General features: G+C 42.2%; 4 protein-coding genes across 4 annotated transcripts in view; 3 read left to right on the forward strand and 1 right to left on the reverse strand.

The window, feature by feature from the left end:
* acadm (acyl-CoA dehydrogenase medium chain) overlaps nucleotides 1-18,337 on the forward strand; it is a 27,860-nt gene extending 9,523 nt beyond the window's left edge. Inside the window, exons 4-12 of the mRNA XM_034183491.1 lie at nucleotides 2,048-2,117; nucleotides 2,213-2,313; nucleotides 3,782-3,862; nucleotides 6,323-6,453; nucleotides 6,544-6,652; nucleotides 6,969-7,109; nucleotides 8,038-8,133; nucleotides 17,678-17,926; nucleotides 18,012-18,337. Coding sequence (XP_034039382.1) covers nucleotides 2,048-2,117; nucleotides 2,213-2,313; nucleotides 3,782-3,862; nucleotides 6,323-6,453; nucleotides 6,544-6,652; nucleotides 6,969-7,109; nucleotides 8,038-8,133; nucleotides 17,678-17,926; nucleotides 18,012-18,083 — 1,050 coding nt within the window. The 3' untranslated portion in view covers nucleotides 18,084-18,337. The remainder of the gene's footprint in view (nucleotides 1-2,047; nucleotides 2,118-2,212; nucleotides 2,314-3,781; nucleotides 3,863-6,322; nucleotides 6,454-6,543; nucleotides 6,653-6,968; nucleotides 7,110-8,037; nucleotides 8,134-17,677; nucleotides 17,927-18,011) is intronic.
* A 4,358-nt stretch (nucleotides 18,338-22,695) lies between these two features.
* On the forward strand, nucleotides 22,696-42,284 carry rabggtb (Rab geranylgeranyltransferase subunit beta). Its single transcript, XM_034183871.1, has 9 exons — nucleotides 22,696-22,772; nucleotides 25,535-25,642; nucleotides 26,918-27,115; nucleotides 29,888-29,993; nucleotides 30,070-30,122; nucleotides 30,200-30,310; nucleotides 31,055-31,180; nucleotides 31,864-32,013; nucleotides 42,041-42,284. Exons 1-9 carry the CDS (start codon nucleotides 22,770-22,772, stop codon nucleotides 42,179-42,181), a joined length of 996 nt encoding a protein of 331 aa, XP_034039762.1. The 5' UTR covers nucleotides 22,696-22,769; the 3' UTR covers nucleotides 42,182-42,284.
* A 12,767-nt stretch (nucleotides 42,285-55,051) lies between these two features.
* LOC117522323 (geranylgeranyl transferase type-2 subunit beta-like) lies at nucleotides 55,052-76,184 on the forward strand. Its single transcript, XM_034183717.1, is given in 10 exon segments — nucleotides 55,052-55,128; nucleotides 57,882-57,989; nucleotides 59,290-59,487; nucleotides 62,247-62,352; nucleotides 62,429-62,481; nucleotides 62,560-62,581; nucleotides 62,584-62,662; nucleotides 63,403-63,533; nucleotides 64,219-64,370; nucleotides 74,409-76,184. Coding segments are annotated over 10 exon segments (993 nt in total). The 5' UTR covers nucleotides 55,052-55,125; the 3' UTR covers nucleotides 74,550-76,184.
* Nucleotides 76,185-83,844: 7,660 nt separating this feature from the next.
* LOC117522216 (frizzled-8-like) lies at nucleotides 83,845-85,959 on the reverse strand. Its single transcript, XM_034183607.1, has one exon. The coding sequence runs from the start codon at nucleotides 85,644-85,646 to the stop codon at nucleotides 83,925-83,927; it is 1,722 nt and encodes a 573-aa protein (XP_034039498.1). The 5' UTR covers nucleotides 85,647-85,959; the 3' UTR covers nucleotides 83,845-83,924.
* Nucleotides 85,960-144,179: the final 58,220 nt, after the last annotated feature.

The raw sequence follows: 144,179 nt of genomic DNA on the forward strand, positions 1-144,179 counted from the left end.
ATCGGCATTCTTCCATTGATACAGTTAGTGATTGATATTGAAGTGCTGAGTGCCCACGGAAGCCTCTGGAGACCCCGTAGCCTTGTTAGCACATTGTGCCCTGTATTGGTCAGGTTTTATGGTTTGGATCAAAGTTTGAATTGCAGACGTGCAAGGGAAGAACGGATCAACATTTCCACTACTGGATGGCAAGCCCCAGCCCAAAGAGTCAAACGAACTGGTAGCTTGTAGCCCTACTGGTTACAAACACATTGAACACTGAATAAACATCTAAAGAACATTTATAAGACTACAACAGACATTGAAAAAGGACTATACCCGGGTATAATTTATTTTATTTTGGGTATGGTTTATTTTATTTTGGGTAAAGCGCGCTCTCTTTTATTTTTGACATTGTATTGTTATTACACGTGAGTTCATTGACAAGCATTTTCAGTATAAATATTTCTTCACTTTAAATCAAAGTGTTGTTCATGTCTTATGTTGATGCACCCCTTGGCTCTTACAAATCTATAATCTGTCTGATCAGGCCAATTTCTCCCTTTCCTGCTGGTACATACCGTAGAGGTAACTATATTGCCACATCTGAATACTACAAAAAGGGTCAAGAAAGCACCTTAAGTGCTACACCAGTCTTTTCTCCGTGACCCAGTGATGTCCAGCAGCTCTTCAGGGGAGTGCGTCCTTCAATTTGTTTTGATTTATTCTGCAATAACACTGTACGTCCCTTCAGCTGTTCCCTTGTCTTTTTTCATTCTGGGTCTCCACAGCAGATCCGAGGAGGATGTGGATGTTGATTTGGCACAGATGCGTCCTCCTGCATTTTGGCTATGATGGACATAGCACGTCACATTTCTACAGCACGGCATTTAGCTGAAAGATTTTCCCGGTTTAAAGACACGTGTGCGCTGTTGGAGCTGGATATGAGTAGTGTGTCATATAATGAAAGCATGTCCTCATATTTCCTCACTGTTTGTGGGGCCCTCACGATGGGCACATCAAAGAACCCCCACCGCATGTCCTCAGGGGGTTGGCGGGGGGGGGCAGAGAGAGAAGATTAAAAACCATACAGTGCTATTCTTCTGCCAAATTGTGTGCCTCAATAAAAACAAACAAACAACAACAACAAAAAAAACAATAAATGCATAAGTCCTGATGTCCACTGCAACTGTGGCCAGACTGTCAGCGGCTTGGCCACTTCCAGAAGCATCTGGTCCCCACTGATCATCTCTGCTATTGTGGCATCCCCCCCCCCAGCTCATTCATACACACACACATATATGTGTGTGTGTGTGTGTGTATTGGAGTGCAATATTTTCTTTCATAATTGCCTGATTGTGTGTTATTCATTGCAAGTCCAAGAAGTCTGTTGATTTTTGGAGTCAAAAAGTCAAAGGTTTAAAAGAAAATCAGTGAACTCTACTTTGTAAACACCTTCTTGAGAAAAGCATCACTTGCCGATGGTAATCTTATCATTGTTTGCTCAGGGCGTCATCGATTTGTGCAGACGATGTACCTGCAGTGTGTACGTGTGTTGTGAACCCTCTTATGTCAGATACGTCGAGTGTTGTGCTCTTTAATTAAATAAAAGCACAGCAACGGTTTTGCTGGTCCTAAGCGGGTCACTTTGTTGTGACTGGTGATGTCAGCGTGCCAGCTCTGCGCTGGAGCACACGGTCACCTCATTTCTGGACGCCACATGAATGCAAATGGTGATTTAGAGGACATGAGCAAAGACACCATCACTGCGCTGTATGTCAAGTGGAACTTTCTGATAAACAGTCTTTACCTTAAACTGTTGATTTTTATATTCTGTTCATAAATATTCTTGAAAACAGCGAAAAAATAAATATAATAAAAAAAAAAATCCATCATTTAAACTACTTTTATGCCTCAAGAAGGAAAGTTTTGTGCATTTGCTTCTCAAACCATCTGTTATACTTTTTCAGTTTTTCCAGAGAGTTGGTTGTATCTTGTGCATGAAACAGAATTCATTTTGTTCTGAAGGATGAAAAATATTACTTTGTCTGACGTGTTGTTTTTGCAGTATCCCGTCCCGCTCATTAAGAAAGCCTGGGAGCTCGGCCTGATAAACACTCACATTCCAGAGGAATGCGGTGCGTTATTTATTTATTTATTTTTTGTTTGACTATTTCAGCGTTAACCCGCCCCTGTTTTAAATGTCGCGTGCCGTTTGTCGCGGTGTCTCCAGGGGGAATGGGCTTGTCCATTTTTGATGCCTGTCTGATCACAGAAGAGCTGGCTTACGGATGCACAGGAGTGCAGACGGCTATCGAGGCAAACTCTCTCGGAGTAAGTTCATTAACTCTGAATAACTTGAAATCATTTAAAGATTTCTCTCTGAATTCATCATCGTTTGTGTGTCATGATAGGTCTGTATTTTATGATCCACTTATCATGTATGATAAACAGGGTTCCCGGGCAATGCCCTGTGTGACATTTCATTGACATTTTAGGATTGATTCAGGTCTTCCCCTATAATGGTGCAGAACCCCTCAGCCAGTCCAGAAATATATCTATTTTTTAATAACGCCAGTAAAACATAAACCCAGTAAGTCCCTTCGGCTGCTCCCTTGTTTGCACTCGGGGTCGCCACAGGAAATCCAAGGTGGATCTGCATGTTAAATTGGTACAGGTTTTACGCCAGATGCCCTTCCTGACGCATCTCCACATTACATAGAGAAATGTGTAGTAAAACATAAACCCAAATATACATTAATCTGAAAATCAATAATTACGCTGGTGCAGCTGTAATCAGTGGTGCAGCGCTGTGACTGATAAGTCAAAATAAATACTTATTGAAATGTTATAACTGCTGGTATGCATGGGAGGTTTCTGGACAACCTCTCAGCGGACGCTGGGCCAATCTGCTGGAGACTTGGCACGGGAGTTTGCCTGGGGCTGGAGCAGTGCATACTTAATTATCGTCCCCATCGGCCTTCAGCCCTAAAAGTTATTGGGCTCTGACAAAACCCACTTTTCCCCTGTGGGACCCAGCTCAGACACATTTGGCACGCTGGTTCGGCTGTGTACGGGCAGGTACATGCCTGAATTAGGGCTCAATCAAGACAGAACCCTAAAAGTTATTGGGGTGAGAAAATCTACCTCATCCAAAAAGGAAAGGTTTTCAACCTATCCAGTGTTTCTACAACATTCTATGGTGAAAATACAAACAGTATTTATCTGTAAATCTTGGTTTCTTATCCACAGTATCATGAGTGTCAGTCTCTGCCAACTGTGTGAAGTATTTCTACAAGTCACAGATTTGTTTCATGAGAAATTGTTCAGTATCCACCAGTAACCTTTTGTTAGGACAATGGCTAAACCATGTCTTTCTGAAAAAAACAAATTTACACATTAAGACCCCCCGCAGGTTTTTCTGGTTGGCACCTAACATCTGACTTAGAGCCGGTGCAGACCAAAGGAATCCGACTGTTTAATTAAAACAAAAATACCCTGGTGGTCATGTGAATGGATGAACCGTGATTCTGTCGTGAGGCAGCTTTTTGGGTTGCCAACTCATTTAAGTCATAATGATTAACTAATTACAGCCATGAGCCACACAAGTTAAACATGTAAAACTGTAAAAGAAAAAAAAAAAGAAGAAAAATCTTAACTTTTTTTAATTTTGTCATCTAAATTTTAACTTTAAAGGAACAGGTTTGAAAATGACGCAGTAACACGGCGACATACCACTGATGATCCACTGCTGTCGAAGTGCTTCTGTCGGTTATGTTTAAGTTGTGTTTCTGTCGCCCAGCAAATGCCCGTTATCATCGCTGGTAATGACACACAGAAGAAGAAGTATCTGGGGAGGATGACCGAGGAGCCTCTGATGTGTGTAAGTATTTCATGTTACAAACACAGACTTTCACTCCTGGGTGTGATTTTAGTGTTTTGTTTTTGTTTTTGTTTTTTTTTTTCTTTTAATTTTGCAGGATGTTTTTTGGATTTTCAGAGTACTGAGCAGGTATTTGGTTTCTTTTATCTCTTCATTTCAACTATTTTTCCACCAAAAAAGTCCAACATTCCAATAGATTTCAAAACTGAATAAAATGGCAAATCTTTGCATTTGTGAAGCCTGAACTAGCCAAAGTTTGGCCTTTTTTTTAAATATTATTTTTAAATGACTTTAGTCAAATAGTTGATGCTCCTCACAGCCTCAGATGTAAGAGGCTGGCATCAGAATATTTGGGGAAAAACCGCATTATAGATGATGTGTTTGGGCAGTTTCAGGAGACTGTCACATCCATTCCTGCTTTCAGTGATCCTGCTGTGATCCAGCTGTCCCAAAGTCTTCCTGTTCCCAATAAGATGAAGGAATAATGGACAAATCATCCTGCTTTGGGACAGCGTGATCACAGCAGGACCACTGCAAGTGGAAACGGACGTGACAGTCTCATGGAATTGCCCAGTTACAGTTTCCGTACACAGCAAAACTTGTCTAAACAGTCATCGTATAAAGCAGTTATTCACATTCACTGGACAAAAGCCCCAGTGCTTTTGTATTGTTTTCCATGTAATAAACACCATATATAATGGATTAGTGCTCACATTGGACACAACATCCCGCTCCATTGTAATGTATTTTCATCAAAAAACCCTCACATGTACCGACAGAGCAGTCTGGATGTGCACAGTAACAGAGGTACAAAATCAAGTTTCGTCCTGACACTCGCCAGTTCAAGGAAAGTGGGTACCGTATTCCTGTGATTAAAAAAAAAAGCCTGTCCGTTTATTTTTTCAAATTGTGCTCCGACCCGGCACCTAAACGAGGCGGGGCGTAATTCAAGGCTGGCGATTATTAACAAAATGCTGTTTGCTGCCTGCACTGAAATATGGTGTTAAGCTTCGCACATATCTCTGGGTGTTACAAACCAAAGATAACTGCTTTAGATCAGAGCCCTCTGTGGGGTTGCGAACCCTCCCTGGAGCCTGACGTGCATGTGCTTTAACAACAGAGATTGTCAGGGCTGTGATTGGTCACTTTTCTGGTTTCACGCCTTCCTCTCCTGTCATATTTTAAAAGTCTTCGGCTGTAAGGTATCACTCCGCAGTGGACTTGGAAAAAAGAGTGACTGGACCAAATGGAATCTTTTTAATGCACATAAAGTCCAGCACTTATTTAAGGCAGGCATTTCTTTTTTTCAGACAAAGTTTTGACCCGGTCATTAAATGAGACAGGTCCTTATCCAAGGTCAGGCTTTAATCAAGGAAATACATGAGCCTAATTAGTGCGGTAGATTCCATGTAGATCGTTCGGTGCCTCCTGACTGTAACTAATCTGTTACATACATATAACAGATTTGGTCAGTTATATGTATGTAAATGATTTGGTCAGTTTTATACATATAATGGATTTCAATTATAGTAACGGACAAAATTCGCTGGTCCACCTGAGTCCATTATATGTGAGTTTTTCTGTACCGTATTTTCCAGAGTGCAAGTCACATTTGTTTTTTTCGTTGTTTTTTATTGGGGTTTTTTTGTTGTTGTTTTTTTTTTACTAGTTTGGGAGGTCCTGCAACTTATACTCGGGTGCGACTTATGTATTGAAAATTATGCATTTGTTATTCCAAATAATAATTACAATGATGATTTATGTCGGACTTTCAAGGAACCAAAGCATTAAACAAAATAAACTCCAGTAATAAAGGAATAAATGGCACTAATAAAAAGTGCACTACAACACTGAACAAAAGTCCGAAATTAAAGAGCTGAGACCTAAATATGGGTTTTTCTTCTTCAAGAGACATGTTTTAACAGGTCCATTTATAGTCCGGTACAGTCTTTACTCTGGAAAGTATATTGTATATTTAAAAATCCATTACACTTGCCTAGTTTTAATGGTCCAAGTTTCACCTCAACACATCTCGGTTGATTTCCCCAAGCAGGTCTTTTGTGGTCATGTTTGGCACCAAGTCTTCCTAAGCAGGAACTCTGCACAAGTTGTATTTATTTATTTATTTATTTATTTAATACTTTTCTCCTGGAACTCTGTCAAACTCCCAAACACCATTCCCAACCTCCAGTCGTATTGGGACAGCCGTGGGTAATCCTGGTATAACGCCCGGTGAACACCTACTTAATTCAGGTTAGTTTGAAGTGACCTTTTCCGTCTTCAGTGTGAAAATTGGACATCTGGTAGCTGCAGGCCTCCACTGAGCTCAGAGTCCAATTAAAGTTGTGCTGAGTTGCTCTTCCAGGAAAACTCTGTGCCAACCTGGGACAGGTGTGAGAGCCGCTTTAGACTCTCAACATCGCAGCAGGACTCATTAACATCTTTGTGTCATTTTGACAGGCGTACTGCGTCACAGAGCCCGGGGCCGGCTCGGACGTTGCCGGCATCAAGACTCGAGCAGAGAGGAAAGGTAACGAATACGTTGTTAACGGGCAGAAGATGTGGATCACCAATGGTGGCAGAGCCAACTGGTGTGTTGTCGCTACTTCTGACAGATGTTACAAGCAGAAACTCATGTGCTCTCCTGGAACCGTTTTCATCTTTAACCACCTGCCTTCTAGGTACTTCCTGCTGACCCGCACTGACCCGGATCCTAAATGTTCAGCAAGCAAAGCCTTTACTGGCTTCATTGTTGAGGCTGACACTCCAGGAATTCAAGTAGGACGCAAGGTAAAGAAAGTGAGACATTCGTATTGAAACCCTGACAGCAGTTCCATACAGAGGTGGAAGTAGAACAGATCTGGTTCCACATTATTAGGAAAATCCTGTTAGAGTTCCTTCCAGCTGAAGGTCAAACACAGGAACCTGAATGCTGTTAGTGCTGAGTTGACGTTTTTCTACTTTTAAACATTAGCAGCTCTAGTTTTAAATAAAGCGCCTCATAAATATTGTGCTTTTACGACCATGTGTCTGTGAGGTCCGTCCGGTTCACAGTCTGTGATCCGAGTCATTAGCGTGTGTCCGTGTGACGTCTCTGTACTTGTAGGAGATGAACATGGGTCAGAGGTGCTCTGATACCAGAGGCATCACCTTTGAGGACGTGAGGATCCCGAAGGAGAACGTCTTGATTGGAGAAGGTGCCGGATTCAAAATTGCCATGGGAGCCTTTGATAAGACCAGACCACCAGTAAGTCAACAACATTTAAACACTCGCGTATCTAAAATGACTCCACAGATGCTCATGCATGTGTGTGTGTATGTGTGTGTGTGTATATACACACACAAAGCATATAAGTGGAAATTAGAAAAAATAAAACAGAAGCTCCCCAAAACCACAATGTAAATCTGCAAAAATGCAGATTCTTTTTTTTTTTAACCCCCAGGGCCTGTGTCCATATAATCCACCCCCCTCCTCCCAGGCAGAAACATGCTGACAAGATGGGGACCACTACATCGTAGCATTTTCAGAAAAAAGAGTGCATTTCTATCGCAACATTAAATGATAAGCTTACAAAAGTGTGCGGTGATAAAAGCACTCGCCCTCAAAAGCACTCTGACAAGCTTTTTTTTGTTGTTGTTGTTCTTTGTGTAGGGGTGAACAGGATAATGTGTATATAGTGATAGTCTGTATAAATTTGCCCTGAGGTTTAGATTGTCTAAACCAGCTTATCGGAAGACCAGGCTTCGACATCATCACCCTGTGGCAGCAAATTGTCTGGAAAGCATGAGCGGTTATTTTGAAATGATGAAAATGTCACAAAATTGCACCTGCGAAATGCAGGCAGTGAGTGAGCCGTAAATGGTAATTTGCAAACTGTTGTGTGAAAGTGGTTGTAATCTTTTGTCACCTGAGAATGAGGAATGTGAAAGAATGCATGCAGCGCAAACATGAGATACATTTGAGAACAGAAGAAAAACTTACTCTAAAAATCAGGTCCTTTTTCACTTTGTGCAGCTTGATTTTATTTGATTTTGTGAAAGTGTTTTTGAAGGATTTGAGTTACTTTTATTGGTGGTGATTTGAGTTTGTCAACAGTAGATTAAACTTTATTCTTTGTAGTGTGTTTTTTGTATCTGAGGATGCTTTTGTGATATTTGCTGATGTCCTCCTGCAGGTGGCTGCAGGAGCAACAGGTTTGGCACAGAGAGCGCTTGAGGAAGCGACCAACTATGCCATGGAGAGGAAAACCTTCGGCAGAGTTCTTGCTGAGGTTTGCTCACATATTCAATTCACTTCATTTATAGAGCGCTAAATCACAACATAAGTCACCCAAAGGTGCTTCACAAAGGTCTAACTTCACCCCCCCGAGCAAGCATATAGACAACAGTGGTCAGGAAAAACTTCCTTGGGTATAATTTGAGAAAGAAACCTTAAGCAGACCAGATTTAGAAGGGTGACCATCTGCTTAAATGTTAGTAGCAAAACCTTAAAATCTGACCTCGCAGGGATGGGAGGCCAAAATTTGGGTCCTATGCTCAATCTTTCTTCTTCTAGTCAGAAGTCTACCAGCAGTTTTGGGAACCAAATGGAGCCCTCTAATGCTGGACTGCAGTAAGCCATTCAATAGGACATTGTAGTAATCCAGTCCAGAAGAGACAAAGGCATGAATCAGAGTCTCTGCATCAGCCATTGGCAGGATAGGACGAATCCTTGCAATATGATGGAGTTAGAACAAAGCAGTCCTAGTGAGTTCTCTAAAATATAGGTCAAAGGACAGTGTGGGATCGAAGATCACCCCAAGGTTCCTCACTTCACTGCTGTGATGAATGACACACAAGTCCAAGGTGTTAAGATTATCTGGTCAAATTGATGCCTGTCTCTCACAGGACCAATGACCTTTAGGGTACATCATGCTATTATGCTTTTTTTTTTAATCGTAGAATGTACTTTTACCCTGTCTAAATTTTTACACTTGCTCTTCTCACATATCCAAACCCAATATTACTGCATTTGCTCAATATTTAGGAGGTCCCAAAGGCCACTTGTATATATGGAGAAATTTGGACAGTCAAGCATTTTTCTTAAAAATCTGCAATATTGTAGTGAACATTCTGAAGCTTTCAGAACATAAACTTGGACTAAAAATGGGATGTATTGTGTGTTTAAATCAGGTTTTATATGATTTAAGTTGAAATCAGAAATTTCAATCGCAATTTATTCATTAAAAATGTCAACTTTTGGCAATTTAATACTATAAATTGTGATATATACACAATGCAAACACACACTCCAAATACACAATATTATATGTTTTTGGGACTTTTGAGCATAATTTGTTGTACTCGGTTGGACCTCTAAACATGCGTGGATTTTCTTAAAACTTCACATGTGACACTTTTTATCAATGTCCATAGGTAAAAGTGGGAATTTCTCCACTGTGAGATCAATAAAGTCTTATCTTTCCAACCTTCATATTTTTGATGCACCCTAATGACCATTATCTTGGTCTTGTCAGAACTTAAAAGCAAGATGTTAGTAGACATACAGTTTTTTTGTTTGTTTGTTTTTTGACTGAAGCCAGCTAGTCCTGTACAGTCTTAGTGTGTGAGATTATCTGCAGTTATCAGCATGTACAACTGAGTGTCATCAGTGTAAAAAAGAAAAGTAATCCAAAAACATCCCAGTATCTGACCAAGGAGTGCTATATAGAGGGAGAATGGTCGGAGGCCTGAAACGGAACCATATTTCACAGGGACATGGTTGGCTGTTTGAAAATTCAAGATGGTGGCCATTTTCCAAGAAGGCCACCAAAAATGGCCAATCAAAAAAATCACTTTTTGCATAGAAACACTTCTATTCTTATTAAAATTATATTGATGTTAAATTCCATTTTATTGTATATTTTATTCATAACTGTACGTTGTGCTTGTCAGGAGAAAACAAAATCATGCATTTGACATTTATAAATGCCTCCTTTATAGTGAATTTTTGGTTTCAAGTAGGAAATGTCCCAGAGGCCCTGAAATTCTCACATCGCCCACTCAGTGGTGACAAAAGCTGCTCAAATGTGCAACAAGGTTAACGTAATTCACTTTAGTATATTTATATAGCGCCAAATCACAACAAAGTCACCCCAAAGCGCTTGACATGGGTAAAGTCTAACTTCACCAACCGGGTCTCGACTGTCAATTCATTTGAGAAGTTAAGGTTTGGCCCAAATAAAATGGGCTGACAGCCAGAGACACAACTTGCAGTTGTGTCTGGATTTTATGGGCACCTTACTTGTTTGGTATTTAAGGGATTTATTATTTTTTATTTAGTTTTAGTTTGCTTGTGTGCCAAATTAGAATAAAGTTTATTGCGTTAAGTATTAATGGGTTCCACCCGGCACACGTTTTGAAAGTGTTCATCTCCTGAAACAACTGCATGTCGATTTAAAAGGTGTTTCATGTTGAATATATTGTGCAGTTATTTTTATTAATATCTGCAGTCATCATGGTGAATTATTATACCCGGGGGGGAGGGGGCAGATAGCACCCTCCTACATCTAAATGCCACCTGTTTTTTCATAAGTCCTGATATACCCCTGATATGAAATGGGAAGGCAACAGTGCATAATCTCATTGACACTATATGTTACCTGATGATTTATTGAGATACCGGTGTTAAATGACGCTTATGGACCAAATATGTTGACATTTACATCAACTTTCAAGATGTTGTGCAATGGAAAATATTTTATCTATGAACTCATGTAACCCACCAAATTAAGCAGTGAGATCTCTATTTTCCACCAAATACAAAAGTTTCTTTATATTTCAAATTAAATTATGATTTTATAGTACATCAACACTGGTACCGCTTCTAAACTAAAATTTACTCCAAAACACGGCAAATGTCACATATCAACATTTCCATTCACCAAGTGGTCAGATTTCATCATGGAATCATTTGTAATACGATAAGCCATGATACAAGTAATATTTTGAAACCAAAAAAATCATCATTATGTCAATTCAAACGCTGCTTTAAGCTTCATGAGAAATAGCTATTTACAGACAAAATGTACTTGACTTTGGGACTGACTCAAAAACAGTGTCTGGTTGAACTATTACTGGTTAAAAATATAATGTAATACATGACAGTGAACCTATGAAGCTACAAATTGATAGAAAGTACAACCCCAGTTCCAATGAAGTTGGGACATTGTGTAAAATGTAAATACAAACAGAATACAATGATTTGCAAATCCTCTTCAACCTATATTCAGTTGAATGCACCACAAAGACAAGATATTTAATGTTCAAACTGATAAACTTTACTGTTTTTGTACAAATATTTGCTCATTTTGAAATACATACCTGCAACACATTTCAAAAAAGCTGGGACAGTGGTATGTTTACCACTGTGTTACATCACATTTCCTTCTAACAACACTCAATAAGCATTTGGGAACTGAGGACACTAATTGTTGAAGCTTTGTAGGTGGAATTCTTTCCCATTCTTGCTTGATGTACGACTTCAGTTGTTAAACAGTCCGGGGTCTCCGTTGTTGTATTTTGTGCTTCATAATGTGCGACACATTTTCAATGGGCGACAGGTCTGGACTGCAGGCATGCCAGTCTAGTACCCACACTCTTTTACTACGAAGCCACGCTGTTGTAACACATGCAGAATGTGGCTTGGCATTGTCTTGCTGAAATAAGCAGGGACGTCCCTGAAAAAGACGTTGCTTGGATGGCAGCATGTGTTGCTCCAAAACCTGGATGTACCTTTCAGCATTGATGGTGCCATCACAGATGTGATGACACACTTTTACTTTGCGTCTGTTCATTTCAAATGAGCTCAGGCCCAGAGAAGGCGGCGGCATTTCTGGATGCTGTTGATGTATGACTTTTGCTTTGCATGGTAGAGTTTTAACTTGCACTTGTAGATATAGCAACGAACTGTGTTAACTGACAATAGTTTTCTGAAGTGTTCCTGATCCCACGCGGTAAGATCCTTTACACAATGATGTTGGTTTTTAATGCAGTGCCGCCTGAGGGATTGAAGGTCACGGGGATTCAATGTTGGTTTTCAGCCTTGCTGCTTACGTGTAGAAAGTTCTCCAGATTCTCTGAATCTTCTGATTATATTATGGACTGTAGATGATGGAATCCCTAAATTCCTTGCAGTTGAACATTGAGAAACTGTTGGACTATTTTTTCATGCAGTTGTTCACAAAGTAGTGATCCTCACCCCATCTTTGCTTGTGAATGGCTGAGCTTTTTGGGAATGCTCCTTTTATACCGAATCATGACACTCACAGTTAGTGTCCTCAGTTCCCAAACGCTTATTGAGTGTTGTTAGAAGGAAAGGTGATGTAACACAGTGGTAAACATACCACTGTCCCAGCTTTTTTGAAATGTGTTGCAGGCATCCATTTCAAAATGAGCAAATATTTGCACAAAAACAATAAAGTTTATCCGTTTGAACATTAAATATCTTGTCTTTGTGGAGTATTCAGTTGAATATAGGTTGAAGAGGATTTGCAAATCATTGCATTGTTTTTATTTACATTTTACACAACATCCCAACTTCATTGGAATTGGGGTTGTACATAATAATTCAGAGTTTTCATATTGCAGATCACATTTCTTGGAACATTTAGGATGAAACCAAACTGTCCATCATCAGATACTCACATCAGTTGTTCCCTGCACTGATAATCTGATGTTCTGATGTACCTGGACCAATTGGGGACAATCATGACGAATGAATTAGAACATGTATGTCTTAGTCCATAATCATAATCTGAGGTTTCTGTAGCTATGCACATCCACATCACCTGTTGTGGTCACGCTGAATCTAATGTATAAACAAACTGATCTCAGTGAAGCTGATGACAGTCTCTTAGTAACGATCAGTTCCAAAGTATTCATCACTCTCATTCTCTGATCCTGAACTGGTTTCTGATTCTGTTTCTTCAGTTTCCTTCAGAAACTTGCATATGTTCAGTAAACAAAGAATATTACAATCCAAAAACAAAAAACTTGGGACGGCAATTTATGGAAAGTGATAATCCACCTGTGTTTTTTTTTTATCTGCATTTTCAGTATGTCCCACAAACAAAACATTTAGCAACCAGCACGTTTTTGCAGTAACCACACCTGACCTGGTGGTTGGCTCTCACTGCAGTATTGTATCACTTCCTGTTCTGGAGCACAGCAGTGTTTTGCTGTATCTGTTAGCTGTTTAATCTGCGCAGTTAGATTGATCTAGTTAACTAGATAACGATCTGTTTCACAGTGTAATCTTCACGTGCCTTAACTAAAGCACTCCCTCTGCTGAATCACCTCTAAATTATTTACACATTATTCACTTTGTGTGTTTTTAGGAATCCGCTAGCTTAGCGCAGCTACTAGCTCTTAGCCGGTTTAGCATGGCGGCTTCTCCTGTCTCTCCCGCACTTTTCTGCTCTGGGTGTGAAATGTTTAGTTATTCCTCGGCCTCCTTTAGCAGTAATGGTACTTGTAATAAGTGTAGCTTATTCGTAGCTTTGGAGGCCAGGCTGGGCGAATTGGAGACTCGGCTCCGCACCTTGGAAAATCCTACAGCTAGCCAGGCCCCTGTAGTCAGTGCGGACCAAGGTAGCTTAGCCGCCGTTAGTTCCCCTCCAGCAGATCCCGAGCAGCCGGGAAAGCAGGCTGACTGGGTGACTCTGAGGAGGAAGCGTAGTCCTAAACAGAAGCCCTGTGTACACTGCCAACCCGTTCACATCTCTAACCGTTTTTCCCCACTCGACGACACACCCGCCGAGGAACAAACTCTGGTTATTGGCGACTCTGTTTTGAGAAATGTAAAGTTAGCAACACCAGCAACCATAGTCAATTGTCTTCCGGGGGCCAGAGCAGGCGACATTGAAGGAAATTTGAAACTGCTGGCTAAGGCTAAGCGTAAATTTGGTAAGATTGTAATTCACGCCGGCAGTAATTACACCCGGTTACGCCAATCGGAGGTCACTAAAATTAATATTGAATCGGTGTGTAACTTTGCAAAAACAATGTCGGACTCTGTAGTTTTCTCTGGGCCCCTCCTCAATCGGACCGGGAGTGACATGTTTAGCCGCATGTTCTCCCTGAATTGCTGGCTGTCTGAGTGGTGTCCAAAAAATGAGGTGGGCTTCATAGATAATTGGCAAAGCTTCTGGGGAAAACCTGGTCTCGTTAGGAGAGACAGCATCCATCCCACTTTGGATGGAGCAGCTCTCATTTCTAGAAATCTGGCCAATTTTATTAAACCCTCCAAACCGTGACTACCCAGGGTTGGGACCAGGAAGCAGAGTTGTAGTCTTACACACCTCTCTGCAGCTTCTCTCCCCCTGCCACCCCCCCAATACCCCATCCCCGTAGAGACGGTGCCTGCTCCCAGACCACCAACAACCAGTAAAAATCTATTTAAGCATAAAAATACAAAAAGAAAAAATAATATAGCACCTTCAACTGCACCACAGTTAAATGTGGTCTATTAAACATTAGGTCTCTCTCTTCTAAGTCCCTGTTAGTAAATGATATAATAATTGATCAACATATTGATTTATTCTGCCTTACAGAAACCTGGTTACAGCAGGATGAATATGTTAGTTTAAATGAGTCAACACCCACGAGTCACACTAACTGCCAGAACACTCATAGCACGGGCCGAGGGGGAGGATTAGCAGCAATCTTCCACTCCAGCTTATTAATTAATCAAAAACCCGGACAGAGCTTTAATTCATTTGAAAGCTTGACTCTTAGTCTTGTCCATCCAAATTGGAAGTCCCAAAAAGCAGTTTTATTTGTTGTTATCTATCGTCCACCTGGTCGTTACTGTGAGTTTCTCTGTGAATTTTCAGACCTTTTGTCTGACTTAGTGCTTAGCTCAGATAAGATAATTATAGTGGCCGATTTTAACATCCACACAGATGCTGAAAATGACAGCCTCAACACTGCATTTAATCTGTTAGACTCGATTGGCTTTGCTCAAAATGTAAATGAGTCCACCCACCACTTTAATCATACCTTAGATCTTGTTCTGACTTATGGTATGGAAATTGAAGACTTAACAGTATTCCCTGAAAACCCCCTTCTGTCTGATCATTTCTTAATAACATTTACATTTACTCTGATGGACTACCCAGCAGTGGGGAATACGTTTCATTACAGTAGAAGTCTTTCAGAAAGCGCTGTAACTAGGTTTAAGGATATGATTCCTTCTTTATGTGCTCCAATGCCATATACCAACACTGGGCAGAGTAGCTACCTAAACTCTGTGAGTGAGAGAGATTATCTCGTCAGTAGTTTTATATCCTCATTGAGGACAATTTTGGATGCTGTAGCTCCTCTGAAAAAGAGAGCCTTAAATCAGAAGTGCCTGACTCCGTGGTATAACTCACAAACTCGCAGCTTAAAGCAGATAACTTGTAAGTTGGAGAGGAAATGGCGTCTCGCTAATTTAGAAGATCTTCACTTAGCCTGGAAAAAGAGTTTGTTGCTCTATAAAAAAGCCCTCCGTAAAGCTAGGACATCTTACTACTCATCACTAATTGAAAAAAATAAGAACAACTCCAGGTTTCTTTTCAGCACTGTAGCCAGGCTGACAAAGAGTCAGAGCTCTATTCTAGCTCCTTTAACTTTAACTAGTAATGACTTCATGACTTTCTTTGCTAATAAAATTTTAACTATTAGAGAAAAAATTACTCATAACCATCCCAAAGACATGTCGTTCTCTTTGGCTGCTTTCAGTGATGCCGGTATTTGGTTAGACTCTTTCTCTCCGATTCTTCTGTCTGAGTTATTTTCATTAGTTACTTCCTCCAAACCATCAACATGTCTATTAGACCCCATTCCTACCAGGCTGCTCAAGGAAGCCCTACCATTAATTAATGCTTCGATCTTAAATATGATCAATCTATCTTTATTAGTTGGCTATGTACCACAGGCTTTTAAGGTGGCAGTAATTAAACCATTACTTAAAAAGCCATCACTTGACCCAGCTATCTTAGCTAATTATAGGCCAATCTCCACCCTTCCTTTTCTCTCAAAAATTCTTGAAAGGGTAGTTGTAAAACAGCTAACTGATCATCTGCAGAGGAATGGTCTATTTGAAGAGTTTCAGTCAGGGTTTAGAATTCATCATAGTACAGAAACAGCATTAGTGAAGGTTACAAATGATCTTCTTATGGCCTCAGACAGTGGAGTTATCTCTGTGCTTGTCCTGTTAGACCTCAGTGCTGCTTATGATACTGTTGACCATAAAATTTTATTACAGAGATTAGAGCATGCCATAGGTATTAAAGGCACTGCGCTGCGGTGGTTTGAATCATATTTATCTAATAGATTACAATTTGTTCATGTAAATGGGGAGTCTTCTTCACAGACTAAGGTTAATTATGGAGTTCCACAAGGTTCTGTGCTAGGACCAATTTTATTCACTTTATACATGCTTCCCTTAGGCAGTATTATTAGACAGCATTGCTTAAATTTTCATTGTTACGCAGATGATACCCAACTTTATCTATCCATGAAGCCAGAGGACACACACCAATTAGCTAAACTGCAGGATTGTCTTAAAGACTTAAAGACATGGATGACCTCTAATTTCCTGCTTTTAAATTCAGATAAAACTGAAGTTATTGTACTTGGCCCCACAAATCTTAGAAACATGGTGTCTAGCCATATCTTTACTCTGGATGACATTACCCTGACCTCTAGTAATACTGTGAGAAATCTTGGAGTCATTTTTGATTAGGATATGTCATTCAGTGTCCATATTAAACAAATATGTAGGACTGCTTTTTTGCATTTGCGCAATATCTCTAAAATTAGAAAGGTCTTGTCTCAGAGTGATGCTGAAAAACTAATTCATTCATTTATTTCCTCTAGGCTGGACTATTGTAATTCATTATCATCAGGTTGTCCTAAAAGTTCCCTGAAAAGCCTTCAGTTAATTCAAAATGCTGCAGCTAGAGTACTGACAGGGACTAGAAGGAGAGAGCATATTTCACCCATATTGGCCTCTCTTCATTGGCTTCCTGTTAATTCTAGAATAGAATTTAAAATTCTTCTTCTTACTTATAAGGTTTTGAATAATCAGGTCCCATCTTATCTTAGGGACCTCATAGTACCATATCACCCCAATAGAGCACTTCGCTCTCAGTCTGCAGGCTTACTTGTAGTTCCTAGGGTTTGTAAGAGTAGAATGGGAGGCAGAGCCTTCAGGTTTCAGGCTCCTCTCCTGTGGAACCAGCTCCCAATTTGGATCAGGGAGACAGACACCCTCTCTACTTTTAAGATTGGGCCTAAAACTTTCCTTTTTGCTAAAGCTTATAGTTAGGGCTGGATCAGGTGACCCTGAACCATCCCTTAGTTATGCTGCTATAGACTTAGACTGCTGGGGGGTTCCCATGATGCACTGAGTGTTTCTTTCTCTTTTTGCTCTGTATGCACCACTCTGCATTTAATCATTAGTGATCGATCTCTGCTCCCCTCCACAGCATGTCTTTTTCCTGGTTCTCTCCCTCAGCCCCAACCAGTCCCAGCAGAAGACTGCCCCTCCCTGAGCCTGGTTCTGCTGGAGGTTTCTTCCTGTTAAAAGGGAGTTTTTCCTTCCCACTGTTGCCAAGTGCTTGCTCACAGGGGGTCGTTTTGACCGTTGGGGTTTTTCCTTAATTATTGTATGGCTTTGCCTTACAATATAAAGCGCCTTAGGGCAACTGTTTGTTGTGATTTGGCGCTATATAAATAAAACTGATTTGATTTGATTTGACCTTGAGGTGTCGCTGTGCTGATTGACAGCACCAGGCGGTGTCCTTCATGCTGGCTGAGATGGCACTGAAGGTGGAGCTGTCCAGGATGGCGTACCAGCGTTCCGCCTGGGAAGTGGACCAGGGCCGAAGGAACACCTACTACGCCTCCATCGCCAAGGCCTTCGCCGGAGACATTGCCAACCAGGTCGCCAGTGACGCTGTGCAGATATTTGGAGGCAACGGCTTCAACAGCGAGTACCCAGTGGAGAAACTGATGAGAGACGCCAAAATCTATCAGGTGCTGCTTGTAATCACTGCTGGTGACGGCAAATAAATCAGGTGCAAGTTCAGTAAATTTAACTTGAATTTCCTTTATGCTGTAGATCTACGAGGGCACCGCCCAGATCCAGAGACTCATCATTTCCCGCGAACATCTGGCAAAATTCAAGAAATGAACTCTGGAAAATCTAAGCATGTAGTCTGTGGTAATGCTCCTGGGAGTAGAATGTTAATCTGTGCAGACGCAACAACCTCATGGACTTGTTTCTGCATCAGCTGCAGTGGTTTTTCTCTTGAAGTCAGTAAACGCATCATAACATATTAAATACCTACAGACTTTCTTTTTTTTTTTAAATGGTGTAAATTTGCCATGATCCACTGTGCCTCATTCAGTCATTTTCATCAAGCAGCTACTTTTTAAGTGATTGAAGTCAGGATTATGTTGGTGTTAAAGTAATCATCCACCTTGATGAATTGGAGACGCCTCGAGGTGCTCCACACTAAAGTGATCTGTGTATTAAGAATCACGTACACTGGTGGAGGGTTGTCATTAAACTCATCCTGATCATGTATTTATGGGTTCCACTTTTATTTTCTTGTCGTAAACCTTTTGATTTGTTAATTTATTTTTAACTTTGGAACTTGGCTTTGGACTGATTATGTTGAGTTGTTGAGCCACTAAGGTTTTTGGCTTCATTAGGCATGAGTCAGTCTGTGGGTCAAGCAGCTTTTTGGTACCACAACACTTGCAGTCCAGCCTCAGTGAACCGTGACCTACACAAAATATACAGTGGCAGCCAGGGAGGGGTCAGTATTTAAAAGGGCTCCAATTGTTTTCAAAAGTAGTTCACTTTTAAAAGATTACAAAAAGTTATAGTTTGGACTATCTGACTGACTGTTATGGCCTTACAGGGTGAAATTTGTGACAAAGGTCAATTTCAGTTTATACGGGGGTCAAAAATTAAAAGTTGCTCCAATTATGGTCAGAAGTGATGCAAATCATTGGCCGAGTTAATAGGTTTTAAAAAAGGGATAGTTTGCACCATCTGTCATGTTTTGTGATCATGTTACAGGGTAACATATGTCGCATGTCATATACGCTTACCTCGTTTGACCTTTTCTTTGGAGACCTTTTCATTCACCACAGTCAATACAACTCTATTAATCCTATTAACTAAACCAATAATTTGCACCACTTTTTAATAAAATCAAGCAACTTTAACTTTTGACCCCTGTACAAACTGAAACTGACCATTGACACCATTCTTGCTATTTTTACCCTGTAACTCCATAACATTCAGTCATAGATGATCCATGTGATATAACAGCTGAATGGATCCTTTGATTGGACGGCTGGTCTTTTTAGCGTGCAATTTTAGTGCTATATGAAATGTGCGTCCCAACCACTGTGCACGCTCACACTACCGGGAGCAGCGATTAGCTAAACATGGCAGAGTTTGTTTTGCTAGCAGACGACGATTTGAAGGAGCTAATTGATGCTGCTAATTCTTCTAACACACACACACACACACAAACTAATCCACTACGCTGTAAGCTGTCTGGAGGCATGAAGAGCTGTGAGGAAGAAAATCTGGACACATTTCTGATGTGATTTTTCGCTGGACTGAGGAAGTACACGAAGTCGGTGCACGGCCTCACAGACTAACACCAAAATGTCCCTTTTCTGTTGTTAATAAATTAATAAAATATCAAATGACACGATCTGTTTTAGCTGTAATATAAAACAAATGATTTTTTTTCGTTCTTTCAATTGAACGAATATTTAATTCGGTGAAAGCTGCAACAGCTTTCACCTCATGAAACAGTAAAGAGGCTGACCTAATCATCTATATTGACATGTAGGACTACTGGCATGAGTCCACACAAGAATCATTAACCTCTGACCTTTTTAACCTGCTTATAAAATTACAGTCATCTCCACCTGATGCAAAATTTGTTTGCAGCAACATAAGAGAGGAAGCAGAGAAAAAAGCAATAAGAATGAGAGACTTTAGAAGATAAAGGATCAAAGACACGATGGTTTCAAGAAGATTAAAGAAGTTTCTTTCTGTGATCCTGCAAAACAACCATGACAAACTTGAATGGTGGCGATAACAACCACCAGCCAGATGGTGGCAGAAAATTGCCCTCTGTTGACACATCAATGTTAATATTTGGTACAGTAGCCTTTGTTTGCAATTACTGAGGTCAGACGTTTCATGTAGTTTTTCACCAAGTTTTCACACACTGCAGCAGGGATTTTGGTCCACTCCTCCATACAGATCTTCTCCAAATCTTTCAGGTTTGGAGTTTCAGCTCCCTCCAAAGATTTTCTATTGAGTTCAGGTCTGGAGACTGGCCAGGCCACTCCAGGACCTTGAAATGCTTCTTACGGAGCCCCTCCTTAGTTGCCCTGGCTGTGTGTTTGGGGTCATTGTCATGCTGGAAGACCCAGCCATGACCCATCTTCAATGCTCTTACTGAGGGAAGGAGGTTGTTTGTCAAAATCTCACAATACATGACCCCATCCATCCTCCCTTCAATACGGTGCAGTCGTCCTGTCCCCTTTGCAGAAGAGCACCCCCAGAGTATGAGGTTTCCACCCCCATGCTTCACGGTTGGGATGGTTTTCTTGGGGTTGTTCTCATCCTCTAAACATGGTAAGTGGAGTTGATTCCAAAAAGCTCTATTCTGGTCTCATCTGACCACATGACCTTCTCCCATGCCTCCTCTGGATCATCCAGATGGTCACTGGTGAACTTCAAATGGGCCTGGACAGGTGCTGCTTTCTCAGAATCATCCATACTCCACAAAGTGAGATCTTGCATGGAATCCCAGACCAAGGGAGATTGACAGTCATCTTGTGTTTCTTCCACTTTTTAATAAAGAATCATAACAGTTGTCTTCTACCAAGCTGCTTGCCTGTTGTCCTGTAGTCCATCCCAGCCTTGTGCAGGTCTACAGTTTTGTCCCTGGTGTCCTTAGACAGCTCATTGGTCTTGGCTAAGTTGGACAGGTTGGAGTGTGATTGATTGAGTGTGTGAACAGGTGTCTTTTGTACAGGTAACAAGTTCAAACAGGTGCAATTAATACAGGTAAAGAGTGCAGAATAAGAGGGCTTCTTAAAGAAAAATTAACAGGTCTGTGTGAGACAATTCTTGCTGGTTGGTAGGTGTTGAAATACTTATTTGCAGCAGTAACATACAAATAAATTATTTAAAAGATCATACATTGCGATTTCCAGATTTTTTTTTTTTTAGATTATGTCTCTCACAGTGGACATGCACCTAAGATGAAAATTTCAGACCCCTCCATGATTTCTAAGTGGGAGAACTTCCAAAATCGCGGGGTGTTCAAATACTTATTTTCCTCACTGTATATGTGTTGTCTTTAATTCTGATGTGGGCCATTATTACGGTAAACAATTGTGGATTAATTGCTGTATCTTGTCTGTGGTAATTTGAGTGTGGACGTAATCTCTTTGTTGTTGCACTTGTGTAATGACAATAAATCTCATCCATCCATCCATCTGGTGATGAGTTGGGTCAGAGGGTGGGGGAGGACTTTGGACAGACCTGGTAAGCCCAAACGGATAGTACGGGTGAACTGTGAAAGTCTGGAGCCCACTGTCTGACAGATCTTCAACTCACACCTCCGACTGAGCTTTTCTAGCATCCCTATGGAAGTTGGGGGCATTGAACCAGAATGGGCAATGTTCAAAGCTTCCATTGCTGAAGCTGCAGCAGGGAGCTGTGGCCTGAAGGTCTTAGGTGCCTCAAGGGGCAGCAACGCTCAAACACTGTGGTGGACACCGATGGTCAGGGAAGCCATCCGAGTGAAGAAGTCCCTCTGGGATATGCTATTTCGGAGGACTCCGGAGGCAGTTGCAAGGTACCAACAGACCAGAAGGGTGGCAGCCTCTGCTGTGGGAGAGGAGTTCAGCGTAACCATGGAGAAAGACTTTCTGTTGGCACCAAGATGCTTCTGGTGGACAGTGAGACACTTAGGAGGGGAAACCTGCAAGGAGCACCTGCAGGAGCATGCTGAGGAGCATTGGAATGAAACTTTTAGCTGACTTGGCGTCACTGTCCTCCTTCAGCATACTGCAGCAATGAAACTGAAGGTGGTGCAGCAGGGTTTAATTGTGCGCATGTCAGAGAAGAACATTGTCACGCTCTATTAAGGTTCATCACTAATCAACACGGATCAACACTCTCACTTCCACGACATGAGGCGAAATGAGGGTGGCGCGTGACATTCGTGGAAGATTTTTTGACAGCCAAAAACATGTTCCACGAAAATCACGAATATCACACACGATTAAGAAACCTATTCGGATGCGTTAAGTCTCGTTGAGAATGTCAGGAATGTGCCAAGAATGACGCAAATATGACATTCGTGACTCGTCTTGCCCATGTGTAAACGCAGCATTGGTACAAGGCAAACTGTAGACAAACATGTATTTTTATTTTTTTATTTCCTCTTAAAGTAAAAATGTCCTTACTTTAAAGATTAAAATTATTGGTCTGTTTTCCTTAATATTTATGTTTATTATTGCACACTTCAGTGACTGCACAGTTTACTATTAACAATTTCATGTTAAAAAAAAAACCACTTAAATATATGCCACTCCTTGGGTGGCGGTAGTGACCCTGAGGAGCCGGTGGGTGTCCTTTATTTTCATTTCTGAAAGGTGGCAACCCTACATACGCCCTACTCCATACATGCTCCACACCCAAACAGATGGTGGCGGTAATGCACTCTGTTGGTTTGCAAACCGCCAATAACCTCAGCAGCAGCAGAAGAAGAAGGTCTCAACGTCTCAATAGAAAACCAATGGGTGACGTCACGCAGGCTTCAAAATGGTAAGAAACAAATGTTTATGTCATTAAAGTCTAACGGATAATATGAATGAGTGAACTTGTAGCTGATGTCTTAAAAGCATGTTGACATTATTTTGTCAACGTCTTCTCTTAACGTGCCCTCTCACCGTGAGCTGCTAGCTTGTTAGCTCAGTGTTAGCACTTAGCTTTAGCTCTGATGGATTGATTTGAGTTTATTTTGTAAAATCAATATAAATACAGAAAGGTGAATATATCAGTGATACACGGACGACACAATAAAGTATAAACGCTTATTTTCATTGTGGTCCTTGTGAGGCTAAAACTTAAGACTGGTGAGCTTTGATTGAACATCATGTACATAAAATGTACACTTTTTTTTTTACATTATGAAAATTAGCTCTGGGTTATTTGTTTCTTAATATGTACGAGACATGAATGAGCGAAGCTCTTCAGCATCTCGCCATGTCATTTAGGTCTGGGGATGGGTATTGATAAGATTTTATCTATCAATGCCATTATATGAGTCCCTTATCAATACCTCTTGTGAATTTTCTGTGTACTAAAAGTAGGCTTTACAGGTTTTCTATGTCAACATTTTATTGAGTCTTAAAGTAAATAAATATGAAATTGGTCACTGGATCCTTGATCCCTGGACTTAAATAGAAATAAAATCTGTAGTTTTTATCAAAAGCATTTCCTTTCAGTCATTAATGGGATGAATGTCACTCCACACCTCTGACCTCTTACAGCCGGCTGCGCTGCACATCAGCATCAATGTAATTCATAAAGAACACAGTCAGGACGTCTTATTTTGGGAGGAAAAACACATTTTAGTCAATTGCAGTTTGTTTGTATTACGTTTAGAAAGAAAGTGTCATTTGATTTCAAACGGTGATTTGCTTTGAAGTTATTAATTCCGACCGGACTCTCAACTTTACTCTGCAGAGAACGGCCACAGCATTTGGAGCTGTGCGAATGGAACGGAGGACGATTCTCGTTTCTTGCCTGCAACAAGAGCCCCAGTTAGTGACTTTAATCCGCACAAAACTGACCCACGATTGACATTTTTAAATGGCTTTGAGAGGGGTTAAGAAGCGGACTTGCCACTTCTGAAAAGCAATGACGCAATGAAGAATGAACCAACGAAGCAGTCAGTCGGAGCGCTGCTTCGTTGGTTCAAGCTTCAAGAACAGCTGCTGCGGAAGTGGTTGATTACAGATCCGCTGCAAGGTCTGCAATCAACGTAGAGAAATGATCATGTTCCCGACAAACACCCTCAAAAACTGAAGGACCAATAAGGAAGCAAAAAGGCTATTGATCTCAGTGGATGAAATCATTTCATGACATTTCCAGTTTGCAGCTTTGTCTACGATTGGTTTGTGGCTTTTTATGGCTTTTTATGTAAATGTTGTCTGGTTTGTGCCTTTGTCTACCATAAGAGCGAGCTTCACAGCACTCCGCTCATATTATTTGTTGCTTAAAAAAACATTCAAATTCTTTCAGCTTCTTTAATGTGAATATTTTCTGGTTTCTTTACTCCTCTCTGGCAGTAAAGTAGATATGTGTGGGTTGTGGACAAAACTGGACATTTGAAGGCATCATTTTAGGATTCTGAAAAAACTGATCAGGATTTTCTGACTACTTGTGGACCTAACAACTAGAGCTGTAACAAGTGATTAATTGATTAATCACTGACTATTGAATTAATGGACTATTTTGACAATTCTAAGTAATTAAAAACAACATTCTCTGGTTTTGGTTTCTTGAATGTGAATATTTTCTGGTTTATTTTCCTGGTTTATTTATTGCTCTCTGGCAGTGAACAGAATAACTTTCGGTTGTGGATAAAATGAGACATTTGAAGGCATCATAGAGAGCTTTGGAAAGCATTGATCAACATTTTTCTTTGTTTTCAGACTTTTTTGTTTCTCACAGCTACTTAATTGCGAAATAAATCAAATAGTCATTAGTCATTTTTTGACTCACCAACAAAATGTTTCTTTTGTATAATTTCTAGTTGACTTAAGTCGTGTCATTTATTTATTTGTTGTCTGAGGTGATTTTATGTTTTTAAACTTACACTAATTTGATTTTAACAAAGTTAGTGTAACTTTATTTTGAGCGTTGGTTATTGGCTCTGATATAAACTAGCTGGATCATTGGATGCTTGTGTGATTGATCAAATAATAATAACAAAAAAAAAACCTTGCCGTCATCTTTGACCTTACATTATGTTTTGATTTGCATATTCGGGAAATTAACAAGACCGTCACCTTCTTTAAATTTGTGCAGTAAGGATACTGCATCATATTATGTTCTCTGTCTGATACAAAGTCATTCAGTTGTGCGTTTGTGTCCTCAGCAGTTGGTCACTGATGTTTAGTTTTCTGGCCTATTAACAGGAACATAAGTTTGATCGTATTACGCTGTGTTGGCCTCCCTTCACTGGCTCCGTGGACATGTGACTTTAAAGTTGTCTTGTTGGCATATAAAACATTCAGCGGTGCAGCACGGGTCTAGTGTGATCTTGCACATCTTCCCTGGATTTGCATTCTCTCACTGTGAGATGAACATCTGTTCCACAGTTGAAAAAGACTTCAGCTATTGCTGAGGTCGTCCTCAATTCTCCATGACTGATAACTGATGGATGTCTCCTCATGATCATACCACCTTATTGTGTTTTAATGCTTGTGTTATTGTGTTATTATATACGAATATAAAATCTTGCACTTGAAACAGATAAATGTTAGAGCATTGTTTTTGTTGGATGTGTTGGATTTCAGGGTACCCCAGTGAAAGACGTGGTCATTAAGCCTGACGCTCCCAACACACTGCTCCTGGACAAACACGCAGATTACATCGCTGCCTATGGCTCCAAAAAGGATGATTATGTAAGTCAAAGGGAGAAAAGATGCTTTGAACCAAAAACTTAAAGGAATGATTTTCAGGTCTTTCTTTTAAATGTTTGCAACACCACCACACAATAGTGCCATCTAGTGGACAAATACGTATCTGCACAGTACTAATTAATATTTCCACATTTTACATTTTTGCTTTAGAATGCATCTGTTGTATTTATAAATTGTCATGAATATTTAAGCACTGTTATTTAGCAACACAATCATCTTTATCGATAACAGAAAAACCATGCAAACTTGATTAAGGCACCAGATTTGGCATAATTGATGTTTATGGCATACTTTAGAAATCTGATCTATTAGCTACTCAGAAGTCTAAGATGGTGGCATTTTTTTTTTCAAGATGGCCACCAAAACGACATGGCATATTATGGTCCTCGCCCCCCGTAACAGCCCTGTCAATGTGGCTAACGGCACAAAAATGGTCTTATTTTTCCTTGATGGAATACCTTGCAAATCTGATCCATTAGCTACTCAAAATTCCAAGATCGTAGCCTTTTTCAAGGTGGCTGCCACGGTAACCTGTCAAATTATGACGTCCTCTCATTATGAGGGCCTCTCATGATAAAATTGATATTATTTGGATTGTCATAGCTGTAAGAATAGAATTACCGTTGCTATAATATTCCGTCTTTGCCACCTCCATTGGTATTAAAAATTAAACCTGGCCAAAGGCGGCGAGAAAAAAAAATTAACAGAGTGATGTGATGAGATTGCTCTTTGTCTCCTTTAAGCCGTGACTTCCAGGTCCGCTAACCAGTGCTGTATTCAAGACAACTTGGAAATCCAAAGTGTTGGAAATGTCCTTTGGGAGATTATTATTTTTTTTGTGTGTGTGAACTACTGTATATAAAATATACTGCAGATATCTACCTATCTCTATAGCTGTCTGTCTTCCTTCCTGTGTGTGTATACATATGCACACATATATATATATATATATATATATATATATATATATATATATACACAGTTATGTTCCAGTATGTTTGTTTTTATACTATATCAGACACCTTAAAAAATAGTGAACACTATTTTTAAGGTGTCTGATATAAAACAATAACTTAAAATTATTGTTTTAATCTTTATAATAAATATAAGGCTCTTAATTTATTTATTTTTTAAATATTATGCCCCCCGCACCTGGCTATTGAGTATTTTCCTCGGTATCTATATCAAGTTTGAAACTCTAGCATCGTGACCATGCTGTCACTGTCCTGTTGGATCATGTTTGTTGCGTGTATTCAGGAGTACACACTATCAGAGTACCTGAGGATGAGCGGCATCTACTGGGGGCTGACGGTGATGGACCTGATGGGCCACCTGCCCAGGATGAACCAGCAGGAGATCATAGACTTCATCAAAGCCTGTCAGCACGAGTGTGGAGGCATCAGTGCCAGTATTGGTCATGACCCCCACCTGTTGTACACCCTCAGCGCCGTGCAGGTGAGTCTGCAAGAGATTAATGCTCCTCTGATCGTCCAGGATGAGTACAAAAACTGTTCAGGGTACTCTGGAGTTTAAAGGGGTCAGACTCTTTAGAAATTAAACATTATTAACTTGAAACTCGACCACAGAGTGCCTCCAGTAGATAAGAAAAACATGTTGCACACTTATGAAACTGACGGCTGATGGAGCGTGTGCTCATAACATCTCTTAAGCCTGGTTCATATGGCAGGATTTTAAAATGATCTGTAGGCTTCCAAAACCTGAGAGACCACACACGTGGAGATAAAATATCATAGATCTGGCAGGTTTGGTGGTACAGTGTGTGGTGTGCAGCCACATGGTGAAAACAACACACCACACACGAACATTCCCAGGTCAGACAGGAATTTTTCGCAAAATCTCTCGAGATTAAACGTGACTTCAGAGTAGACAAAAGGAGATACTTTGTGGACTATGGGGAGAAAAAATAAACACAAAAAGAAAAAGAAAAGGCGTTATTTAAAGGAGTGGAGATGGCGTGACCACCGGACTTTCTGGTAAGTCAGAACAGTTGTTTTGATTTTATTTTTTGCTCCATACGTCCATCACCTCACTTTCTGATTGGCTGCATGTCACATTCAGCAGTCTGTGTGCTGGTTTGTGGTCGGGGGACACCACACACACTGCGATATTGGGTCAAGACAATCCAACATGTTGAATATCCCAGATTTGCAATCGGAGCGCTCCTGACATCTTTCCGAGCAGATCAGAGTGCTCTTAACACACCACACACGGCAGGAATATTTGATAAGATTCAGGCCTGGATTTCCGACTTTTGGATCCGGATATATGCAGCGGAGGCGACAGGTTGCCATGTAGTCCCTATGGAAGGACGCGTTGTGGATATGTAGTGATGTGGAGATGTCTGTCTGGTGTTTATACTTGACGTGGACATGTCCTGTATCTGGCAATCAGCCTGTGAGCAGGACTTATGTCCCTTTTGTCTTTTATTTAACACAAGTATGATCAGTGGTGGGCACAGTTCCGATAATCCGATAACCGATAATTATCGAAGATAATGTTTTCATTATCGGATTATCTTTTTAGATAACTTTAAAAACCATTATCTGACTAATTATCTTGTGATAAATTTTTGTCCAATAATTTTTAGACCGATAACATCGTAAATAAAGCTGAACAGCTACAAACATTTATAAAATTTTAAATCCTACCTGTTAAATGTTTCGTAGCTGATGTGTAGTTCTACCCTCTGCAAAACAGAGAAGAGCTGCTTCTAGAAGAAACCGCTCTATCCTCTGCAGGTAAAGGAGGACTGGTCACCAAAAAAAAACAAACAAAAAAAACTCATTTCTTTTAACCTCATATTGATACGAGGGCAATATCACCCAAGTCATCCAGGGGCATACATTTTTAACTTATGGTTCAAATTTTAACCAAACTAATTTCGGACAAGTTATTTAAATTAATGTCATGTCTGAAGTTTTATAAAGTGAAAATGTCAGATATATGTTTTAGTTTTAAAGTTATGCGCTAATTTTTAAGGTTTTAGTGTGGACATGCTGTGTCCAGGTGCATTATGGGTATCTCAGTATGTTCACGACATGAGAAATGCATTTGAAGCACTCTGATCAGACTCCACGGAAAACAACATTAAACTCTCGTGAATATATTCTCTGGATTTATAGACGTTATTGTGTTTGCGTTTATTAAATTCCACGCATCTTATGTAGCAGACACGGATTATCTGGAATTTTGTTTTGGCAAGTTTTCAAGGTCTCTACTGCCATCTATTGGCCAGTAGTGTTCATGGCAGTATTGGCCCTGAAGCTGGGCTGATATTTTCAATCAATGTACTCGGTTCCAGGTCAAAGTGTACCACAGAACTGCACGGTGGAAAAGTTCAGAGCGTACGATTTATGTTCTCACACACATTTTACGTTCAAAAACCACAGAAGCAAAACGTAAACGGAAGCTTTTTTTTCAAACTTAATTTACAAAAACTCGATGGGAGACATCAAAGTTAAAAAACAACAGCAGCAAAAAACATTACAAGACAGCTCTGCAGTGTTTGCACAGGCACAGTGTGAGAGGTTGGATGCTTGTAGCTCTTCAGCAGCTGGATACCTTCACGACGGCCGACCAGAATATCAAACAGGTTTGATTTTCATCTGACCATACGATCGGCGATCAGGAGGTGGTCGTGAGATGTTAAACGTAGCACGTTACTCCATGTACACTAAACGACGCAGGACGTGCGATTAACCTGAAACTCGGTGCGATCCAAAAAAATTCTCGCACAAATGAAAAATCAGCTGAAAAAGGGCTAAAACTCGCACAGTGTAAACTGTACTGAACGTCTGGCACCAGTAGATCATGGCAGTGTTCTATTTATTTTTGACACAGGTTATATCAGATGGTTATCTAATTACAACTTGGCTTTTTTTTTAATGCCTTTTTTTACAAATAAAAAATGGAATATTTTACAAAAGCACATTTATCTACTGAAATCTTCCATACACATTGTGGATTAGATTAGAAAAACTTTAATAATCCCAAAGGGGGAATTTAATTGCCTCTACACACAACAATACAGACAAAAGATTGGAATAAATAAATAAATTCGGGGGGGGGCACAAGACATATTGGCACTTTATTTTGAAAATCCCAGGTGTACAGAAACTGACACTATGTTAAATTCACCTTTTGTTTTGAGTCCCACCACAAAGCACTTTGCGGTTTAGACTTTAACCTCCGTTGCTTGTTGTTTAGATCCTGTGTTTGTATGACAGCGTGGACGCAATTGACCTGGACAAGGTGCTGGAATACGTCAAAGGGCTGCAGCAGGACGACGGCTCGTTTGCAGGAGACAAATGGGGTGAGCGGGGATCAAATCTGGCGGGGATCAAATCTGACAGGATTTAAAAATCATTGTTTGGCTTTTGTCTTTGCAGGAGAGATCGACACGAGGTTTTCCTTCTGCGCGGTGGCTACCCTCGCCTTACTGGTACGTGTGCGCGGTGCCTCCTGTTTCACAGCTGTTGTGCCCTCGCTGCACGCTGACGCTGCGTTCTGTTTCTGAAGGGGAAGCTGGACACCATAAATGTGGACAAAGCTGTGGAGTTTGTCTTGTCCTGTATGAACTTTGATGGAGGTTTTGGCTGTAGACCTGGATCAGAGTCTCACGCTGGACAGGTGACTCCAAAGATCGCCATCGTTTGCTTTTCTCCTTAGTCCATCACATGTTGATCAATTTTATCGCACCACTTGTGGAAATCAAAATAGAAACTACGACCAACAATGTGGCAAAGCATCATGGGATTGTTGACATACAGTGCTCACATGCACTGAATGTGTTTCTGCATGTGTTGAGGTGAAACTCGGTCCATAAGGTCGCCTCACCGAGACCCCCGACAAATTTAATGTTGGGCATGTTTCAGTTCTAATTATGGCCACCAGGGGGCAGAGCCTCTTATACCTTGTGACAGTCGTCATGTGTAGATAAATTTAGAAACTGATCAAACTTAAGTTTCACACTTTGACAGGAGTAATATTTACAACAATACAGATATAAAAAGAGTGATTTCACTGTGATAAATTTATAACATTTAAAAAAAAGAATTCAGTGGTTCAAAGTGTCATATTGTGTAAAATTGTTTATCTGCCTTTTCTCATCATGTGGTTGTTGTCATTTTGTGTTAATTTTCCTCAGTCACTTGATGTGGCTCTATTTAGGCTCTTTGACACACATATTGTATTTTCCAAACTATAAATTGCATTTATTTCTGAAATGTATGTTTATAGAAAAAACAAACACATTTTTAACTATGTGGGAAGACTGTTGAGTCACACTACCGCCCCCTGTTGGTGGTACAGTTGCGTGTTTACAGCTGTGCCGTGTTTTAACTTTGCTCTGTAATAATTTTTTGTTGTGGACAGATTTACTGTTGCACCGGCTTCCTGTCTCTGACGGGTCAGCTGCACCAGGTCAACGCCGACCTGCTCGGTTGGTGGCTCTGCGAGAGACAGCTGCCCTCCGGAGGCCTCAACGGACGCCCGGAGAAGGTTGGTGCTGCCACACACTAAATAAATGCCATCAAGTGGGGCTAAATGTCACCTAAATTCATCTCTGTAGAATGTTGAAATTTTATATTTTAGCCAAAAAACACTGCAGTTCACCTTGAATTCTTTGCAGAATGTTAAATGTTAAACTGTGGACTCTCTTTGAGGTAAAAACACTGAAAGTCAACTAAAATTCTTTTCTTTCAGTTTTTGATGGACTTTGAATCTAATTGTTTTGATTGAGTCATCCTTCACAATTCTTCCTCACGGAATTTAGAATCTTGGGAAAAATATCGACACACTGTGGCAAAAACAGTCAAATTCACCCAAACTGCTGAAATGTTTTGATTCTGGTGGTTTTGTGATCGACCTAAACACTGTTAACACTTTTGAAATAGGGAAATATAGATTTTTGGTGGTGTAAACAGTGAAATTCACCTGAAATGGGGCATGTTCCAGAATTGCTGGGTAGCTGAGGGGGTGTGCAGTTGGGGGGATCACTAAAATGAGATACCATTCAAGAAAATTTCCACATTGTCAAAGATTTTTGAAAAGAACCTCAAATATCAGCAAAAATATTTCCATCAGTGTGTAAAGGAGCTAAAAGAATAAATACTTTGGGCAGAGAGGAGCTGCTCACGGTGTGAATCAATGCTTCATTTACTGCTTCATCCCGTCTGCTTCAGCTTCCAGATGTCTGTTACTCCTGGTGGGTTTTGGCATCGTTGAAAATCATCGGCAGGATCCACTGGATCGACAAGGCCAAGCTGCGCTCCTTCATTCTGGCCTGCCAGGACGAGGAGACGGGAGGCTTCGCGGACAGGCCGGGAGACATGGTGAGACTGTGAACACGCTCCGTCCTCGCAGGCGTGAAGGTTATTCTCCTTCTAAAGCAGCCACCCCCCCAGTTTGGGTCCCACGGGGCACAGTTAGACCACACTTGATTTCATTTAACCTGGCACATTACCCAGGGTGATGATTACAGCAAAAGAGGGATTCTGCCCCATCTGCCGTCTTGTAAGGCTCGCTGCAGTCCACACTTGACCACTATTTGTTAATTTGTCTTGCTGAGTCCTCGTGTTGAACGCATTGAGGTGCAAAGCGTTAAGTGAGCAGTTATCGGTCATGCGTAACCAGTGGTGGGCACAGATAACCAAAAAATTAACTTTGATAACAGATAATCAGATAACTGAAAAGTTATCTTTGATAAAGATAAAACGATAAACCACCCAAAAATGTATTGGAAGTTACAGATAACCGATAAATTCCAGTATTGTCTCTGGTACATTTGCAACTACTAATAAATTGAATTTGAGTTTTAACACCACGATCACTTCTGGTAGAATCAACAGCTACAACAAACCCAAACAATGAGCTCACACTTCTGTCTTTGAACATCTTGCCCCCTGCTGGAAGTTCTTGTTTACTACATGGCTTCCAGCACAGACGCAAACTGAGAGCAGCCACAAAATGCAGCTCTCTACCCGATCACAACACTCCGGTCAGGTGGAGGTCTTGGAAAATAAAGCCGTGCTGACTTATGGTTTTGATTTATAAATAACATTAATACCGATAGAACAGGGGTGGCCATGTTCGGTCCTCGAGAGCCACCTTCCTGACACTCTTAGTTGTCTCCCTGTTCTAACACACCTGAATCCAAAGAAAGACTCATTAGCAGGCTTTTAATGAACCTGGTTCAGTCATTCATTGTAACACGTTAATGTGACGTGTGTCGTGTGTTGGTGTTTACAGATAAATGTGCTTTTGTAAAATATTCCATTTTTTTTATTTGTAAAAACAGGCATTTTTACGGAGCCCTGGAAGTGTCATCGCAAAATGTTTTGCATGTGGAGAGAATTTTATGATGTTTTATCTTATCTTTATGACCTATTTCTCACACAATATTGTCATGTGCTCTCATGAATTTGATTATGTTTTATTATATTGTGCAATGTGCACACGTTTTATTATATTGTAAAACGTGCTTTCGATTTTGTCTTGATACATAAATGTTGGCTATTCACCCTATTGACGTTTCAAATCCCGCAAAACCTCGGAGAGGTCGCCGCGCTGCGAGATCTCAGTAACATTGAGAACTACACTGAGACGCTCTGATCACGCTGCACTTTAACCGCTGCACACAGACAACACCATTAACATTGCAACATAAAACTATTTTTATATTGTGCCTAAAACTCTCATGAATATATTCTCTGGGTTTATAAACATTGTTACTGTGTTTATTTTACGTAAACATGTGAGAATCACAGGCTGTCTCTCCGTTATTTTCAATGCGAGCTGCTGTGAGCTACACTCGCTTCCTGATCAGGTCGTTCTGGAGGAAAGTGAAGTTTGCTCTTTAACATCTTATTGTTCTTTACAACACTGTTTGTCCTCTTTATTCCAGACTAATATATGTAATATGTCTGAAATTCGGTTTGCGTTTATTAAATTCCACGCAGATTAAACGTAGCAGACACTGATTATTTGTTATAATTGTTTTAGTAAGTTTTCAGGGTGTCATGCAGCAGTCTCTTATTAACGTGACGAAAAGCATAAAAAATACATTTTTGTAGTATAATATTAATTTACAACTGTCATCGTGTTGACTGCGGCGACTCTGGCACGCAAGGGATTATCGGATACGTCAATAGGGCAAATGAACACTACTGGCCAGTAGATGGCAGTAGAGACCTTGAAAACTTGCCAAAACAAAATTCCAGATAATCCGTGTCTGCTACATTTAAGATGCGTGGAATTTAATAAACGCAGACACAATAACCAATCAATCAATCAATTTTATTTATATAGCGCCAAATCACAACAAACAGTTGCCCCAAGGCGCTTTATATTGTAAGGCAAGGCCATACAATAATTACGTAAAAACCCCAACGGTCAAAACGACCCCCTGTGAGCAAGCACTTGGCAACAGTGGGAAGGAAAAACTCCCTTTTAACAGGAAGAAACCTCCAGCAGAACCAGGCTCAGGGAGGGGCAGTCTTCTGCTGGGACTGGTTGGGGCTGAGGGAGAGAACCAGGAAAAAGACATGCTGTGGAGGGGAGCAGAGATCAATCACTAATGATTAAATGCAGAGTGGTGCATACAGAGCAAAAAGAGAAAGAAACACTCAGTGCATCATGGGAACCCCCCAGCAGTCTAAGTCTATAGCAGCATAACTAAGGGATGGTTCAGGGTCACCCGATCCAGCCCTAACTATAAGCTTTAGCAAAAAGGAAAGTTTTAAGCCTAATCTTAAAAGTAGAGAGGGTGTCTGTCTCCCTGATCCGAATTGGGAGCTGGTTCCACAGGAGAGGAGCCTGAAAGCTGAAGGCTCTGCCTCCCATTCTACTCTTACAAACCCTAGGAACTACAAGTAAGCCTGCAGTCTGAGAGCGAAGCGCTCTATTGGGGTGATATGGTACTATGAGGTCCCTAAGATAAGATGGGACCTGATTATTCAAAACCTTATAAGTAAGAAGAAGAATTTTAAATTCTGTTCTAGAATTAACAGGAAGCCAATGAAGAGAGGCCAATATGGGTGAGATATGCTCTCTCCTTCTAGTCCCCGTCAGTACTCTAGCTGCAGCATTTTGAATTAACTGAAAGCTTTTCAGGGAACTTTTAGGACAACCTGATAATAATGAATTACAGTAGTCCAGCCTAGAGGAAATAAATGCATGAATTAGTTTTTCAGCATCACTCTGAGACAAGACCAGAGATGAGTCCACTGTCTGAGGCCATAAGAAGATCATTTGTAACCTTCACTAATGCTGTTTCTGTACTATGATGAATTCTAAAACCTGACTGAAACTCTTCAAATAGAGCATTCCTCTGCAGATGATCAGTTAGCTGTTTTACAACTACCCTTTCAAGAATTTTTGAGGAGAAAAGGAAGGTTGGAGATTGGCCTATAATTAGCTAAGATAGCTGGGTCAAGTGATAGCTTTTTAAGTAATGGTTTAATTACTGCCACCTTAAAAGCCTGTGGTACATAGCCAACTAATAAAGATAGATTGATCATATTTAAGATCGAAGCATTAAATAATGGTAGGGCTTCCTTGAGCAGCCTGGTAGGAACGGGGTCTAATAGACATGTTGATGGTTTGGATGAAGTAACTAATGAAAATAACTCAAATAAGCAGCCAAAGATAATGATACATCTTTGGGATGGTTATGAGTAATTTTTTCTCTAATAGTTAAAATTTTGTTAGCAAAGAAAGTCATGAAGTCATTACTAGTTAAAGTTAAAGGAATACTCGGCTCAATAGAGCTCTGACTCTCTGTCAGCCTGGCTACAGTACTGAAAAGAAACCTGGGGTTGTTCTTATTTTCTTCAATTAGTGATGAGTAGTAAGATGTCCTAGTTTTACGGAGGGCTTTTTTTTATAGAGCAACAGACTCTTTTTCCAGGCTAAGTGAAGATCTTCTAAATTAGTGAGACGCCATTTCCTCTCCAACTTACGGGTTATCTGCTTTAAGCTGCGAGTTTGTGAGTTATACCATGGAGTCAGGCACTTCTGATTTAAAGCTCTCTTTTTCAGAGGAGCTACAGCATCCAAAGTTGTCTTCAATGAGGATGTAAAACTATTGACGATATACTCTATCTCACTTACAGAGTTTAGGTAGCTACTCTGCACTGTGTTGGTATATGGCATTAGAGAACATAAAGAAGGAATCATATCCTTAAACCTAGTTACAGCGCTTCTGAAAGACTTCTAGTGTAATGAAACTTATTCCCCACTGCTGGGTAGTCCATCAGAGTAAATGTAAATGTTATTAAGAAATGATCAGACAGAAGGGAGTTTTCAGGGAATACTGTTAAGTCTTCAATTTCCATACCATAAGTCAGAACAAGATCTAAGATATGATTAAAGTGGTGGGTGGACTCATTTACATTTTGAGCAAAGACAATTGAGTCTAATAATAGATTAAATGCAGTGTTGAGGCTGTCATTCTCAGCATCTGTGTGGATGTTAAAATCGCCCACTATCAATCAATCAATCAGTTTTATTTATATAGCGCCAAATCACAACAAACAGTTGCCCCAAGGCGCCTCACACTGCAAGGCAAGGCCATACAATAATTACGTAAAAACCCCAACGGTCAAAACGACCCCCTGTGAGCAAGCACTTGGCGACAGTGGAAAACTCCCTTTTAACAGGAAGAAACCTCCAGCAGAACCAGGCTCAGGGAGGGGCAGTCCTCTGCTGGGACTGGTTGGGGCTGAGTGAGAGAACCAGGAAAAAGACATGCTGTGGAGGGGAGCAGAGATCAATCACTAATGATTAAATGCAGAGTGGTGCATACAGAGCAAAAAGAGAAACAAAGAAATAAACGCTCATTGCATCATGGGAACCCCCCAGCAGTCTAAGTCTATAGCAGCATAACTAAGGGATGGTTCAGGGTCACCTGATCCAGCCCTAACTATAAGCTTTAGCAAAAGGAAAGTTTTAAGCCTAATCTTAAAAGTAGAGAGGGTGTCTGTCTCCCTGATCCGAATTGGGAGCTGGTTTCCACAGGAGAGGAGCCTGAAAGCTGAAGGCTCTGCCTCCCATTCTACTCTTACAACCCTAGGAACTACAAGTAAGCCTGCAGTCTGAGAGCGAAGCGCTCTATTGGGGTGATATGGTACTATGAGGTCCCTAAGATAAGATGGGACCTGATTATTCAAAACCTTATAAGTAAGAAGAAGAATTTTAAATTCTGTTCTAGAATTAACAGGAAGCCAATGAAGAGAGGCCAATATGGGTGAGATATGCTCTCTCCTTCTAGTCCCCGTTAGTACTCTAGCTGCAGCATTTTGAATTAACTGAAGGCTTTTCAGGGAACTTTTAGGACAACCTGATAATAATGAATTACAATAGTCCAGCCTAGAGGAAATAAATGCATGAATTAGTTTTTCAGCATCACTCTGAGACAAGACCTTTCTAATTTTAGAGATATTGCGTAAATGCAAAAAAGCAGTCCTACATATTTGTTTAATATGCGCTTGAATGACATATCCTGATCAAAAATGACTCCAAGATTTCTCACAGTATTACTGGAGGTTAGGGTAATGCCATCCAGAGTAAGGATCTGGTTAGACACCATGTTTCTAAGATTTGTGGGGCCAAGTACAATAACTTCAGTTTTATCTGAGTTTAAAAGCAGGAAATTAGAGGTCATCCATGTCTTTATGTTTGTAAGACAATCCTGCAGTTTAGCTAATTGGTCTGTGTCCTCTGGCTTCATAGACAGATAAAGCTGAGTATCATCTGCGTAACAATGAAAATTTAAGCAATGCCGTCTAATAATACTGCCTAAGGGAAGCATGTATAAAGTGAATAAAATTGGTCCTAGCACAGAACCTTGTGGAACTCCATAATTAACCTTAGTCTGTGAAGAAGATTCCCCATTTACAAGAACAAATTGTAATCTATTAGATAAATATGATTCAAACCACCGCAGCACAGTGCCTTTAATACCTATGGCATGCTCTAATCTCTGTAATAAAATTTTATGGTACAGTAAGGTAACAGTATCAAAAGCAGCACTGAGGTCTAACAGAAGCAAATTGTTATCTAGGTAACTAGATCAATCTAACTGCGCAGATTTAACAGATACAGCAAAACACCGCTGTGCTCCGGAACAGGAAGTGATACAATCCGCAGTGAGAGCCAACCACCAGTAGAAGCTGCGAGCAATAACAGCATCTATAAACCCAGTGAATATATTCATGAGAGTTTTAGGCACTAGAGTTTAATGCTGTTGTCCGTAGAGCCTGATCAGAGTGTTTCAAATGCATTTCTCATGTTGGGAACGTACTATTACCCTATCCTACCCTAATGCACTGCTGGGCACAGCATATATCCACACTAAACCTTAAAAATTAGCGCATTACTTTAAACATGTATCTGATATTTTCACTTTATAAACCTTCAGACATGACATTAATTTAAATAACTTGTCCGACATTAGTTTGTTTAAAAGTTGAACCATAACTTAAAAATGTATTCCTCTGGATGACTTGGGTGATATTGCCCGCGTATCAGTATGGGGTTAAGAGAAATTAGTTTCTTTTTTTCTCCTTTGCCTGCAGAGGATAGAGTGGTTTCTTCTTAAAGCAGCTCTTCTCTGTTTTGCAGAGGGTAGAACTACACATCAGCTATGAACATTTAAACAGGTAGGTGCTCGACTGATTTTAAGTTTTATAATATTTGTAGTTGTTCAGCTTTATTTAACACGTTATCGGTCTAAAAATTATCAGACAAAAATTTATGGCAAGATAATTAGTCTGATAATGGTTTTTAAAGTTATCTAAAAGATAATTCGATAATGAAAACATTATCTTAGATAATTATCGGATTATTGGAACTGTGCCCACCGTGCATAACGACGCGGATGTGACTAAGTCTGTGGCTAACACTGCAGCAGATGTCTGTAACTTTCCCAAAGAAACCTGGACAAATCCCTTAAACGTGTCCCAGAGGTGAGAATTGGAACAATAAGACATTATTCAGTAGATAATATTGGCGCCGGCAGCTGTATTCCTGTATGGACTGCACACACTTTTTTTTCTTTTACAGCTTTATTCATGAAAATCCTTCAGTATTACAGTAATCAAATAGTCATGTGAAAAAGATGCCTGATGTCTTGATTCAAATGTGCTTCACACAAATGATAGTGGTGTGTTTTTTTGGGGGGGAACTGGACTGGAGTTTCCCATCACAGAGTGTTTGGTTTTGTCAACATGTTCAAGCATGTTGCTCCAGTCGTCATGAAAAGAAAACACCTCCTCTGTGTTTTTTTTTGGGCGTTGAGAGGCTGTAAAAGGTGACTGAACTCAACCTCACCTCTCCCTCTGAGGTCTGGGGGGCGCTCGGCTTGTCCCCCCCTCTTCCTTAGCGGACGCCTCCTGAAGTTATTGTAAACTCATGTTTCCGCGTCAGAAGGTCCATTGGTTATCTGGGGGGCTTCAGGGCCTCCTGAGCTGCCGTCCCAGAGAGCTGTTCCTCAGACGTGTTTTGGACAGTGGAGGTGGGAGTTCACGCTTAGTCGTGTGAGATTTACACGCCGCTGAGCACGTGCATTCACAATGTAACAACGGCCTATTGTGGGGACTGGGGAGTTTCTGTGCTCAGCCCTTCTTTGAATGAACACTGCCATCTAGTGTTCTCACAGCAGAGTTTTGCGATCACTATATCAGTGAAATGAATTATTCACTTTTCATTACAAAGATGGACAATACAGAGGTTTTCCACTTATGTTTTTATATTATTTTTATTTAGTTATATCCTATGTTACCCTTTGACCCCCACATCAGAGATATTATGAGGACTGCTTTCTTCCACCTGCAAAATATAGTGACGATTAGTTCCAGACCTGGATTCATGCATTTGTCTCTTCTAGATTGGACTACTGCAATGTTCTGTTTTCTGGTTTACCACAGTCCAGCATTAGGGGTCTCCAATTGGTTTTGACAGGAAGCAGAAAGTTAGAACACATTACACCCATTTTGGCGTCTCTTCACTGGCTTCCTGTCCCTGTGAGATCAGATTTTAAGGTTCTACTAGCCTGTAAAATAATTCACAGACTGACCTGATGACCTTAGCTGACCTAATTAAACCTTACATACCGGCCCGGGCTCTGCGTTCTCTGGGTGCAGGACTACTTTGTGTCCCTAGGGTGAATAAGAAGTCTGCGGGTCACAGAGCTTTCTCTTATCGTGCCCCTGTTCTGTGGAATGATCTCCCTGCATCAATAAAAGTCACATTCTGTGGAGACTTTCAAGTCCAGACTTAAGACACTTATTTTCCCTTTCATGTAGCTAGCATACTGGCATAGTATGTTTCTATGCTTTTTACCCTTTAAAATTAATTTTATTTGTAAGCGGAGCGTGCCGGAGCCTTAACTTCATGTAACTTCTGGGCCTTTTAGTGAAGATCGGGGCTAGTGCCCGGTGATCACCTTAGTATTTCTTTTGTTTTTCTTGTTACTTAATGCTGACAAATTATACTGTATTTGTTGTTTTTCTGATGTCTGATTCTGTTTTTTTTTTTCTCTCTGTTTGAGGTGTGGCTCCATCCAGAGATGGGTGTGGTATCTGTTTTTGAAACCCTCCTGTCCTGTGCACCGGCAACATTTCCTGTATCTTCGTTTTTTTGAATTGTTTTGTAATTTGTGTCTGTATCATAGCCCAAGCAGAGGGTCACCCCTTTGAGTCTGGTCTGCTTGAGGTTTCTTCCTCAAATCATCAGAGGGAGTTTTTCCTTACCACTGTTGCTCTGGGGGTTGGTAAGGTTAGACCTTACTTGTGTGAAGCACCTTGAGGCAACTTTGTTGTGATTTTGTGCTTTAGAAATGAAAATAAATTGAAATTGAATTGAAATTTTCAAAGCATCCTGAAACTTTCTGGCTTAACTTTGAAAAAGAAACACAATGCAAACGAACCAACAAGGATTTTTTTTTTTTTTATGATTATTATTTCTGCAATCTCACACATTAAGAAAATACTGCAAAGAGATTCCAGAGAAATCTTTGTGCTATATTGGAATGAAGTGTTACTTTTGTACAAAATATAATTCATGGACTTGGGAATTTTTTGTAAAAATATTTAAAACTTTCAGGTTACTTTTTTGGTACCCGTGGGTAGATTTGTGTTGCAGTCACAGAAAGCATCCAATTTATTACACATATAGGACCAACAGTGACACACACACAAAGACCTGACACAGACGTAACGTGCTCAGAGCCACATTTGACCACAGTTTGGCAACCACCTAAAATGGTGCAAAATTTGCTGTGATGATTTATTCATCTGAATAATAGCAGCTGGAGCGAAGCTGTTCCTGAAGCTCTTTGTTCTGCACTTCGGGATGGTAAACCTAGGACCAGAGGGGAGACACTGGACTTCCCCATGTAGAGGGTGTGACTGGTCGTTTAGAATCGGTTCAGTGATCCTCTGTAGCTGCCTGGTGTACAGAGACTCGGGGCTAAGCTGTGGTTCCCAGTCAGCTTCCCTGACCACTTTGTCACGGAAGCTGGCTCTGCTCTGTGTTTGTCTCTGATTGAAGTGAAGCATCATGGGAATATATCTGTGTTGTCCTCCCAGGTGCCTGTACAGAGATTTACAGTCCCCCAAAATGTTGTTTAACCTCCTGTAGAGAAACATGTTTAAATCACCATATTTCGGTTTGGTTTCCCAGTTAAAATAAAAATGCACCACTTTTATAAAATGTCCAAAGTTCATGAACTTGACAAATATATATATAAAAAAATACCAACATAAAATGAATGTGTGAGAATGTTATTGTCAGACTTTATTACAGTATTTACAGTAAAACATCACTTTCACAGCTAGTTTTCTGCAGACCGTAGTTTTCTGTACGGTAAATCTGTCTGGAGTGAGCTTGCAAGGAGACAAGTGAGGGAAGCCATCAAGATGACACCCAGTCTGAAGCACTAATGGGCTTCTATAGCGCCACCACGAGGCTGTGGAACAACAGTTTCATCCATCACTGCCACAGAACTGTACTCTTGGTGGCTTCCCTCACTGGTTTCTTTGCATGGTGTGTTTTTGAGGACTGCCTGCCTCGGACAGATTTGCTGTACACTGCCATACTGTATTTCTTAATGATTGATGTGAACGTTTGTTTTTATCTCCTGACTTGGCAAAAGAAAAACAAAAAAAATTCTGTAAATTCAAAGTCTGCTGTTAACAGTTTTGTAATTTAATATATTTGTTCACTTGTATTTATGTTTGTACATTTTAATTCTGTATTTAAACATTTCTATGACCGCGTGGACCCGACTGTTTCCTGTAGCTCCTCCTTCTGGTCTTTAACGGCAGTGCGTGTTCACTCTGACCCTCCCTCCCTCTGTAGGTGGATCCGTTTCACACGCTGTTCGGCGTAGCGGGTCTCTCGCTGCTGGGCGACGATCAGATCAAAGCGGTGAACCCGGTGCTGTGTATGCCTGAGGACGTGCTGCAGCGGATCCGACTCCAACCAGAACTCCTCAGCTAGCTGGAGGCAGACCGGAGCACTGATCAGCTTCTGCACACACGGACTCGTCTCACATCTCCACCATCTGCACTGTAACCACCGCGCTGCAGAGCGGGCGAGCGGCCCTGAGGTTCTGCTGAACACGGAAAGCGTTTACTGACAGTTGGCGGAGCGATTTCAAACGTGCTTTAACACGTTGCTAACTGCAGTTCATATTCAGTTCCATATTTATTTTCACTTCCAGAACTGAGAGAATCAAATAAATCTGAGTGTCTTGAATGGAAAATTTTGAAAAAGTAGCACAGAGGTCACCACAGCTGATTGGTTGAGTCTGGCATTTCCTTGCTCTTGATTGGCTAAAAGCACCGACTCAGGTGACCTGCAGGAGCAAGGTCATGACCTCTGCTGTTAAAGAAGTTAAAGCATGTGTCTCTGTGTGTAGTTCTCACTTTTTAAATGACTTGGAAGTAACTTGACACATTGAGAAGTCAGCAGATGCAGTCGGGTCCAGAAATATTTGGACAGGAACAGTTTCTGTGATTGCATCATTCGATGGAGGTGATGAGAGACGAAACAAATCATAACTCACAGAAATGAGTAAGAAATACAAACTGGATGGTAAATCTGATTGGAGCAGGCAGTTCTCAGTTAGTGAGGGAAGCCACCAAGACGCCCATGAGAACTCTGGAGTTGTTTGGCTTCCGTGGCTGTGATTGGAGAAACTGGGCGAGCTTCGCTTTTATCTGTGGCGTCACCGGCTATACAGCTGCATCGTGGAACACAGAAGGATTGTTCATAGAAAGATGAGAAATTTCAGCTACAGAGGATTCAAGCCTAGGTTTGACCTGTTGCCTTATTTTTTTTCCGGTTCACCATTAACTTGTCTGACCGTGATGCTGCAAACAGGCATCAGAGTCTGCACAGTTTTTTCCCAGGCCAGCACTGCGTGCATTAGCTGCAGAGCCATTTTGCAACGAAGGAGTTAAGTAGGTCACGGTCATTGGAAGTCATTGGACTTTGAACCCATGTGAAGTACTCCTACAAGGCATGTACCACCAAATAAGAAGTTTCTGCAAGCATAGGTGCCGAGGTATATGGCAGCGAAGGATTTGACAGTTGTGACCACTGGTGACCTTGAGAAGTACCGGTAGATCAAGGTCACCACCCTTCGAACCCGTGTGAAGTACTCCTCCAAGGCATGTACCACTATATATGTAGTTTCTGCGAGCAATAGGTGCCAAGCTACGTTGCGGCGAAGGATTGGACAGTTGTGACCATTGGTGACCTTGAAAAGTAGGTCAAGGTCACCGGTCTTTGAACCCATGTGAAGTACTTCTCCAAGGCACATACACCAAATATGAAGTTTGTGCGAGCATAGGTGCCACGCTACGTTGTGGCAAACAAATTTCGTTCGGACAGATGGAAGGACGGGCGGACACCCCGGATGCTTATGCCCCGCCTCACTGCGCATAATGACCAAAACTGGTTCAAATAGTTGTGGACCCAGCTGCAGAATGTCTGGACAATGAATGGCTGTGATTAGAGAGACGACGTTTGTTGCATCATGACAGACTGTTTACAAGGAGATGGAACATGTTGGTTTCAGTTTGCCAGAGGGCACGGTGGGCAGCTGATGTCATCAAACAACAACAAAACACCATGTAAAGCTCATCATGGAGGGAAAGTTTTATGTGTAGTGAAAAATGACGGTCCAAAATGGGGGCGGTAACTTATTTACTCGCCAGTCTGGACATTTACTGCAGTTTGAAAGTCTTTGAAAAACTCCACAGTATAGTTAGCATCAAGTTAACTGGCATAGCTTTACTTCTGGCAGTGGTTTGCTGAGTTCACTGTGGAAGAAGGCGCCTCAAAAATGAGCATATTTTTACTAATGGACGGTCATTAGATGTTTCTTAGTTGCTGTTTTATAAGATAGGTATATGATGAGCTTCCATTCCTGCCCACAAAACTGTCGTTCAACAATAAAAACCATTTTGTTCAAACATAAATGGTGTAACTTCTTTTTGTTGTTTTTTTTTATGAAGCCTGCACAGACACAGTGAGGACAGACTGGAAATCTCTCTCACTTTCTTAACTCTTGTTGTTTGTTCATATCTTTTTTGAAGTCTTCTACTCCCATGTGGATCATTGCTCACCACCTGGCTCGGTCCCTCGCTTGGGAAGTCAGCTGTCATTGACCCTAATGGCATGATCCACCCACTGAAGCTGCTTCTTGATGATGACACACTTGATGCTCTGGAGCTTGGCTTCAGCCAGGACACTCAGGATTTTTATGAATTTCTCTGGAGAGCTGGTTTTGCTCAGACTCTTCCACAGTAGTGGGCGTGACACGCTGTTGAACATCTTTCATCGAGGCGAATGACTGGCGGTGTTCTTGACAGTTTTCTTGTAATTGGTGGAGAGTGAAGATTGGGTCTGTTATCTTGCTGGTTGGAAGCCATGCTGGGTTTCAAGGAAGGATGTTTTTCTGCTCTCAGATGGCTTTTGGCAATCTGTGCAAGAAGATTGGAGTAACCTTTCCTGGAGTTTGTAGATGATGACAATCGGTGTTTTTCAGGGTCTGTGTCATTTCTTCTTGACTCCAGATTTTGACACTGAGATAGTGCAGCTGGTGTTGAAGAAAGCGACCTCCTCCTTTAAAGACCCCAGTGAGAGTGTTGTTTCCCCCTGGAGCTTCAGTGTTTTTTGTGCCTTTAAGGGCAATGAGAGTTTCTTCGAAAGCTGATTTTAGGAAAACAGCCTTAAATCTGGCAAGATGGCAAATACACTTCTGGATTTTAGGAAGAAAAAGAAACTGTTGTACTGTCCAAAAACCTACATTGTTTTCCTGCACTTTTTTTTTTTTTTGCTCACCTGTGAGAAGGACTGAGGTTCAACCACATGGTGGCAGCAAAATGCAACTAGAGAAGTCTTTATTGACTTGAGCCACTTTAGACCACATCAGGCTTTTTTTTAAATTTCTTTGAATTTATGAATGATTTAGTCTGTTATGCCAATGTTTAAAAACACATTTATATTTTCTCTTGTTAGAAGTGAGTTAGAGCTCAATTATGCACAAATCATCACTAGTGGAGCAGATAACTGTAACAAGCGTTCATTTCTGGAAAAAAGCACTAAAATTGGCACACACACTCTTTAGACATTACTCTTTTGGGAAAAAACAAACAATTCGCCATTAAAATTTTCAACAGGCAGCCAGGGTGGGGTCAATCGAAGAATTACACAGGGGTCAAAATTAAAAGATGCTCCGATCTGTATATTAAAAGCCAAGTGGCCTCTGTGTACATGTATGGGCCACACGGTGGGTTAGTGGTTAGCACTGTTGCCTCACAACAAGAAGGTCATGGGTCCGATTCCCACCTGTGGCTTTTCTGTGTGGAGTTTGCATGTTCTCTGTGTTTGCGTGGGTTTGCTCCGGTTTCCTCCCACATTTAAAGACATGCAGGTTAGGTGAATTGGAAAATTCTAATTGTGGCCCTGTGACAGACTAGCGTCCTGTCCTGGGTGTACCCCGCCTCGTGCTCTATGACTGCTGGGATAGGCTCCAGCCCCCCGCGACCCTTAATTGGACTAAGCGGTAGAAGATGGATGGATGGATGGATGGATGGATTTGTTGAGGTCTCCCTTGCAAAAGAGATCTCAATCTCAATGGGGTTAACCCGGTTAAAAAAAAGGTTAAATATGCGTCTGTGTGTATGTCTTCAATCACGGACAAACTGGGGAGAGCTGACATTTACCATTAGGTATGCTTATGTATTTTGGGTCAAACTAGAGCCCATGGACCCCCACGGGCAACATGCTAGTCATATTGAAAACTATACCACATTTATCTGATCACAAAGATGCCAAAAAGGTATAGTTTTGTACTGTCTGTGACTGCATGTTATGGAGTTATGGGGTAAAAACAGCAAAAACGCTGACAAAGGTCAATTTTAGTTTGTACAGTGGTCAAAAGTAAAGTTGCTGTAGTTTTGGTAAAAAGTGATGCAAATTATTGGTTGAGTTAATAAGGTTTTAAAAAGGACTAGTTTGCACCATGTGTCATGCTTAGTTATTGTGTTGCAGGGTAACATGTCACATGTCATAGAATCCAGTGGGGGTCGACATTGTTTGACCTTTACTTTGGAGACCAAACATTCAACACAGTCAAAACTATTCCATTTATTCATCCTATTAACTCAACCAATAATTTAATAACTTACACCCCTTTTTTAACAAAATTGGAGCAACTTTAACTTTTGACCCCTGTACAAATTGAAAGTCGCTATTCCTGCTGTTTTTACCCCATAACTCCAGAACATTCAGTCACAGATAGTCCAAACTATACCTTTTTGGAATCTCTATGATCAGACAGATAATGTTTGTGGTTTATAATATGATTGGAGGATCTTTTAATTTTGATCCGTGTTAAATTGACCTGGCCGCCTATTGAAAATTCAAGTGGCCAATTGTTTTTTTCAAAAGAGGAATGTCTAAGGAGTATTTGTGCCAAATTTGGTGCTTAGTATTTGAAAGATTCCTCTGTAAATATTCTGTTAGCTGCTGCACTACACATGGTGGAGCTGGAGTGATGATGTGAAAAGGAGGACAGTTATGAGGAGTGAAGGTCATGATAATGATGAAGAGGATAATGAACAGGTGATGAGGATGAGGACATGGAGAAGGGGGATGAGAAGGAGATGAATGAGGAGGAGGATGACAATGAGGGGATGGAGCAGGGGGAGTATTATAAAGGAACCTGATGATGAGAAGGAGGACATGGAGGAGGAGACGAAAGAGGATAATGAGGAGGATTATAAAGAACATGATGATGATGACGGTGATGAAGATTACGAGGACATGGAGTAGGAAGTATGTCAGTTATAATGTTGGATGTCACATCAGTTATCATGTCTGTTATCACGTCAGTTATCACATCGGTTATCATGTCAGTGGATCCTTCTGACTTTTGGGGTTTTAAGCAGGAGGTGTCAGAAAAGTTACCAAAGGTTACAAGTTATCATGTCTGTTATGTCAGTTATCACATCAATTATCATTTCTGTTATGTCAGTTATCACATCAGTTATAATGCCTGTTATCATGTCTGTTATCACATCCGCTATCATGTCTGTTATCATGTCAGTTATCACATAACTTATCATGTCAGTTATCACATCGATTATCATTTTTGTTGTCATGTCAGTTATCACATCAGTTACGCCTATTATCAGGTCTTATCATGTCTTATGTCAGTTATCACATGATTATAATTTCTGTTATCACATCAGTTATTATGCCTGTTATGTCTATTATCACACTGGTTATCATGTCTGTTATGTCGGTTATCACATCAGTTATTATACCTGTTATCATGTCTATTATCACATTGGTTATCATGTCTGTTATGTCGGTTATCACATGTGATTATTTCTGTTATCACAACACTTATTATGCCTGTTATCATGTCTATTATCACATTGGTTATCATGTCTGTTATGTCGGTTATCACATTGATTATCATTTCTGTTATCACATCAGTTATTAGCCTGTTATCATGTCTATTATCACATTGGTTATCATGTCTGTTATGTCGGTTATCACATCAGTTATTATGCCTGTTATCATGTGTATTATCACATTGGTTATCATGCCTGTTATGTCGGTTATCACATCAGTTATTATGCCTGTTATCATGTCTATTGTCACATTGATTATAATTTCTGTTATCACATCAGTTATTATGCCTGTTATCATGTCTATTATCACATTGGTTATCATGCCTGTTATGTCGGTTATCACATCAGTTATTATGTGTTATGTCTATTGTCACATTGATTATAATTTCTGTTATCACATCAGTTATTATGCCTGTTATCATGTCTATTATCACATTAGTTATGTTTGTTATGTTGGTTATCACATCAGTTATTATGCCTGTTATCATGTCTGTTATCACATTGGTTATCATGTCTATGTCGGTTATCACATCAGTTATGCCTGTTATCATGTCTATTATCACATTGGTTATCATGCCTGTTATGTCTGTTATCACATTGATTATCATTTCTGTTACCTTGTCAGTTATCACATCAGTTATGCCTATTATCAGGTCAGTTATCACATTGCTTATCATTTCTGTTATCACATCAGTTATATACCTGTTATGTCTATTATCACTTTGGTTAACATGTCTGTTATGTCAGTTATCACATTGATGATCATTTCTGTTATGTCCGTTATCACGTTGGTTATCACACTGATTATCTTGTCAGTTATCACATCAGTTATGTCTGTTATCACGTCAGTTATCACATGAGTTATCATGTCTGTTATGTCATTTATCACATTATCATTTCTATTGTCATGTCATTTATCACATCAGTTATTATGCCTATTATCAGGTCAGTTATCACATCAGTTATCATTCTGTTATGTCAGTTATCACATCAGTTATTATGCCTGTTATGTCTGTTATCATGTCAGTTATCACATAACTTATGTCAGTTATCACATCGATTATCATTTTTGTTGTCATGTCAGTTATCACATCAGTTATGCCTATTATCAGGTCAGTTATCATGTCTGTTATGTCAGTTATCACATTATCATTTCTGTTATCACATCAGTTATTATGCCTGTTATGTCTATTATCACATTGGTTATCATGCCTGTTATGTCGGTTATCACATCAGTTATTATGCCTGTTATCATGTCTGTTATCACATTGATTATCATTTCTGTTATCACATCAGTTATTATGCCTATTATCATATCTGTTATGTCAGTTATCACATAACTTATGTCGGTTATCACATCGATGATCATTTTTGTTGTTACATCAGTTATCACATCAGTTATGCCTATTATCAGGTCAGTTATCATGTCTGTTATGTCAGTTATCACATTATCATTTCCATTATCACGTTGGTTATCACACCGGTTATCTTGTCAGTTATCACAGTTATATCTGTTGTCACATCAGATATCACATCAGTTATGTCTGTTATCACGTCAGTTATCACATCAGTTATCATGTCTGTTATCATGTCGGTTATGTCATTTATCATTGATTATCATTTCTATTGTCATGTCAGTTATCACATCAGTTATTATGCCTAATAGGTCAGTTATCACATCAGTTATGGTTATGTCTGTTATGTCAGTTATCACATAACTTATGTCAGTTATCACATCGATTATCATTTTTGTTGTCATCAGTTATGCCTATTATCAGGTCAGTTATGTCTGTTATGTCAGTTATCACACTGATTATCATTTCTGTTATTACATCAGTTATTATGCCTGTTATGTCTATTATCACATTGGTTATTATGTCTGTTATGTTGGTTATCACATCAGTTATTAGGTGATGGTCTAGTGGTTAAGGTGTTGGGCTTGAGTCCAGAAGATCATGGGTTCAAATCCCCGCCTGACTGGAAAATCACTAAGGGCCCTTGGGCAAGGCCTTTAATCCCCTATTGCTCCCGGTGTGTAGTGGGCACCTTGCATGGCAGCACCCTGACATCGGGGTGAATGTTAGGCATAATTGTAAAGCACTTTGAGCGTCTGGTACAGATGGAAAAGCGCTATATAAATGCAGTCCATTTATACAGTCCATTTACTGTAAAAACTGTGAATTCCCCTGTCTCTGTGACCTGGATACGTAATGAATGAATGAATGCATCAGTGTGCCCTCTGTTTTCTCATTGCATTTTCTATTTGCACTTCTTTAAAAAACAGATTAAAACTGAAAGCAGGGGGGATTATTTTTGTTTCAGCAGGACAGATTTGATGAGATCAGTTAAAGATGACGGTTTGAACAGAGTGAAGAGAACATCAGAGAAAACCACAGGAACGAAGATCTGACTTATTTTCTTGTCTGAAAATCTGCTGCTGCACTTCATCATGAAGCTGCAGCTGCAGATCAAAGCTGTGACGCTCAGAACATTTACAGCATCTTTGTAAACCTTCATCAGTGATGAAATCCGAGTGACTCAGAACGTCTTCATCATCTCGCTCACTTAATGAAAAATGGCTGTAAAAGTGATGTAAATTCATCAAAAAAATATAACGATAGCTGTGTTATATGATATGAAAGTTTTTTTTCATGAAATTTGAATTTTAATGCAGCCCTTTCAGTCACATTTTTTAATTGAAAATTTTTTACCTTTTTATTTTATGGTGTAATAACATAAATAATCCATCATTTGTTGATACATGTTTATGTGACATAAATCACATCACCTGTGTCATTTAAAGATGTTTAATTTAATCGGCAAAATTCAAGAAATGAACTCTGGAAAATCTAAGCATGTAGTCTGTGGTAATGCTCCTGGGAGTAGAATGTTAATCTGTGCAGACGCAACAACCTCATGGACTTGTTTCTGCATCAGCTGCAGTGGTTTTTCTCTTGAAGTCAGTAAACGCATCATAACATATTAAATACCTACAGACTTTCTTTTTTTTTTTAAATGGTGTAAATTTGCCATGATCCACTGTGCCTCATTCAGTCATTTTCATCAAGCAGCTACTTTTTAAGTGATTGAAGATTAGGTTGTGTGTTAAAGTAATCATCCACCTTGATGAATTGGAGACGCCTCGAGGTGCTCCACACTAAAGTGATCTGTGTATTAAGAATCACGTACACTGGTGGAGGGTTGTCATTAAACTCATCCTGATCATGTATTATGGGTTCCACTTTTATTTTCTTGTCGTAAACCTTTTGATTTGTTAATTTATTTTTAACTTTGGAACTTGGCTTTGGACTGATTATGTTGAGTTGTTGAGCCACTAAGGTTTTTGGCTTCATTAGGCATGAGTCAGTCTGTGGGTCAAGCAGCTTTTTGGTACCACAACACTTGCAGTCCAGCCTCAGTGAACCGTGACCTACACAAAATATACAGTGGCAGCCAGGGAGGGGTCAGTATTTAAAAGGGCTCCAATTGTTTTCAAAAGTAGTTCACTTTTAAAAGATTACAAAAGTTATAGTTTGGACTATCTGACTGACTGTTATGGCCTTACAGGGTGAAATTTGTGACAAAGGTCAATTTCAGTTTATACGGGGGTCAAAAATTAAAAGTTGCTCCAATTATGGTCAGAAGTGATGCAAATCATTGGCCGAGTTAATAGGTTTTAAAAAAGGGATAGTTTGCACCATCTGTCATGTTTTGTGATCATGTTACAGGGTAACATATGTCGCATGTCATATACGCTTACCTCGTTTGACCTTTTCTTTGGAGACCTTTTCATTCACCACAGTCAATACAACTCTATTAATCCTATTAACTAAACCAATAATTTGCACCACTTTTTAATAAAATCAAGCAACTTTAACTTTTGACCCCTGTACAAACTGAAACTGACCATTGACACCATTCTTGCTATTTTACCCTGTAACTCCATAACATTCAGTCATAGATGATCCATGTGATAACAGCTGAATGGATCCTTTGATTGGACGGCTGGTCTTTTTAGCGTGCAATTTTAGTGCTATATGAAATGTGCGTCCCAACCACTGTGCACGCTCACACTACCGGGAGCAGCGATTAGCTAAACATGGCAGAGTTTGTTTTGCTAGCAGACGACGATTTGAAGGAGCTAATTGATGCTGCTAATTCTTCTAACACACACACACACACACAAACTAATCCACTACGCTGTAAGCTGTCTGGAGGCATGAAGAGCTGTGAGGAAGAAAATCTGGACACATTTCTGATGTGATTTTTCGCTGGACTGAGGAAGTACACGAAGTCGGTGCACGGCCTCACAGACTAACACCAAAATGTCCCTTTTCTGTTGTTAATAAATTAAAATATCAAATGACACGATCTGTTTTAGCTGTAATATAAACAAATGATTTTTTTTCGTTCTTTCAATTGAACGAATATTTAATTCGGTGAAAGCTGCAACAGCTTTCACCTCATGAAACAGTAAAGAGGCTGACCTAATCATCTATATTGACATGTAGGACTACTGGCATGAGTCCACACAAGAATCATTAACCTCTGACCTTTTTAACCTGCTTATAAAATTACAGTCATCTCCACCTGATGCAAAATTTGTTTGCAGCAACATAAGAGAGGAAGCAGAGAAAAAAGCAATAAGAATGAGAGACTTTAGAAGATAAAGGATCAAAGACACGATGGTTTCAAGAAGATTAAAGAAGTTTCTTTCTGTGATCCTGCAAACAACCATGACAAACTTGAATGGTGGCGATAACAACCACCAGCCAGATGGTGGCAGAAAATTGCCCTCTGTTGACACATCAATGTTAATATTTGGTACAGTAGCCTTTGTTTGCAATTACTGAGGTCAGACGTTTCATGTAGTTTTTCACCAAGTTTTCACACACTGCAGCAGGGATTTTGGTCCACTCCATACAGATCTTCTCCAAATCTTTCAGGTTTGGAGTTTCAGCTCCCTCCAAAGATTTTCTATTGAGTTCAGGTCTGGAGACTGGCCAGGCCACTCCAGGACCTTGAAATGCTTCTTACGGAGCCCCTCCTTAGTTGCCCTGGCTGTGTGTTTGGGGTCATTGTCATGCTGGAAGACCCAGCCATGACCCATCTTCAATGCTCTTACTGAGGGAAGGAGGTTGTTTGTCAAAATCTCACAATACATGACCCCATCCATCCTCCCTTCAATACGGTGCAGTCGTCCTGTCCCCTTTGCAGAAGAGCACCCCCAGAGTATGAGGTTTCCACCCCCATGCTTCACGGTTGGGATGGTTTTCTTGGGGTTGTTCTCATCCTCTAAACATGGTAAGTGGAGTTGATTCCAAAAAGGCTCTATTCTGGTCTCATCTGACCACATGACCTTCTCCCATGCCTCCTCTGGATCATCCAGATGGTCACTGGTGAACTTCAAATGGGCCGGACAGGTGCTGCTTTCCTCAGAATCAGCCATACTCCCAAAGTGAGATCTTGCATGGAATCCCAGACCAAGGAGATTGACAGTCATCTTGTGTTTCTTCTTCCACTTTTTAATAAAGAATCATAACAGTTGTCTTCTACCAAGCTGCTTGCCTGTTGTCCTGTAGTCCTCCAGCCTTGTGCAGGGTCTACAGGTTTGTCCCTGGTGTCCTTAGACAGCTCATTGGTCTTGGCTAAGTTGGACAGGTTGAGTGTGATTGATTGAGTGTGTGAACAGGTGTCTTTTGTACAGGTAACAAGTTCAAACAGGTGCAATTAATACAGGTAAAGAGTGCAGAATAAGAGGGCTTCTTAAAGAAAAATTAACAGGTCTGGGTGAGACAAGTCTTGCTGGTTGGTAGGTGTTTGAAATACTTATTTGGCAGCAGTAACAGTACAAATAAATTATTTAAAAATCATACATTGCCGATTTGCCAGATTTTTTTTGTTTTAGATTATGTCTCTCACAGTGGACATGCACCTAAGATGAAAATTTCAGACCCCTCCATGATTTCTAAGTGGGAGAACTTCCAAAAATCGCGGGGTTTTCAATACTTATTTTCCTCACTGTATATGTGTTGTCTTTAATTCTGATGTGGGCCATTATTGACGGTAAACAATTGTGGATTAATTGCTGTATCTTGTCTGTGGTAATATTGAGTGTGGACGTAATCTCTTTGTTGTTGCACTTGTGTAATGACAATAAATCTCATCCATCCATCATCTGGTGATGAGTTGGGTCAGAGGGTTGGGGGAGGACTTTGGACAGACCTGTAAGCCCAAACGGATAGTACGGGTGAACTGTGAAAGTCCTGGAGCCCACTGTCTGACAGATCTTCAACTCACACCTCCGACTGAGCTTTTCTAGCATCCCTATGGAAGTGGGGGCATTGAACCAGAATGGGCAATGTTCAAAGCTTCCATTGCTGAAGCTGCAGCAGGGAGCTGTGGCCTGAAGGTCTTAGGTGCCTCAAGGGGCAGCAACGCTCAAACACTGTGGTGGACACCGGATGGTCAGGGAAGCCATCCGAGTGAAGAAGTCCCTCTGGGATATGCTATTTCGGAGGACTCCGGAGGCAGTTGCAAGGTACCAACAGACCAGAAGGGTGGCAGCCTCTGCTGTGGGAGAGGAGTTCAGCGTAACCATGGAGAAAGACTTTCTGTTGGCACCAAGATGCTTCTGGTGACAGTGAGACACTTAGGAGGGGAAACCTGCAAGGAGCAACCTGCAGGAGCATGCTGAGGAGCATTGGAATGAAACTTTTAGCTGACTTGGCGTCACTGTCCTCCTTCAGCATACTGCAGCAAATGAAACTGAAGGTGGTGCAGCAGGGTTTAATTGTGCGCATGGCAGAGAAGAACATTGTCACGCTCTATTAAGGTTCATCACCTAATCAACACGGATCAACACTCTCACTTCCACGACATGAGGGCGAAATGAGGGTGGCGCGTGACATTCGTGGAAAGATTTTTTGACAGCCAAAACATGTTCCACGAAAAATCACGAATATCACACACGATTAAGAAACCTATTCGGATGCGTTAAGTCTCGTTGAGAATGTCGGAATGTGCCAGAATGACGCAAATATGACATTCGTGACTCGTCTTGCCCATGTGTAACGCAGCATTGTACAAGGCAAACTGTAGACAAACATGTATTTTATTTTTTTATTTCCTCTTAAAGTAAAAATGTCCTTACTTTAAAGATTAAAATTATTGGTCTGTTTTCCTTAATATTTATGTTTATTATTGCACACTTCAGTGACTGCACAGTTTACTATTAACAATTTCATGTTAAAAAAAAACCACTTAAATATATGCCACTCCTTGGGTGCGGTAGTGACCCTGAGGAGCCGGTGGGTGTCCTTTATTTTCATTTCTGAAAGGTGGCAACCCTACATACGCCCTACTCCATACATGCTCCACACCCAAACAGATGGTGGCGGTAATGCACTCTGTTGGTTTGCAAACCGCCAATAACCTCAGCAGCAGCAGAAGAAGAAGGTCTCAACGTCTCAATAGAAAACCAATGGGTGACGTCACGCAGGCTTCAAAATGGTAAGAAACAAATGTTTATGTCATTAAAGTCTAACGGATAATATGAATGAGTGAACTTGTAGCTGATGTCTTAAAAGCATGTTGACATTATTTTGTCAACGTCTTCTCTTAACGTGCCCTCTCACCGTGAGCTGCTAGCTTGTTAGCTCAGTGTTAGCACTTAGCTTTAGCTCTGATGGATTGATTTGAGTTTATTTTGTAAAATCAATATAAATACAGAAAGGTGAATATATCAGTGATACACGGACGACACAATAAAGTATAAACGCTTATTTTCATTGTGGTCCTTGTGAGGCTAAAACTTAAGACTGGTGAGCTTTGATTGAACATCATGTACATAAAATGTACACTTTTTTTTTACATTATGAAAATTAGCTCTGGGTTATTTGTTTCTTAATATGTACGAGACATGAATGAGCGAAGCTCTTCAGCATCTCGCCATGTCATTTAGGTCTGGGGATGGGTATTGATAAGATTTTATCTATCAATGCCATTATATGAGTCCCTTATCAATACCTCTTGTGAATTTTCTGTGTACTAAAAGTAGGCTTACAGGTTTTCTATGTCAACTTTTATGAGTCTTAAAAGTAAATAAATTGAAATTGTCCTGGATCCTTGATCCCTGGACTTAAATAGAAATAAAATCTGTAGTTTTTATCAAAGCATTTCCTTTCAGTCATTAATGGGATGATGTCACTCCACACCTCTGACCCTCTTACAGCCGGCTGCGCTGCACATCAGCATCAATGTAATTCATAAAGAACACAGTCAGGACGTCTTATTTTGGGAGAAAAACACATTTTATGTCAATTGCGTTTGTTTGTATTACGTTAGAAAGAAAGTGTCCTTTGATTTCAAACGGTGATTTGCTTTGAGTTATATAATTCCGACCGAGACTCTCACTTTACCTCTGCAGAGAAACGGCCACAGCATTTTGGAGCTGTGCGAATGGAACGGAGGACGATTCTCGTTTCTTGCCTGCAACAAGAGCCCCAGTTAGTGACTTTAATCCGCACAAAACTGACCCACGATTGACATTTTTAAATGGCTTTGAGAGGGTTAAGAAGCGGACTTGCCACTTCTGAAAAGCAATGACGCAATGAAGAATGAACAACGAAGCAGTCAGTCGGAGCGCTGCTTCGTTGGTTCAAGCTTCAGAACAGCTGCTGCGGAAGTGGTTGATTACAGATCCGCTGCAAGGTCTGCAATCAACGTAGAGAAATGATCATGTTCCCGACAAACACCCTCAAAAACTGAAGGACCAATAAGGAAGCAAAAAGGCTATTGATCTCAGTGGATGAAATCATTTCATGACATTTCCAGTTTGCAGCTTTGTCTACGATTGGTTTGTGGCTTTTTATGGCTTTTTATGTAAATGTTGTCTGGTTTGTGCCTTTGTCTACCATAAGAGCGAGCTTCACAGCACTCCGCTCATATTATTTGTTGCTTAAAAAAACATTCAAATTCTTTCAGCTTCTTTAATGTGAATATTTTCTGGTTTCTTTACTCCTCTCTGGCAGTAAAGTAGATATGTGTGGGTTGTGGACAAAACTGGACATTTGAAGGCATCATTTTAGGATTCTGAAAAAACTGATCAGGATTTTCTGACTACTTGTGGACCTAACAACTAGAGCTGTAACAAGTGATTAATTGATTAATCACTGACTATTGAATTAATGGACTATTTTGACAATTCTAAGTAATTAAAAACAACATTCTCTGGTTTTGGTTTCTTGAATGTGAATATTTTCTGGTTTATTTTCCTGGTTTATTTATTGCTCTCTGGCAGTGAACAGAATAACTTTCGGTTGTGGATAAAATGAGACATTTGAAGGCATCATAGAGAGCTTTGGAAAGCATTGATCAACATTTTTCTTTGTTTTCAGACTTTTTTGTTTCTCACAGCTACTTAATTGCGAAATAAATCAAATAGTCATTAGTCATTTTTTGACTCACCAACAAAATGTTTCTTTTGTATAATTTCTAGTTGACTTAAGTCGTGTCATTTATTTATTTGTTGTCTGAGGTGATTTTATGTTTTTAAACTTACACTAATTTGATTTTAACAAAGTTAGTGTAACTTTATTTTGAGCGTTGGTTATTGGCTCTGATATAAACTAGCTGGATCATTGGATGCTTGTGTGATTGATCAAATAATAATAACAAAAAAAAAAACCTTGCCGTCATCTTTGACCTTACATTATGTTTTGATTTGCATATTCGGGAAATTAACAAGACCGTCACCTTCTTTAAATTTGTGCAGTAAGGATACTGCATCATATTATGTTCTCTGTCTGATACAAAGTCATTCAGTTGTGCGTTTGTGTCCTCAGCAGTTGGTCACTGATGTTTAGTTTTCTGGCCTATTAACAGGAACATAAGTTTGATCGTATTACGCTGTGTTGGCCTCCCTTCACTGGCTCCGTGGACATGTGACTTAAAGTTGTCTTGTTGGCATATAAAACATTCAGCGGTGCAGCACGGGTCTAGTGTGATCTTGCACATCTTCCCTGGATTTGCATTCTCTCACTGTGAGATGAACATCTGTTCCACAGTTGAAAAAGACTTCAGCTATTGCTGAGGTCGTCCTCAATTCTCCATGACTGATAACTGATGGATGTCTCCTCATGATCATACCACCTTATTGTGTTTTAATGCTTGTGTTATTGTGTTATTATATACGAATATAAAATCTTGCACTTGAAACAGATAAATGTTAGAGCATTGTTTTTGTTGGATGTGTTGGATTTCAGGGTACCCCAGTGAAAGACGTGGTCATTAAGCCTGACGCTCCCAACACACTGCTCCTGGACAAACACGCAGATTACATCGCTGCCTATGGCTCCAAAAAGGATGATTATGTAAGTCAAAGGGAGAAAAGATGCTTTGAACCAAAAACTTAAAGGAATGATTTTCAGGTCTTTCTTTTAAATGTTTGCAACACCACCACACATTAGTGCCATCTAGTGGACAAATACGTATCTGCACAGTACTAATTAATATTTCCACATTTTACATTTTGCTTTAGAATGCATCTGTTGTATTTATAAATTGTCATGAATATTTAAGCACTGTTATTTAGCAACACAATCATCTTTATCGATAACAGAAAAACCATGCAAACTTGATTAAGGCACCAGATTTGGCATAATTGATGTTTATGGCATACTTTAGAAATCTGATCTATTAGCTACTCAGAAGTCTAAGATGGTGGCATTTTTTTTTTCAAGATGGCCACCAAAACGACATGGCATATTATGGTCCTCGCCCCCCGTAACAGCCCTGTCAATGTGGCTAACGGCACAAAAATGGTCTTATTTTTCCTTGATGGAATACCTTGCAAATCTGATCCATTAGCTACTCAAAATTCCAAGATCGTAGCCTTTTTCAAGGTGGCTGCCACGGTAACCTGTCAAATTATGACGTCCTCTCATTATGAGGGCCTCTCATGATAAAATTGATATTATTTGGATTGTCATAGCTGTAAGAATAGAATTACCGTTGCTATAATATTCCGTCTTTGCCACCTCCATTGGTATTAAAAATTAAACCTGGCCAAAGGCGGCGAGAAAAAAAAATTAACAGAGTGATGTGATGAGATTGCTCTTTGTCTCCTTTAAGCCGTGACTTCCAGGTCCGCTAACCAGTGCTGTATTCAAGACAACTTGGAAATCCAAAGTGTTGGAAATGTCCTTTGGGAGATTATTATTTTTTTTGTGTGTGTGAACTACTGTATATAAAATATACTGCAGATATCTACCTATCTCTATAGCTGTCTGTCTTCCTTCCTGTGTGTGTATACATATGCACACATATATATATATATATATATATATATATATATATATATATATATATATATATATATATATATATATATACACAGTTATGTTCCAGTATGTTTGTTTTTATACTATATCAGACACCTTAAAAAATAGTGAACACTATTTTTAAGGTGTCTGATATAAAACAATAACTTAAAATTATTGTTTTAATCTTTATAATAAATATAAGGCTCTTAATTTATTTATTTTTTAAATATTATGCCCCCCGCACCTGGCTATTGAGTATTTTCCTCGGTATCTATATCAAGTTTGAAACTCTAGCATCGTGACCATGCTGTCACTGTCCTGTTGGATCATGTTTGTTGCGTGTATTCAGGAGTACACACTATCAGAGTACCTGAGGATGAGCGGCATCTACTGGGGGCTGACGGTGATGGACCTGATGGGCCACCTGCCCAGGATGAACCAGCAGGAGATCATAGACTTCATCAAAGCCTGTCAGCACGAGTGTGGAGGCATCAGTGCCAGTATTGGTCATGACCCCCACCTGTTGTACACCCTCAGCGCCGTGCAGGTGAGTCTGCAAGAGATTAATGCTCCTCTGATCGTCCAGGATGAGTACAAAAACTGTTCAGGGTACTCTGGAGTTTAAAGGGGTCAGACTCTTTAGAAATTAAACATTATTAACTTGAAACTCGACCACAGAGTGCCTCCAGTAGATAAGAAAAACATGTTGCACACTTATGAAACTGACGGCTGATGGAGCGTGTGCTCATAACATCTCTTAAGCCTGGTTCATATGGCAGGATTTTAAAATGATCTGTAGGCTTCCAAAACCTGAGAGACCACACACGTGGAGATAAAATATCATAGATCTGGCAGGTTTGGTGGTACAGTGTGTGGTGTGCAGCCACATGGTGAAAACAACACACCACACACGAACATTCCCAGGTCAGACAGGAATTTTTCGCAAAATCTCTCGAGATTAAACGTGACTTCAGAGTAGACAAAAGGAGATACTTTGTGGACTATGGGGAGAAAAAATAAACACAAAAAGAAAAAGAAAAGGCGTTATTTAAAGGAGTGGAGATGGCGTGACCACCGGACTTTCTGGTAAGTCAGAACAGTTGTTTTGATTTTATTTTTTGCTCCATACGTCCATCACCTCACTTTCTGATTGGCTGCATGTCACATTCAGCAGTCTGTGTGCTGGTTTGTGGTCGGGGGACACCACACACACTGCGATATTGGGTCAAGACAATCCAACATGTTGAATATCCCAGATTTGCAATCGGAGCGCTCCTGACATCTTTCCGAGCAGATCAGAGTGCTCTTAACACACCACACACGGCAGGAATATTTGATAAGATTCAGGCCTGGATTTCCGACTTTTGGATCCGGATATATGCAGCGGAGGCGACAGGTTGCCATGTAGTCCCTATGGAAGGACGCGTTGTGGATATGTAGTGATGTGGAGATGTCTGTCTGGTGTTTATACTTGACGTGGACATGTCCTGTATCTGGCAATCAGCCTGTGAGCAGGACTTATGTCCCTTTTGTCTTTTATTTAACACAAGTATGATCAGTGGTGGGCACAGTTCCGATAATCCGATAACCGATAATTATCGAAGATAATGTTTTCATTATCGGATTATCTTTTTAGATAACTTTAAAAACCATTATCTGACTAATTATCTTGTGATAAATTTTTGTCCAATAATTTTTAGACCGATAACATCGTAAATAAAGCTGAACAGCTACAAACATTTATAAAATTTTAAATCCTACCTGTTAAATGTTTCGTAGCTGATGTGTAGTTCTACCCTCTGCAAAACAGAGAAGAGCTGCTTCTAGAAGAAACCGCTCTATCCTCTGCAGGTAAAGGAGGACTGGTCACCAAAAAAAAACAAACAAAAAAAACTCATTTCTTTTAACCTCATATTGATACGAGGGCAATCACCCAAGTCATCCAGGGGGCATACATTTTTAACTTATGTTCAAATTTTAACCAAACTAATTCGGACAGTTATTTAAATTAATGTCATGTCTGAAGTTTTATAAAGTGAAAATGTCAGATATATGTTTTAGTTTTAAAGTTATGCGCTAATTTTTAAGGTTTTAGTGTGGACATGCTGTGTCCAGGTGCATTATGGTATCTCAGTATGTTCACCGACATGAGAAATGCATTTGAAGGCACTCTGATCAGACTCCACGGAAACAACATTAAACTCTCGTGATATATTCTCTGGATTTATAGACGTTATTGTGTTTGCGTTTATTAAATTCCACGCATCTTATGTAGCAGACACGGATTATCTGGAATTTGTTTTGGCAAGTTTTCAAGGTCTCTACTGCCATCTATTGGCCAGTAGTGTTCATGGCAGTATTGGCCCTGAAGCTGGGCTGATATTTTCAATCAATGTACTCGGTTCCAGGTCAAGTGTACCACAGAACTGCACGGTGGAAAAGTTCAGAGCGTACGATTTATGTTCTCACACACATTTTACGTTCAAAACCACAGAAGCAAAACGTAAACGGAAGCTTTTTTTTCAAACTTAATTTACAAAAACTCGATGGGAGACATCAAAGTTAAAAACAACAGCAGCAAAAACCATTACAAGACAGCTCTGCAGTGTTTGCACAGGCACAGTGTGAGAGGTTGGATGCTTGTAGCTCTTCAGCAGCTGGATACCTTCACGACTGGCCGACCAGAATATCAACAGGTTTGATTTTCATCTGACCATACGATCGGCGATCAGGAGGTGGTCGTGAGATGTTAAACGTAGCACGTTACTCCATGTACACTAAACGACGCAGGACGTGCGATTAACCTGAACTCGGTGCGATCCAAAAAAATTCTCGCACAAAATGAAAAATCAGCTGAAAAAGGGCTAAAACCTCGCACAGTGTAAACTGTACTGAACGTCTGGCACCAGTAGATCATGGCAGTGTTCTATTTATTTTGACACAGGTTATATCAGATGGTTATCTAATTACAACTTGGCTTTTTTTTTAATGCCTTTTTTACAAATAAAAAATGGAATATTTTACAAAAGCACATTTATCTACTGAAATCTTCCATACACATTGTGGATTAGATTAGAAAAACTTTAATAATCCCAAAGGGGGAATTTAATTGCCTCTACACACAACAATACAGACAAAAGATTGGAATAAATAAATAAATTCGGGGGGGGGCACAAGACATATTGGCACTTTATTTGAAAATCCCAGGTGTACAGAAACTGACACTATGTTAAATTCACCTTTGTTTTGAGTCCCACCACAAAGCACTTTGCGGTTTAGACTTAACCTCCGTTGCTTGTTGTTTAGATCCTGTGTTTGTATGACAGCGTGGACGCAATTGACCTGGACAAGGTGCTGGAATACGTCAAAGGGCTGCAGCAGGACGACGGCTCGTTTGCAGGAGACAAATGGGGTGAGCGGGGATCAAATCTGGCGGGGATCAAATCTGACAGGATTTAAAAATCATTGTTTGGCTTTTGTCTTTGCAGGAGAGATCGACACGAGGTTTTCCTTCTGCGCGGTGGCTACCCTCGCCTTACTGGTACGTGGTGCGCGGTGCCTCCTGTTTCACAGCTGTTGTGCCCTCGCTGCACGCTGACGCTGCGTTCTGTTTCTGAAGGGGAAGCTGGACACCATAAATGTGACAAAGCTGTGGAGTTTGTCTTGTCCTGTATGAACTTTGATGGAGGTTTTGGCTGTAGACCTGGATCAGAGTCTCACGCTGGCAGGTGACTCCAAAGATCGCCATCGTTTGCTTTTCTCCTTAGTCCATCACATGTTGATCAATTTTATCGCACCACTTGTGGAAATCAAAATAGAAACTACGACCAACAATGTGGCAAAGCATCATGGATTGTTGACATACAGTGCTCACATGCACTGAATGTGTTTCTGCATGTGTTGAGGTGAAACTCGGTCCATAAGGTCGCCTCACCGAGACCCCGACAAATTTAATGTTGGGCATGTTTCAGTTCTAATTATGGCCACCAGGGGGCAGAGCCTCTTATACCTTGTGACAGTCGTCATGTGTAGATAAATTTAGAAACTGATCAAACTTAAGTTTCACACTTTGACAGGAAGTAATATTTACAACAATACAGATATAAAAAGAGTGATTTCACTGTGATAAATTTATAACATTTAAAAAAAGAATTCAGTGGTTCAAAGTGTCATATTGTTGTAAAATTGTTTATCTGCCTTTTCTCATCATGTGGTTGTTGTCATTTTGTGTTAATTTTCCTCAGTCACTTGATGTGGCTCTATTTAGGCTCTTTGACACACATATTGTATTTTCCAAACTATAAATTGCATTTATTTCTGAAATGTATGTTTATAGAAAAAACAAACACATTTTAACTATGTGGGAAGACTGTTGAGTCACACTACGCCCCCTGTTGGTGGTACAGTTGCGTGTTTACAGCTGTGCCGTGTTTTAACTTTGCTCTGTAATAATTTTTTGTTGTGGACAGATTTACTGTTGCACCGGCTTCCTGTCTCTGACGGGTCAGCTGCACCAGGTCAACGCCGACCTGCTCGGTTGGTGGCTCTGCGAGAGACAGCTGCCCTCCGGAGGCCTCAACGGACGCCCGGAGAAAGGTTGGTGCTGCCACACACTAAATAAATGCCATCAAGTGGGGCTAAATGTCACCTAAATTCATCTCTGTAGAATGTTGAAATTTTATATTTTAGCCAAAAAACACTGCAGTTCACCTTGAATTCTTTGCAGAATGTTAAATGTTAAACTGTGGACTCTCTTTGAGGTAAAAACACTGAAAGTCAACTAAAATTCTTTTCTTTCAGTTTTTGATGGACTTTGAATCTAATTGTTTTGATTGAGTCATCCTTCACAATTCTTCCTCACGGAATTTAGAATCTTGGGAAAAATATCGACACACTGTGGCAAAAACAGTCAAATTCACCCAAACTGCTGAAATGTTTTGATTCTGGTGGTTTTGTGATCGACCTAAACACTGTTAACACTTTTGAAATAGGGAAATATAGATTTTTGGTGGTGTAAACAGTGAAATTCACCTGAAATGGGGCATGTTCCAGAATTGCTGGGTAGCTGAGGGGGTGTGCAGTTGGGGGGATCACTAAAATGAGATACCATTCAAGAAAATTTCCACATTGTCAAAGATTTTTGAAAAGAAACCTCAAATATCAGCAAAAATATTTCCATCAGTGTGTAAAGGAGCTAAAAGAATAAATACTTTGGGCAGAGAGGAGCTGCTCACGGTGTGAATCAATGCTTCATTTACTGCTTCATCCCGTCTGCTTCAGCTTCCAGATGTCTGTTACTCCTGGTGGGTTTTGGCATCGTTGAAAATCATCGGCAGGATCCACTGGATCGACAAGGCCAAGCTGCGCTCCTTCATTCTGGCCTGCCAGGACGAGGAGACGGGAGGCTTCGCGGACAGGCCGGGAGACATGGTGAGACTGTGAACACGCTCCGTCCTCGCAGGCGTGAAGGTTATTCTCCTTCTAAAGCAGCCACCCCCCCAGTTTGGGTCCCACGGGGCACAGTTAGACCACACTTGATTTCATTTAACCTGGCACATTACCCAGGGTGATGATTACAGCAAAAGAGGGATTCTGCCCCATCTGCCGTCTTGTAAGGCTCGCTGCAGTTCCACACTTGACCACTATTTGTTAATTTGTCTTGCTGAGTCCTCGTGTTGAACGCATTGAGGTGCAAAGCGTTAAGTGAGCAGTTATCGGTCATGCGTAACCAGTGGTGGGCACAGATAACCAAAAAATTAACTTTGATAACAGATAATCAGATAACTGAAAAGTTATCTTTGATAAAGATAAAACGATAAACCACCCAAAAATGTATTGGAAGTTACAGATAACCGATAAATTCCAGTATTGTCTCTGGTACATTTGCAACTACTAATAAATTGAATTTGAGTTTTAACACCACGATCACTTCTGGTAGAATCAACAGCTACAACAAACCCAAACATGAGCTCACACTTCTGTCTTTGAACATCTTGCCCCCTGCTGGAAGTTCTTGTTTACTACATGGCTTCCAGCACAGACGCAAACTGAGAGCAGCCACAAAATGCAGCTCTCTACCCGATCACAACACTCCGGTCAGGTGGAGGGTCTTGGAAAATAAAGCCGTGCTGACTTATGGTTTTGATTTATAAATAACATTAATACCGATAGAACAGGGGTGGCCATGTTCGGTCCTCGAGAGCCACCTTCCTGACACTCTTAGTTGTCCTCCCTGTTCTAACACACCTGAATCCAAAGAAGACTCATTAGCAGGCTTTTAATGAACCTGGTTCAGTCATTCATTGTAACACGTTAATGTGACGTGTGTCGTGTGTTGGTGTTTACAGATAAATGTGCTTTTGTAAAATATTCCATTTTTTTTATTTGTAAAAACAGGCATTTTTACGGAGCCCTGGAAGTGTCATCGCAAAATGTTTTGCATGTGGAGAGAATTTTATGATGTTTTATCTTATCTTTATGACCTATTTCTCACACAATATTGTCATGTGCTCTCATGAATTTGATTATGTTTATTATATTGTGCAATGTGCACACGTTTTATTATATTGTAAAACGTGCTTTCGATTTTGTCTTGATACATAAATGTTGGCTATTCACCCTATTGACGTTCAAATCCCGCAAAACCTCGGAGAGGTCGCCGCGCTGCGAGATCTCAGTAACAGTGAGAACTACACTGAGACGCTCTGATCACGCTGCACTTTAACCGCTGCACACAGACAACACCATTAACATTGCAACATAAAACTATTTTTATATTGTGCCTAAAACTCTCATGAATATATTCTCTGGGTTTATAAACATTGTTACTGTGTTTATTTTACGTAAACATGTGAGAATCACAGGCTGTCTCTCCGTTATTTTCAATGCGAGCTGCTGTGAGCTACACTCGCTTCCTGATCAGGTCGTTCTGGAGGAAAGTGAAGTTTGCTCTTTAACATCTTATTGTTCTTTACAACACTGTTTGTCCTCTTTATTCCAGACTAATATATGTAATATGTCTGAAATTCGGTTTTGCGTTTATTAAATTCCACGCAGATTAAACGTAGCAGACACTGATTATTTGTTATAATTGTTTAGTAAGTTTCAGGGTGTCATGCAGCAGTCTCTTATTAACGTGACGAAAAGCATAAAAAATACATTTTTGTAGTATAATATTAATTTACAACTGTCATCGTGTTGACTGCGGCGACTCTGGCACGCAAGGGATTATCGGATACGTCAATAGGGCAAATGAACACTACTGGCCAGTAGATGGCAGTAGAGACCTTGAAAACTTGCCAAAACAAAATTCCAGATAATCCGTGTCTGCTACATTTAAGATGCGTGGAATTTAATAAACGCAGACACAATAACCAATCAATCAATCAATTTTATTTATATAGCGCCAAATCACAACAAACAGTTGCCCCAAGGCGCTTTATATTGTAAGGCAAGGCCATACAATAATTACGTAAAAACCCCAACGGTCAAAACGACCCCCTGTGAGCAAGCACTTGGCAACAGTGGGAAGGAAAAACTCCCTTTTAACAGGAAGAAACCTCCAGCAGAACCAGGCTCAGGGAGGGGCAGTCTTCTGCTGGGACTGGTTGGGGCTGAGGGAGAGAACCAGGAAAAAGACATGCTGTGGAGGGAGCAGAGATCATCACTAATGATTAAATGCAGAGTGGTGCATACAGAGCAAAAAGAGAAAGAAACACTCAGTGCATCATGGGAACCCCCAGCAGTCTAAGTCTATAGCAGCATAACTAAGGGATGGTTCAGGGTCACCCGATCCAGCCCTAACTATAAGCTTTAGCAAAAAGGAAAGTTTTAAGCCTAATCTTAAAAGTAGAGAGGGTGTCTGTCTCCCTGATCCGAATTGGGAGCTGGTTCCACAGGAGAGGAGCCTGAAAGCTGAAGGCTCTGCCTCCCATTCTACTCTTACAAACCCTAGGAACTACAAGTAAGCCTGCAGTCTGAGAGCGAAGCGCTCTATTGGGGTGATATGGTACTATGAGGTCCCTAAGATAAGATGGGACCTGATTATTCAAAACCTTATAAGTAGAAGAAGAATTTTAAATTCTGTTCTAGAATTAACAGGAAGCCAATGAAGAGAGGCCAATATGGGTGAGATATGCTCTCTCCTTCTAGTCCCCGTCAGTACTCTAGCTGCAGCATTTTGAATTAACTGAAAGCTTTTCAGGGAACTTTTAGGACAACCTGATAATAATGAATTACAGTAGTCCAGCCTAGAGGAAATAAATGCATGAATTAGTTTTTCAGCATCACTCTGAGACAAGACCAGAGATGAGTCCACTGTCTGAGGCCATAAGAAGATCATTTGTAACCTTCACTAATGCTGTTTCTGTACTATGATGAATTCTAAAACCTGACTGAAACTCTTCAAATAGAGCATTCCTCTGCAGATGATCAGTTAGCTGTTTTACAACTACCCTTTCAAGAATTTTTGAGAGAAAAGGAAGGTTGGAGATTGGCCTATAATTAGCTAAGATAGCTGGGTCAAGTGATAGCTTTTTAAGTAATGGTTTAATTACTGCCACCTTAAAAGCCTGTGGTACATAGCCAACTAATAAAGATAGATTGATCATATTTAAGATCGAAGCATTAAATAATGGTAGGGCTTCCTTGAGCAGCCTGGTAGGAACGGGGTCTAATAGACATGTTGATGGTTTGGATGAAGTAACTAATGAAAATAACTCAATAAGCAGCCAAAGATAATGATACATCTTTGGGATGGTTATGAGTAATTTTTTCTCTAATAGTTAAAATTTTGTTAGCAAAGAAAGTCATGAAGTCATTACTAGTTAAAGTTAAAGGAATACTCGGCTCAATAGAGCTCTGACTCTCTGTCAGCCTGGCTACAGTACTGAAAAGAAACCTGGGGTTGTTCTTATTTTCTTCAATTAGTGATGAGTAGTAAGATGTCCTAGTTTTACGGAGGGCTTTTTTTTATAGAGCAACAGACTCTTTTTCCAGGCTAAGTGAAGATCTTCTAAATTAGTGAGACGCCATTTCCTCTCCAACTTACGGGTTATCTGCTTTAAGCTGCGAGTTTGTGAGTTATACCATGGAGTCAGGCACTTCTGATTTAAAGCTCTCTTTTTCAGAGGAGCTACAGCATCCAAAGTTGTCTTCAATGAGGATGTAAAACTATTGACGATATACTCTATCTCACTTACAGAGTTTAGGTAGCTACTCTGCACTGTGTTGGTATATGGCATTAGAGAACATAAAGAAGGAATCATATCCTTAAACCTAGTTACAGCGCTTTCTGAAAGACTTCTAGTGTAATGAAACTTATTCCCCACTGCTGGGTAGTCCATCAGAGTAAATGTAAATGTTATTAAGAATGATCAGACAGAAGGGAGTTTTCAGGGAATACTGTTAAGTCTTCAATTTCCATACCATAAGTCAGAACAAGATCTAAGATATGATTAAAGTGGTGGGTGGACTCATTTACATTTTGAGCAAAGACAATTGAGTCTAATAATAGATTAAATGCAGTGTTGAGGCTGTCATTCTCAGCATCTGTGTGGATGTTAAAATCGCCCACTATCAATCAATCAATCAGTTTTATTTATATAGCGCCAAATCACAACAAACAGTTGCCCCAAGGCGCCTCACACTGCAAGGCAAGGCCATACAATAATTACGTAAAAACCCCAACGGTCAAAACGACCCCCTGTGAGCAAGCACTTGGCGACAGTGGAAAAACTCCCTTTTAACAGGAAGAAACCTCCAGCAGAACCAGGCTCAGGGAGGGGCAGTCCTCTGCTGGGACTGGTTGGGGCTGAGTGAGAGAACCAGGAAAAAGACATGCTGTGGAGGGGAGCAGAGATCAATCACTAATGATTAAATGCAGAGTGGTGCATACAGAGCAAAAAGAGAAACAAAGAAATAAACGCTCATTGCATCATGGGAACCCCCCAGCAGTCTAAGTCTATAGCAGCATAACTAAGGGATGGTTCAGGGTCACCTGATCCAGCCCTAACTATAAGCTTTAGCAAAAAGGAAAGTTTTAAGCCTAATCTTAAAAGTAGAGAGGGTGTCTGTCTCCCTGATCCGAATTGGGAGCTGGTTCCACAGGAGAGGAGCCTGAAAGCTGAAGGCTCTGCCTCCCATTCTACTCTTACAAACCCTAGGAACTACAAGTAAGCCTGCAGTCTGAGAGCGAAGCGCTCTATTGGGGTGATATGGTACTATGAGGTCCCTAAGATAAGATGGGACCTGATTATTCAAAACCTTATAAGTAAGAAGAAGAATTTTAAATTCTGTTCTAGAATTAACAGGAAGCCAATGAAGAGAGGCCAATATGGGTGAGATATGCTCTCTCCTTCTAGTCCCCGTTAGTACTCTAGCTGCAGCATTTTGAATTAACTGAAGGCTTTTCAGGGAACTTTTAGGACAACCTGATAATAATGAATTACAATAGTCCAGCCTAGAGGAAATAAATGCATGAATTAGTTTTTCAGCATCACTCTGAGACAAGACCTTTCTAATTTTAGAGATATTGCGTAAATGCAAAAAAGCAGTCCTACATATTTGTTTAATATGCGCTTTGAATGACATATCCTGATCAAAAATGACTCCAAGATTTCTCACAGTATTACTGGAGGTTAGGGTAATGCCATCCAGAGTAAGGATCTGGTTAGACACCATGTTTCTAAGATTTGTGGGGCCAAGTACAATAACTTCAGTTTTATCTGAGTTTAAAAGCAGGAAATTAGAGGTCATCCATGTCTTTATGTTTGTAAGACAATCCTGCAGTTTAGCTAATTGGTCTGTGTCCTCTGGCTTCATAGACAGATAAAGCTGAGTATCATCTGCGTAACAATGAAAATTTAAGCAATGCCGTCTAATAATACTGCCTAAGGGAAGCATGTATAAAGTGAATAAAATTGGTCCTAGCACAGAACCTTGTGGAACTCCATAATTAACCTTAGTCTGTGAAGAAGATTCCCCATTTACAAGAACAAATTGTAATCTATTAGATAAATATGATTCAAACCACCGCAGCACAGTGCCTTTAATACCTATGGCATGCTCTAATCTCTGTAATAAAATTTTATGGTACAGTAAGGTAACAGTATCAAAAGCAGCACTGAGGTCTAACAGAAGCAAATTGTTATCTAGGTAACTAGATCAATCTAACTGCGCAGATTTAACAGATACAGCAAAACACCGCTGTGCTCCGGAACAGGAAGTGATACAATACCGCAGTGAGAGCCAACCACCAGTAGAAGCTGCGAGCAATAACAGCATCTATAAACCCAGTGAATATATTCATGAGAGTTTTAGGCACTAGAGTTTAATGCTGTTGTCCGTAGAGCCTGATCAGAGTGTTTCAAATGCATTTCTCATGTTGGGAACGTACTATTACCCTATCCTACCCATAATGCACTGCTGGGCACAGCATATATCCACACTAAAACCTTAAAAATTAGCGCATTACTTTAAAACATGTATCTGATATTTTCACTTTATAAAACTTCAGACATGACATTAATTTAAATAACTTGTCCGACATTAGTTTGTTTAAAAGTTGAACCATAACTTAAAAATGTATTCCTCTGGATGACTTGGGTGATATTGCCCGCGTATCAGTATGGGGTTAAGAGAAATTAGTTTCTTTTTTTCTCCTTTGCCTGCAGAGGATAGAGTGGTTTCTTCTTAAAGCAGCTCTTCTCTGTTTTGCAGAGGGTAGAACTACACATCAGCTATGAAACATTTAACAGGTAGGTGCTCGACTGATTTTAAGTTTTATAAATATTTGTAGTTGTTCAGCTTTATTTAACACGTTATCGGTCTAAAAATTATCAGACAAAAAATTTATGGCAAGATAATTAGTCTGATAATGGTTTTTAAAGTTATCTAAAAAGATAATTCGATAATGAAAACATTATCTTAGATAATTATCGGATTATTGGAACTGTGCCCACCGTGCATAACGACGCGGATGTGACTAAGTCTGTGGCTAACACTGCAGCAGATGTCTGTAACTTTCCCAAAGAAACATGGACAAAATCCCTTAAACGTGTCCCAGAGGTGAGAATTGGAACAATAAGACATTATTCAGTAGATAATATTGGCGCCGGCAGCTGTATTCCTGTATGGACTGCACACACTTTTTTTTCTTTTACAGCTTTATTCATGAAAATCATTCAGTATTACAGTAATCAAAATAGCTCATGTGAAAAAGATGCCTGATGTCTTGATTCAAATGTGCTTCACACAAATGATAGTGGTGTGTTTTTTGGGGGGGAACTGGACTGGAGTTTCCCATCACAGAGTGTTTGGTTTTTGTCAAACATGTTCAAGCATGTTGCTCCAGTCGTCATGAAAAGAAAACACCTCCTCTGTGTTTTTTTTTTGGGCGTTGAGAGGCTGTAAAAGGTGACTGAACTCAACCTCACCTCTCCCTCTGAGGTCTGGGGGGCGCTCGGCTTGTCCCCCCCTCTTCCTTAGCGGACGCCTCCTGAAGTTATTGTAAACTCATGTTTCCGCGTCAGAAGGTCCATTGGTTATCTGGGGGGCTTCAGGGCCTCCTGAGCTGCCGTCCCAGAGAGCTGTTCCTCAGACGTGTTTTGGACAGTGGAGGTGGGAGTTCACGCTTAGTCGTGTGAGATTTACACGCCGCTGAGCACGTGCATTCACAATGTAACAACGGCCTATTGTGGGGACTGGGGAGTTTCTGTGCTCAGCCCTTCTTTGAATGAACACTGCCATCTAGTGTTCTCACAGCAGAGTTTTGCGATCACTATATCAGTGAAATGAATTATTCACTTTTCATTACAAAGATGGACAATACAGAGGTTTTCCACTTTATGTTTTTATATTATTTTTATTTAGTTATATCCTATGTTACCCTTTGACCCCCACATCAGAGATATTATGAGGACTGCTTTCTTCCACCTGCAAAATATAGTGACGATTAGTTCCAGACCTGGATTCATGCATTTGTCTCTTCTAGATTGGACTACTGCAATGTTCTGTTTTCTGGTTTACCACAGTCCAGCATTAGGGGTCTCCAATTGGTTTTGACAGGAAGCAGAAAGTTAGAACACATTACACCCATTTTGGCGTCTCTTCACTGGCTTCCTGTCCCTGTGAGATCAGATTTTAAGGTTCTACTAGCCTGTAAAATAATTCACAGACTGACCTGATGACCTTAGCTGACCTAATTAAACCTTACATACCGGCCCGGGCTCTGCGTTCTCTGGGTGCAGGACTACTTTGTGTCCCTAGGGTGAATAAGAAGTCTGCGGGTCACAGAGCTTTCTCTTATCGTGCCCCTGTTCTGTGGAATGATCTCCCTGCATCAATAAAAGTCACATTCTGTGGAGACTTTCAAGTCCAGACTTAAGACACTTATTTTCCCTTTCATGTAGCTAGCATACTGGCATAGTATGTTTCTATGCTTTTTACCCTTTAAAATTAATTTTATTTGTAAGCGGAGCGTGCCGGAGCCTTAACTTCATGTAACTTCTGGGCCTTTTAGTGAAGATCGGGGCTAGTGCCCGGTGATCACCTTAGTATTTCTTTTGTTTTTCTTGTTACTTAATGCTGACAAATTATACTGTATTTGTTGTTTTTCTGATGTCTGATTCTGTTTTTTTTTTTCTCTCTGTTTGAGGTGTGGCTCCATCCAGAGATGGGTGTGGTATCTGTTTTTGAAACCCTCCTGTCCTGTGCACCGGCAACATTTCCTGTATCTTCGTTTTTTTGAATTGTTTTGTAATTTGTGTCTGTATCATAGCCCAAGCAGAGGGTCACCCCTTTGAGTCTGGTCTGCTTGAGGTTTCTTCCTCAAATCATCAGAGGGAGTTTTTCCTTACCACTGTTGCTCTGGGGGTTGGTAAGGTTAGACCTTACTTGTGTGAAGCACCTTGAGGCAACTTTGTTGTGATTTTGTGCTTTAGAAATGAAAATAAATTGAAATTGAATTGAAATTTTCAAAGCATCCTGAAACTTTCTGGCTTAACTTTGAAAAAGAAACACAATGCAAACGAACCAACAAGGATTTTTTTTTTTTTTATGATTATTATTTCTGCAATCTCACACATTAAGAAAATACTGCAAAGAGATTCCAGAGAAATCTTTGTGCTATATTGGAATGAAGTGTTACTTTTGTACAAAATATAATTCATGGACTTGGGAATTTTTTGTAAAAATATTTAAAACTTTCAGGTTACTTTTTTGGTACCCGTGGGTAGATTTGTGTTGCAGTCACAGAAAGCATCCAATTTATTACACATATAGGACCAACAGTGACACACACACAAAGACCTGACACAGACGTAAACGTGCTCAGAGCCACATTTGACCACAGTTTGGCAACCACCTAAAATGGTGCAAAATTTGCTGTGATGATTTATTCATCTGAATAATAGCAGCTGGAGCGAAGCTGTTCCTGAAGCTCTTTGTTCTGCACTTCGGGATGGTAAACCTAGGACCAGAGGGGAGACACTGGACTTCCCCATGTAGAGGGTGTGACTGGTCGTTTAGAATCGGTTCAGTGATCCTCTGTAGCTGCCTGGTGTACAGAGACTCGGGGCTAAGCTGTGGTTCCCAGTCAGCTTCCCTGACCACTTTGTCACGGAAGCTGGCTCTGCTCTGTGTTTGTCTCTGATTGAAGTGAAGCATCATGGGAATATATCTGTGTTGTCCTCCCAGGTGCCTGTACAGAGATTTACAGTCCCCCAAAATGTTGTTTAACCTCCTGTAGAGAAACATGTTTAAATCACCATATTTCGGTTTGGTTTCCCAGTTAAAATAAAAATGCACCACTTTTATAAAATGTCCAAAGTTCATGAACTTGACAAATATATATATAAAAAAATACCAACATAAAATGAATGTGTGAGAATGTTATTGTCAGACTTTATTACAGTATTTACAGTAAAACATCACTTTCACAGCTAGTTTTCTGCAGACCGTAGTTTTCTGTACGGTAAATCTGTCTGGAGTGAGCTTGCAAGGAGACAAGTGAGGGAAGCCATCAAGATGACACCCAGTCTGAAGCACTAATGGGCTTCTATAGCGCCACCACGAGGCTGTGGAACAACAGTTTCATCCATCACTGCCACAGAACTGTACTCTTGGTGGCTTCCCTCACTGGTTTCTTTGCATGGTGTGTTTTTTGAGGACTGCCTGCCTCGGACAGATTTGCTGTACACTGCCATACTGTATTTCTTAATGATTGATGTGAACGTTTGTTTTTATCTCCTGACTTGGCAAAAGAAAAACAAAAAAAATTCTGTAAATTCAAAGTCTGCTGTTAACAGTTTTGTAATTTAATATATTTGTTCACTTGTATTTATGTTTGTACATTTTAAATTCTGTATTTAAACATTTCTATGACCGCGTGGACCCGACTGTTTCCTGTAGCTCCTCCTTCTGGTCTTTAACGGCAGTGCGTGTTCACTCTGACCCTCCCTCCCTCTGTAGGTGGATCCGTTTCACACGCTGTTCGGCGTAGCGGGTCTCTCGCTGCTGGGCGACGATCAGATCAAAGCGGTGAACCCGGTGCTGTGTATGCCTGAGGACGTGCTGCAGCGGATCCGACTCCAACCAGAACTCCTCAGCTAGCTGGAGGCAGACCGGAGCACTGATCAGCTTCTGCACACACGGACTCGTCTCACATCTCCACCATCTGCACTGTAACCACCGCGCTGCAGAGCGGGCGAGCGGCCCTGAGGTTCTGCTGAACACGGAAGCGTTTACTGACAGTTGGCGGAGCGATTTCAAACGTTGCTTTAACACGTTGCTAACTGCAGTTCATATTCAGTTCCATATTTATTTTCACTTCCAGAACTGAGAGAATCAAATAAATCTGAGTGTCTTGAATGGAAAATTTTGAAAAAGTAGCACAGAGGTCACCACAGCTGATTGGTTGAGTCTGGCATTTCCTTGCTCTTGATTGGCTAAAAGCACCGACTCAGGTGACCTGCAGGAGCAAGGTCATGACCTCTGCTGTTAAAGAAGTTAAAGCATGTGTCTCTGTGTGTAGTTCTCACTTTTTAAATGACTTGGAAGTAACTTGACACATTGAGAAGTCAGCAGATGCAGTCGGGTCCAGAAATATTTGGACAGGAACAGTTTCTGTGATTGCATCATTCGATGGAGGTGATGAGAGACGAAACAAATCATAACTCACAGAAATGAGTAAGAAATACAAACTGGATGGTAAATCTGATTGGAGCAGGCAGTTCTCAGTTAGTGAGGGAAGCCACCAAGACGCCCATGAGAACTCTGGAGTTGTTTGGCTTCCGTGGCTGTGATTGGAGAAACTGGGCGAGCTTCAGCTTTTATCTGTGGCGTCACCGGCTATACAGCTGCATCGTGGAACACAGAAGGATTGTTCATAGAAAGATGAGAAATTTCAGCTACAGAGGATTCAAGCCTAGGTTTGACCTGTTGCCTTATTTTTTTTCCGGTTCACCATTAACTTGTCTGACGTGATGCTGCAAACAGGCATCAGAGTCTGCACAGTTTTTTCCCAGGCCAGCACTGCGTGCATTAGCTGCAGAGCCATTTTGCAACGAAGGAGTTAAGTAGGTCACGGTCATTGGAAGTCATTGGACTTTGAACCCATGTGAAGTACTCCTACAAGGCATGTACCCACCAAATAAGAAGTTTCTGCAAGCAATAGGTGCCGAGGTATATGGCAGCGAAGGATTTGACAGTTGTGACCACTGGTGACCTTGAGAAGTACCGGTAGATCAAGGTCACCACCCTTCGAACCCGTGTGAAGTACTCCTCCAAGGCATGTACCAACTATATATGTAGTTTCTGCGAGCAATAGGTGCCAAGCTACGTTGCGGCGAAGGATTGGACAGTTGTGACCATTGGTGACCTTGAAAAGTAGGTCAAGGTCACCGGTCTTTGAACCCATGTGAAGTACTTCTCCAAGGCACATACACCAAATATGAAGTTTGTGCGAGCATAGGTGCCACGCTACGTTGTGGCAAACAAATTTCGTTCGGACAGATGGAAGGACGGGCGGACAACCCGGATGCTTATGCCCCGCCTCACGGCGCATAATGACCAAAACTGTTCAAATAGTTGTGGACCCAGCTGCAGAATGTCTGGACAAATGAATGGCTGTGATTAGAGAGACGACGTTTGTTGCATCATGACAGACTGTTTACAAGGAGATGGAACATGTTGGTTTCAGTTTGCCAGAGGGCACGTGGGCAGCTGATGTCATCAAACAACAACAAAACACCATGTAAAGCTCATCATGGAGGGAAAGTTTTATGTGTAGTGAAAAATGACGGTCCAAAATGGGGGCGGTAACTTATTTACTCGCCAGTCTGGACATTTACTGCAGTTTAAAGTCTTTGAAAAACTCCACAGTATAGTTAGCATCAAGTTAACTGGCATAGCTTTACTTCTGCAGTGGTTTGCTGAGTTCACTGTGGAAGAAGGCGCCTCAAAAATGAGCATATTTTTACTAATGGACGGTCATTAGATGTTTCTTAGTTGCTGTTTTATAAGATAGTGTATATGATGAGCTTCCATTCCTGCCCACAAAACTGTCGTTCAACAATAAAACACATTTTGTTCAAACATAAATGGTGTAACTTCTTTTTGTTGTTTTTTTTTATGAAGCCTGCACAGACACAGTGAGGACAGACTGGAAATCTCTCTCACTTTCTTAACTCTGTTGTTTGTTCATATCTTTTTTGAAGTCTTCTACTCCCATGTGGATCATTGCTCACCACCTGGCTCGGTCCCTCGCTTGGGAAGTCAGCTGTCATTGACCCTAATGGCATGATCCACCCACTGAAGCTGCTTCTTGATGATGACACACTTGATGCTCTGGAGCTTGGCTTCAGCCAGGACACTCAGGATTTTTATGAATTTCTCTGGAGAGCTGGTTTTGCTCAGACTCTTCCACAGTAGTGGGCGTGACACGCTGTTGAACATCTTTCTCGAGGCGAATGACTGGCGGTGTTCTTGACAGTTTTCTTGTAATTGGTGGAGAGTGAAGATTGGGTCTGTTATCTTGCTGGTTGGAAGCCATGCTGGGTTTCAAGGAAGGATGTTTTCTGCTCTCAGATGGCTTTTGGCAATCTGTGCAAGAAGATTGGAGTAACCTTTCCTGGAGTTTGTAGATGATGACAATCGGTGTTTTTCAGGTCTGTGGTCATTTCTTCTTGACTCCAGATTTTGACACTGAGATAGTGCAGCTGGTGTTGAAGAAAGCGACCTCCTCCTTTAAAGACCCCAGTGAGAGTGTTGTTTCCCCCTGGAGCTTCAGTGTTTTTTGTGCCTTTAAGGGCAATGAGAGTTTCTTCGAAAGCTGATTTTAGGAAAACAGCCTTAAATCTGGCAAGATGGCAAATACACTTCTGGATTTTAGGAAGAAAAAGAAACTGTTGTACTGTCCAAAACCTACATTGTTTTCCTGCACTTTTTTTTTTTTTTTGCTCACCTGTGAGAAGGACTGAGGTTCAACCACATGGTGGCAGCAAAATGCAACTAGAGAAGTCTTTATTGACTTGAGCCACTTTAGACCACATCAGGGCTTTTTTTTTAAATTTCTTTGAATTTATGAATGATTTAGTCTGTTATGCCAATGTTTAAAAACACATTTATATTTTCTCTTGTTAGAAGTGAAGTTAGAGCTCAATTATGCACAAATCATCACTAGTGGAGCAGATAACTGTAACAAGCGTTCATTTCTGGAAAAAAGCACTAAAATTGGCACACACACTCTTTAGACATTACTCTTTTGGGAAAAAACAAACAATTCGCCATTAAAATTTTCAACAGGCAGCCAGGGTGGGGTCAATCGAAGAATTACACAGGGGTCAAAATTAAAAGATGCTCCGATCTGTATATTAAAAGCCAAGTGGCCTCTGTGTACATGTATGGGCCACACGGTGGGTTAGTGGTTAGCACTGTTGCCTCACAACAAGAAGGTCATGGGTCCGATTCCCACCTGTGGCTTTTCTGTGTGGAGTTTGCATGTTCTCTGTGTTTGCGTGGGTTTGCTCCGGTTTCCTCCCACATTTAAAGACATGCAGGTTAGGTGAATTGGAAAATTCTAATTGTGGCCCTGTGACAGACTAGCGTCCTGTCCTGGGTGTACCCCGCCTCGTGCTCTATGACTGCTGGGATAGGCTCCAGCCCCCCGCGACCCTTAATTGGACTAAGCGGTAGAAGATGGATGGATGGATGGATGGATGGATATTTGTTGAGGTCTCCCTTGCAAAAGAGATCTCAATCTCAATGGGGTTAACCCGGTTAAAAAAAAGGTTAAATATATGCGTCTGTGTGTATGTCTTCAATCACGGACAAACTGGGGAGAGCTGACATTTACCATTAGGTATGCTTATGTATTTTGGGTCAAACTAGAGCCCATGGACCCCCACGGGCAACATGCTAGTCATATTGAAAACTATACCACATTTATCTGATCACAAAGATGCCAAAAAGGTATAGTTTGTACTGTCTGTGACTGCATGTTATGGAGTTATGGGGTAAAAACAGCAAAAACGCTGACAAAGGTCAATTTTAGTTTGTACAGTGGTCAAAAGTAAAGTTGCTGTAGTTTTGGTAAAAAGTGATGCAAATTATTGGTTGAGTTAATAAGGTTTTAAAAAGGACTAGTTTGCACCATGTGTCATGCTTAGTTATTGTGTTGCAGGGTAACATGTCACATGTCATAGAATCCAGTGGGGGTCGACATTGTTTGACCTTTACTTTGGAGACCAAACATTCAACACAGTCAAAACTATTCCATTTATTCATCCTATTAACTCAACCAATAATTTAATAACTTACACCCCTTTTTTAACAAAATTGGAGCAACTTTAACTTTTGACCCCTGTACAAATTGAAAGTCGCTATTCCTGCTGTTTTTACCCCATAACTCCAGAACATTCAGTCACAGATAGTCCAAACTATACCTTTTTGGAATCTCTATGATCAGACAGATAATGTTGTGTGGTTTATAATATGATTGGAGGATCTTTTAATTTTGATCCGTGTTAAATTGACCTGGCCGCCTATTGAAAATTCAAGTGGCCAATTGTTTTTTTCAAAAGAGGAATGTCTAAGGAGTATTTGTGCCAAATTTGGTGCTTAGTATTTGAAAGATTCCTCTGTAAATATTCTGTTAGCTGCTGCACTACACATGGTGGAGCTGGAGTGATGATGTGAAAAGGAGGACAGTTATGAGGAGTGAAGGTCATGATAATGATGAAGAGGATAATGAACAGGTGATGAGGATGAGGACATGGAGAAGGGGGATGAGAAGGAGATGAATGAGGAGGAGGATGACAATGAGGGGATGGAGCAGGGGGAGTATTATAAAGGAACCTGATGATGAGAAGGAGGACATGGAGGAGGAGACGAAAGAGGATAATGAGGAGGATTATAAAGAACATGATGATGATGATGACGGTGATGAAGATTACGAGGACATGGAGTAGGAAGTATGTCAGTTATAATGTTGGATGTCACATCAGTTATCATGTCTGTTATCACGTCAGTTATCACATCGGTTATCATGTCAGTGGATCCTTCTGACTTTTGGGGTTTTAAGCAGGAGGTGTCAGAAAAGTTACCAAAGGTTACAAGTTATCATGTCTGTTATGTCAGTTATCACATCAATTATCATTTCTGTTATGTCAGTTATCACATCAGTTATAATGCCTGTTATCATGTCTGTTATCACATCCGCTATCATGTCTGTTATCATGTCAGTTATCACATAACTTATCATGTCAGTTATCACATCGATTATCATTTTTGTTGTCATGTCAGTTATCACATCAGTTACGCCTATTATCAGGTCATTTATCATGTCTTATGTCAGTTATCACATTGATTATAATTTCTGTTATCACATCAGTTATTATGCCTGTTATGTCTATTATCACACTGGTTATCATGTCTGTTATGTCGGTTATCACATCAGTTATTATACCTGTTATCATGTCTATTATCACATTGGTTATCATGTCTGTTATGTCGGTTATCACATTGATGATTATTTCTGTTATCACAACACTTATTATGCCTGTTATCATGTCTATTATCACATTGGTTATCATGTCTGTTATGTCGGTTATCACATTGATTATCATTTCTGTTATCACATCAGTTATTATGCCTGTTATCATGTCTATTATCACATTGGTTATCATGTCTGTTATGTCGGTTATCACATCAGTTATTATGCCTGTTATCATGTGTATTATCACATTGGTTATCATGCCTGTTATGTCGGTTATCACATCAGTTATTATGCCTGTTATCATGTCTATTGTCACATTGATTATAATTTCTGTTATCACATCAGTTATTATGCCTGTTATCATGTCTATTATCACATTGGTTATCATGCCTGTTATGTCGGTTATCACATCAGTTATTATGCCTGTTATGTCTATTGTCACATTGATTATAATTTCTGTTATCACATCAGTTATTATGCCTGTTATCATGTCTATTATCACATTAGTTATGTTTGTTATGTTGGTTATCACATCAGTTATTATGCCTGTTATCATGTCTGTTATCACATTGGTTATCATGTCTATGTCGGTTATCACATCAGTTATGCCTGTTATCATGTCTATTATCACATTGGTTATCATGCCTGTTATGTCTGTTATCACATTGATTATCATTTCTGTTACCTTGTCAGTTATCACATCAGTTATGCCTATTATCAGGTCAGTTATCACATTGCTTATCATTTCTGTTATCACATCAGTTATTATACCTGTTATGTCTATTATCACTTTGGTTAACATGTCTGTTATGTCAGTTATCACATTGATGATCATTTCTGTTATGTCCGTTATCACGTTGGTTATCACACTGATTATCTTGTCAGTTATCACATCAGTTATGTCTGTTATCACGTCAGTTATCACATGAGTTATCATGTCTGTTATGTCATTTATCACATTATCATTTCTATTGTCATGTCATTTATCACATCAGTTATTATGCCTATTATCAGGTCAGTTATCACATCAGTTATCATTTCTGTTATGTCAGTTATCACATCAGTTATTATGCCTGTTATGTCTGTTATCATGTCAGTTATCACATAACTTATGTCAGTTATCACATCGATTATCATTTTTGTTGTCATGTCAGTTATCACATCAGTTATGCCTATTATCAGGTCAGTTATCATGTCTGTTATGTCAGTTATCACATTATCATTTCTGTTATCACATCAGTTATTATGCCTGTTATGTCTATTATCACATTGGTTATCATGCCTGTTATGTCGGTTATCACATCAGTTATTATGCCTGTTATCATGTCTGTTATCACATTGATTATCATTTCTGTTATCACATCAGTTATTATGCCTATTATCATATCTGTTATGTCAGTTATCACATAACTTATGTCGGTTATCACATCGATGATCATTTTTGTTGTTACATCAGTTATCACATCAGTTATGCCTATTATCAGGTCAGTTATCATGTCTGTTATGTCAGTTATCACATTATCATTTCCATTATCACGTTGGTTATCACACCGGTTATCTTGTCAGTTATCACAGTTATATCTGTTGTCACATCAGATATCACATCAGTTATGTCTGTTATCACGTCAGTTATCACATCAGTTATCATGTCTGTTATCATGTCGGTTATGTCATTTATCATATTGATTATCATTTCTATTGTCATGTCAGTTATCACATCAGTTATTATGCCTAATAGGTCAGTTATCACATCAGTTATGCCTGTTATGTCTGTTATGTCAGTTATCACATAACTTATGTCAGTTATCACATCGATTATCATTTTTGTTGTCATCAGTTATGCCTATTATCAGGTCAGTTATGTCTGTTATGTCAGTTATCACACTGATTATCATTTCTGTTATTACATCAGTTATTATGCCTGTTATGTCTATTATCACATTGGTTATTATGTCTGTTATGTTGGTTATCACATCAGTTATTAGGTGATGGTCTAGTGGTTAAGGTGTTGGGCTTGAGTCCAGAAGATCATGGGTTCAAATCCCCGCCTGACTGGAAAATCACTAAGGGCCCTTGGGCAAGGCCTTTAATCCCCTATTGCTCCCGGTGTGTAGTGGGCACCTTGCATGGCAGCACCCTGACATCGGGGTGAATGTTAGGCATAATTGTAAAGCACTTTGAGCGTCTGGTACAGATGGAAAAGCGCTATATAAATGCAGTCCATTTATACAGTCCATTTACTGTAAAAACTGTGAATTCCCCTGTCTCTGTGACCTGGATACGTAATGAATGAATGAATGCATCAGTGTGCCCTCTGTTTTCTCATTGCATTTTCTATTTGCACTTCTTTAAAAAACAGATTAAAACTGAAAGCAGGGGGGATTATTTTTGTTTCAGCAGGACAGATTTGATGAGATCAGTTAAAGATGACGGTTTGAACAGAGTGAAGAGAACATCAGAGAAAACCACAGGAACGAAGATCTGACTTATTTTCTTGTCTGAAAATCTGCTGCTGCACTTCATCATGAAGCTGCAGCTGCAGATCAAAGCTGTGACGCTCAGAACATTTACAGCATCTTTGTAAACCTTCATCAGTGATGAAATCCGAGTGACTCAGAAACGTCTTCATCATCTCGCTCACTTAATGAAAAATGGCTGTAAAAGTGATGTAAATTCATCAAAAAAATATAACGATAGCTGTGTTATATGATATGAAAGTTTTTTTTCATGAAATTTGAATTTTAATGCAGCCCTTTCAGTCACATTTTTTAATTGAAAATTTTTTACCTTTTTTATTTTATGGTGTAAATAACATAAATAATCCATCATTTGTTGATACATGTTTATGTGACATAAATCACATCACCTGTGTCATTTAAAGATGTTTAATTTATTTGTTCATTAATACAAATTATTGGGTGTTTTTTGTCTGTAAATTGGCAACAAATGTAAAATTGCTCACTCATTATTTAATCAAATGTTCTTAAGTTTAGTTTATTTGTGTTTTTAAATGAGGATTTGTTCCAAAACAACATAGTACAATATTAATGATTTGAACCTCCACCATTAAAATAGCAACATAAAAACATGATTTCTGCAGCAGATTTATATGTAAACATGGTGTATTTATACAGTTTGATGATATATTTATGGGCCATATAGGAAGAAGTTGTTAAGGTGACAATTAACAATTATGACCCAAGTAAATTTTAATCACCACAGAATCAGAAGTAAAAACAGCAAAAATGACTTTGAAAATCAGTTTGACTATTTCCTGTTTTTAAAACGTCACATTTCATATGGAAACAGCCGTTAATGTCATGCTTGTTTTACAGTTTTGTCAGAGAAAACATTTTTGAGATGACATTTTGGGGAAAAACACTTCTAAAAATAATCACGGTCAAACGAGTCAGAGTTTGTGTCCACGTGACGCACTGTAACGGTCTGTTATTACCTCTTATTAACTGTTATTACCTGTTATTACTCGCCCATCAGCGCACTTTTAAGCGCAACTGACACATCAGTACAAAAGTGTGATGATTTTAAAGAATCACTTTAGTCCATCTGTGAGTAAAGTACCAGGACGCACGAAGACAAAAACTTCAATAAAAGTGGTTTTATTCTCAAAATTAAAAAAAAAAAAAATCTATCAAAGTGGAAATGATACATATTTACACTATTATAATTTCCCATGTACAAATATACAAGAAATATACAACAATAATTATATAAATATACTTCAGGAAACCTGTAGAGACACTTTTAAGGCTTTGATTGAATCGTTGGTGGATGTGACGTTAAAGACACGACGGTTAGTTAACGGTCATTGTTTGGACTCAGGAGGTCCAGATAAGCTGCAGACACAGTCCTGGTGTGTAAAGAGGAGCCATTAGGAGCTCATTAATTAACCCCCCCCCCCCCCCAGATAAGGCAGCGCGCGCGCGCGCAGAAATCCATAATTCACATTGTGGGAATGTTCCGGTCCACGCGGTTCAGACCCGGGACAGGGGCATCTGTTTGGGGCAGGAGACCGAGCTGGCCGTGCCGGACCTCCACGTCAGCCCGGTGCTGACGTCACTGTACATGGAGCCCGCCGAAGCTTTGCTCCCCCAGCAGCAGCGCGTGCAGAAAGTCCTCCAGGAGTCTAGGGTTTTCCCGGACCAGATCCACGCTCCGGACGTGATACCCACCAACAGACACATGAAGTACTTGAGCATGAACACGGCGTAGTCCGGCTTCTGCCGGCTCCGCTCCGTTACGCACGTGCAGTTGTGCGTAATTTCCCACGTCTGTCGGTTGTGCTGCTCGTAAAAGTAACACGCCACGATGACTGTGGCCGGAACCGTGTAGAGAACTGTGAACACCCCGATCCGGATCATCAGCCTCTCCAGTTTGTCGGTCTTTGTGCCGCCCTGCTTAATGACGCTCCGGATCCTGAAGAGCGACACGAACCCGGCCAGCAGGAACATGGTGCCGATGAAGAGGTAGATCACCAGGGGCGCCAGGACGAACCCCCTCAGGTTATCCAGGTTCTGGTTCCCCACGTAGCAAATTCCTGCCACCGAGTCCCCGTCCACGGAACCCAGAGCGAGAACCGCGATGGACTTGATGCTGGGGATGATCCACGCCGCCAGGTGGAAGTACTGCGCGTAACTGGCGATGGCCTCGTTCCCCCACTTCATCCCCGCGGCCAGGAACCAGGTGAGGGACAGGATGACCCACCAGATGGAACTGGCCATGCCGAAGAAGTAAATGAGCAGGAAGACGATGGTGCAGAGCGCGGGCCCCGTGGTCTCGTAGTGGATGTGGTTCGCGCTGCACGCCACCTCCTCGTGGCCGGCGATCAGCCTGACGATGTAGCCCACGGACACGAACATGTAGCAGGCGGACAGGAAGATGATGGGCCGCTCGGGATACTTGAAGCGCTCCATGTCGATGAGGAAGGTGGCCACGGTGGCGAAGGTGGAGATGAAGCACAAGACGGACCAGAGTCCGATCCAGAAGGCGGTGAAAGTCCGCTCCTCCGCCGAGAAGTACGGGCTGTGGCACGGCACGGCGCAGTTCAGGATCTGACCCGTTCGCACCCGATTGTGCAGCGGGTGGCTCTCGCTGCTCACCGGCACCATGGGCGCGCGGCAGAAACATCCCTTCTCGCACTGCGCCGCCGCCGGTTTGACTTTCCCGGCCGTCCCGCGGCCGTACGCGCTCTTTTTGCGCGAGTTGTGGGACTTCAGCGGCTGGTTGGTGGGCTTGGCCGGCACCGGGGAGGCGGTGGTCTGGCTGCGGTTGTAGTCCATGCACAGCGTGTCCTGGTTGCCCTGCTCCGGCAACAGGTCGCACCTCATGCGGTCCGGCCACGGGAAGCCGTACTGCCTCATGAGCGGCGCGCAGCCGGCTCTGGCGCGCTCGCACACGCTCCTGCACGGCGGCAGCGGCTTCTTGTAGTCCTCCAGGCAGATCGGGGTGTACATGCTGCACAGGAAGAAGCGCAGGTCCGGGGAGCAGTTGATCTCCACCAGCGGCCAGAACTGGTGCACCTCCAAACCCGCCTCGTCCTGCGTGTCGTGGTGGAACTGGTTCGGCATGTAGGTTAAGTTGTATTCGATCCCTCTGCACAGCGGCACCGAGATCTCCTGACACTTGGGCTCCTTGGCGGCCGCGCACGCGGAGCCGTGCAGTACCAGGCTGAGCAGCACGAGCACGCTCCGCTGCATGGTGGCTTCCTGTGCGCGTCACTCCTCCGAAGTGCCCGCGGACTCTGCAAGTCGGTTAAGAATCCACAGCATCTACAGGACGCATTGTAAAGTCTGCGGAGCGAAGTGCCAACAAAAAGGAAAAAAAAAAAAAAAGAAGGAAAAGTGTACTTCACGCTAACGTGCACGTGGACGCTCTGCGTGCCAGTGACTGAGGAGCTGCGGGGTGCGTCTGGTTTTATATAGGAGCAGCGAGGACCCGCCTCCAGCGGGGCGGGGGGCCAATCTGTCAATCAAGTGGCTCTCTAAAGGTGTTTGTTTTTCAAAATGTGAACAATAGAAGCCATTAGGCTGTCAATCATCCTCCTCCCCCAACTAACTAACTAACTAACTAACTAACTAACTAACTAACTAACTAACTAACTAACTAACTAACTAACTAACTAACTACCTACCCAGGTAGTCTTTATAGAAGTAAAGCTGAAATGATCAGTTATTAATATTAGTCCACAAAATGATCATCAGTTATTTTGATGATCGGAACAGAAGGTTCCCGTTTCCAGTCCCCAGACCCAATCTCCATGTCATGTGTTGCATCACGAAGAGCATCCAGTGTAAAACTTGTGCCAAATCAACATGCAGACCCACCTGAGATCTGCTGCGATGACCTAGACCGACAACCGGCCTGAATTGGGTCGCAGACTGAAAGGTCCGCCCCTAAAAATCAGTCCGCCTTTTGCATCTGCACATGCGTCATTTCGGACCACAGCAGCTCTCTCTTCACCCAAAGCAATGAAATGGATTAATGGGATTATTAACCATCAGATGATAAAAGTAAAACCTCTTAAATAATTCTAAAGTCAGTTTTAAGCAGAAATGAGGCAAAATTCTGTGACGCTTTGAAATGTCTGATGCGCACTGAACGCATCAGGTAGCAGCTCGTTTAGCCACAGCGCTCTGATCATTTCTGCCGCCTTTTACAATGAAATAATGCTGAATTTATGTAGAAACTAGAAGCACTCAGAGAGTGCAAACCTTCCGCCAAGGCCATGGGGTCACTGACGCCATAACATCTACATGCCGTGGAATCATTGAACTTAAAAAAGTCTAACAATGATGTTTGCTCAGTAGTAAAAAAAGTTTCATCTGCTGTGACTGGATAGCATGTATCCTTAGAGCTTGGCATCACAGTTTACTGCAACTTGCACCTTTCCCAGAAGCTACTGTCATCTGAGCACTGATATTGATATTGCATGTGCTTATAGACAAAAACAAATGAGATAAAATTCAATTTATTATTCAACTAAACTGCAAATATATGATTTTTTTAACATTTATGAAACACTTCTCTAAAAAACAAGGCCATAGGGTCACTGACGCCATAACATCTACATGCCGTGGAATCATTGAACTTAAAAAAGTCTAACAATGATGTTTGCTCAGTAGTAAAAAAAGTTTCATCTGCTGTGACTGGATAGCATGTATCCTTAGAGCTTGGCATCACAGTTTACTGCAACTTGCACCTTTCCCAGAAGCTACTGTCATCTGAGCACTGATATTGATATTGCATGTGCTTATAGACAAAAACAAATGAGATAAAATTCAATTTATTATTCAACTAAACTGCAAATATATGATTTTTTTTAACATTTATGAAACACTTCTCTAAAAAACAAGGCCATAGGGTCACTGACCCTAAAGAGATTCCCTCCTTGGCACAGTGATCTATTTCTTTTTGTCTCTTTCTCTAAAATTGTATATAATAATCATTAGATTATTAATATATAAACAAAAATAAATTTAAGAAATATTACAATTTGAAAAAAAATGCACCCGAACGTGATGACAGCTGCAACTGCTTAATGCTAACTTTTAACATTGAAAATGCCATACACATGCTAACACGTTAGCATCGGGATCCGGATCGTGATCCGGATCACCACTAAAATTTAATCACTTGTTCCTCTTGTCATTTTCAACCACTCCACAAAATTTTAACAAAAACAAATTTAAGAAATATTACAATATGAAAACAAATGCACCCGAACGTGATGACAGCTGCAACTGCTTAATGCTAACTTTTAACATTGAAAATGCCATAGACATGCTAACGCTTTAGCATTGGGATCCGGATCGTGATCCGGATCACCACTAAAATTTAATCACTTGTTCCTCTTGTCATTTCCAACCACTCCGCAAAATTTCAACAAAAACAAATTTAAGAAATATTACAATATGAAAAGAAATGCACCCGAACGTGATGACAGCTGCAACTGCTTAATGCTAACTTTTAACATTGAAAATGCCATAGACATGCTAACATGTTAGCATCGTGATCTGGATCACCACTAAAATTTAATCACTTGTTCCTCTTGTCATTTCCAACCACTCCATAAAAGTTCAACAAAAACAAATTTAAGAAATATTACAATATGAAAACAAATGCCCCCGAACGTGATGACAGCTGCAACTGCTTAATGCTAACTTTTAACATTGAAAATGCCATAGACATGCTAACGCATTAGCATCAGGATCCGGATTGTGATCCGGATCACCACTAGAATTTAATCACTTGTTCCTCTTGTCATTTCCAACCACTCCACAAAATTTCATCAAAATCCATTAAAAACGTTTTGAGTTATCCTGCTGACAGACAGACAAACAAACAAACAAAATTCCCCTTATCCCGCAATGGTGAAGAATCCTTTAAAGTAGACCTGCATTGAAATAAATGTGGTCAGATTTCAGAAAGAAATAGCTGATATGTATTTATAAGACCCTTATGAATGCAGTAAAGTAAATCTGTAAGCCCAAATTTGTAATTCAGCGGAGAAATTTTCGTTTAAAAATGACAAATTTGCAGCTAAAATTTAGCCCTCCGTGAAAACAGTTTGTACATCCGGGTCATTTCCATGACGTCGGGGAGAAGACGGAGCGCTCGCGCCTTCAGTCCGATCCCGCATTGAAAGTGATTTTATCTGTTAATAATGTTACTGTTATACACATCCTGGTTTCAGCATCCAAAAGTAAGCCGCAATGAATGAGAGATACAGCTCTGTATGCTCAAATTAGCGGCGACATTGACAGCGGGCGACATTACAATATGAAAAGAAATGCACCCGAACGTGATGACAGCTGCAACTGCTTAATTCTAACTTTTAACATTGAAAATGCCATAGACATGCTAACATGTTAGCATCGGGATCCGGATCACCACTAAAATTTAATCACTTGTTCCTCTTGTCATTTCCAACCACTCCACAAAATTTCATCAAAATCCGTTCAAAACTTTTTGAGTTATCCTGCTGACAGACAGAGGGCTAAACCTAAAAAAAAAAAAAAAAAAAAATTTAAGAAATATTACAATTTGAAACAAATGCACCCGAACGTGATGACAGCTGCAACTGCTTAATGCTAACTTTTAACATTGAAAATGCCATAGACCTGCTAACGCGTTAGCATCGGGATCCGGATCACCACTAAAATTTAATTACTTGTTCCTCTTGTCATTTCCAACCACTCCACAAAATTTCAACAAAAATAAATTTAAGAAATATTACAATTTGAAAACAAATGCACCCGAATGTGATGACAGCTGCAACTGCTTAATGCTAACTTTTAACAATGAAAATGCCATAGACATGCTAATGCATTAGCATCGGGATCCGGATCACCACTAAAATTTAATCACTTGTTCCTCTTGTTATTTCCAACCACTCCACAAAATTTCATCAAAATCCGTTCAAAACTTTTTGAGTTATCCTGCTGACAGACAGAGGGCTAAACCTAAAAAAAAAAAAAAAAAAAAAAAAAAATTTAAGAAATATTACAATTTGAAAACAAATGCACCCGAACGTGATGACAGCTGCAACTGCTTAATGCTAACTTTTAACATTGAAAATGCCATAGACCTGCTAACGCGTTAGCATCGGGATCCGGATCACCACTAAAATTTAATCACTTGTTCCTCTTGTCATTTCCAACCACTCCACAAAATTTCAACAAAAATAAATTTAAGAAATATTACAATTTGAAAACAAATGCACCCGAACGTGATGACAGCTGCAACTGCTTAATGCTAACTTTTAACATTGAAAATGCCATAGACATGCTAACATGTTAGCATCGGGATCCGGATCACCACTAAAATTTAATCACTTGTTCCTCTTGTCATTTTCAACCACTCCACAAAATTTCATCAAAATCTGTTCAAAACGTTTTGAGTTATCCTGCTGAGAGAGAGACAAACAAACAAACAAACGTGACCGAAAACATAACCTCCTTGGCGGAGGTAATGATAGCTGTACAAAAGCTTCACATATCTGTCGCTGAGACAGATGATGACTGGAGGCAGTTTGAAGCAGAAACGAGGTGATAAGAATTACTAAGTATTACACAGGGGTCAAAATTTAAAAATGCTCCAATCATACTGAAAGCTATACCACATCTTGTGTCTGATCACAAAGATTCCAAAAAGGTATAGTTTGGGCTATCTGTGACTGAATGTTATGGAGTTATGGGGTAAAAACAGCAAGAATGGTAAGAAAGGTCAGTTTCAGTTTCTACAGGGGTCAAAAGTTAAAAAAGGAATAGTTTGCACTATGTGTCACGCTTAGTTATCACGTTACAGGGTAACATCTGTCACATGTCATAGAATTCAATGTACGTCAACATTGTTTGACATTTACTCTGCAAACCAAACATTCAACACAGTCAAAACTATTCCATTTATTAATCCTTTTATTTCAACCAGTAATTTGCACCACTTCTGACCAAAATTGGTGCAACTTTAACTTTTGACCCCTGTAGAAACTGAAACTGACCTTTCTTACCATTCTTGCTGTTTTTACCCCATAACTCCATAACATTCAGTCACAGATAGTCCAAACTATACCTTTTTGGAATCTTTGTGATCAGACACATACTGTGGTATAGCTTTCAATATGATTGGAGCATTTTTAAATTTTGACCCCTGTGTAATTCTTCATTGACCCCTACTTGGCCGTCATATTGGATTTTCACGTGGCCAGCACTTTTTATGTGATTTATGTAGAACATTCATGCCAAATTTGATGCTTGCATAACCATGTGAAGGATTGTTTCAGTAATCTGCTGCACTAAAACTGTGATCATCTGACCCCCCCAACCAAAGGGCGATAATTCTTCTTATTCTAATCCTAACTTTAATTTCTGATCATTAAATGTGAAACGTGTGCAGTTTATAGGATTATGCACAAAATATTGTTCTTGTCTGTTTCTACGATATCATACAAAATGACTCATGAGAATATGCTACGCTGGAGTTACGGCGATCCCGACAGTTCGTCTTTTCCATTCAGCAATCATGTGACAAAGCAGAAGTGGCACAAATTAGCTGAAAAGTGCGCCGCATGTGACCGTCGCTTTCAGCCAATGTGGAGAAAAAAAAAAGACAGATAATTAAAAACACTGAAGCACAACAGGTTTAAACCGCAACAGGATTAAATCAAACAGGAGATTCAGTAACAGATGTGCACACATTGCAGCAGATAGAAAGATGATGCTATGCTACGCTACGCTAACAGGCCGAACACTGCAGACTTCTGGGCTTCTTCATTACTGTGACACTGCCCCCCAGTGGCAAAATAAATGCAGGTGAGTGTGTGCATTGCTGGAGATGTTGCTGTTGTGTAGCAGCACTGTGCAAAAACCGGACTTCAGTCAGGTCTTGGACCTGCAAGTCTCAAGTCAACCTCACATTGGTGATAAGAAGCTGATTTGGGACTTGCAGTGCTGAGACTCGGGACCCGTCCACACAGAGACCAGATTAGGTGTATCTGCAAAATTTTGTTTCATATTTGCATTTTGTTCGCAGGGAACCGGCCGCTTTGGAGCCCAAAAATGTGACTTTTTAAAAATGTGAATAAATCTCAAAACGGCATAACTTTTGTGATAGGATGATGTTATAGCCCGCGTATCTCAGATTTTGACATGGCGCTAACATTGTGAGAGAAATCTTTCTCCGTTGGTGTCTCGGCTCCTGCACCTGAAATGCGTCCGTTTGGGTCGACACGATTCCTTGTTAACATTTTGTAGTTTAATCTATTCATAATCCAGGGTGACTCAAAGTACAAGTGTGACTTGCACATCTTTTTTTTTGTAGGAGCGTTGCAGCACCACATACAGGCCTGACATATGTACTACAGCATTTTGTAGATATTACAGTGTGTGTAGATATTTGTTGAAACGATGGCGTGTGAACACTTTTTGAAAACGACAAAGAAAAGGCTTTTATAGGGAAAGTTGTTTCCATGTGAACAAGACCTAAAGAACGACTTGAAAAGAAACTTATTTACACAACATGCACGGTGATGACGTGCACTTTGTGCTTTTGATTCATTTGTGGTGACCATCACGACCTTTAACCTCTACATGGCTGCAGTGAGGACGCTGCAGCATGGTCGCGTCACGGTTGCACGCTGAGAAGAGAAATAGAAGTGTATGCATGTGAGACAGAATGAGAACGCATGTGTGTGTGTGTGTCTTAATTTGGTCTTGTTAGCCCTCAGCGGGGGGGCGTCTCAGGCTAAAGTGAGGGGGCTGTTTGTCTTAACGCCGCTGCCAATATTTCAGTCAGAACCTGCTGGGCTGCCGCTGATTACTGGGTCACACCAACACACAGCACAGTGTGTGTGTCACCGTGTGTTCAAACAGAGGCCCAGCGGCGCTAATTGAAGTCATTCTCACTTCTTATTGGATGCTTCAAATGGAGCACAAAGTGTTTTTTAGCAGCCGCTGTTTATTCACTGGATCCAATCCACACATTTTATCAGCCTTCGAGCTCAGGAACGTCCTCAAACAGGTCTGCTGCAGCTGGACAGGGCTCAGCGTGAAGACAGCGTCCTCAGCGGTGGAGACACCGAGTTTTGACTGAGAAGATCTAAACTAGAGGTGGGCGGATCAATCCTAATATCGATACCAACGCTGGTATTGATATTGAACAGTCCTCGTGTAAAAAGATTGATACTCAAGCTTTTTTTCTCTCCCGCACGCACTGACTGCTGCGCACACAGAATAAACAAAGTCTACTCTGTCTGTATGAGCAGCGCTGCACTGTGTCACACAACACGGAGCAGTGCACCTTGTATTGTGGTTTGTCAGCCCTCTACCTCAGGTGATTTTGTTTTAAGTTGTGTTGAGTGATATTTTTTAAACAAAAATGTTGATTGTGATAAAGTATTTTTTTTGTCACGTACAATGTGGTACAAGGCAAAATTCTGTCCTAGGTCTTTTGGATCCTTTGGGTCTATGAAGCTTAAATATGAAAAAATATCAGTATCGATATCGATATCAGCGATACTGGGCCTGTATTTACTTGGTATCGGATAAATATCAAAATTCCCGGTATCTCCCACCTCTAGTCTAAACGGCTCATCGGACAACTGAACAGAAAATGAAGGTCCAGAGTGACCCCCTGGACAGAAAACTTCAAGCACCGCCTCTTGTCCGTTTATATGTTTTAACATTTTCACTGTTGTCAGCGTGAGTCTGAGCATCGTACACGCAGAGCTCGTTACACAACGCCCACCGCCAGGCGACCGCATACTTTAAAATCACCGTAACAAGATACAAAAATAGAAAAAAATAAAATACAAAAAATACAACACTTATAATAATAAAGAATAAATATTCATTAATTTAATTATACATAGCAGCTCTGCAACTCATCCTACCAAATGCAAAAACAGTAGAAAACATGAAAGAAAAATAGTTGAATTATTCATTAATTATACTTATTTAATCAAAAATTGCTACCTGATAAGACAAATAAAGCCTAAATATGGACATAAAACTAAAAATTAGCAGCAGCAGAATGATACCCAGTATTCAAGATCACAACTTCATCTTAAATAACGTAGCACAGCGTTATAAACGTGAATCTCATGATTCGCCTGCAAAATCAACAGCCTGATTTTCAACTCAGCTACTCATTAACTCGTCAACCAAACCTGGTGAGCAGTGACAGGCCGTGTCTCAGCTCAGGGGGCCGCATCCTTTGAAGGCTGGACCCAAATGAAGATCTGACCTTCAGAGGCAGTGAAGGCCAAACCAACCGCACTTAAATGAGACGGTGCGCCCCACAGAGGACTTTAAGATTTATACTTCAGTGTTGTGTGGATCAACTAGATTTCTAATGGATCCAGTGCCCCTGTGTCTGTTGTAGCGGATCCATGTTGTGTGGAACTGTTTTCCTTTGGCCATCTTTGTTGGGCCATATGCACTATTTCTGGTCGGTGCGTAATATGAATTTGTCGTCTACTCACAAAATAAATTGTTTTAAAGATGAATAATCTTGTTTAACAGATCATTCAAAAAAAACCAAAACAGTAATTTTCTGAAGTAAAAAAACAAAACACCCCTCGTCTGGGGAGCAATATGAGAGGATCTAGTTTGTTGGGGATGGAGGACGGATTGCCTCTGGCTCAGGTGATCCTTCTGCCATCCCCAACTCACTTAAGTTGGTTCCACTCCTCCAGCCAAGGCAAAGGAGTCGGTATCGGGTTATTTGGTCACATGACTTTTAGTCAGGATTCTCACATTTTGCTGATTAGCTGAGAAATGCCCCTCTCTGATTGGCTGCAGCCTTTGTTTACAACGTAAGTTGGTTCCACTCCTCCAAAGAGACTGTGGTACCAGTGCTATTCGGTTTGTTTTTCACATTTTCGGCGGTTACACCACAGCCAATCACAGAGCGTGGCATGATAGCCAATAGCGACCGACGTATCAGATGGACCAATCACAGCCACGTTTTCAAAAACACGTTACCAGTCTCTCTGCACAAGAGACTGTGGTACCAGTGCGACAACTCACTGGATCCGGTCACATTGCTCCCCAGACTCCAGTTGTTTTGTTATTAGCCTCATTAGCTTATTCCGCTCTCTACCTCCTGTCACCTAGCAACCTAGACAACAACACACAACAAGCTAATGTAGCAACGTAACCTGTAGTTTAGTAATAATTTTTCAATACCTATTTATACTTTACTTATTAAATTCATGAACATAAACATTACTTATTTACAAGTGTACATATGGAGCCCAAATTTAACAATCATTTTGTCTTAAAAAACAAAACAAAACAACAACAACAAATCATGCAGCAACTGTTGGGATTGCTTTGGCATGCAGCCCGTAAACTGACACACAGCCTGTGTGTCAGTTTACGGGCTGCATGTCAGTTTATGAGGCTAGGCTACAAGTTGACCTAGCGCAGGAGCTATCCAGATATTATATTACAATTATTTGACGGGGGATGTAGTTTTAATATCCTGTATTGTCTTCAAACTGACTGCAATCTATACATTTTGGAAGTGTTTATACTGTTATACTGTTAGCTACAGCTGTTTAGCGAAAGAGCACGGTTGTGATTCATCATGAAAACAAATGTTGGACTCAATGAAGATTATGTGCAGATTACATGGGCAAATATATTGCCTCCTGGTGGACAGTGGGGTGACGACATGGATAGTGGCTAATTACAGTGAAATTCAAACAGCCTTTTTAACGCTAATTTAAAAACGTGAAGGCAGCACTGTGCTTCAAGAGGACATATTTGTCATTTGGTCTTATTTTTGTTGAGCATCCTGAGATGTTTCCACATACGCACATGTGCTGGGTTTTGGGGTCTGAACCAGATCCCTCATGCTGTGAACTGCAGGTGAACGTGGTTGAAACAGGTGCCGCCTCCTCCAGCCAGGACGGACAGAATGGCCGGCTGAGCATCGGTTACACCAATTGCTGGCTATCAGAGTGGAACCTGTATTGATTAACAAGGCTGATAGACTCGGCGGCCCCAGTCACCAACTGTCGGCTGCACCTCCCGCCTTCTGTGTGTGGAGGCGATAGTGGGTTTAGGGTTACACTTTGGCCCCCTGCATACCAGATCTAAAAGGGTGGAAATGGAATTACTGCATCTGTTTAAAAGTCAATTTCTGCATTCCCCACGTTGACCGTCTGACCGCTGCGCTGGCGAACCTCCCTCACGCCCCCCACTGAGCTCTGCCCGACTCTCCCAGGGCTCTCAAAGTTCATGACGCCAAAGGAAGAGGCGATGGGGGCAGGGGGTTTGGAGGGAGGACTGACGGAGTCACTGAGGCGTGCTGTGAACTCTGAAATCTTTGTAACCTCCTCATGGGAAGTTTGTCCTTCTGAAGCTCTCAAACGCTGCAGTCCTTCAATGTAAACTAACAAAACACTCAGGGAGCGCATACCTCCACCCAGGACCGACAATCTGACATCCAGGACCGACAATTTCACACCCAGGACCTACAGTCTGACACCCAGGACTGACAATCTGAAACCCAGGACCGACAGTCCGGCACACAGGACTGACAATCTGACACCCAGGACTGACAATCTGACACCCAGGAGTGACAATCTGACACCCAGGACTGACAATCCAGCAAACCAGGACCGACAATCCGACACCCAGGACTGACAATCCAGCATCCAGGACCGGCAATCTGACACCCAGGACCAACAATCCGACAACCAGGACTGACAATCCTACACCCAGGATTGATAATCTGACACAAAGGACCAACAATCTGACACCCAGGACCGACAATCTGACAACCAGGACCAACACTCCAGCATCCAGGACAGACAGTCTGACACCTGGGATCACCTGGGATGACAATCTGACACCCGTGACGACAATCTGACACCCAGGACCGACAATCCGACAACCAGGACTGACAATCTGACACCCGGGACTGACAATCCTGCACCCAGGACCTACAATCTGACATACAGGACTGACAATCTGACACCCAGGACTGACAATCCATCACCCAGGACCTAAAATCTGACACCCAGGACTGACAATCCTGCACCCAGGACCTACAATCTGATGCAAAGGACTGACAATCTGACATGCAGGACTGACAATCCGGCACCCAGGACTGACAATCTGACACCCGGGACCGACCTATCTGACACCCATGACTGACAGTCCAGCACCCAGGACTGACAATCTGACACCCAGGACTGCCAATCCGGCACCCAGGACCAACAATCTGACACCCAGGACCAACAATCTCACACCCAGGACCGATAATCCTGCTCCCAGGACCTACAATCTGACACCTAATACTGACAATGTGACACCCAGGACTGACAATCCAGCACCCAGGAATGACAATCCTGCACCCCATCAATGACAATCTGACACCCAGGACTGACAATCCAGCATCCAGGACTGACAGTCTGACACCCAGGATGACAATCTGACACCCAGGACCAACAATTTGACACCCAGGACTGACAATCTGACACCCTGGACGACAATTTGACACCCAGGACCGACAATCCGACACCCAGGACTGACAATCTGACACCCATGACCGTCAGTCCAGCACCCAGGACCGACAATGTGACACCCAGGATTGACAATCTGACACCCAGGACTGACAATCTGACACACAGGACTGACAATCCAGCACTCTGTGACTGACAATCTGACACCCAGGACTGATAATCCAGCACTCAAGACTGACAATCTGACACCCAGGACTGACAGTCTGGCAGCCAGGACCGACAACCTGACACCCTGAACCGACAATCTTACACCCAGGACCGACAATGCAGCATCCAGGACCGACAATCTGACACCCAGGACTGATAATCCAGCACACTGGATGACAATCTGACACCCAGGACTGACAATCCAGCACCCAGGACTGACAATCTGACACACTGGATGACAATCTGACACCCAGGACCGAAGGTCCAGCACACAGGACCGACAATCTGACACTGAACTGACAAGCCGACACCGAGGACCGACAATCTGATATCCAGGGCCGACACCCTAGCACCCAGGACTGACCATCTGACACACAGGACTGACAATATGACACCCAGGACTGACAATCTGACACCCTGGACGACAATTTGACACCCAGGACCGACAATCCGACACCCAGGACTGACAATCTGACACCCATGACCGTCAGTCCAGCACCCAGGACCGACAATGTGACACCCAGGATTGACAATCTGACACCCAGGACTGACAATCTGACACACAGGACTGACAATCCAGCACTCTGTGACTGACAATCTGACACCCAGGACTGATAATCCAGCACTCAAGACTGACAATCTGACACCCAGGACTGACAGTCTGGCAGCCAGGACCGACAACCTGACACCCTGAACCGACAATCTTACACCCAGGACCGACAATGCAGCATCCAGGACCGACAATCTGACACCCAGGACTGATAATCCAGCACACTGGATGACAATCTGACACCCAGGACTGACAATCCAGCACCCAGGACTGACAATCTGACACACTGGATGACAATCTGACACCCAGGACCGATGATCTGACACCCAGGACCGAAGGTCCAGCACACAGGACCGACAATCTGACACTCTGAACTGACAAGCCGACACCGAGGACCGACAATCTGATATCCAGGGCCGACACCCTAGCACCCAGGACTGACCATCTGACACACAGGACTGACAATATGACACCCAGGACCGACAGTCCAGCACCCAGAACCGACAATCTGACACCCAGGACTGACAATCCGACACCCAGGACCGACAATCTGACACACACGACTGACAATCTGACAACCGGGACTGACAATCTGACACCCATAACCGACAATCTGACACCCAGGACAGACAATCTGACACCCTGGATTGACAATCTGACACCCAGGACCGACACCCTAGCACCCAGGACTGACGATCTGACACGCAGGACCGACAATCTGACACCCAGGACTGACAAGCCGACACCCAGGACTGACAATCCGACACCCAGGACCGACAATCTGACACCCAGCACCGACAATCTGACACCCAGGACTGACACCCTAGCACCCAGAATGACAATCTGACACCCTGGATTGACAATCTGACACCCAGGACTGACAATCCAGCACCCAGAATGACAAATGACACCCAGGACCAACAATTTGACACCCAGGACTGACAATCCAGTACCCAGGACTGACAGTCCAGCACCCAGGACTGAGAATCTGTGGACTGTGGACTCAAAATTTGGCACTTCCTGTGTGGGACTTCCTGTACCATGAGTGAGCTTCAATCAATCAATCAATCAATCAATTTTTTTATATAGCGCCAAATCACAACAAACAGTTGCCCCAAGGCGCTTTATATTGTAAGGCAAGGCCATACAATAATTATGTAAAACCCCAACGGTCAAAACGACCCCCTGTGAGCAAGCACTTGGCTACAGTGGGAAGGAAAAACTCCCTTTTAACAGGAAGAAACCTCCAGCAGAACCAGGCTCAGGGAGGGGCAGTCTTCTGCTGGAACTGGTTGGGGCTGAGGGAGAGAACCAGGAAAAAGACATGCTGTGGAGGGCAGCAGAGATCGATCACTAATGATTAAATGCAGAGTGGTGCATACAGAGCAAAAAGAGAAAGAAACAGTGCATCATGGGAACCCCCCAGCAGTCTACGTCTATAGCAGCATAACTAAGGGATGGTTCAGGGTCACCTGATCCAGCCCTAACTATAAGCTTTAGCAAAAAGGAAAGTTTTAAGCCTAATCTTAAAAGTAGAGAGGGTGTCTGTCTCCCTGATCTGAATTGGGAGCTGGTTCCACAGGAGAGGAGCCTGAAAGCTGAAGGCTCTGCCTCCCATTCTACTCTTACAAACCCTAGGAACTACAAGTAAGCCTGCAGTCTGAGAGCGAAGCGCTCTATTGGGGTGATATGGTACTACGAGGTCCCTAAGATAAGATGGGACCTGATTATTCAAACCTTATAAGTAAGAAGAAGAATTTTAAATTCTATTCTAGAATTAACAGGAAGCCAATGAAGAGAGGCCAATATGGGTGAGATATGCTCTCTCCTTCTAGTCCCCGTCAGTACTCTAGCTGCAGCATTTTGAATAACTGAAGGCTTTTTAGGGAACTTTTAGGACAACCTGATAATAATGAATTACAATAGTCCAGCCTAGAGGAAATAAATGCATGAATTAGTTTTTCAGCATCACTCTGAGACAAGACCTTTCTGATTTTAGAGATATTGCGTAAATGCAAAAAAGCAGTCCTACATATTTGTTTAATATGCGCTTTGAATGACATATCCTGATCAAAAATGACTCCAAGATTCTCACAGTATTACTAGAGGTCAGGGTAATGCCATCCAGAGTAAGGATCTGGTTAGACACCATGTTTCTAAGATTTGTGGGGCCAAGTACAATAACTTCAGTTTTATCTGAGTTTAAAAGCAGGAATTAGAGGTCATCCATGTCTTTATGTCTGTAAGACAATCCTGCAGTTTAGCTAATTGGTGTGTGTCCTCTGGCTTCATGGATAGATAAAGCTGGGTATCATCTGCGTAACAATGAAAATTTAAGCAATACCGTCTAATAATGCTGCCTAAGGGAAGCATATATAAAGTGAATAAAATTGGTCCTAGCACAGAACCTTGTGGAACTCCATAATTAACTTTAGTCTGTGAAGAAGATTCCCCATTTACATGACAAATTGTAATCTATTAGACAAATATGATTCAAACCACCGCAGCGCAGTGCCTTTAATACCTATGGCATGCTCTAATCTCTGTAATAAAATTTTATGGTCAACAGTATCAAAAGCAGCACTGAGGTCTAACAGAACAAGCACAGAGATGAGTCCACTGTCCGAGGCCATAAGAAGATCATTTGTAAACCTTCACTAATGCTGTTTTCTGTACTATGATGAATTCTAAAACCTGACTGAAACTCTTCAAATAGACCATTCCTCTGCAGATGATCAGTTAGCTGTTTTACAACTACCCTTTCAAGAATTTTTGAGAGAAAAGGAAGGTTGGAGATTGGCCTATAATTAGCTAAGATAGCTGGGTCAAGTGATGGCTTTTTAAGTAATGGTTTAATTACTGCCACCTTAAAAGCCTGTGGTACATAGCCAACTAACAAAGATAGATTGATCATATTTAAGATCGAAGCATTAAATAATGGTAGGGCTTCCTTGAGCAGCCTGGTAGGAATGGGGTCTAATAAACATGTTGATGGTTTGGATGAAGTAACTAATGAAAATAACTCAGACAGAACAATCGGAGAGAAAGAGTCTAACCAAATACCGGCATCACTGAAAGCAGCCAAAGATAACGATACGTCTTTGGGATGGTTATGAGTAATTTTTTCTCTAATAGTTAAAATTTTGTTAGCAAAGAAAGTCATGAAGTCATTACTAGTTAAAGTTAATGGAATACTCAGCTCAATAGAGCTCTGACTCTTTGTCAGCCTGGCTACAGTGCTGAAAAGAAACCTGGGGTTGTTCTTATTTTCTTCAATTAGTGATGAGTAGAAAGATGTCCTAGCTTTACGGAGGGCTTTTTTATAGAGCAACAGACTCTTTTTCCAGGCTAAGTGAAGATCTTCTAAATTAGTGAGACGCCATTTCCTCTCCAACTTACGGGTTATCTGCTTTTAGCTACGAGTTTGTGAGTTATACCACGGAGTCAGACACTTCTGATTTAAAGCTCTCTTTTTCAGAGGAGCTACAGCATCCAAAGTTGTCTTCAATGAGGATGTAAAACTATTGACGAGATACTCTATCTCCCTTACAGAGTTTAGGTAGCTACTCTGCACTGTATTGTTATATGGCATTAGAGAACATAAAGAAGGAATCATATCCTTAAACCTAGTTACAGCGCTTTCTGAAAGACTTCTAGTGTAATGAAACTTATTCCCTACTGCTGGGTAGTCCATCAGAGTAAATGTAAATGTTATTAAGAAATGATCAGACAGAAGGGAGTTTTCAGGGAATACTATTAAGTCTTCTATTTCCATACCATAAGTCAGAACAAGATCTAAGATATGATTAAAGTGGTGGGTGGACTCATTTACTTTTTGAGCAAAGCCAATAGAGTCTAATAATAGATTAAATGCAGTGTTGAGGCTGTCATTCTCAGCATCTGTGTGGATGTTAAAATCGGCCACTATAATTATCTTATCTGAGCTAAGCACTAAGTCAGACAAAAGGTCTGAAAATTCACAGAGAAACTCACAGTAACGACCAGGTGGACGATAGATAATAACAAATAAAACTGGTTTTTGGGACTTCCAATTTGGATGGACAAGACTAAGAGACAAGCTTTCAAATGAATTAAAGCTCTGTCTGGGTTTTTGATTAATTAATAAGCTGGAATGGAAGATTGCTGCTAATCCTCTGCCCCGGCCCGGGTTACAGCATTCTGACAGTTAGTGTGACTCGGGGGTGTTGACTCATTTAAACTAACATATTCATCCTGCTGTAACCAGGTTTCTGTTAGGCAGAATAAATCAATATGTTGATCAATTATTATATCATTTACCAACAGGGACTTAGAAGAGAGAGACCTAATGTTTAATAGACCACATTTAACTGTTTTAGTCTGTGGTGCAGTTGAAGGTGCTATATTATTTTTTCTTTTTGAATTTTTATGCTTAATAGATTTTTGCTGGTTATTGGTAGTCTGGGAGCAGGCACCGTCTCTACGGGGATGGGTTAATGAGGGGATGGCAGGGGAGAGAAGCTGCAGAGAGGTGTGTAAGACTACAACTCTGCTTCCTGGTCCCAACCCTGGATAGTCACGGTTTGGAGGATTTAAGAAAATTGGCCAGATTTCTAGAAATGAGAGCTGCTCCATCCAAAGTGGGATGGATGCCGTCTCTCCTAACAAGACCAGGTTTTCCCCAGAAGCTTTGCCAATTATCTATGAAGCCCACCTCATTTTTTGGACACCACTCAGACAGCCAGCAATTCAAGGAGAACATGCGGCTAAACATGTCACTCCCGGTCCGATTGGGGGAGGGGCCCAGAGAAAACTACAGAGTCCGACATTGTTTTTGCAAAGTTACACACCGATTTAATGTTAATTTTAGTGACCTCCGATGGCGTAACCGGGTGTCATTACTGCCGACGTGAATTACATCTTACCAAATTTACGCTTAGCCTTAGCCAGCAGTTTCAAATTTCCTTCAATGTCGCCTGCTCTGGCCCCCGAAGACAATTGACTATGGTTGCTGGTGTCGCTAACTTCACATTTCTCAAAAACAGAGTCGCCAATAACCAGAGTTTGATCCTCGGCGGGTGTGTCGTCGAGTGGGGAAAAACGGTTAGAGATGTGAACGGGTTGGCGGTGTACACGGGGCTTCTGTTTAGGGCTACGCTTCCTCCTCACAGTCACCCAGTCAGCCTGCTTTCCCGGCTGCTCGGGATCTGCCAGGGGGGAACTAACGGCGGCTAAGCTACCTTGGTCCGCACCGACTACAGGGGCCTGGCTAACTGTAGAATTTTCCACGGTGCGGAGCCGAGTCTCCAATTCGCCCAGCCTGGCCTCCAAAGCTACGAATAAGCTACACTTATTACAAGTACCGTTACTGCTAAAGGAGGCCGAGGAATAACTAAACATTTCATACCCAGAGCAGAAAAGTGCGGGAGAGACAGGAGAAGCCGCCATGCTAAATCGGCTAAGAGCTAGTAGCTACGCTAAGCTAGCGGATTCCTAAAAACACGCAAAGTGAATAATGTGTAAATAATTTAGAGGTGATTCAGCAGAAGGAGTGCTTTAGTTAAGGCACGCAAAGATTACACTGGGAAACAAATCGTAATCTAGATAACTAGATCAATCTAACTGCGCAGATTAAACAGCTAACAGATACAGAAAAACACCGCTGTGCTCCGGAACAGGAAGTGATACAATACCGCAGTGAGAGCCAACCACCAGTAGAGGCAAGCAAGAGCTCCAAGAGCTTCACACCACTGAGCGGTGCCTCGCTTATATGAATGCATATATTATATTATATATATATACCCCGAGCAAGGTTGGGTAGGATTACTTTGAAATGTAATCCAAAAGTAATCAGATTACAAGTAATCCACATGTATGTATATACAGTAGTGTTCAGAATAATAGCAGTGCTATGTGACTAAAAAGATTAATCCAGGTTTTGAATATATTTATTATTGTTACATGGGAAACAAGGCACCAGTAGATTCAGTAGATTCTCACAAATCCAACAAGACCAAGCATTCATGATATGTACACTCTTAAGGCTATGAAATTGGGCTATTAGTAAAAAAAATAGAAAAGGGGACGTTCACAATAATAGTAGCATCTGCTGTTGATGATACAAACTCAAAACTATTATGTTCAAACTGCTTTTTTTTTTTTATCAATCCTGTGAATCACTAAACTAGTATTTAGTTGTATAACCACAGTTTTTCATGATTTCTTCACATCTGTGAGGCATTAATTTTGTTGGTTTTGAAGCAAGATTTTGCTGGTTTACTAGTGTGCTTGGGGTCATTGTCTTGTTGAAATACCCATTTCAAGGGCATGTCCTCTTCAGCATAAGGCAACATGACCTCTTCAAGTATTTTGACATATCCAAACTGATCCATGATACCTGGTATGTGATATATAGGCCCAACACCATAGTAGGAGAAACATGCCCATATCATGATGCTTGCACCACCATGCTTCACTGTCTTCACTGTGAACTGTGGCTTGAATTCAGAGTTTGGGGGTCATCTCACAAACTGTCTGCGGCCCTTGGACCCAAAAAGAACAATTTTACTCTCATCAGTCCACAAAATATTCCTCCATTTCTCTTTAGGCCAGTTGATGCGTTCTTTGGCAAATTGTAACCTCTTCTGCATGTCTTTTATTTAACAGAGGGACTTTGCGGGGGATTCTTGCAAATAAATTAGCTTCACACAGGCATCTTCTAATTGTCACAGCACTTACAGGTAACTCCAGACTGTCTTTGATCATCCTGGAGCTGATCAGTGGGTGAGCCTTTGCCATTTTGGTTATTCTTCTATCCATTTTGATGATTGTTTTCCGTTTTCTTCCATGCGTCAATTTTGTCAATTTTAAAGCATTGGAGATCATTGTAGATGAACAGCCTATAATTTTTTGCACCTGCGTATAAGTTTTCCCCTCTCCAATCAACTTTTTAATCAAACTACGCTGTTCTTCTGAACAATGTCTTGAACGTCCCATTTTCCTCAGGCTTTCAAAGAGAAAAGCATGTTCAACAGGTGCTGGCTTCATCCTTAAATAGGGGACACCTGATTCACACCTGTTTGTTCCACAAAATTCACAAACTCACTGACTGAATGCCACACTCTATTATTGTGAACACCCCCTTTTCTACTTTTTTTTACTAATAGTGTTGTGTGGGCCGCTGAAGAGGAGGTACTGGCCCACCACCACCAGATGGCGCCCTGCTTGGAGTGCAGGCTTCAAGCACGAGAGGGCGCCGAGCCACTGGGAGTGACAGCTGTCACTCATCCTCAGCACCAGCTGTCACTCATTCATCTCATCACCATCACCATAAAGGCCGGACTGCAGCTCCACCTCCTCGCAGAGAAATCAACTACCAATCAGGTAATTTTCTCTGCTGAACAAAAACATTGTGTAATAGTCTGAACTTCTTTTGCAGCCGTTTTCCTGTGGTGTGTCCTTATCTGTGGGATTGGTGTTTGGTGTGATCAGCGACGGCTTCGCTTCACACTCCAACCAGATAAGTGGTTAGACAGGAGCTGCACGAGTGTGTGATTGGAGGTGGAGGTTCTCCCTCCTTTTCTGAATACAGACTGTGGGATTACTGAGTGTGCGACCTCACACTCATCTGGACTGTCTCTGTTCTCTGCCAGCAGTACCGGGTCTGACTGCTGAAGACAGCGGCCACCTGGGGCGCAGGGCTTGGCGGCTCCGGTGTTCTTCAGCTCTGTTGGCGGTGGAAGCTGTGTGGATCCGGCTTTTCTCTCGCCAGGCGTCTTCTATCGTCGAGCCTGCCCACACGTCACCTGGTGTATGATTGACAGTCACTGTATTGTTATTGTCTGTACATCGTTGTGTGATTCACAACATTAAATTGTTACTTTTTGGCTTATCCATTGTCCGTTCATTAACGCCCCCTGTTGTGGGTCCGTGTCACGACACTTTCACAACAAATAGACTAATTTCATAGCCTTAAGAGTGTGCTTATCATGAATGCTTGGTCTTGTTGGATTTGTGAGAATCTACTGAATCTACTGGTACCTTGTTTCCCATGTAACAATAAGAAATATACTCAAAACCTGGATTAATCTTTTTAGTCACATAGCACTACTATTATTCTGAACACTACTGTACAAACTCCACACAGAAAGGCCACAGGTGGGAATCAAACCCATGACCTTCTTGCTGTGAGGAAACAGTGCTAACCACTAAGTCACCATGCTCCCCATCAATCAATCAATCAATCAATCAATCAATCAATCAATGTTGTAGTGGTCACCCGGGTAACCAAACTGTTTTAAAGCTTCATATGTTTGTTACTGAAGTGGTCTGTGTTGTATGGCTGGGGGGGCCTGGCTGCCTTTTTGTTTCTGTCTTTTGTTTTTCCTTCCAGGTGGCTTGCATTTGGGACTGAGTGGCTGTGTAGCTGAGTTTATCAGGACCTCACCCTGATCACCTGAGGCTGATCACCTGCGGCTCGTCAGGACTCACAGCTGTGGTGCATCTACATGGATTGGAACATGGTGGCATTTAAGACTGGAGTACACAGTGTGTATTTGCCAGAGACTCGACCTTGTGACCAGACGGGTGAGATCGTCGTCTCGGGAGCCATCTCATCATCAGTGATGCAGAGAACGTCCAGGTTTGATGCATGGTCTGTGAAAGAGGAGAGGGTGAGGTCTCACGCTCGTCAGCACACTTCCTGAGGTACGTTAGATTTTGTGACTAACATTTATACAGTCAGTAAATGTGGTGTCCCTCACACCTTATTATATTGAGCTGTATGTTGGTCGTTTAAATCAGCTTCCACTGCAGTGGAGTTTTGTGAACTGGATGTTCCATGCCTGCAGGGTGGGAAGCTGATTAGTAATTAAGCCAGGAAGTGTTTGCTGTTTGTGCACCTTTGAGCGTTCTCTCTGTGTGTTGAGTGTGGACTCACATAATGATTCCTTCTTTCACAGACTCGGTTTGTCGCGGCCACCTGGGGGGTGTCGGCGGGGTCCTTGGGTCCGAACCAGTTCTGGCTCCGGACCGTTAGCGCTGCTGGGAGCGCACCGCAATCCACCACGCCAGACCGCGCACTTTTATATTTTTCACAGCACTGTTATGTTCATTAAACTCTGTTATCCTTTGTACCGTGCTCTGCTTATTTTATACTGGGTCCTTCAAACGCTGGTCGGTTCTCCGGGCTGCGTCCGACACATAACAGTAGTCTCTGGCCAAACATCACGGACCCAGCGGTAGCAGAGACGGTAACGCGCCGGGAAGGCGGCAGCAGACGTTCAGAAGTTATCCGGATCAGTTGCGGGTGCTCTCCGCCCGGATGGTGCGCGTTGGAGAACCCATTACTGAATACTGATTTGAGCGCTCATGCAGCCGTGTTCCTGTGTGTGTCTTATCCGAGGGTCGTGGTGGAGTGTGACTGGCGACGGCTTTGCGTCGCACTTCGACCGGATAAGAGGTTTAAACGGGAGCTGCAAGAGTGTGTCTGTAATGGGTGCACGCGCACGGCGGAGCTCTGTGGCACGGGTCGCTGTGCTTCCCGTGTGACAGTTGTAGCCCCGTTTCCCCGGATGAAGATAACTACTGCGTCTGTTGTGTCAGCTCCGGTGTTATTTAGTTAAATCACATTTTTGGTTGTGTGTTACACAGAGCTGCGCACAGAAAGGCAGCATGAGTTTGTTTTCTCAGTTACCAAAGGGGTTTTTTTCATTTTTAGCACTTTGGCTCCCTCTTTTGGTGACTGAGTCACATTACCGTCAAGCTCTTAAGTTGGAACAGGTGTGTTCCATTTGTTTGAGCTTGACGGTATAAATCACTTATTAGTTTTGTGTGTGTTCATTTTGTGTGGGTGTTTTTTGAGTTGGTTTTTGTGTGGGGTTTTTATTTGTACACTATTTAGTGTCTGGGGTCATGACCCTGCAGTTCTGTCTGGAAAAAAAAAAGGACCCAAGCAACTTTATGTTAGTCTGTTAGTCTTTCTTTTTATTTCTTTCAGTTTCACCTCCCAGGGTTTGATGGGACGGTCCCCTGGGGGGTCATGGGGGGGTAATTGGGTTGTTTTTTCTTTTTTTTGTTTTGTTTTTTGTTATGCCCTCTCTTCTCCTCTGACTCCAGCCGGGTGAACCGTAGAGTCGGCGTTGCTGGAGTGGTGCAGTTTGGTTATGCTGGGCGTTTCCCAGGTAACCTCTGCACCCGGGAGGGGAGGGGGGGGGTTTGGGGTATTTTCTTTTTGTTCCCTCTCTTCTCCTCTGGCTCCAGCCGTGTGAGCCGTAGTGTCGGCGTTGCTGGAGTGGTGCAGTTTGGTTATGCTGGGCGTTTCCCAGGTAACCTCTGCACCTGGGGGGGGGGGGGGGTGTTTTTGTTTGTTGTTTCCCTGTTCCACCTCCGGCTTCAGCACACCTTTGAGCCGTCTGCCATCGGCGTGGCTGAGGTTTGGGGCAGTGGGATATACCCGCAGCTGGTGGCTGGTTTAGAAGTCGGAGGAGTGGCGCCGTTTTGTGCCGTCTGCCATAACCGCTGTTCCACTCCTCCCGGTTGGCTTCTGGGGTATAGTCACGGTTGGTGACACTGGACGTGCTTCCAGTTTCCACTGCACCAAGGGGGTGGGGTTGGGGTTGTTTTGTTTGTATGGTTTTTTTTTTCTCCTTTTGTTTTTCCCCCCAGTTTCCGCCCTCAGGGTTTGACTGTGGTGTCCTCTGGGGGGGAAAGGGCTGTGGGTCCATCTAGCCATAGACGGCCGGGGCTGGGTCCGTTGGTCATGAGGGGAGGCGTCTCCTGGGGTTGATGGAATGGTCCTCTGGGAGGCGCTGGGAGTCCCCGTGGGTGACGTTGGATCCCAGAGGGACCTCGGCTGTGGTTATTACTCCTGGAGCTGGGGGGTGTTGGTCCCTACATGTTGTTGGGGGGGGGGGTGTTAGCATTTTTATTTGCAAGCTTAAGTTTGGGTTTTTCTTTTCTCCCCTTCCCGGGGTTTGATGGAACGGTCCTCTGGGGGTGGGGGGGGGGGTGTTTTGTTGTTTGTGTTTGTCTTTTTTGTTTTATGACTAATCAGACTGTGAACATGGTTGGACAACGGCTGACCGCACAGGTTCAAGAACTCCTGGCCATACCTGTGCTAATTGACTGATAGAAACAAGGGCAAAGATGCAGCCAGAGGAGAAGACATCTACCGTTCTGTTAGATGAAGATTCTGTTGGAAGATGAATGCGGATACGGTTTCCAGCCATGGTCCCTGGAGGGGGGTGTTTCTCCTGGGCCAGGTTTGTGTGGTCGCCGGGAGGCTTCCCGTGAGGGTGGGGTACTGTTGTATGGCTGGGGGGGCCTGGCTGCCTTTTTGTTTCTGTCTTTTGTTTTTCCTTCCAGGTGGCTTGCATTTGGGACTGAGTGGCTGTGTAGCTGAGTTTATCAGGACCTCACCCTGATCACCTGAGGCTGATCACCTGCGGCTCGTCAGGACTCACAGCTGTGGTGCATCTACATGGATTGGAACATGGTGGCATTTAAGACTGGAGTACACAGTGTGTATTTGCCAGAGACTCGACCTTGTGACCAGACGGGTGAGATCGTCGTCTCGGGAGCCATCTCATCATCAGTGGATGCAGAGAACGTCCAGGTTTGATGCATGGTCTGTGAAAGAGGAGAGGGTGAGGTCTCACGCTCGTCAGCACACTTCCTGAGGTACGTTAGATTTTGTGACTAACATTTATACAGTCAGTAAATGTGGTGTCCCTCACACCTTATTATATTGAGCTGTATGTTGGTCGTTTAAATCAGCTTTCACTGCAATGGAGTTTTGTGAACTGGATGTTCCATGCCTGCAGGGTGGGAAGCTGATTAGTAATTAAGCCAGGAAGTGTTTGCTGTTTGTGCACCTTTGAGCGTTCTCTCTGTGTGTTGAGTGTGGACTCACATAATGATTCCTTCTTTCACAGACTCGGTTTGTCGCGGCCACCTGGGGGGTGTCGGCGGGGTCCTTGGGTCCGAACCAGTTCTGGCTCCGGACCGTTAGCGCTGCTGGGAGCGCACCGCAATCCACCACGCCAGACCGTGCACTTTTATATTTTTCACAGCACTGTTATGTTCATTAAACTCTGTTATCCTTTGTACCGTGCTCTGCTTATTTTATACTGGGTCCTTCAAACGCTGGTCGGTTCTCCGGGCTGCGTCCGACACATAACAGTAGTCTCTGGCCAAACATCACGGACCCAGCGGTAGCAGAGACGGTAACGCGCCGGGAAGGCGGCAGCAGACGTTCAGAAGTTATCCGGATCAGTTGCGGGTGCTCTCCGCCCGGATGGTGCGCGTTGGAGAACCCATTACTTAATACTGATTTGAGCGCTCATGCAGCCATGTTCCTGTGTGTGTCTTATCCGAGGGTCGTGGTGGAGTGTGACTGGCGACGGCTTTGCGTCGCACTTCGACCGGATAAGAGGTTTAAACGGGAGCTGCAAGAGTGTGTCTGTAATGGGTGCACGCGCACGGCGGAGCTCTGTGGCACGGGTCGCTGTGCTTCCCGTGTGACAGTTGTAGCCCCGTTTCCCCGGATGAAGATAACTACTGCGTCTGTTGTGTCAGCTCCGGTGTTATTTAGTTAAATCACATTTTTGGTTGTGTGTTACACAGAGCTGCGCACAGAAAGGCAGCATGAGTTTGTTTTCTCAGTTACCAAAGGGGTTTTTTCATTTTTAGCACTTTGGCTCCCTCTTTTGGTGACTGAGTCACATTACCGTCAAGCTCTTAAGTTGGAACAGGTGTGTTCCATTTGTTTGAGCTTGACGGTATAAATCACTTATTAGTTTTGTGTGTGTTCATTTTGTGTGGGTGTTTTTTGAGTTGTTTTTTGTGTGGGGTTTTTATTTGTACACTATTTAGTGTCTGGGGTCGTGACCCTGCAGTTCTGTCTGGAAAAAAAAAAGGACCCAAGCAACTTTATGTTAGTCTGTTAGTCTTTCTTTTTATTTCTTTCAGTTTCACCTCCCAGGGTTTGATGGGACGGTCCCCTGGGGGGTCATGGGGGGGTAATTGGGTTGTTTTTTCTTTTTTTTGTTTTGTTTTTTGTTATGCCCTCTCTTCTCCTCTGACTCCAGCCGGGTGAGCCGTAGAGTCGGCGTTGCTGGAGTGGTGCAGTTTGGTTATGCTGGGCGTTTCCCAGGTAACCTCTGCACCCGGGAGGGGAGGGGGGGGGTTTGGGGTATTTTCTTTTTGTTCCCTCTCTTCTCCTCTGGCTCCAGCCGTGTGAGCCGTAGTGTCGGCGTTGCTGGAGTGGTGCAGTTTGGTTATGCTGGGCGTTTCCCAGGTAACCTCTGCACCTTGGGGGGGGGGGGTGTTTTTGTTTGTTGTTTCCCTGTTCCACCTCCGGCTTCAGCACGCCTTTGAGCCGTCTGCCATCGGCGTGGCTGAGGTTTGGGGCAGTGGGATATACCCGCAGCTGGTGGCTGGTTTAGAAGTCGGAGGAGTGGCGCCGTTTTGTGCCGTCTGCCATAACCGCTGTTCCACTCCTCGCGGTTGGCTTCTGGGGTATAGTCACGGTTGGTGACACTGGACGTGCTTCCAGTTTCCACTGCACCAAGGGGGTGGGGTTGGGGTTGTTTTGTTTGTATGGTTTTTTTTCTCCTTTTGTTTTTCCCCCCAGTTTCCGCCCTCAGGGTTTGACTGTGGTGTCCTCTGGGGGGGAAAGGGCTGTGGGTCCATCTAGCCATAGACGGCCGGGGCTGGGTCCGTTGGTCATGAGGGGAGGCGTCTCCTGGGGTTGATGGAATGGTCCTCTGGGAGGCGCTGGGAGTCCCCGTGGGTGACGTTGGAGCCCAGAGGGACCTCGGCTGTGGTTATTACTCCTGGAGCTGGGGGGTGTTGGTCCCTACATGTTGTTAGGGGGGGGGGGGTGTTAGCATTTTTATTTGCAAGCTTAAGTTTGGGTTTTTCTTTTCTCCCCTTCCCGGGGTTTGATGGAACGGTCCTCTGGGGGTGGGGTGGGGGGTGTGTTTTGGTTGTTTGTGTTTGTCTTTTTTGTTTTATGACTAATCAGACTGTGAACATGGTTGGACAAAGGCTGACCGCACAGGTTCAAGAACTCCTGGCCATACCTGTGCTAATTGACTGATAGAAACAAGGGCAAAGATGCAGCCAGAGGAGAAGACATCTACCGTTCTGTTAGATGAAGATTCTGTTGGAAGATGAATGCGGATACGGTTTCCAGCCATGGTCCCTGGAGGGGGGTGTTTCTCCTGGGCCAGGTTTGTGTGGTCGCCGGGAGGCTTCCCGTGAGGGTGGGGTACTGTTGTATGGCTGGGGGGGCCTGGCTGCCTTTTTGTTTCTGTCTTTTGTTTTTCCTTCCAGGTGGCTTGCATTTGGGACTGAGTGGCTGTGTAGCTGAGTTTATCAGGACCTCACCCTGATCACCTGAGGCTGATCACCTGCGGCTCGTCAGGACTCACAGCTGTGGTGCATCTACATGGATTGGAACATGGTGGCATTTAAGACTGGAGTACACAGTGTGTATTTGCCAGAGACTCAACCTTGTGACCAGACGGGTGAGATCGTCGTCTCGGGAGCCATCTCATCATCAGTGGATGCAGAGAACGTCCAGGTTTGATGCATGGTCTGTGAAAGAGGAGAGGGTGAGGTCTCACGCTCGTCAGCACACTTCCTGAGGTACGTTAGATTTTGTGACTAACATTTATACAGTCAGTAAATGTGGTGTCCCTCACACCTTATTATATTGAGCTGTATGTTGGTCGTTTAAATCAGCTTCCACTGCAGTGGAGTTTTGTGAACTGGATGTTCCATGCCTGCAGGGTGGGAAGCTGATTAGTAATTAAGCCAGGAAGTGTTTGCTGTTTGTGCACCTTTGAGCATTCTCTCTGTGTGTTGAGTGTGGACTCACATAATGATTCCTTCTTTCACAGACTCGGTTTGTCGCGGCCACCTGGGGGGTGTCGGCGGGGTCCTTGGGTCCGAACCAGTTCTGGCTCCGGACCGTTAGCGCTGCTGGGAGCGCACCGCAATCCACCACACCAGACCGCGCACTTTTATATTTTTCACAGCACTGTTATGTTCATTAAACTCTGTTATCCTTTGTACCGTGCTCTGCTTATTTTATACTGGGTCCTTCAAACGCTGGTCGGTTCTCCGGGCTGCGTCCGACGCATAACAGTCTGAGTGTAATAAGATCTGATATTCGACTGGGAGATCAAATGCGGAGGCCGCCGTGACTTCAGACGATGTTTACTTTGCTTCACTTTGGACGCCATCTTTCAGACGGCATCACTGATCTCAGAGGGAACACTGCTGTCACTGCACAGATAACGTGTTAAAAAATGGATCCATGTGGGGAAAATATTGTCTTTCAAGACGTTTGGTCTTCCAGTCGCTGAAAAAAGGGAACTTTATGTTAAATTTGTTTCCTTTTAATCACTTTAAGGAGAACAAACTTAGAATGCAGAGATCAACACAGTCAAAATATTCAAATATCAAACAGAGAAACAAACTTTGGACAGTTTTTTAATGTCAGGGTTATATATATATATATATATATATATATATATATATATATATATATATATATATATATATATATATATATATATATATATATATGAGGTCTGTTAGAAAAGTATCAGACCTTTTTATTTTTTTCAAAAACCATATGGATTTGATTCACGTGTGATTGCATCAGCCAAGCTTGAACCTTCATGCGCATGCGTGAGTTTTTTCACGCCTGTCAGTTGCGTCATTCGCCTGTGAGCAGACTTTGTGTGAGCACTGGTCCACCCCTCTCGTCGGATTTTTATTGCGAATAAATGTCTGAACGATTTGGAGCTTTGCTGCATCAAATTTTTCCAGAAACTGTGAGAGACCTCCAGGTGGACACCATTCAGAAAATTTAGATGGCTTTCAGCAACAATTTTATGGGGATTACACAGATTAAGGAGTGCTCCAGCCGGTTTAAAGACCGCCCACAGCACTCCGAACGCCGATCGACAGGCTGAAACCTCGCTGAAACAACCAGATCATTTCCAACATGAAGGCTTTGTTGATCCAGGACGTCATCTGACTTTCACAAAAAAGGCAGAAGGCGTGGACATCAGCACTTTTTCGGCACATTCTACTGTTACAGGAGTTTTTTTTCATGGAAAGAGAAGCGGAGGATTGTGCCACTGTGCCGCTCATGGTGCAGACAAAACCACCTCCGTTTTGGTCTCACAGGACGGCTTTCAGATGGCTTTCAGACGGCTTCCGGTTGCTTTTCAGTTGTGACTATCCGAGAAATTGAGCATGAGCTGGACATGCCCCAACATGTCCTGTGAGGCTTCATCACGGCGTTGCTTTGCGCCATGCGGCTCCGCCGCAACGCGTAGAATTCCTCCACTCCTCTTTCCATGACAAAAACTCCTGTAACAGTGGAATGTGCCGCAAAAGTGCTATGTCCAGCTCTCTTGCCATTCCTGTGGTAGTCACACGATGTCCCGGATCAACATAGCGTTCAGTTTAGAAATGATCTGGTCGATCCAGCCTGTCGATGGCCGCTCGGTGCGCCGCGCGCCCTCCGCTGTTGTGGGCCGTCTTTAAAAAGGTTTTAACAGTCCTTAATCCGCGTGACGCCGACAGAATCTTCACCGATATCCATCTGAATCTTTCGAATGGTTTCCAACTGGCTGTCTCTAACAGTTTCTGAAAAAAATTTCATGGAGCAAAGCAGCAGTCTCTCAGCAAGTTCTCAGACAAAAGAAATCCAATGAGAGGGGTGGACCAGTGCTCACTCAAAGCCTGCCCACAGGCGAATGACGCAACCGACAGGCGTGAAAAAACTCACGCATGCGCAGGAAGGTTCAAGCTTGGCTGATGCAATCACACGTGATTCAAATCCATATAGTTTTTGAAAAAAATAAAAAGGTTTGTTACTTTTCTAACAGACCTCGTGTATATATATATTTGAAAATATGCATGGAGTAATTTTAAAAATGTCAAATTGTTTTCCCCCAGATTTAGCTGATTTCTGTGACCTTTAACTTAAAAGAACTATTTGAAATTACAGTTGTATCAATTTGAAGCTGCTTATGTGATTGTAATAGTTCAGCACTCTTGCAGTGCAGTGGGTGCTAAAAACACAAAGTAGGAGTTCCTCAGAGTGAGTTCGCTGTGGAATTTCATCTGTGACAGTGTCTCAAAATGCGACACCTCGATCTGAACAAATCCAGATCTTCTCCTGGGTCATGTTTTTGTCATGTTTGTCTCAGGTTTTTAAGGAATTTTTAGAAAAAAAACAAAAAGGATTTTCCATTTCACTTTGTTTAAAAACAGATTCAGAATCCACAGCTGGATCCTGATCAAGATCAAAATAAAATTACATTTTTTCTCCCATCAGGAGACCAGAGACTGGTAAGCATTTATTCCATAGATATAGACTTTATACATAAAATACAGCCAGTCCTGCTCCTGACAGAATCGGCTACATTGAACTCGAATGCTGTTGTCAGAAGAAGGCAGTGGGGTGGAGGAGGGCATGGTGCAGGGCATCTAACAGGAACCAAGCAGAGAGGGCTGGAAGGAGGAGGCACAGTCGTGGCCAGCGGCCCCATGGGAAGAAAGGGACCAACACGAGGCAGTGGGGTGGAGGAGGTGAAGTTCTGGTCAGCGACTGCAAGCAGCAGAGAGGTGAGTCAGGTTTGACATCTTTAAATATTATTTAAACATTTCCTATTGGTTGTGGTTGATGACTACATTGTGGACCTGCTGCTTGTGATTAGAGAAACAGCTGTTACTGATTAAAAGATATGAATGAAAGCTTGAAACCTGAGCCTTCTTGGTAGAACTTGCACTACGCTACATTTCCTGAATAAGATTGATCAGGGAAAAAAACTTTACTTCTAAATGTCAAAATGACAAACAATAAAAGCTTGTGATTCTTGAACATAAACATAAAACGTTTACTTTGCACCAGCTGACAGAAAATCTTGAAAAACTCTTTGAAAATGAGTAGGCATCAAGTTTTTCAGGTTCAACCATGATAATTAAAAATGGATGTTTTAGCAAACAGACAATTTAATTTTATATTCAACATTTTCAAAAAGATTACTGATGTATCAGATTTTTGGATTAATATGTGTCATCTACAGAAACATTTGGAATTATTGAACAAACCGAATTTTTTTAAAGTATCCGCATTTTGGAACACCACCCCCCTCCGAGCATCTGCCCACCACCTTTATTAATGAAAGTTGATTAAATGCTTGCCCTAAATTAAATTCATTCTGTGAATCGTAAAAAGCAAAAAACCCCAATGAGGTTTTTGTCGTCCCATCTGCATCATCAGTGTGCTTTTCTTTCTCAGGTTTTGTAAACCTATGTATCAGGTGACCTGCAATAACTTCTGATTTACATGTGAAATTATTACATGTAATTCATTGATTATTTTACACATGCATACAATTTTTTTAATTTCAATTTTAAATCAGTAGTAGTCACATGACAGTGATGCCAATTTGATGCGCCAGCACAGCCGTACGAGAGCTGTGCACAAGGCGGAACAGATCTGGTGCCGTCTGACACGAAACAGGCAAGTTGTTTGTGATTAAATCAGACATTTTATTGAAATACAGTACATCCAGAAAGTATTCACAGCCATGCAATTTTTCCACATTTTTTTATGATACAGCCTTATTCCAAAATGAATGAAATTAATTATTTTACTTAAAATTCTACATGTTTTTGCAAATTTATTAATAATAAAAAACTAAGATCGCATGCACATAAGTATTCACAGCATTTGGCATGAAGCTCAAAATGGAGCTCAGGTGCCTCCTGTTTCCATGGATCACCCTTGAGATGTTTCTACAGCTTAATTGTAGTCCACCTGGGGTAAATTCAGTTGATTGGACATGATTTGGAAAGACACATGCACCTGTCTACATATAAGGTCCCACAGTTGACAGTCAGAACACAAACCAAGCATGAAGTCAAAGAAATTGTCTGTAGACCTCCGAGACAGGATTGTCTCAAGGCACAAATCTCTTGAAGGATAGAGAAATATTTCTGCTGCTTTGAAGGTCCCAATGAGCACAGTGGTCTCCATCATCTGTAAATGGAAGAAGTTCAGATCCACCAGGACTCTTCCTAAAGCTGGCCGCCCGTCGGGGGAGAAGGACCTTAGTCAGGGAGGTGACCAAGAACCCAATGGTCACTCTGTCAGAAGGCAGCATTCCTCTGTGGAGAGAAGAGAACCTTCCAGAAGGACAACCATCTCTGCTGCAATCCACCAATCAGGCTTGTATGGTAGAGTGGCCAGACGGAAGCCACTTTTTCGTAAAAGGCACATGGCAGCCCATCTGGAGTTTGCCAAAAGACACCTGAAGGACTCTCAGACCAGGAGAAACAAAATTCTCTGGTCTGATGAGACAAAGATTGAACTCTTTGGCGTCATGTTTGGAGGAAAACAGGCACCATCCCTACAGTGAAGCATGGTGGTGACAGCATCATGCTGTGGGGATGTTTTTCAGCAGCAGGAACTGGGAGACTAGTCAGGATTGAGGGAAACATGAATGCAGCAATGTACAGAGACATCCTGGATAAAAACCTGCTCCAGAGCGCTCTTGACTTCAGACTGGTGCCACGGTTCATCTTTCAGCAGGACAATGACCCTAAACACACAGCCAAGATATCAAAGGAGTGGCTTCAGGACAACTCTGTGAATGTCCTTGAGTGGCCCAGCCAGAGCCCAGACCTGAATCCGACTGAACATCTCTGGAGAGATCTGAAAATGTCTGTCCACTGACGCTCCACATCCAACCTGATGGAGCTTGAGAGGTGCTGGAAAGAGGAATGGACCAAACTGTCCAAAGATAGGTGCACCAAGCTTGTGACATCATATTCAAGAAGACTTGAGGCTGTAATTGCTGCCAAAGGTGCATCAACAAAGTATTGGGCAAAGGCTGTGAATACTTATGTACATTTCATTTTTTAGTTTTTTATTTTTAATAAATTTGCAAAAAAAAAAAAAAAAAAAAAAAAAGGAGAGAAAAAAATAAGTCTGTAAAATAAAATGTGGAAAAAGTGAAGACTGTGAAGACTTTCTGGATGCCCTGTATATGGAGAGGTGGGCATTCTGATGACTGTAATATTGGCCATCCCCCTTTTTCAGGCAGAATTTTGCACAGAATGCCCTGGGTGTTCTGATGCACGGATACACAGGCTCAGATCCAGACCGGTTTGGACCGATGCAGTTGCATCTGTCAGATTTGTTTTACACATCGTTCGTCATTATTAAAAAAAATCTTGAATAATCCTGAATAGTGCTGAACATGTCCCCGAGGTGAACACAGCTTTTGATTTGATCCCACAATGCACCACGCAGGTGTACACAGGAAAATTCAAACCGGATAAAACAAACATAGTGTCAGTCCAGTCGAGTCGATGATCATGGCATTCAGGAAAAAAGTTGTGCGCTAATTTCAGCAAGAAACTGTGAGTGGTTTATACACTCAACAAAAATATAAACGCAACACTTTTGTTTTTGCTCCCATTTTGTATGAGATGAACTCAAAGATCTAAAACTTTTTCCACATACACAATATCACCATTTCCCTCAAATATTGTTCACAAACCAGTCTAAATCTGTGATAGTGAGCACTTCTCCTTTGCTGAGATAATCCATCCCACCTCACAGGTGTGCCATATCAAGATGCTGATTAGACACCATGATTAGTGCACAGGTGTGCCTTAGACTGCCCACAATAAAAGGCCACTCTGAAAGGTGCAGTTTTATCACAGCACAATGCCACAGATGTCGCAAGATTTGAGGGAGCGTGCAATTGGCATGCTGACAGCAGGAATGTCAACCAGAGCTGTTGCTCGTGTATTGAATGTTCATTTCTCTACCATAAGCCATCTCCAAAGGTGTTTCAGAGAATTTGGCAGTACATCCAACCAGCCTCACAACCGCAGACCACGTGTAACCACACCAGCCCAGGACCTCCACATCCAGCATGTTCACCTCAAAGATCGTCTGAGACCAGCCACTCGGACAGCTGCTGAAACAATCGGTTTGCATAACCAAAGAATTTCTGCACAAACTGTCAGAAACCGTCTCAGGGAAGCTCACCTGCATGCTCGTCGTCCTCATCGGGGTCTCGACCTGACTCCAGTTCGTCGTCGTAACCGACTTGAGTGGGCAAATGCTCACATTCGCTGGCGTTTGGCACGTTGGAGAGGTGTTCTCTTCACGGATGAATCCCGGTTCACACTGTCCAGGGCAGATGGCAGACAGCGTGTGTGGCGTCGTGTGGGTGAGCGGTTTTCTGATGTCAATGTTGTGGATCGAGTGGCCCATGGTGGCGGTGGGGTTATGGTATGGGCAGGCGTCTGTTATGGACGAAGAACACAGGTGCATTTTATTGATGGCATTTTGAATGCACAGAGATACCGTGACGAGATCCTGAGGCCCATTGTTGTGCCATACATCCAAGAACATCACCTCATGTTGCAGCAGGATAATGCACGGCCCCATGTTGCAAGGATCTGTACACAATTCTTGGAAGCTGAAAATGTCCCAGTTCTTGCATGGCCGGCATACTCACCGGACATGTCACCCATTGAGCATGTTTGGGATGCTCTGGACCGGCGTATACGACAGCGTGTACCAGTTCCTGCCAATATCCAGCAACTTCGCACAGCCATTGAAGAGGAGTGGACCAACATTCCACAGGCCACAATTGACAACCTGATCAACTCTATGCGAAGGAGATGTGTTGCACTGCATGAGGCAAATGGTGGTCACACCAGATACTGACTGGTATCCCCCCCCAATAAAACAAAACTGCACCTTTCAGAGTGGCCTTTTATTGTGGGCAGTCTAAGGCACACCTGTGCACTAATCATGGTGTCTAATCAGCATCTTGATATGGCACACCTGTGAGGTGGGATGGATTATCTCAGCAAAGGAGAAGTGCTCACTATCACAGATTTAGACTGGTTTGTGAACAATATTTGAGGGAAATGGTGATATTGTGTATGTGGAAAAAGTTTTAGATCTTTGAGTTCATCTCATATAAAATGGAAACAAAACCAAAAGTGTTGTGTTTATATTTTTGTTGAGTGTAAATAGTTTTCAGACAATAGTGTGTTTGAAAGGCATTCTATGATGACTGAAATTACATTTTCGGTGGTTTTCCGACATACATGTCACCCTATACGGATTGTCCATAAATTATACAAATTTTTCCAAGTTTCAGAGTCATACGGACGTACAAATAAAGTCGGATATTCAGGGTTTGGTCTGCAGCGGCTCTGTAATCAACTGTTTCTGCAGCGCGACTCCACTTTGAAGCGTGAACCATTGAAGCAATGCTTCGATCCACTAGCTTGTTGGTTCTTTGATTTGCTGCTCTTCAGAAACGGCAAGTCCGCTTCTTAACTCCTCTCAAAGCCATTAAAATACTGTGAGTCACTTTTGTGTGGATTAAAGTCACTAACTGGGACTCTTGTCTTGTTGCAGTCAAGAAACGAGAATCGTCCTCCGTTCTGTTGCTCCAAACACAGAGTCCGGTCGGAATTAATAACTTCAAAATGAATTGCCACTTTAAATAAAATGACACCTCTTTAAAATGTTGTAATAGGGTGAGGAGAGAGATAGGGTGAGGAGCTCAGTCACTCGGGAGGAGCTTGGAGTCGAGCCACTGCTCCTCCACGTCGAAAGGAGTCAGTTGAGGTGGCTCGGGCATCTTTTCCGGATTCCCCCTGGACGCCTCGCTGGAGAGGTGTTCTGGGCGCGTCCCATTGGGAGGAGGCCCCGGGGAAGACCCAGGACACGCTGGAGGGACTACGTCTCTCAGCTGGCTTGGGAACGCCTTGGGGTTCCCCCGGAGGATCTGGGGAGGTGTGTGTGGATCGGGAGGTCTGGGCGGCTTTGCTTGAGCTGCTGCCCCCACGACCTGACTCCGGATAAAGCGGAAGAAAATGGATGGATGGATGGATGGATGGAAATGCTTTTGACAAAAACTACAGATTTTGTTTATTCCTATTTATGTCCAGAGATCAAGGATCCACCGTGTAGAGTTTATTATGTCCAAAGTTTAAGGATCCAGTGACCAATTTCATATTTATTTACTTTAAGACTCAATAAAATGTTGTTCAATTTCAATTTAATCGGCTTATAAAGCGCCAAATTACAACAAAATCTGTCTCAAGATGCCTCACATGGAACAGTTCAACATAAAAAAATTAAAATAAATAAATAAAAATTAAAAAATTCGAATACATAATTAAAAATAGAAGTAAAAGAATAAAACAGATAAAAAATAAAAAAACTATTCATAAGAAAGAGAATAAAAATAGGATTTAAGCCTTGACCTAAAAATGACCACGGACTCCAACTGTCTCATGGTCACAGGAAGACCGTTCCACAGAGTGGGTGCACGATAAGAAAAAGCCGAATAAAGGAATGAAGATTACTGAATAACCAGATGTGTACGATTTTTATTTTATCATTGGGCAAAAACGCATCTGTCAGATTTTCACTCTGGATCCAGCCCTGGATACAGTACCTGGATACAGTACCTGGCATTTAGTACCATTATTGTCTTTGTTTGAGCATAACAGGGGGAGAGGTGAGCCCGAATCTCCAGGATGACAAACACTTTTTGTTCCTGGGCTGTGAGAACATGAAATGCTCATGTGCAATGACAGAAATCCTTTGGGCGATACTCATACAAATGTGTGCAATTTAATTTTCTCTGTGTCTTTTCTAGAATGTATATTTATTTGTTTATAACTCACATTTTTCACTTGGTCTTCTAAGTTAGTTATTTACAAGTCATAGGCGACAGCTTCTTTTTATCTTTTCTTATTCTCAGACTCGGTTGTGGAGGGGCAGCCCCAGTCTCATTGTATGTGTACTATGACAAATAAAGATTCTATTATTCTGTAAGATGGACATGATGACTGTTTTTGTGTCAAAACAGATTTTTGCATTAAATGAAAACGATACACCAACAAAAAACCATAATGCAAACAATTAACCAACAACAAACCCCCCAAACAAATAAACAAACCAACAAACAAACAAACCAACAAACAATCCACCCCACATCAAAAATGGGAAAATTCAGTTTTCCACAAATTATAAAATAAAACCCTTTGGTTTAATTGATGATCCACACAGCTGTTTGTCCCTCTAAGGCCGCCGTCATTTGACACAGATTTGGAGGAAACATGCCTGTTGCCACGGCTCAACAACAGCTGACAGGACCACTGATCTTGAACACAGTGAAGGACTTTAAAACTCAAAACCCTCTTTGAAGTGACATCTTCAGGAAGTAAGGAAGCTCCATTTTAACCTGGAAACTGTTTGGATTTTGCTCCCGGGAAAGTTAACCTTTCACATCCAGACATCCATACATTTAAATATGTTGGGAAATAGAGACTGTAAAACTTGCTCCAGTTTTAAGAGTTTAACTTGGCTTTCTGTGATAAAACAGAAACATGAACATAATGCTCAGCGTTCCTTTCAGAGCCGGCCCAAGGCATACGCCAACTACGCGGTAGCTTAGGGCCTCCACGCCACCAGGGGGCCCCGAGAGCACCGAGACATTGTGATAAAAAAGTAAATATATACATGAAATTAAAATAATATTGAATAGTTTAAACAAAATTGTATTACATCCGAAAAAAATAAATTCATTTTGACTAAATACCAATACTAGGTTAATTGATGCCTCCTGTTGGCTGCTGCCACCGTTGGGCAAATTTAGATGCACCGCTTGGGTCAGGTGGTCGATGACTAATCGTGAGGAATGAAGTGAGTGCAAGTCACGTCTCAGAAAAGAAATGATCCCTCTGGAGCGGAGAAAAGAAAAATGAAGTTGGCAAAGGAGAGCAAGTTATTCTGCCTCCATCAAAGTTACTGGCTGCAAGCAGACTGACAGGGAACCAAGTGCACACTTCCGCCATTGTATATAAGAGATTTATTTTTCACCACCAGCTGTATGCCAGCAGTGACTATTTTCAATCTGCTCAGCATTGCAACTGCTATGTTGCATTTACTCATGGTGTGTATAAATATGGAAGAATTGAAACTTTTCTCTGTGTTAAATTGGGACCAGACTGCATGAATGATAATGGTTTTTGTTTGTGTGATAAAGCAAATATCATACTAGTAAAGCCATTCAGCATTACACGAAGACCATTATTTGTTGATGCAAGGCTCGGCTGTTCATCTGACTTTCTTGTAAACATTGACCAACATGCAGATAACCCAAATATTTGTATTTATCCAGGAGACATCCTGCAAAAATGTATTTTTATGAAAACTGATGTTTCATCTTACCTGTGCCCACTGCCTTCTCGGTTTTACTGGGATTAAGTTGTGAATTGATGGTTACACATGAATGTTTTACATGTTAGCAGAACTTGGCCCTCTATAGAATGCTATAGGGCAGCCTATAGAATTCTCTCAAAGTCACCGTCAAGTCACTCTCAAGTCATGAATCGGCCACCAATTGTTTGCAAGCTCACTTGAGATTTGACTTGAGACTTGCCGATTCATGACTTGAGAATGATTTGACAGTAACTTAGTCCCACCTCTGGCATAGGATATAGACGGTCCTACAGGATTGTATACACTGGCGTATGGGTTGAACTGATATAACATATGCATGTGTAGTTTCAGTTACAGATGTTATAGTAACCATTTGAAGCAAACTGTCTGCATTAATGCTGACCTGTTTGGATGTTTACATCTATACTTGTGTTTGATGATACTGCAGTTTCCAAGTTCCATGGTTCGACAAAGAAAATGATATATGTGATTATGTATATACATGTAATAATTTTTAACTTGTAATAAAAGATATTGTTGAATTTGTAATGTTGTGTAACTTTTTTATACTTTGCCTTTATCTGCTTGTGTATAAGCGTGATGTGTATATACACACTTCTCAAATATATTATAGTTACAAGTGAACAAAAATTAATATCTCCTTGCTAGTACAGTGGCAACGTTATCTTGCATAAAAATATGCAGACAAAATAAAACAATCTGTTTTTTCATCCAAATTCCACATTTTTTTCTATCAGATAATTTATTGGCTACATTTGAGCCAGAATTGATTAATATGGTGTTTCTATATACTGGCATGTCTATAGAAACCTATAGGTTTCTATACGCAATGGCGCCTATAGGTCCTTATGTCTGTAGAATGCTATCGGTCTCTATAGGCCAAGACCCCTGTAGGTCGCGTGTCTATAGGTGTTCTATAGAAAGCTATATGACCTCTATAGAATCCTATAGAAACCTATTGAACTTTTTCGTAAGGGGAAGACGAGAAAAAACAAGACAAAGGTAGGTTTGCAATATTACAATTTTTGTTGTCATTATTTGCGAAATGCTCCGTTCGTTTAGTGTAAAGTGCTTTAGGTGTCTTAAAGTCAGAGGCGATTGCTCTAAGACTGTAAGGGAAGCTCAGCTTTCCCTAAAATGTCAAAAAATAAGTGATCAAATATATACTGTTGTGTGTACATGTCAATGACTAAATATGCGCTACAACGCGCTCAACTTTTGTTCAGAATCAGCTTCTTATCACTGGTAATGACGCGGCTTTCACTCAAACCCGCAGCTTCACAGTGCTTTAAACAGTGTGACAGACTTCAATAGCGACACAAAGCATGCAGCGAAATGAGACGAGTCATTGGATAAATGCTGGGCTTTGTCCCGCCCATCAGACGCTCAGCGTGTCTGGGGGTCTATGGGGCAGTGGGCGGGCCTCGGCTGGCCCGGACGCTCAGCTTCTGCATGATGATTGGATGATCTGTCTGAGGCTGAATCCCTTTTTGATTGACAGCGAAATGAGCGAATCAGCGATCTTTTGGTGTAAACATCCGTGGGAGCATTTTCATTCTGAGTTGAGTTTTCTTTTTTAAAAACGACTAGCGACAAATCGAGCTTCTATTTCTGGTGTTTTTTTTTGTAGCTTCTTGTGTTTGGAGACTGACTTCTATCACAGTTTCTGTTCCTACCAAGCAGCGGGTGCTGCTGAGCTCCTCCACCGTCACAAAGCGCTCTGCGCATAATGGCAGACAATTTGAATGTTGTGGACCGGATTTTGGCGAAGCCATTTGATAGTCTTACTTACGAAGAAAAACTTAGAGTTAAACAGCAGGACAGATCAACTCCTCAGATTAATTTGATGCAAAAGGTACGTTACACACATAACAGTGTAGCCTATGGAATAATGAGGCATCTGGTGCTGAGGTGATGGTAGGGGGGCCCCCAAATGAAATTCTGCTTAAGGCCCCATAAAGGCTTGGGCCGGCCCTGGTTCCTTTTCAGCATGAGGACACGTTTTTCATTGACTTTGAGAGACTTTGAGGGACAAACTCCAGTTGTCACCACTTTTATGTGTTTTTTAAACTCATTGTAAACTGATTGTTAAGTGGAAGCTTATAATTTTCTGCTCATGAGCAGGTGAAACTTGTCCATCGCGGCGCTCCGGCCGCATGCCGGATGGCAGATTCCTCACTTCCTCCTCAGTTAGCTGTGTGTTTGCTTAAAGGTTGACTAATAATCAGCCTGAGGTAGGCGGTGGGGCTTGAGCTGCTTGCACAGCTTCCCTACGCCAGCCTTCAGTTAACTTAGTGGGTGTGGAGGGTATTGGCTCACCTCCCTTCCGGTCGTTAGCCTGAGCAAACAATGACACAAGCGCCTCCCGGCTAATCAGTTTACCACCGGCCAAGACTGCGACAGGCATGGACACAAACACGCTCACGACAGCTGAGCCATGGGACGAGAGGCGGGGTTCGCCCTGGACAGGTCGCCAGTCTATGGACAGACACACTCACACATACAGTGAATTTAAAGGAATCAAATCACCGAACCTGCATGATTTTGGAAGGAAGCCGGAGCACTCGGAGGAAACCCATGTGAACACGGGCAGAACATGCAAATGCCACATAGAAAGGACCAGGCAGATATAGAACCTAGAACCTTCTCGCTGTGAGTAACAGTGCTAACCACTCATCCACCATTAAATTGCCACATAATAAACTGTAACCATTTTACATGTGTACAGTGAATGTTGGATTCCTACTGTGACGGTGTAGTTCATAAACTAGTTCCCGTGTGCGCAAAACTGTGAAGGTAGTTAGGTAGGTTAAAAATACGCATCATCAATACCGATCTGGACACCCTGATCCTGGAACTCTGACCATCACCCAAGTGATGGACCAGAACTATTAAAGGAACCCAATGTGGTTTAATCACATTCATTAACGCTGAACCCAAAGATGGAGGTCTTTGCTAAAATGAACCCTTTAAGTGCAGTTCCACTGTGGACCTTCACCCAAGTTTGGTAGAAAGTATCCAAAGAACCTGGGTGAAACACACACACACACACACACACACACACACACACACACACACACACACACACACACACACACACACACACACACACACACACACACACACACACACACACACACACACACACGATGTAAAAGGTGACCTTGCCTTGGTAATTCTGGGATGCATCAGTAGATGTGCCAAGTTTAGTGCAAACTGAAGTGAAAAATAAAATTTTGACCTTTGACCCAAATGACCTTGACCTTTGCTGAATCAAGCCTTCTTCTTTTGGCTGCTTTCGTTAGGGGGTGCCGCATCAGATCGATAGTTTTCATCTCACCCTGTCCTCTGTCACACCAACCACCTCAGCACTTCCATAAACCTCCTCTCTCTTCTCCCGCTGTCTCTGGACACCTTTTCTTCTTCTTCTTCACCCAGCAGCAGCCCAATTACCATAGGCAGCCTTTTGGGCAACGGCACCGTGGCGGTCGTTGTTAACCCAGGCCTCGAGCGAACAGGTATGGAAACTCAATTTGTACTCTGTATCTTTATTTTGGGTCGTGGTTCACGGGGTCAGCAGCTCAAGCAAAGCCGCCCAGACCTCCCGATCCACACACACCTCCCCCAGCTCCTCCAGGGGAACCCCAAGTTGTTCCCAAGCCAGCCGAGAGACGTAGTCCCTCCAGCGTGTCCTGAGTCTTCCCCGGGGCCTCCTCCTGATGGGACGTGCCCGGAACACCTCTCCAGCGAGGCGTCCAGGGGGCATCCGGAAAAGATGCCCGAGCCACCTCAACTGACTCCTTTTGATGTGGAGGAGCAGCGGCTCGACTCCGAGCTCCTCCCGAGTGACCGGATAAAGTGGAAGAAAATGGATGGATGGATATATCTTTATTTTGGTTGGTTTTATGCCAGATGTCCTTCCTGACTCAACCCTCCTCATTTATCCGGGCTTGGGACTGGCACTCAGAGTGTACTGCCTGCACACCCCGGGTGGCTCAGTTCTTTGCTGAATCAAGACATTTCAAAATAAATTTGGGGCTGACATTCATTCAATCACATACCAGGTTTTGTGTAAAGCTGCTGAGACAGACGGCGCAAGGCAACAAACAGACAAATGCCCCAAATTCAGATCCGTTATGACGTGAGTAAAGTTTTGTTTTTGGTGAAACCAACAGTTAGAATCTTTGTCGGGGTGTGAGTAAATGTGAGCGTGCAAACGGGTCACCGCCGCCTTTCTAAACTCTCACTTGTTCCCTTTGGCCTCGTTAAGACGGCGCCGCCACAGAAGCTCTGTTCTTAATTTGCTTCCACTGCACGCAGCAGCACACATGCATAACTGCGCTCTTTCTTTGGCAGCCATGATGTCGTCACCACGGTAAGCAGGCTCGCTCCACCGTCACTGTTCTCGCACACACCTGAGGACTGATTTGACACGGTGATGAAAGCCTCACGGCTCGCTTTACTCGGCGTCGTTTGCTGTTTTTTTTATGAGCAGGTTTCACTTCAGAACGACTTTGTCAACAAAGCTGCTCTGACGGTGCAAATGGTAACGAGGTGGCAAACGTTGCCGCGCTGAAAGCCGTCACTGTGCGACTGTCAGTGCTGGACTGCAGCTCCTGGAGGTGGCACACTACACCTTTATGATAATCAAACGCCAACACTCGTTGGGACGTTTCACTCCTAAACTTGTATGCATGTTTGCACATTCACAGTGAATTTTATAGACTTTGTACTTGAAGTATGACAGGGCGGAGCTTGTAACAATACCAGGCAATGATTGGTCAGACGCTATCATGTCAAAAACCAACAATTTTATTTCAGTCAGAAGAATTCCTGGCAGATCCCCAGATATCTGAGTTTATGTGAAAACAATTTCTGGTTGTGATTACAACTGCTGACACGACGGACCCGCGTTGAATATTCTGGTACTTGTTAAGATGTGTGTTTTTATTGATTGATTGATTTCAGCCAATCACCTATCATGATTTGGTGATCGTGAAATAGTGAAAGCACATCACTTTTGGGTAACCGTGGATATCCGCTGATCCACGGGAGAATTCTGATGCTTGGGACTGTTTACACAGAGACTGCTACCTGCTGCTTTGGACTTGAACTAACAGTCTTTTCAAGACTTTTTTACCTTTTTTTAACTTTTTTACTGTGCTCCAACGCCTAAGGAAGACCTCTAACGGTCGAAACATCGCGACGGAGCACTTTTATCAGCTAACTTTCATTAGCGTTGGCAAGCTAACTAGCTTGCTAACGCTTTCGTTTTTATTTTTTTATTTTTATTTTTTTTAATTTTTATTTTATTTTAGCACCGTTGTCGTGCGTTGCCTGTGCTGCTTCATGGCCTGTTTGGTGCCTTGATTGGGGCACTCCTTCTGCTGAATCACCTCTGGATTATTTGCACATTATTCACTTTGTGTGTTTTTAGGAATCCGCTAGCTTAGCGCAGCTACTAGCTCTTAGCCGATTTAGCATGGCGGCTTCTCCTGTCTCTCCCGTACTTTTCTGCTCTGGGTGTGAAATGTTTAGTTATTCCTCGGCCTCCTTTAGCAGTAACGGTACTTGTAATAAGTGCAGCTTATTCGTAGCTTTGGAGGCCAGGCTGGGCGAATTGGAGGCTCGGCTCCGCACCGTGGAAAATTCTACAGCTAGCCAGGCCCCTGTAGTCGGTGCGGACCAAGGTAGCTTAGCCGCCGTTAGTTACCCCCTGGCAGATCCCGTGCAGTCGGGAAAGCAGGCTGACTGGGTGACTGTGAGGAGGAAGCGTAGCCCTAAACAGAAGCCCCGTGTACACCGTCAACCCGTTCACATCTCTAACCGTTTTTCCCCACTCGATGACACACTCGCCGAGGATCAAACTCTGGTTATTGGTGACTCTGTTTTGAGAAATGTGAAGTTAGCGACACCAGCAACCATTGTCAATTGTCTTCCGGGGGCCAGAGCAGGCGACATCGAAGGAAATTTGAAATTGCTGGCTAAGGCTAAGCATAAATTTGGTAAGATTGTAATTCACGTCGGCAGTAATGACACTCGGTTACGCCAATCGGAGGTCACTAAAATTAACATTAAATCGGTGTGTAACTTTGCAAAAACAATGTCGGACTCTGTTGTTTTCTCTGGGCCCCTCCCCAATCAGACCGGGAGTGACATGTTTAGCCGCATGTTCTCCTTGAATTGCTGGCTGTCTGAGTGGTGTCCAAAAAATGAGGTGGGCTTCATTGATAATTGGCAAAGCTTCTGGGGAAAACCTGGTCTTGTTAGGAGAGACGGCATCCATCCCACTTTAGATGGAGCAGCTCTCATTTCTAGAAATCTGGCCAATTTTTTTGGATCCTCCAAACTGTGACTGTCCAGGGTTGGGACCAGGAGGCAGAGCTGTGGTCTTATACACCTCTCTGCAGCTTCTCTCCCCCTGCCATCCCCTCATTACCCCATCCCCGTAGAGACGGTGCCTGCTCCCAGACCACCAATAACCAGCAAAAATCTATTTAAGCATAAAAATTCAAAAAGAAAAAATAATATAGCACCTTCGGCTGCACCACAGACTAAAACAGTTAAATGTGGTCTATTAAACATTAGGTCTCTCTCTTCTAAGTCCCTGTTGGTAAATGATATAATAATTGATCAACATATTGATTTATTCTGCCTTACAGAAACCTGGTTACAACAGGATGAATATGTTAGTTTAAATGAGTCAACACCCCCGAGTCACACTAACTGTCAGAATGCTCGTAGCACGGGCCGGGGCGGAGGATTAGCAGCAATCTTCCATTCCAGCTTATTAATTAATCAAAAACCTAGACAGAGCTTTAATTCATTTGAAAGCTTGTCTCTTAGTCTTGTCCATCCAAATTGGAAGTCCCAAAAACCAGTTTTATTTGTTATTATCTATCGTCCACCTGGTCGTTACTGTGAGTTTCTCTGTGAATTTTCAGACCTTTTGTCTGACTTAGTGCTTAGCTCAGATAAGATAATTATAGTGGGCGATTTTAACATCCACACAGATGCTGAGAATGACAGCCTCAACACTGCATTTAATCTATTATTAGACTCTATCGGCTTTGCTCAAGAAGTAAATGAGTCCACCCACCACTTTAATCATATTTTAGATCTTGTTCTGACTTATGGTATGGAAATAGAAGACTTAACAGTATTCCCTGAAAACTCCCTTCTGTCTGATCATTTTTAAATAACATTTACATTTACCCTGATGGACTACCCAGCAGTGGGGAATAAGTTTCATTACACTAGAAGTCTTTCAGAAAGCGCTGTAACTAGGTTTAAGGATATGATTCCTTCTTTATGTTCTCTAATGTCATATACCAACACAGAGCAGAGTAGCTACCTAAACTCTGTAAGGGAGTTAGAGTATCTCGTCAATAGTTTTACATCCTCATTGAAGACAACTTTGGATGCTGTAGCTCCTCTGAAAAAGAGAGCTTTAAATCAGAAGTGTCTGACTCCGTGGTATAACTCACAAACTCGTAGCTTAAAGCAGATAACCCGTAAGTTGGAGAGGAAATGGCGTCTCACTAATTTAGAAGATCTTCACTTAGTCTGGAAAAAGAGTTTGTTGCTCTATAAAAAAGCCCTCCGTAAAGCTAGGACATCTTTCTACTCATCACTAATTGAAGAAAATAAGAACAACCCCAGGTTTCTTTTCAGCACTGTAGCCAGGCTGACAAAGAGTCAGAGCTCTATTGAGCTGAGTATTCCATTAACTTTAACTAGTAATGACTTCATGACTTTCTTTGCTAACAAAATTTTGACTATTAGAGAAAAAATTACTCATAACCATCCCAAAGATGTATCGTTATCTTTGGCTGCTTTCAGTGATGCCGGTATTTGGTTAGACTCTTTCTCTCCGATTGTTCTGTCTGAGTTATTTTCATTAGTTACTTCATCCAAACCATCAACATGTTTATTAGACCCCATTCCTGCCAGGCTGCTCAAGGAAGTCCTACCATTATTTAATGCTTCGATCTTAAATATGATCAATCTATCTTTGTTAGTTGGTTATGTACCACAGGCCTTTAAGGTGGCAGTAATTAAACCATTACTTAAAAAGCCATCACTTGACCCAGCTATCTTAGCTAATTATAGGCCAATCTCCAACCTTCCTTTTCTCTCAAAGATTCTTGAGAGGGTAGTTGTAAAACAGCTAATGATCACCTGCAGAGGAATGGTCTATTTGAAGAGTTTCAGTCAGGTTTTAGAATTCATCATAGTACAGAAACAGCATTAGTGAAGGTTACAAATGATCTTCTTATGGCTTCGGACAGTGGACTTATCTCTGTGCTTGTTCTGTTGGACCTCAGTGCTGCTTTTGATACTGTTGACCATAAAATTTTATTACAGAGATTAGAGCATGTCATAGGTATTAAAGGCACTGCGCTGCGGTGGTTTGAATCATATTTGTCTAATAGATTACAGTTTGTTCATGTAAATGGGGAATCTTCTTCACAGACTAAAGTTAATTATGGAGTTCCACAAGGTTCTGTGCTAGGACCAATTTTATTCACTTTATACATGCTTCCCTTAGGCAGTATTATTAGACGGTATTGCTTAAATTTTCATTGTTACGCAGATGATACCCAGCTTTATCTATCCATGAAGCCAGAGGATACACACCAATTAGCTAAACTGCAGGATTGTCTTACAGACATAAAGACATGGATGACCTCTAATTTCCTGCTTTTAAACTCAGATAAAACCGAAGTTATTGTACTTGGCCCCACAAATCTTAGAAGCATGGTGTCTAACCAGATCGTTACTCTGGATGGCATTTCCCTGATCTCTAGTAATACTGTGAGAAATCTTGGAGTCATTTTTGATCAGGATATGTCATTCAAAGCGCATATTAAACAAATATGTAGGACTGCCTTTTTGCATTTACGCAATATCTCTAAAATCAGAAAGGTCTTGTCTCAGAGTGATGCTGAAAAACTAATTCATGCATTTATTTCCTCTAGGCTGGACTATTGTAATTCATTATTATCAGGTTGTCCTAAAAGTTCCCTAAAAAGCCTTCAGTTGGTTCAGAATGCTGCAGCTAGAGTACTGACGGGGACTAGCAGGAGAGAGCATATCTCACCCGTGTTGGCCTCTCTTCATTGGCTTCCTGTTAATTCTAGAATAGAATTTAAAATTCTTCTTCTTACTTATAAGGTTTTGAATAATCAGCTCCCATCTTATCTTAGGGACCTTGTTGTGTGGGCCGCTGAAGAGGAGGTACTGCTGGCCCACCACCACCAGAGGGCGCCCTGCCTGGAGTGCGGGCTCCAGGCACCAGAGGGCGCTGCCGCCTCACGTGAGCAGCTACGGTGACAGCTGTCACCCATCACCTGAGACAGCTGACGGCAATCGTCTGTGGGGTATATCAGCAGGACGGCACCTCCACCTCATTGCCGAGATATCGTTTCTACCTACGAGGTAACGTATCAAAGCTGACGGAGTGTATCCTTTTGGATTAGTGTATAGCTTGTGGATTACTGTTCCAACGAGAGGTGGAGGTAACTTCCCTGCTGTTCGGAGTCTTGGGTGCAAACGCGCCCCCATCTAACTGTTCTTTGTTCCTCGCCAGCAGTACCAGGTCCGACACGCGGAGGCAGTGGCCACCTGGGAGTTCGGGACTTGGCGGCTCCAGTATTTCCGGGGTCCTGTGGCGGAGGAAGCCGTGTGGTTCGGGTCTTACCTTGGAGAGGCGTCTCCTATCTTCGAGCCTGCCCACATGACACTTTTGTGAATTGACTGTTGTCCATTTCGTGATTGGTTGTATTCGTTGTGCACGTTCACAACAGTAAAGCCTTGTTATTTGACTTTCTCCATTGTCCGTTCATTTGCGCCCCCTGTTGTGGGTCCGTGTACTGACACTTTCCCAACAGACCTCATAGTATCATATTACCCCATTAGAGCGCTTCGCTCTCAGACTGCGGGCTTACTTGTAGTTCCTAGGGTTTGTAAGAGTAGAATGGGAGGCAGAGCCTTCAGCTTTCAGGCTCCTCTCCTGTGGAACCAGCTCCCAATTCAGATCAGGGAGACAGATACCCTCTCTACTTTTAAGATTAGGCTTAAAACTTTCCTTTTCGCTAAGGCTTATAGTTAGGGCTGGATCGGGTGACCCTGGACCATCCCTTGGTTATGTTGCTTTAGACGTAGACTGTGGGGGGGTTCCCATGATGCACTGTTTCTTTCTCTTTTTGCTCCGTATGCATCACTCTGCATTTAATCATTAGTGATCAATCTCTGCCCCCCTCCACAGCATGTCTTTTTCCTGGTTCTTTCCCTCAGCCCCAACCAGTCTCAGCAGAAGACTGCCCCTCCCTGAGCCTGGTTCTGCTGGAGGTTTCTTCCTGTTAAAAGGGAGTTTTTCCTTCCCACTGTGGCCAAGTGCTTGCTCATAGGGGGTCGTTTTGACCGTTGGGGTTTTTCATAATTATTGTATGGCCTTGCCTTACAATATGGAGCGCCTTGGGGCAACTGTTTGTTGTGATTTGGCGCTATATAAGAAAAAAGTTGGTTGGTTGGGTTGGTTGTTATTTGTGACAAACTGTCAGTTTGAGCCAATGGCAAATTTTTAACAGTTTTGTGAAGTGGGAGGGGCCAAAAGCTTGGAGATGTCATGCCTTCTTTCAAGTGACGCAAAGGTTAGTATGCTAGCAGTCTGGACATAATCTACAGACTGTGTAAATACTGGACAAAGCCTGCATGACGTCACCCGTAGGTTTTCTAAAGACTGCTGGTCCAGCTGATATGAAGCCCGTGTCTTGGCGTCGCCATGTTAGCAGTAGTGGCAACACTGATCAATGCATAAAGGGGTGGAGCATGGGTGGCTCAATGTGTAACAAAAGAAGCCTGAACACAGCCCTCTCTTCAAGTTCAAACAAGCTAAGCTAACAGGCTAACCTCGGTTCGGGTGTTTATTAAATCATCTCTTTGAGGACTGGGCGGTGTTTCTCATCACAATTTGCTTTGGTGTGGACCTTAAAAGGTATGAGTCGCTTATTTTCTCAATAATGGTATATTAAGTGGACCTAATGGATGAAGCTACTGACAGCTGCCAAAAGAGACATACAATATTAAATTTGTCTAACATTTCACTCAGTGGGAATATTGCAGCAGGGATGAGAATCCGTTAGGACATTTCTTCACCCAACAAACCAGATTATTCCAGGTGTTTGTAATAAACAGTGTTGCCACAGTTACTTTGAAAAAGTAATCCAATTACTGATTATTGCTTGAAAAAGTAACTTAAACCTCGGCCCCACCGAATAATAATCCATGAATAATGAGCCACGCATGGATGTGTCAGCGAATATTTGAAGAATGATCCATGTTTTAAGCCGTCACGTATCTACTAAGGTACCTCACATGTGGTATCAGCCTCTAGTGAGCCACGACCGACCTGTCACCAGCCTCGAATGGCTCGTGTTACAGCATATGATCCACATCAAGCCACATATAAGTAAGTAAGTAAGTAAGTAAGTAAGCTTTATTTATATAGCACTTTTCACAGACCAAGGTCACAAAGTGCTTCACACGATATAAATAGACAATAAAAACAACACATACAAATATAGAACAATAAAATAAATTGACACTAAAATGCCAGTTTAAAAAAATGTGTCTTTAGTTGCTGTCTAAAAACATCCACAGAGTCTAGTGAGCGAAGATAACAGGGAAGCTCATTCCAGAGGTGAGGTGCCACAGCTTTAAAAGATCTGTCCCCTCGAGTTTTAAAACAAGTTCGGGGAGCCATCAGCAGGTTCTGATTGGAAGACCTCAAACTCCTGCTGGAAACATAAGGCTGGATCAGGTCCTTAATGTATTCCGGTGCCTGCCCATGTAGAGCTCTAAAGGTCAGCACGAGGATTTTGTAATTTATCCTGTAAAAAACAGGGAGCCAATGTAAAGACTTGAGGACAGGAGTAATATGCATTCTCCTGTGGGCGCGGGTAAGAAGTCGTGCAGCAGAATTTTGCACTACCTGCAGGCGGGCCAGCTCTTTCTTACTGAGGCATGTAAAGAGACTGTTACAATAATCAAGTCGTGAAGAAACAAATGCATGCACAATCATCTCTAGCTCATTAAAAACCACCATTTTGCGTAATTTGGAAATGTTTCGAATTTGGAAAAAACAGTTCTTAACGAGCTGCCTGGTGTGATGTTCCAAAGACATCCCTCCATCCAAAATGACACCCAGGTTACGCAGGCTGCCTTTAACAGAGCTGCTCAGATTACCAAGGTGATTCTTAATGACAGACATAGCACTATCTGGAGCTACAATCAATGTCTCAGTCTTATAAGAATTCAACTGCAGGCTGTTTTCAGTAAGCCATTCTGTAATTTTAGTGAGACAACTAATGTGATGCATGTAGCGCCATGTAACGTGATGTTAGTGCACGTTTAGGCATGGGTTTGGTCCAAACCTCCAGTCCTCCCACACTTGGTCCTTTAAAGTGTGAGTTTTCAATTCACAGCATCCATTCAAGATGTTGTCACATTTGTTAAATGCAAAGATGCTACACTGAGTGAGTGCGCACTCTCGCGCCAGAGGATACAAATTGTGACGGGGATAACTACTTTGGCACGATGCCGGCCGGCTGCTGTTCACGTGTGTTCCAGAGTCAATAAATGCAGCAGTTCTGTGTGTTCACCCAGCTCTCTGTGACCACAAAAAAAAGACACCACGAGCTGGCCTCTTTAATTATATACACCCGCTGCCGCGACTGTATGTATCACCCCCCACCCAGAAAAAGCCACATCCATAACCTGACCAGCTAGAACTGAACCATGGGTTCCTGGACAGTCGCATCTGCGCTTCTTCTCGCTGGCTTTATTTCTTCCGCGGCTTGTGGTCATTTTGACACCGTGATCCAACATTTAACTTTGTGTTCATCCGTTAATGTCTGCGAAATCACCCTTTTGCGAGCTGGCATTTTGCGTTAATGCTTGTCTTGAATGCGAGTCATTGGGTCAGGGCACAAACACAGCAGAGCTCGTCTGATCCATTAACAAGATGTTAAATCTATCATAAACATACTTTTACAGCTGCACATAAAGACAGAATGAACATGCAACTGTTTTACCAAGCTATTAAAACATTACAAATAGTTACATTTCCAGCTGTTCCAAATACATTCCTCATGGAGCAGGAGAGAGAGACAAAAGGTTCCAGATGAAACAGTCCTCCAGAAGCAATTAGAGGTGTTTTCAACATCCAAGCTCTGCCAGAAAATGATTAATCTGCTACAAAACAATAAATTTCATACATACAAAGCAGGTGGAGTTGTAGTGCGCAAGAGGGCGGAGCCAAAATAGCCTCATCCTCACCACAAACATGCCTCTAAAATTCTCGTTTGTCCTCGCAGTACCTCGTACACAAACTGCCCCACGTTATTGTTGCTAAGTTTTGAACTTCTTGAAATTAGCGCCACGCTCAGAGATGAGCCTTGTTAGCCAAATATTCTGCCTCTACGAGCCTCTCAGAGCCTCTATTCTCCCACGATTGTTGAATAACTGGACTCGTACAAAAAACAACATGCTCCATGGCTCATTATTCATCCGTCATTATTTGGTGGGACCAGGGCTTTAGTGACTTTACGGATTACTCACTGTTAAAAGTAACTAAGCTAGATTACTAGTTACTTTATTAGTTACAATTAGCAGCTGCCAAAAATACCACCCCGTCATGTCAACATGAAAATGATAACCTGTTTTGCCAGTACTCACATTATAGTCACCTTTTCTTGACTTCAGTGAACACAAATAGTTGTTTTATAAAAAATAAAATAAAGTCAGTCTTTCTTGACCTCATATTTAACTGTTGACAGCACTGTAACAGTATAGCCAACATTGTTTATAAATGTAACTATTAAATTCTTTCTAACATTTTTCTAACATTTAAATTATCTCTAAACATTTTAGTTGTTGAAATTATTATTATTATTATAAGTACTATTAGTAGTAGCAAAAAAGAAGGCTTCAAAAGTGGATCTTTAATCTAGGGGTGTTGTTGTGGGGGGGGGGGGGGGAGCTCCTTGCCCCGCTCCATGTCCACTTTCTGCCTGGATTCGCCCCTGCTTTGGTGTTTGAGCAGAAGAATGGATAATGTTTATTTATGCAGAAAACACGACCAGATTGACAGGTAAGAAAGTTTTATCAGTGTTTTTTTATGTCATGGGTGGGAAAAAAGTGTTAGCTAACACATCATGGATCAACTGTTTTTAGCGGGGACACACAGAGTGGCTCAGAGTTTTAAATCAAGGGGGGAAAAGAGTAAAAATCTCTTTGTCATGCTGCATTTACACATAACGATGACATGTCACAAATGCCATGAAGTATACATGTGATGATTCAGTGCAGAGGCATCAGGAGTCCTCAGGAACTGTTGTAACCTGTTACCATGCGTTATGATTAATGGCACGTATCACTGGTGAATTATCAGGAACCATTACGGACGGTCAGTAGTAATGTTCCGCGCTGTTGAGCTTTGTTGCGTGCCATTGCATGTAACAGAGCATCGTTAGTTCTGTTAGTTACGTTGTGAATCAGGCGAATTGTCTCGACACCCTCGCGCTCTGAGGGAATTGAGCATCGCCTTCATGTTTGGGTCCCACCCTCGCGCTCTGAGGGAATCGAGCGTCGCCTTCGTGTTTGGGTCTCACCCTTGCGCTCTGAGGGAATCGAGCGTCGCCTTCGTGTTTGGGTCTCACCCTTGCGCTCTGAGGGAATCGAGCGTCGCCTTCGTGTTTGGGTCTCACCCTTGCGCTCTGAGGGAATCGAGCGTCGCCTTCGTGTTTGGGTCTCACCCTTGCGCTCTGAGGGAATCGAGCGTTGCCTTCGTGTTTGGGTCTCACCCTTGCGCTCTGAGGGAATCGAGCGTCGCCTTCGTGTTTGGGTCTCACCCTTGCGCTCTGAGGGAATCGAGCGTCGACTTCGTGTTTGTGTCTCACCCTTGCGCTCTGAGGGAATCGAGCGTCGACTTCGTGTTTGGGTCTCACCCTTGCGCTCTGAGGGAATTGAGCGTCGACTTCGTGTTTGTGTCTCACCCTTACGCTCTGAGGGAATCGAGCGTCGACTTCGTGTTTGGGTCTCACCCTTGCGCTCTGAGGGAATCGAGTGTCGCCTTCGTGTTTGGGTCTCACCCTCGCGCTCTGAGGGAATTGAGCATCGCCTTCATGTTTGGGTCCCACCCTCGCGCTCTGAGGGAATTGAGCATCGCCTTCATGTTTGGGTCCCACCCTCGCGCTCTGAGGGAATTGAGCATCGCCTTCATGTTTGGGTCCCACCCTCGCGCTCTGAGGGAATTGAGCATCGCCTTCATGTTTGGGTCCCACCCTCGCGCTCTGAGGGAATTGAGCGTCGCCTTCGTGTTTGGGTCCCGCCCTCGCGCTCTGAGGGAATTGAGCGTCGCCTTCGTGTTTGGGTCCCGCCCTCGCGCTCTGAGGGAATCGAGCGTCGACTTCGTGTTTGGGTCCCACCCTCGCGCTCTGAGGGAATCGAGCGTCGCCTTCGTGTTTGGGTCCCGCCCTCGCGCTCTGAGGGAATTGAGCGTCGCCTTCGTGTTTGGGTCCCACCCTCGCGCTCTGAGGGAATCGAGCGTCGCCTTCGTGTTTGGGTCCCGCCCTCGCGCTCTGAGGGAATTGAGCGTCGACTTCGTGTTTGGGTCTCACCCTCGCGCTCTGAGGGAATCGAGCGTCGCCTTCGTGTTTGGGTCCCGCCCTCGCGCTCTGAGGGAATCGAGCGTCGACTTCGTGTTTGGGTCTCACCCTCGCGCTCTGAGGGAATCGAGCGTCGCCTTCGTGTTTGTGTCTCACCCTTGCGCTCTGAGTGAATCGAGCGTCGACTTCGTGTTTGGGTCTCACCCTTGCGCTCTGAGGGAATCGAGCGTCGCCTTCGTGTTTGGGTCTCACCCTTGCGCTCTGAGGGAATCGAGCGTCGCCTTCGTGTTTGGGTCTCACCCTTGCGCTCTGAGGGAATCGAGCGTCGCCTTCGTGTTTGGGTCTCACCCTTGCGCTCTGAGGGAATCGAGCGTCGCCTTCGTGTTTGGGTCTCACCCTTGCGCTCTGAGGGAATCGAGCGTTGCCTTCGTGTTTGGGTCTCACCCTTGCGCTCTGAGGGAATCGAGCGTCGCCTTCGTGTTTGGGTCTCACCCTTGCGCTCTGAGGGAATCGAGCGTCGACTTCGTGTTTGTGTCTCACCCTTGCGCTCTGAGGGAATCGAGCGTCGACTTCGTGTTTGGGTCTCACCCTTGCGCTCTGAGGGAATTGAGCGTCGACTTCGTGTTTGTGTCTCACCCTTGCGCTCTGAGGGAATCGAGCGTCGACTTCGTGTTTGGGTCTCACCCTTGCGCTCTGAGGGAATCGAGTGTCGCCTTCGTGTTTGGGTCTCACCCTTGCGCTCTGAGGGAATCGAGCGTCGCCTTCGTGTTTGTGTCTCACCCTTGCACTCTGAGTGAATCAAGCGTCGACTTCGTGTTTGGGTCTCGCCCTCGCGCTCTGAGGGAATTGGGGATTTGGCAGGTTTCCCTCGTCTTAGTGGAGCTCGTCTCTTTTTCTCTGTCCTGCCGGTAAACCTGTTGGCCCCTTTTCACCGCCGTCCCTCCACTTGAGAGCAGCTGAAGCAGTGAAGCTGGAAAAGTCATTTAGGAAGGAGATCAGATGTGCACTTAAAATAACACGTAGAGGAGCATTAAGGCTGCAGGCTCGGTCTATTTCCTGGAGGCTTCTTGGTTTAGTCATCTGGAGGAAAAAAAAAATCTCACTAAGATACACATTTACACAGAGTTTAATAAACACACAGCCGTGCACGCACGCACATGCATGATGGTAAACATTTGTCTAGGCATGGGGGCGTGGTCATGATTTTCTGCTGTCATCACCTGGCTGAGATTTAGTTGCACATGAGATACTGACCTGTGACACGTGTGCACTCTGTTTCACTCTGTTTCATATCCTTAGTTATGACACTCAGCGTGCACTGCAGTTTGGGTGCAAATGGTCCAAATCAGTGTTTGTAAGACAGCGTTCCTCGTGCACACAGAGCCGCTTCCTCTTGGGTTTCTTTCCATCCACGGGCCTCATTTTTAAACAGTGTGCAAGCAAAAAACCCAAAGGCACACCTCTCCCCAACACATTAAGTGGTATTTACAAAGGAACTTTAGACTGTGCATGAAGTTGTTTTTTTTTTTTTTTTTTTTTAAACAAATAAGTCACACCTGATATTGAGAAGTGGACATGAAATATCAAGGCCAGATTATGGTGACCATGAGAGGCCACGACAACATGAGTAAATGCAGAAAACACAAACACTAAACACACCTGCATGATTTCAGCAGCAGGCACTCGAATCATAGAAACATTTGTGAAATGAGAGAACGCAAACACAGAGAGCAGCAACAAATGTTAAGCCTGGTTCACACGGCAAGACTTGAAAATTGTCTGTAGGTTTCCAAAACCTGAGAGACCACACACATGGAGATAAAAAAAAAAAAAAAAAAAATCATAGATCTAACAGTTGTGGTGGTACAGTGTGTGGTGTGCAGGCACACGGTGAAGACAACACTCCACACACCAACAGATTTCACACACGAACATTCCCAGGTCAGACAGGAAACCTCGCAAAACCTCTCGAGATTAAACGTGACTTCAGACTAAACAAACAGAGATAGTTTGTGGACTATTTCTAACAGGGAAAAAACAAAACAAAAACAAAAAAGGCGTTTAAAGGCGTGGAGACAGTGCGACCACCGGACTTTCTGGTGCGCCATAACAGCTGTTTTGATTTTGGATTCCACTCGGTGCGTCTGTCACCTCGCTTTCTGATTGGTTACATGTCACATATAGTAGGCTGCGTGCTCGTTTGTGTTCATGGGGGGGCGGCACCACACACGCTGCCAAGACAATCCAACATGTTGAATATCCAGATTCGAGCAGACTAGAGTGTGCTTAACGCACCACACACGGCAGGAATGTCTGATAAGATTATCTTTAGAGCCGTCACGATAGTTGCGGCGTGCTTAAGATTGTCAGAAGGGGAAGATCGGATCTGAAATTGCCATAATTATCTGAACCAGGCATGACCAACAGCCGATGTAACAGTTTGGTAAACGGACACATTCTGAGAACCCACGTAAAAAGAGAGACACATAGCCACAACACCAAGGAAACACAAAGAACACAAGGAGGACGTTCACTGACAGACTGCTCAGTGTGTCAGAAAGACAACTCGAAGGCACTCAGAGAGCACAAACCTCCGCCAAGGCCACTTACTCCCACCGCCAACAAATCTACTTCCACTTGCATTTAGCATTAAGTTGACATACCAAGATCCATTTGTTTCTGAGTTAAATGTTGCTATATTGTAAATATTCTTTTGGATCCCGGATCTAGATTATGTTCCAGATTGAGTCAAAAATTACATACATAAATTATTTCCTTGGATATTATTTATTCACTCACAAAATGTTAAAGTTCATTATTAACATTTTTTTTTAAATTAAAAGTTCTTGAATGCTTAAATCTTCTTCTGAGTCTAAAATATGCTCCAGATCAGACTCAAAATAAAAAAAAACATTTTCTAGAAATGATCGATCTGATCATCAAATTTTAAGGAACATTCTCTCAGAAATATTTCAGTGTTAAATGTTGTTATGTGCCAAACATTCTGCTGGAACTCAGTTCCACAAAATATTCTGGATCGTCTCCAAAATCACTTATTTCACTTTTAACCAGAACCTGAAAGACTTGGACCTTCGGTCTCCTTCAGTGATACCAACATCACCAAATACTTCTGGCGAGTGACCTTGAATGTCACTGCCAAGTTAAGTGAATGTCTCCACAAGTTCAGCACATGCAGATACACTTCTGATGTCCACATGCATGAAGTGATTGAAGGCCTGGATCTCAGACTTCAGTCACATCAAGTCACTCCAATTCCTCACTGAGATTTTGTGTGTTGGAGGTCTTGACGCTGATCTTTTGATGCCTTGGACTCAGTCTTGGCCTTAGCGTCATCTGGCCTCAAAGATTAAGGTGAGGTTGGTTTCAGGCAACATGTTTATACCAATTTTTTGCACAGCTTACTTCTCACCAAACAAAAAAGTGCCTGTGACAGTCAATTCATGCATATGATGGTCTACACGTGCAAAGCTTGAGTGTGTTGTGTTGTAGTCACCACAGTCACCACATGCACTAATTACTCAAAAACTCTTCCAAAGCAATTTTGTCACTACCCAAGCGTTATTATATTCCTTCTCCAGGGTGATGTATTAATATTTGTGACCAACACACTGCATCACAAAGTACGGTAAAGATTTATAAGGTCAGGTTTGACTGACTTGGCTGTGGCTTGAAATTATACACGAGTCTATGGGAACGGGTCGCGGCAGTTGTGATAGACTTTGTGTAATATTTGGCTTCTGCCTTTGGTCTTGGTTGCTGTGGCCTTGTCCTGGGCCTCGACACTTGCATGAATTTGATCTCTGCACTCCTGTGCAATTTTTCTGACAGCACAAAATCCCAGTTTACTTTAAACCGGTTAACACCTTGAGACAGGATCCCTAGTTACAAACAGAGCAATGTAGTGTATTTTATCAGATATCAGGAAAACTGTAACGAACACTACATAGGTGAGACTAAGCAACCTTTACACAAAAGGCTATACCAGCACCGCAGAGAGGGCGTCAGTGGACCTCAGTCTGCAGTTCATCTCCACCTTAAAGACACTAACCACACGTTTGAGGACAAGGAAGTTAAAATATTAGCCAGAGAGAAGAAATGGTTTGAGAGAGGGGTCAAGGAGGCATTCTTTGGGAAACGTTTGAAACCCAGCCTTAACCAGGGAGGGGGTCTGAGACACGCTTTGTCCCCTGTTTACAATGGGGTACTCAGGTCAAAGCAGTTTCAGTCTTTTGTTCATGGTAATGAGTCATTCACGTCATCAGGAGAGTCGTCAAGGGAGCCATTAGGAGAGGGTCCATCCCATCATTAGGATGGACAGCTGCCCTGTCATTAGAGTGCTAACTAGAGCACAATAGGTACTAATTAGAGCTATTGTTTAGTCACTAGCCAATAGCAGTATGCCTCTCAGTAGGAGGGGTCTGGTTAGGTTTAAAACTCCAGCTTTTGTGACTTCTTGATTGTTCTTCTCTACAAGAGTCAAGACAGAAGTCAGACCACCAGAGCAAGAATTTTAGCTGAGGAAGCTTCTGCGATTTGAAGTGAAACGTCCTCGCATCAGCAACCCAGTCCAGTCGAAGATTCAGGCTTCTCTACTATTCTGTGGAATTTGTCGTACCAGAGTGTCCCGCTTTGTCTCGCTTGACGCCACGCTATAAAGCCTGTGCCATATCATTTTATAGCCGATGACATGTTTGCTCTCAGAACTTGGGTGATGAAACCATTTTCTCATTGCTACCAGAATCACAGAGAAACTGTCTACAGCTGCAGGTTGTCTTGTGCGCATCGTGTGGTGGAGAATGCATTTGGAAATCGTCTCAATGATAATTATTTATAATATAGATTGTCATGGATTGATAAAACAATTGCATTTTCATTCTTTCTCATGAGTTAGCTAATGTATCTGTAAAATTATGTTTATTATAGATGTAACATCTCATCATAATCTAATTTCAGGGTCAGATGCCCTGCGTGCAGTGACACGCAGTAACACACAGTGTTTTGGAATATGTTGCGCAGTGTTCACGACTAGTTCACGCAAGTGGCACAAAATTTAGCCATGCACAGTTCACACACAGTTCACGACGAGTTTACTCATTGGTACACAAGATTGCGTGCCAGTGCAGGGATCAAATCTGTGCAAGTGTTAAGGTGTCTTTAGTCTCGGCCTCGTCCTGGTGACCTGGGACTTGGATTCTTCCTTGGGGGAGGTGGACTTGACGACAACACTGCAGGGCATCCATTGATGCTACAAAAATCACACCATCAGTAAAGTTAAGGACAGTAGGCCACTAATCCTCAACAAGAAAACACCTAAACTCCTGGTTTCCACAACCCTACTCAATACCCAGTCCATGTAAGTACTACAAACCCACAATAGCACTACACTGAAAGTAATTACAACTGCGTCTGTGTACAGTAGTGTTCAGAATAATAGTAGTGTTATGTGACTAAAAAGATTAATCCAGGTTTTGAGTATATTTCTTATTGTTACATGGAAAA

The sequence above is a fragment of the Thalassophryne amazonica genome, chromosome 12 (assembly GCF_902500255.1).
Source record: "Thalassophryne amazonica chromosome 12, fThaAma1.1, whole genome shotgun sequence".
In the NCBI taxonomy this organism is placed as follows: domain Eukaryota; kingdom Metazoa; phylum Chordata; class Actinopteri; order Batrachoidiformes; family Batrachoididae; genus Thalassophryne; species Thalassophryne amazonica.

Coding starts and splice junctions, on each gene's coding strand:
- LOC117522216 (XM_034183607.1), bottom strand. CDS start 85,646: ATGCAGCGGAGCGTGCTCGTGCTGCTCAGCCTGGTACTGCACGGCTCC.
- rabggtb (XM_034183871.1), top strand. Junction 25,643..26,917: donor GCTCCAAAAAGGATGATTAT/GTAAGTCAAAGG, acceptor GCGTGTATTCAG/GAGTACACACTATCAGAGTA. Junction 29,994..30,069: donor GTTTGCAGGAGACAAATGGG/GTGAGCGGGGAT, acceptor TTGTCTTTGCAG/GAGAGATCGACACGAGGTTT.